This window comes from Heterodontus francisci, chromosome 1, assembly GCF_036365525.1.
Source record: "Heterodontus francisci isolate sHetFra1 chromosome 1, sHetFra1.hap1, whole genome shotgun sequence".
NCBI lineage: Eukaryota > Metazoa > Chordata > Chondrichthyes > Heterodontiformes > Heterodontidae > Heterodontus > Heterodontus francisci.
The window spans coordinates 85,708,607-85,852,785 of record NC_090371.1 but is presented as its reverse complement, the minus strand read 5'-3'; the positions used below and the strand labels follow the sequence as shown (position 1 = coordinate 85,852,785).

At 43.1% G+C, this 144,179-nt stretch overlaps 3 protein-coding genes across 3 annotated transcripts in view; all 3 read right to left on the bottom strand.

Moving 5' to 3' along the window:
• epg5 (ectopic P-granules autophagy protein 5 homolog (C. elegans)) overlaps positions 1-9,425 on the bottom strand; it is a 229,378-nt gene extending 219,953 nt beyond the window's left edge. The window contains exons 1-2 of the mRNA XM_068032710.1: positions 9,343-9,425; positions 7,588-8,649 (exon numbers count right to left, since the gene is read on the bottom strand). Coding sequence (XP_067888811.1) covers positions 7,588-8,649; positions 9,343-9,393 — 1,113 coding nt within the window. The 5' untranslated portion in view covers positions 9,394-9,425. The remainder of the gene's footprint in view (positions 1-7,587; positions 8,650-9,342) is intronic.
• A 36,806-nt stretch (positions 9,426-46,231) lies between these two features.
• Positions 46,232-62,436, bottom strand: LOC137352861 (mucin-22-like). The gene is made up of 14 exons (XM_068019090.1): positions 62,202-62,436; positions 61,970-62,104; positions 60,522-60,653; positions 59,318-59,560; positions 59,086-59,220; positions 55,430-55,561; positions 54,225-54,467; positions 54,000-54,134; positions 52,552-52,683; positions 51,347-51,589; positions 51,118-51,249; positions 49,913-50,155; positions 49,681-49,815; positions 46,232-46,335 (listed from the first exon to the last, which is right to left on the bottom strand). The coding sequence occupies exons 1-14, from the start codon at positions 62,434-62,436 to the stop codon at positions 46,232-46,234; spliced, it is 2,379 nt and encodes a 792-aa protein (XP_067875191.1).
• Positions 62,437-76,596: 14,160 nt separating this feature from the next.
• On the bottom strand, positions 76,597-122,441 carry LOC137352249 (mucin-22-like). The gene is made up of 52 exons (XM_068017905.1): positions 122,414-122,441; positions 122,182-122,316; positions 120,962-121,144; positions 120,734-120,865; positions 119,541-119,783; positions 119,309-119,443; positions 117,861-117,992; positions 116,656-116,898; positions 116,424-116,558; positions 112,449-112,580; positions 111,244-111,486; positions 111,012-111,146; positions 109,792-109,974; positions 109,564-109,695; positions 108,359-108,601; positions 108,127-108,261; positions 106,679-106,810; positions 105,474-105,716; positions 105,242-105,376; positions 103,794-103,925; positions 102,589-102,831; positions 102,357-102,491; positions 101,137-101,319; positions 100,909-101,040; positions 99,703-99,945; positions 99,471-99,605; positions 98,251-98,433; positions 98,023-98,154; positions 96,818-97,060; positions 96,586-96,720; positions 95,366-95,548; positions 95,138-95,269; positions 93,933-94,175; positions 93,701-93,835; positions 92,253-92,384; positions 91,048-91,290; positions 90,816-90,950; positions 89,368-89,499; positions 88,163-88,405; positions 87,931-88,065; positions 86,483-86,614; positions 85,278-85,520; positions 85,046-85,180; positions 83,598-83,729; positions 82,393-82,635; positions 82,161-82,295; positions 80,713-80,844; positions 79,508-79,750; positions 79,276-79,410; positions 78,056-78,238; positions 77,828-77,959; positions 76,597-76,865 (listed from the first exon to the last, which is right to left on the bottom strand). The coding sequence occupies exons 1-52, from the start codon at positions 122,439-122,441 to the stop codon at positions 76,597-76,599; spliced, it is 8,802 nt and encodes a 2,933-aa protein (XP_067874006.1).
• Between the last annotated feature and the right edge of the window lie 21,738 nt (positions 122,442-144,179).

The following is a 144,179-nucleotide window of genomic DNA, read 5'->3' as shown; positions in this document are numbered from 1 at the left end:
GCCATTCGGCCCTTCGAGCCTGCTCCGCCATTCATTATGATCATGGTTGATCATCCAACTCAGTGACCTGTTCCCGCTTTCCCCACATATCCTTTGATTCCTTTCGCCCCAAGAGCTATATCTAACTCCTTCTTGAAAACATACATTGTTTTCACCTCAACTGCTTTCTGTGGTAGCGAATTCCACAGGCTCACCATTCTCTGCGTGAAGTAATTTCTCCTCATCTCAGTCCTGAAAGGTTTACCCCGTATCCTTAGACTATGATCCCTGGTTCTGGACTGCCCCACATCCTTCCTGTATCTACCCTGTCAAGTTCTGTTAGAATTTTATAGGTTTCTATGAGATCCCCCCTCACTCTTCTGAACTCCAGCAAATATAATCCTAACTGACTCAATCTCTCCTCATACCTCTGTCTCGCCATCCCAGGAATCAGTCTGGACTAGTAATCCAGAGGCCTGGGGTAGTGCTCTGGGGATACGGGTTCAAATTCCACCGTGGTAGTTGATGGAATTTAAATTCGATTAATTAATAAAAATCTGGAATTAAATCTGCCGTTCTTAACTTGTCTGGCCTATATGTGCCTCCAGACCCACAGTAATGTGGTCAAATCTTAACTACCCTCTGAAATGGCCTAACGAGTCACTCAGGTGTCAAGGGCAATTAGGGATGGGCAACAAATGCTGGCCTTGCAGGTGACGCCCACATCCCATGAAAGAATAAAAAAATTATATCTTTAAGTAAGGAGACCAAAACTGTGCACAGTACTCCAGATGTGGTCTTGCCAAATCTCTGTCCAACTGTAGCAAAGCTTCCTTACTTTTATACTTGATTCCCCTTGCCTTCACAATCATTTGCTGTACATGCAAACTACAGGAAAGTGGAGTTGAGGCCGAGATGAGATCAGCCATGATCGTATTGAATGGCGGAGCGGGCTCAAGGGGGTGAATTGCCTACTCCTGCTCCTAGTTCTTATGTTTTTTATTTAGTTTTTAAAAAAATTTTATTTAGAGATACAGCACTGAAACAGGCCCTTCAGCCCACCGAGTCTGTGCCGACCATCAACCACCCATTTATACTAATCCTCCACTAATTCTATATTCCTACCACATCCCCACCTGTCCCTATATTTCCCTACCACCTACCTACACTAGGGGCAATTTACAGGGGCCAATTTACCTATCAACCTGCAAGTCTTTGGCATGTGGGAGGAAACCGGAGCACCCGGAGGAAACCCACGCAGACACAGGGAGAACTTGCAAACTCCACACAGGCAGTACGCAGAATTGAACCCGGGTCGCTGGAGCTGTGAGGCTGCGGTGCTAACCACTGCGCCACCCTTATGTGATTCATGTACTAGGACACCCAGATTCCTCTGTACCGTAGAGTTCTGCAATCTCTCGCCATTTAAGTATACTGCTTTTCTATTCTTCCTGCCGAAGTGGACAAATTCACATTTTCCAACATTATACTCCATTTGCCAAATTTGTGCCTACTCACTTAACCTTTCTATATCGCTTTGCAGACTCATGTCCTCTGCAGAACTTACTTTCCTACCTATCTTTGTATCATCAGCAAATTTAGCAACCATACATTCTGTCCCTTTATCCAAGTTATTGATATAGATTGTAAATAGTTGAGGCCCCAGCACCAATCCTGAGGCATTCCACTAGCTACAGCTTGCCAACCTGAAAATGACGCATTTATCCCTACTCTCTCCTTCCTGTTAGCTAACCAATCCTCTTTCCATGCTAAAATGCAGATTATAGTTTTAATTTTAAATTTCTGGTGTTGGAAGGCTGGGAACCAAGTTAGGGCCATCAGGATAGGGGTAATGTGAAAATGGGACATGGTACACAATGGGAAATAGGGCGCAGAGTTTTGCATGAGCTGAGGTTTAGGGGGAGGAGGCTAGGAGGCTGGTCAGGAGAACGTTTAAATGGATGAGCCTGGAGGTGACAAAGGAATTGATGAGCATTTCGGCAGGATATGGACTGAGAGAGGGTCAGTGCTGGGCAATTTTATGGAGGTGGAGATAGGTCAAACAAGCAAACAACATAAAGGCAGCACAGAGTTTGATAGAGGTGGTGGAAAGGTAGAGCTGGACTCATCAACGTAAATGTGGAAGCTGACCCCATGTCTGCAGTGATCTTGGTGGGTCAAAAACCTGATTAGACAGATTCAAAGAAGGAGTTGCAGGAGATATGGGAATGGATGAGAGGCAACAATAAGTTCAAGGATTCAGCAGAGAAAAAGTATTGGAGAAACTTAAGGGACTAAAATCCGACAAATCCCCAGGACCTGATGGCCTACATCCCAGGGTTCTAAAAGATGTAGCTGCAGAGATTGTGGATGCACTGGTTATAATTTTCCAAAATTCCCTAGATTCTAGAATGGTCCCAGCAGATTGGAAGTTAGCAAATGTAACACTGTTATTCAAGAAAGGAGAGAGAAAACCGGGAACTACAGACCAGTTAGCCTGACATCAGTCCTCAGGAAAATGCTGGAATCTATAATTAAGGAAGTCTTAACAGTACATTTAGAAAATCATAGTATGATCAGATAAAGAGATAAAGTCAACATGGTTTGGAAATAGTGTTTGACAAAATTATTAGAGTTTTTCTGAAGCTGTAACTAGGGTAGATAAAGGGGAACCAGTAGATGTAGTATACTTGGAAATCCAAAAGGCATTTGACAAGGTGCCACACAAAAGGTTAATAGACAAGGTAAGAGCTCATGTAGTTGGGAACAATATATTAATATGGATAGAAGATTGATTAATGGGCAAGAAGCACAGAGTAGGGATAAACAAGGCATTTTCGAGTTGGCAGGCTGTGGAGTGCCACAAGGATCAGTGCTGGGGCCTCAGCTATTTACAATCTATTAATAACTTAGATGAAGAGACAGAGATTAATGTATCTAAGTTTACTAATGATACGACGCGAGGTGACAATGTAAGCTATGAAGAGAACACAAAGAGGTTGTGAAAAGATATAGACAGGCTAACTGAGTGGGCAATAAAATGGCAGATGGAGTATAATGTGGGGAAGTCATAAGAACAGAAAAGCAGATTTTTTTTAAAAGGCATGAAACTTGTAAATGTTGATGTTCAGAGGGACTTGGGTGTACTTGTATAAGGAACACAAAGTCAGCATGCAGGTACAGCAAGCAATTAGGAAGGCAAATGGCATGTTCGCCTTTATTGCATGGGGACTGGAGTACAACAATAAGGAAGTCTTGCTACAGTTGCATAAGACTTTGGTAAGACCACACATGGAGCACTGTGCGCAGTTTTGGTCTCCATATTTAATGAAGGATATGCTTGCATTGGAGGCGGTACAGCGAATGTTCACCAGATTAGTTCCTGGGATGAGGGGGTTGTCCGATGATGAGGGGCTGAGTAAATTGGGCATATATTCCCTGGAGTTTACAAGAATGAGAGGTGATCCCATTGAAACATACATGATTCCGAAGGGGCTTGATAGGGTAGACACCGAGAGGTTGTTTCCCCAGGCTGGGAAATTTAAAACATGGGGACACAGACTCAGGATAAGGAGTCAATCATTTAGGACTGAGATGAGGAGAAATTTCTTCACTCAAAGGATTGTGAACGTTTGGAATTCTCTACCCCAGAGTGTTGTGGATGCTTCATCGTTGAATATATTTATGGCTGAGATAACACAGATTTTTGGCATTTCAGGGAATCAAGGAATATGGGGAGTAGGCGGGAAGGTGGAGTTGAGACTGAGGATAAGCCATGATTGTACTGAATGGTGCAGCAGGCTCGAGGGACTGAGGGGCTGCATGGTCGACTCCTGCTCCTATTTCTTGTGTTCTTGTGACTTGGAGCAGACAAGCTGGAGATAGATATTTTGTGAGGAAATAGGGCTAAGGAGAGTTTCATTTGAGGGAGACTTCATTGTTGATCCTTCAAACAAAAGGTTTCAAATTTTTGGGCACTTCAGTTAAATTCTCTCCCCCTTAATCTTTTTTGCTCCTATTAATACAGCACTAAATTTCAAATTTCTCGTTATGATTAATATAACTGTTATACTAATGGATCCGCATTGCGCATTTCCCTTGACTTCAATATTCTTTCTACACCAATCTACAAAAACTGTGCACACCACTCCAACTTTGGCCTAACTGATTCAACAACAACTTATATTTAAATAGCACCATTAATGTAATAAAATATCCCAAGGAGCTTCACAAGAGCATTATAAAACAAAATATGGTACAAACCACATACAAGGAGATATCAGGCCAGATGACCAAAAGCTTGGTCAAAGAGATAGGTTTCAAGGAGTGTCTAAAGGCAGGGTATTCGAGCGCTTAGGGTCTAGGCAACTGAAGGTGCGGCCACCAATGGTGGAGTGATTAAAATCAGGGATGCATAAAAGGTCAGAATTAGAGAAGCGCAGATATCTGGGAGGATTGTGGGGTTGGAGGAGATTACAGAGACAGCGAGGGGTGAGGCCATGGAGGAATTTGAAAACAAGGGTGAGAATTTTAAAATCAAGATGTTGCTTGACCAGGAATCAACGTTGATCAGCGAACACAGGGATGATAGGCGAACGGCACCTGGTGCGGGTTATGACAAGGACAGCAGAGGTTTGCACAGCCTCAAGTTTATGGAGGATAGAATATGGAAGAACTGCCAGGAGTGCGTTGGAATAGTCAACTCTAGGGATAGCAAAGGCATGAATGAGAGTTGCAGCAGATGAGCTGAGACAGGGTCAAAGTTGGGCAAATGTTATGGAAGTGGAAATAGGCGGGCTTAGTGATGGCGCGAATATGAAATCGGAAGCTCATCTCGGGGTCAAATGTGACACCAAGGCTGCGAGCAGACTATTGCCAGAGAGAGGGATGGAATCAGTGGCTAGGGAACAGAGTTTGGAGCGGGGACTGAAAACAATGGTTTCAGTCTTCTCAATAGTGTGCTTTCCTAATAGCATTGTGGGTGTACCTACACAAGATGGGCTGCAGCAGTTCAAGGCAGTGGCTCACCACCACCTTCTCAAGGACAATTAGGAATGGGCAACAACCTTGCCAGCGGTTCTCACATGCCATCAAAGAAAAAAAAATAATTGGAGGAAATTTCTACTCATCCAGTACTGGATGTCAGATCAGCACTCTGATAGATTAGCAACAGTGGAGGAGTCAGAAGAGGTGGTGGTGAGGTAGAGCTGTGTGTCATCAGCATTCATGAGAAAACTAATGCTGTGCTTTCAGATGATGTCACTGAAGGGCAGGATGTAGATGAGAAATAGGAGGGGGCCAAGGATACATCCTTGGGGAACACTGGAGCTAACAGTGCAGGAGCAGGAAGTGAAGCCATTGCAGGTGATTCTCTGGCTATGATTAGATAGATAAGAATAGAACCAGGTGAGAAGAGTCCCACCCGGCTGGGCAACAGTGGAGAGGTGTTGGAAGAGGATGGTGTGGTCAACTGTGTCAAAGGCTGCAGACAGTTCAAAAAGGATGAGGAGGGAAAGTTTACCTTTCGCACATTCACATAGGATGTCATTTGTGACTTTGATAAGAGCTGTTTCAGTACTATGGCAGGGGCGGAAACCTGATTGGTGGGACTCAAACATGGAATTCCGGGTAAGATGGGAATGGATTTGGGAGGCAACAACATGGTCAAGGACTTTGGAGATGAAAGGGAGGTTGGAGATGGGATGGTAGCTTGTAAGGATGGTGAGGCCAAGGATTAGTTTTTGAGAGGGGTGATGACAGCAGATTTAAAGGAGAGAGAATGCCTGAAGAGAACTATTTACAGTAACAGTTAACATGAGACCACCAGAAAGAGAAGTTAGGTGGTCAGTAGTTAGTGGGAATAGTATCAAGGGAGCAGCAGGTGGGTCTCATGGACGATGAGCTCAGAGAGAGCATGAGAAGAGACAGGGAAGAAACTAGAGAAAGATGCAAATTCAGGACTAGGGCAGAGGGGAGCATTAGAAGTAGTTTAGCCAGGCTGGCTAATGGAAGCAGGGGCGTGACGGAGGCAGCTGACTGGAACTAAGATCGAGACCATCCAAAGAAGTCCATGAGCTCCTCTCACTTATTGTTGGAGGTGAGGGTGCAAGAGGCAGGGGAGAGGGGTTTAAGAAGATGGCATGCAATAGAGAAAAGAAACCAAAGAAATAGTGAGCAGTGTTAGCAAACAAAAGCTGGACCAGATAGTGTTTGAAGTGGTCCAATCAGATCTGGCAGTGGATGGCTAAACCAGTTATTCCACCATATAATTTCATGTCTATGTCCCACGGACTTAAGGGAGCGTAGATGAGGGCCGTACCAGGTGAATGGCCAAGGTTAGAGGGAGTAATGATTTTATTGGGGACTAGGATGGACACAAGGGTGCAGCTGAACAATCAGTAGCTGCAGAAAAGTTGTGGTGAACGGAGGGCCAAAGGCTGGACACTGAGGATTCAAATGGATTGACCATTTTGCTGCTTTTTAATTAAATAACCCTTTCAAAAATTGAATTCCATGTACTCTCACGTTTTTCAACTTCCAATCTTGCTTTTTAAGACCTGTATATCTACATTACTGGATTTCTCAATTCTGTTGTGAATTTTAAAATGCAGGTTGCATTTCTATTCTTTTTCCCCCCCAAGCTTTGAATTTATCCATGTTGAACTGCATGTGCCACGACCATCCACTTCCCTAAGTTATCTTAAGAGTTGACCTCCTGCAGTCTCCCACATTCTTCAGTTCACCATATTTGAGATATATTCACAAATTTGGGGATTTCCTCCCCCCAACCCCACCCTTGTTTAAAGAATGCATGACACTAATGTCAGAACCTTGACTGGATTAACAACTCCATGCTGCCTAAATGCATCACTATAAATGGCTTATATAATATAAATGGCTTAATGGCGCTAACTGCGCTATTAATGCCTTTTAGAAGTTAATGCAGATTAAGAGGAATACATGGACATCTAGCCAAAAAAAAATATACACTCATCAACTACCTAACCAGGAGCTGTGGCAACCTGAAAAAACAGAACTGGAATACAACAAAGGTGGCCGAAAAGAATTAGGAGCAAAATAACTAAACAAATGGAATCAAGAAAGTAGATTGCGTGTGCTCTTTTTCATTAGTTTTAAAAGTCTGAAAATCAACTACAGTCCATGCAAATGAACAAACTTCAGATTTTTTAAAATTCCATTTCCACATATTGATACCAGCATGAACAGAGTGATGATACCAGACGGGCAACTCTATCTATAATACATTTGGTGGCTCAAACTTGGAATTCAATACAAAAGCAAATACTGGATGCTGGAAATCTGAAATAAAAGCAGAAAATACTAAAAATGCTCAGGTCAGGCAGCACCTATGAAGACAGAAACTGAGTTAACATTTCAGGTTGATGACCTTTCATCAGAACTTAATGAAATACAATTCTACATCCAGTTCTGATCTCCAATTTTTTAACAGCACACCAATAAAGCTGAACTAAAAACAATTATGTTGATTCTTGAAAACAGAATGTTAATTAGTGATGTTGGTTGTGATTAAAAGTTTCAAGACTAGGATCTATTGAGCAAAACTCAAAACTAAAAACAAAATCTGACCTGGATAGTCAGTTGCTCTTCCTTGAATGTCCAAAGTCTTTTTTTGATACTCTTATAATTACACATCATTGTCTGCAGTTCTGCTTCAGCCAGCAGAAGTTGTTTTCTACATCTCCCATAGTTCATAAGTAGTTCAAAAAGATCATTTTTATCCTGACTGGCCAGAGAAAGAAATTCTTCAGTGTATGTATCAACGTTTTCTAGCCACGAACCTAATGCAAACATTTTCAGCTCTTCTTTTGAGAAAGGTACAATTTCGGGTTCTCTTGGAATCACTGGATACAGTGTTCTGGAATGAGGTGAAACCTGCTCTATGATTGCAGTTCCAGGATCTCCCCTGACTTCCAATGGCAAATCAGGATACAGTCTTTCAATGGTCAACTGTACAGGAAGATCTGCAGTGATGGTATGCAGCTCCATATCAATAGTCTCTCTCTCACTATCATCCAGTATTAAAATAACAGGTTTTTGAATGTCCTTCCTCATTACCTCCTTTTTCTTCAAATCAACTGTTACCTTCTGTGAGGAAATACTTCTAGAATGCAATATCATTTGGTCCATTGAAGCACCACAAACAGCAGGTTCAACATCACTAATATTCTGCAAATGTTCTTGGTTTTTGTCAATAGTAGTCTTACTGGAGCAAGGCAGTTCATTAGTTTCTGGAATCTCAGGCACCTCTTGAAGCAGAGTATTATGGTAAGAGTTTATTTTTTTTGCCTGATCCACTTGAATCTGTTGATCTTCACTGTCTAACCCAACATGTTGTTTTGAATCAATTTCAGATTCAATAATTGTAATGGGCACAGCTTCTAAACGTGATTCAGACTCTTGAGTATTTTTCACAGTCATCTCAGCTCCCAACAAACCTGAAAGCAATTGGTGATCCTCAGTTTGGCCCTCATTAGGTTTTGAAATAGTTTTTGTTTGGCTATCAACTGCAGTAAAGGTGGATGAGGAAAATCCTGTTTTTGTTATTGTATTAGAAACTGATTCTTGGTCTGATTCAGATTTTGAAATTTCCTTTTTCTTAATTTCTGCAGTATCTTTTTTCTTTTTATCCTGAAAATCCCAAAAAATGGTAGACATTAGCCCTCTTTCAATATGGTTTCACAGACATCAGTTTCACTTTCTTTATTCACCATATAACATTGGGCCTTTGTGTTTAAATTCTGGAGTCACAAGTTTCCATTATGCTTTCATCCAAGAGGAGAAAAACCAAAAGTGCTTTGCGTTTCAAAAGAAATGACAAAGTTTGTATTTCTTTGCAGATATGAATAGAGTAATGTTTAAGCAACAGGTAGTTGTGGCGAAATATTAAATTTGGAAAGTGATAATTTGTGAAATTAAATCACTAAACAGTTATATTTAACTGTACAAAATGTGGATGTTTTAAAGTACAGATTTTTATTCAAAGGGGGTCTACACCAGAAGTACATCTATCAATAGTGCAAGGTATAGAGATGTCAACGAGACTGCTAGGAATGAAAATGCGACAGAGCAGTGTTTTTCCAAGAAGATAACAGTTATACATTCAATACAAGCCCAACACCTCATCAGGTAGAGCTGCTAATCCAGATATAGTGTTTTCCCCCGTCTCACTCTTGATTCCTTAGACTTCCTGCGGCCCTACATCTACCCCGGGGTGGGGGTTGCATGAACAACTGCCAGAACTGATGCCTTTTCGCTGCTGTCAGGTACGTTCGTCAGAGAGCGCGGAAGGTGGCCTAGACCTCCGACTGCTCGTTGTGTTACCTGTACTTTAGCTGCCTGCCTAGATTTTCTCGGGCGCACCATTTCCGCCATTCTGAACCGCTGCACCAGGCCAGCGCCGACTGGGTGGGGGGAGGGGAGGAGAGTCACAGGACCATAGGTCACGTGTTACGCAACTGTTCTCCGTGACGAGCCGGCGCCTGAGGCTGAGCATGCGCCAACGAGGAAGAGCCAGGGGATAGTGGTGGAGCAGTGATGTGGGTGTGGGTGTAGAGGGTAATGGAGAGAAGGGAAAAGGGGTGTGGGTGGGGGAAGAGGGTAATGGGGAGAAGGGAAAGGGGGTGTGGGTGGGGGAATAGGGTAATGGGGAGAAGGGAAAGGGGGTGTGGGTGGGGGAAGAGGGTAATGGGGAGAAGGGAAAGGGGGTGGAGGAGAAGGGAAAGGGGGTGTGGGTGGGGGAAGAGGGTAATGGGGAGAAGGGAAAGGGGGTGTGGGTGGGGGAAGAGGGTAATGGGGAGAAGGGAAAGGGGGTGTGGGTGGGGGAAGAGGGTAATGGGGAGAAGGGAAAGGGGGTGTGGGTGGGGGAAGAGGGTAATGGGGAGAAGGGAAAGGGGGTGTGGGTGGGGGAAGAGGGTAATGGGGAGAAGGGAAAGGGGGTGTGGGTGGGGGAAGAGGGTAATGGGGAGAAGGGAAAGGGGGTGTGGGTGGGGGAAGAGGGTAATGGGGAGAAGGGAAAGGGGGTGTGGGTGGGGGAAGAGGGAAATGGGGAGAAGGGAAAGGGGGTGTGGGTGGGGGAAGAGGGAAAGGGGGTGTGGGTGGGGGAAGAGGGAAAGGGGGTGTGGGTGGGGGAAGAGGGAAAGGGGGTGTGGGTGGGGGAGGAGGGAAAGGGGGTGTGGGTGGGGGAAGAGGGTAATGGGGAGAAGGGAAAGGGGGTGTGGGTGGGGGAAGAGGGTAATGGGGAGAAGGGAAAGGGGGTGTGGGTGGGGGAAGAGGGTAATGGGGAGAAGGGAAAGGGGGTGTGGGTGGGGGAAGAGGGAAAGGGGGTGTGGGTGGGGGAAGAGGGAAAGGGGGTGTGGGTGGGGGAAGAGGGAAAGGGGGTGTGGGTGGGGGAAGAGGGAAAGGGGGTGTGGGTGGGGGAGAAGGGAAAGGGGGTGTGGGTGGGGGAAGAGGGTAATGGGGAGAAGGGAAAGGGGGTGTGGGTGGGGGAAGAGGGTAATGGGGAGAAGGGAAAGGGGGTGTGGGTGGGGGAAGAGGGTAATGGGGAGAAGGGAAAGGGGGTTTGGGGGGAGAGGGGAAAGGGGGTTTGGGGGGGTTTGGGGGGGGGAAGAGGGGAAATGGGGTTTGGGGGGGAGAAGGGAAAGGGGGATTGGGGGGGGAAGAGGGGAAAGGGGGTTTGGGGGGGGAAGAGGGGAAAGGGGGTTTGGGGGGGGAAGAGGGGAAAGGGGGTGCGGGTGGGAGAAGAGGGGCAAGGGGGCGTGGGGAGAGGGGGGGTGTGGGGGAGGAGGGGGTGTGGGGGAGAGGAGAGGGGGTGTGGGGGAGGAGGAGGTGTGGGGGAGCGAGAGGGCGTGGGGGGGAGAGGGGGCAGAGGGGAGAGGAGAGGGGGCGGGGAGAGGGGTTGGGGGGGAGAAGAGGGGCGGGGGAGAAGAGGGGTGGGGGAGGAGGGGGCGTGGGTGGGGAGAGAGGGGAGAGTGGGTGGGAGGAGGGGGTGTGGGTGGGAGGAAAGGGGTGGGGATGTGGTTGGGGGGAGAGGGGATGTGGTTGGGGGGAGAGGGGATGTGGTTGGGGGGAGGGGAAAGGGGTGGGGATGTGGGTGGGGGGAGAGGGGAAAGGGGTGGGGATGTGGGTGGGGGGAGAGGGGAATGGGGGTGTGGGTGGGGAAAAGGGGGTTTGGGGAAGGGGGGGTGGGAGAGGGGAAAGTGGGTGTTGGTGGGGGAGAGGGTGTGTGGGCGGGGGGAATGGGGGTGGGGGAGGGTGATGGGGAGAGCGGGTGTAGGGGAAAGGGGGCGTAGGGGAGAGGGGAAAGGGGCGTAGGGGAGAGGGGAAAGGGGCGTGGGGGAGAGGGGAAAGGGGGCGTGGGGGAGAGGGGAAAGGGGGCGTGGGGGAGATGGGAAAGGGGGCGTGGGGGAGGGGGGCGAGGGGGAGAGGGGAAAGGGGGCGTGGGGGAGGGGGGCGAGGGGAAAGGGGGCGTGGGGGCGAGGGGAAAGGGGGAGAGGGGAAAGGGGGAGAGGGTAAAGGGGGCGTGGGGGAGAGGAGAAAGGGGGAGAGGGGAAAGGGCGTGGGGGACAGGGGGAAAAGCGTCTGGGGTAGAGGAGAAAGGGGGCGTGGGGGAGAGGGGAAAGGGGGTGGGGGAGAGGAGCCGTGGGGGAGAGGGGAAAGGGGGTGTTGAGAGGGGAAAGGGGGCGTGGGGGAGAGGGGAATGGGGGTTTTGGGGGAGAGGGGAATGGGGGTGTGGGGGGAGGGCAAGGGGGTGTGGGGGAGAGGGTAATGGGGGTGTGGGGGAGGGTAATGGGGGTTTGGGGAAAGGGGGTGTGGGGGAGAGGGTAATGGGGGTGTGGGGGAGAGGGTAATGGGGGTTTGGGGAAAGAGGGTGTGAGGGAGAGGGTAATGGGGGTTTGGGGAAAGGGGATGTGTGGGGGGGGTTTGGGGAAAGGGGGTGTGAGGGAGAGGGGAAAGGGGGTGTGAGGGAGAGGGGAAAGGGGGGTGGGGGAGAGAGGAAAGGGGGGGAGAGGGTAAAGGGGGCGTGGGGGAGAGGAGAAAGGGGGCGTGGGGGACAGGGGGAAAAGCGTGTGGGGTAGAGGAGAAAGGGGGCGTGGGGGAGAGGGGAAAGGGGGCGTTGAGGAGAGGGGAAAGGGGGCGTTGAGGAGAGGGGAAAGGGGGTGTGAGGGAGAGGGGAAAGGGGGTGTGAGGGAGAGGGGAAAGGGGGTGTGAGGGAGAGGGGAAAGGGGGGTGGGGGAGAGGGGGGAGAGGGTAAAGGGGGCGTGGGGGAGAGGAGAAAGGGGGAAAGGGGGCGTGGGGGACAGGGGGAAAAGCGTGTGGGGTAGAGGAGAAAGGGGGCGTGGGGGAGAGGAGCCGTGGGGGAGAGGGGAAAGGGGGTGTTGAGGAGAGGGGAAAGGGGGCGTTGAGGAGAGGGGAAAGGGGGTGTGGGGAGAGGGGAAAGGGGGTGTGGGGGAGAGGGGAAAGGGGGTGTGGGGGAGAGGGGAAAGGGGGTGTGGGGGAGAGGGGAATGGGGGTTTTGGGGGCGAGGGGAATGGGGGTGTGGGGGGAGGGCAAGGGGGTGTGGGGGAGAGGGTAATGGGGGTTTGGGGAAAGGGGGTGTGGGGGAGAGGGTAATGGGGGTGTGGGGGAGAGGGTAATGGGGGTTTGGGGAAAGAGGGTGTGAGGGAGAGGGTAATGGGGGTTTGGGGAAAGGGGATGTGGGGGGGGGTTTGGGGAAAGGGGGGTGTGGGGGAGAGGGGAATGGGGGGTGTGGGGGAGAGGGGAAAGGGGGGTGTGGGGGAGAGGGGAAAGGGGGGTGTGGGGGAGAGGGGAAAGGGGGGTGTGGGGGAGAGGGGAAAGGGGGGTGTAGGGGAAAGGGTGTGGGGGAAAGGGGGGTGTGAGGGAGACGGGAAAGGGGGTGTAGGGGAGGAGAAAGGGGGTGTAGGGGAGAGGGGAATGGGGGTTTTGGAGGAGAGGGGAATGGGGGTGTGGGGGGAGGGCAAGGGGGTGTGGGGGAGAGGGTAATGGGGGTGTGGGGGAGGGTAATGGGGGTTTGGGGAAAGGGGGTGTGGGGGAGAGGGTAATGGGGGTGTGGGGGAGAGGGTAATGGGGGTTTGGGGAAAGAGGGTGTGAGGGAGAGGGTAATGGGGGTTTGGGGAAAGGGGGTGTGGGGGAGAGGGTAATGGGGGTGTGGGGGAGAGGGTAATGGGGGTTTGGGGAAAGAGGGTGTGAGGGAGAGGGTAATGGGGGTTTGGGGAAAGGGGATGTGTGGGGGGGGTTTGGGGAAAGGGGGTGTGAGGGAGAGGGGAAAGGGGGTGTGAGGGAGAGGGGAAAGGGGGGTGGGGGAGAGGGGAAAGGGGGGGAGAGGGTAAAGGGGGCGTGGGGGAGAGGAGAAAGGGGGCGTGGGGGACAGGGGGAAAAGCGTGTGGGGTAGAGGAGAAAGGGGGCCTGGGGGAGAGGGGAAAGGGGGCGTTGAGGAGAGGGGAAAGGGGGCGTTGAGGAGAGGGGAAAGGGGGTGTGAGGGAGAGGGGAAAGGGGGTGTGAGGGAGAGGGGAAAGGGGGTGTGAGGGAGAGGGGAAAGGGGGGTGGGGGAGAGGGGGGAGAGGGTAAAGGGGGCGTGGGGGAGAGGAGAAAGGGGGAAAGGGGGCGTGGGGGACAGGGGGAAAAGCGTGTGGGGTAGAGGAGAAAGGGGGCGTGGGGGAGAGGAGCCGTGGGGGAGAGGGGAAAGGGGGTGTTGAGGAGAGGGGAAAGGGGGCGTTGAGGAGAGGGGAAAGGGGGTGTGGGGAGAGGGGAAAGGGGGTGTGGGGGAGAGGGGAATGGGGGTTTTGGGGGCGAGGGGAATGGGGGTTTTGGGGGCGAGGGGAATGGGGGTGTGGGGGGAGGGCAAGGGGGTGTGGGGGAGAGGGTAATGGGGGTTTGGGGAAAGGGGGTGTGGGGGAGAGGGTAATGGGGGTTTGGGGAAAGAGGGTGTGAGGGAGAGGGTAATGGGGGTTTGGGGAAAGGGGATGTGGGGGGGGTTTGGGGAAAGGGGGGTGTGGGGGAGAGGGGAATGGGGGGTGTGGGGGAGAGGGGAAAGGGGGGTGTGGGGGAGAGGGGAAAGGGGGGTGTGGGGGAGAGGGGAAAGGGGGGTGTAGGGGAAAGGGTGTGGGGGAAAGGGGGGTGTGAGGGAGACGGGAAAGGGGGTGTAGGGGAGGAGAAAGGGGGTGTAGGGGAGAGGGGAAAGGGGGTGTTGGGGGAGAGGGGAAATGGAGTGTTTGGGAGAGGGGAATGGGGTGTGAAGGGGGTGTGGGGGAGAGGGGAATGGGGTGTGAAGGGGGTGTGGGGGAGAGGGGAATATGGTGTGAAGGGGGTGTGAGGGAGAGGGGAATATGGTGTGAAGGGGGTGTGAGGGAGAGGGAAATGGGGGTGTGAGGGAGAGGGAAATGGGGGTGTGGGGGAGGGGAAATGGGGTGTGGGGGAAGAGGGGAATGAGGTGTGAAGGGGGTGTGGGGGAGAGGGGAATGGGGGAAGGGGGGTGTAGGGGAGAGGGGAAAGGGGATGTAGGGGAGAAGGGTGAGGGGAAAGGGGATGTAGGGAAGAGGGGAAAGGGGGGTGTGGGGGTGAGGGGAAAGGGGGGTGTGGGGGAGAGGGAAATGGGGTTTTTTGTTTTAGTTTTAGAGATACAGCACTGAAACAGGCCCTTCGGCCCACTGAGTCTGTGCCGACCATCAACCACCCATTTATACTAATCCTACACTAATTCCATTTTCCTACCACATCCCCACCTGTCCCCATATTTCCCTACCACCGACCCCCATATTTCCCGACCAACTACCGATACTAGGGGCAATTGCTATTGGCCAATTTACCTATCAACCTGCAAGTCTTTTGGCATGTGGGAGGAAACTGGAGTACCCGGAGGAAACCCACGCAGACACAGGGAGAACTTGCAAACTCTACACAGGCAGTACCCAGAATTGAACCCGGGTTGCTGGAGCTGTGAGTCTGCGGTGCTAACCACTGCGCCACTGTGTGCCGGGGAGGGGAATGGGGTGTGAAGGCGGTGGGGGGAGGGGTGTGAAGGCGGTGGGGGGAGGGGTGTGGGGGTGGGGAGGGGAGTGGGGTGTGAAGGCGGTGCGGGGAGGGGTGTGGAGGTGGGGAGGGGAGTGGGGTGTGAAGGCGGTGGGGGGAGGGGAGGGGAGTGGGGTGTGAAGGCGGTGGGGGGGGGGGAGGGAAGCGGGGGAAGGGGGATGGGAGTGGGGTGTGAAGGCGGTGGGGGGGGTGAGGGAGGGGAGCGGGAAGAGGGGTGTTGGGGAGGGGAGTGGGGTGTGAAGGCGGTGGGGGGGGGAGGGGAGCGGGGGAAGGTGGGGGGGGGAAGGGAGCGGGGGTGGGGAGGGGAGCGGGGGTGGGGAGGGGAGCGGGGGGAGGGGTGTGGGGGAGGGGAGTGGGGTGTGAAGGCGGTGGGGGGGAGGGGAGCGGGGGGAGGGGTGTGGGGGTGGGGAGGGGAGTGGGGTCTGAAGGCGGTGGGGGGGGAGGGGAGTGGGGTGTGGTGGGGGGAGGGGAGTGGGGTGTGAGGGGGGGGAGGGGAGTGGGGTGTGAGGGGGGAGAGGGGAGTGGGGGGGGAGGGGGGTGTGGGGGAGAGGGGTGTGGGGGGGGAGGGGGTGTGGAGGGGAGGTGAGTGGGGTGTGAAGGGGGTGTGGGGGAGAGGGGAATGGGGGTGTGAAGGAGGTGTGAGGGGAAGGGGGTGTGGGGGAGAGGGGAATGGGACCCTTTGCGGGGGGGAAGAGGGGAATGGGATTGTGTGCGGGGGGAATTGGGGAAAGAGGGGAATGGGGGAAAGAGGGGAATGGGATCGGGAGAGTAAAGGGTGTGGGGGGAAAGAGGGGAATGGGATCGTATGTGGAGGGAAACGGGGGAAGAGAGGAATGGGATTGTGTGCGGGGGGGAATGGGGGAAAGAGGGGAATGTAATTATGAGCGGGGGGAATGGGGGGAATGGGGGAAAGAGGGGAATGGGATCGTATGTGGGGGGGAGTGGGGGAAAGAGGGGAATGGGATCGGGTGCGGGAGAGAAAAGGGGAATGGGATCGTGTGCGGGGGGAAGAGGGAATAGGGTCGGGCGAGGGGAGGAAGAGGGAATAGGATCGGGCAAGGGGAGAAAGAGGGAATAGGATCGTGCGCGGGGGAGAAGAGGGAATAGGATCGGGCGCGGGGGAGAAGAGGGGAAATGGATCGGGCTGGGGGGAAGAGGGGAATGGGAGCAGCGGCGGGGAGCAAGAGGGGAATTGGATCGGGGCGGGGGGGAAGAGGGGTATGGGAACAGCGGCGGGGGGCAAGAGGGGAATGGGATTGTGTGCGGGGGGGAACGGGTATGGGAACAGCGGCAGGGGGTAAGAGGGGAATGTAACTATGAGCGGGGGGGAATGGGGGAAAGAGGGGAATGGGATCGGGTGCGGGAGAGAAAAGGGGAATGGGATCGGGTGCGGGAGAGAAAAGGGGAATGGGATCGTGTGCGGGGGGGAAGAGGGAATAGGGTCGGGCGAGGGGAGGAAGAGGGAATAGGATCGGGCAAGGGGAGAAAGAGGGAATAGGATCGGGCGCGGGGGAGAAGAGGGAATAGGATCGGGCGCGGGGGAGAAGAGGGGAAATGGATCGGGCTGGGGGGAAGAGGGGAATGGGAGCAGCGGCGGGGGGCAATAGGGGAATGGGAGCAGGGGCGGGGGGCAAGAGGGGAAGGGGATCGGGGGGGGAAGAGGGGGAAAGGTGAGTGGGGAGGGGAGGAGGCAGGTGGGGAGGGAAGGCAAGTGGGGATGGAGGGGAACGGGTAAGGGGGGGTGAGGAGGGAGCGGGGTGGGGTATTGTGGGCAGGGAGGTGCAAGAGGAAGTAGGATGGGGGGAGGAAAGAGGGTGGGGAGGGAGGGGGGAAGGGGGTGTGGGGGGAAGAGGGCAAAGGGGGTGTGGGGGGGAAGAGGGGAAAGGGGGTGGGGTGAAGAGGGGAAATGGGGAGGGGGATGTGGGGGAGAAGGGCAAGGGGGTGTGGGGGAGAGGGGAAAGGGGGTGTGGGGGGGAGAGGGGAAAGGGGGTGTGGGGGGGAGGGGAAAGGAGGGTGTGGGGGAGAGGGGAAAGGAAGGTGTGGGGGAGAGGGGAAAGGAAGGTGTGGGGGAGAGGGGAAAGGAGGGTGTGTGGGAGAGGGGAAAGGAGGGTGTGTGGGAGAGGCGAAAGGAGGGTGTGGGGGAGAGGGGAAAGGGGGTGTGGAGGAGAGGGGGAAATGGGGTTTTTTGTTTTAGTTTTAGAGATACAGCACTGAAACAGGCCCTTCGGCCCACTGAGTCTGTGCCGACCATCAACCACCCATTTATACTAATCCTACACTAATTCCATTTTCCTACCACATCCCCACCTGTCCCCATATTTCCCTACCACCTACCTATACTAGGGGCAATTGCTATTGGCCAATTTACCTATCAACCTGCAAGTCTTTTGACATGTGGGAGGAAACCGGAGCACCCGGAGGAAACCCACACAGACACAGGGAGAACTTGCAAACTCCACACAGGCAGTACCCAGAATTGAACCCGGGTCGCTGGAGCTGTGAGGCTGCGGTGCTAACCACTGCGCCACTGTGTGGGGGGAGGGGTGTGGGGGGAGGGGAGTGGGGTGTGGGGGGGAGGGGAATGGGGTGTGAAGGCGGTGTGCGGGGGAGGGGTGTGGGGGGGAGGGGAAGGGGGTGTGGGGAGAGGGTAATGGGATCGTTTACGGAGGGGAATGGGGGGAAGATGGGAATGGGATCGGGCGCGGGAGAGGAGAGGGTATTGGGGGGGAAAGAGGGGAATGGGGGGAAGAGGGGAATGGAATTGTGTGCGGGGGGGAATGGGGGAAAGAGGGGATTGTAATTATGAGCTGGGGGGAAAGAGGGGAATGGGATCGTGTGCGGGGGGGAGTGGGGGAAAGAGGGGAATGGGATCGGGTGCGGGAGAGAAGAGGGGAATGGGATCGTGTGCGGGGGGGAGTGGGGGAAAGAGGGGAATGGGATCGGGTGCGGGAGAGAAAAGGGGAATGGGATCGTGTGCGGGGGGGAAGAGGGAATAGGATCAGGCGTGGGGGTGGGGGGGAAGAGGGAATAGGGTCAGGCGAGGGGAGGAAGAGGGAATAGGATCGGGCAAGGGGAGGAAGAGGGAATAGGATCGGGCACGGGGGAGAAGAGGGAATAGGATCGGGCGTGGGGGAGAAGAGGGGAAATGGATGAGGCTGGGGGAAAGAGGGGTATGGGAACAGCGGCGGGGGGCGAGGGGAATGGGATTGTGTGCAGGGGGGAACGGGTATGGGAACAGCGGCAGGGGGTAAGAGGGGAATGGGATTGTGTGCGGGTGGGAATGGGGGAAAGAGGGGAATGGGAGCAGGGGCGGGGTGCAAGAGGGGAAGGGGATCGGGGGGGGAAGAGGGGGAAAGGTGAGTAGGGAGGGGAGGAGGCAGGTGGGGAGGGAAGGCAAGTGGGGATGGAGGGGAACGGGTAAGGGGGGGTGAGGAGGGAGCGGGGTGGGGTATTGTGGGCAGGGAGGTGTAAGAGGAAGTAGGATGGGGGGAGGGAAGAGGGTGGGGAGGGAGGGGGGAAGGGGGTGTGGGGGGAAGAGGGCAAAGGGGGTGTGGGGGGGAAGAGGGGAAAGGGGGTGGGGGGAAGAGGGGAAATGGGGAGGGGGATGTGGGGGAGAAGGGCAAGGGGGTGTGGGGGAGAGGGGAAAGGGCGAAGGGGGTGTGGGAGGGGAGAGGGGAAAGGAGGTGTGGGGGGGGAGAGGGGAAAGGGGGTGTGGGGGGGAGAGGGGAAAGGGGGTGTGGGGGGGGAGGGGAAAGGAGGGTGTGGGGGAGAGGGGAAAGGGGGTGTGGGGGGCAGGGGAAAGGAGGGTGTGGGGGAGAGGGGAAAGGAGGGTGTGGGGGAGAGGGGAAAGGAAGGTGTGGGGGAGAGGCGAAAGGAGGGTGTGGGGGGGCAGGGGAAAGGAGGGTGTGGGGGAGAGGGGAAAGGAGGGTGTGGGGGAGAGGGGAAAGGAAGGTGTGGGGGAGAGGCGAAAGGAGGGTGTGGGGGAGAGGCGAAAGGAGGGTGTGGGGGAGAGGGGAAAGGGGGTGTGGAGGAGAGGGGGAAATGGGGTTTTTTGTTTTAGTTTTAGAGATACAGCACTGAAACAGGCATTTCGGCCCACTGAGTCTGTGCCGACCATCAACCACCCATTTATACTAATCCTACACTAATTCCATTTTCCTACCACATCCCCACCTGTCCCCATATTTCCCTATCACCTACCTATACTAGGGGCAATTGCTATTGGCCAATTTACCTATCAACCTGCAAGTCTTTTGACATGTGGGAGGAAATCGGAGCACCCGGAGGAAACCCACACAGACACAGGGAGAACTTGCAAACTCCACACAGGCAGTACCCAGAATTGAACCCGGGTCGCTGGAGCTGTGAGGCTGCGGTGCTAACCACTGCGCCACTGTGTGGGGGAAGGGGTGTGGGGGAGGGGAGTGGGGTGTGGGGGGGAGGGGAATGGGGTGTGCGGGGGAGGGGTGTGGGGGGGACCGGAGTGGGGTTGGGGGGGAGGGGAAGGGGGTGTGGGGGGGAGGGGAAGGGGGTGTGGGGGGGAGGGGAAGGGGGTGTGGGGAGAGGGTAATGGGATCGTTTGCGGAGGGGAATGGGGGGAAGAGGGGAATGGGGGAAAGAAGGGAATGGGATCGGGCGCGGGAGATGAGAGGGTATTGGGGGGGAAAGAGAGGAATGGGGGGAAGAGGGGAATGGAATTGTGTGCGGGGGGGAATGGGGGAAAGAGGGGATTGTAATTATGAGCTGGGGGGAAAGAGGGGAATGGGATCGTGTGCGGGGGGGAGTGGGGGAAAGAGGGGAATGGGATCGTGTGCGGGGGGGAGTGGGGGTAAGAGGGGAATGGGATCGGGTGCGGGAGAGAAAAGGGGAATGGGATCGTGTGCGGGGGGGAAGAGGGAATAGGATCAGGCGTGGGGGGGGGAGGGGAAGAGGGAATAGGGTCAGGCAAGGGGAGGAAGAGGGAATAGGATCGGGCAAGGGGAGGAAGAGGGAATAGGATCGGGCGCCGGGGAGAAGAGGGGAATTGGATCAGGGGCAGGGGGGAAGAGGGGAACGGGAGCAGCTGCGGGGGGCAAGAGGGGAATTGGATCAGGGGCGGGGGGGAAGAGGGGTATGGGAGCAGCGGCGGGGGGCAAGAGGGGAATGGGATTGTCTGCGGGGGGGAATGGGGGAAAGAGGGTAATGGGAGCAGGGGCGGAGGGTAATGGGAGCAGGGGCGGGGGGCAAGAGGGGAATGGGATCAGGGGGCGTGTGAAGAGGGGATTGGGATCGGGTGGGGGAAGAGGGGGAAAGGTGAGTGGGGAGGGGAGGAGGCAGGTGGGGAGGGGAGGGGAACGGGTGAGGAGGGAGCGGGGTGGGGTATTGTGGGCAGGGAGGTGTAAGAGGAAGTAGGATGGGGGAAGAGGGTGGGGAGGGAGGGAGGGGGGAAGGGGGGAAAGGGGGTGGGGGGAAGAGTGGAAATGGGGTGGGGGATGTGGGGGAGAGGTGATAGGGGGTGTGGGGGAGAAGGGAAAGGGGGTGGGGGAGAAGGGAAAGGGGGTGTGGGAGAGAAGGGAAAGGGGGTGTGGGGGAGAAGGGAAAGGGGGTGTGGGGGAGAGGGGAAAGGGGGTGTGGGGGAGAGGGGAAATGGGAGTGTGGTGGGGAGAGGGGAATGGGGGTGTGGGGGGGAGAGGGGAATGGGGGTGTGGGTGGGAAGAGGGGAATGGAGGGAATGGGGGGAAGAGGGGAATGGGATCGTGTGCAGGGGAAGAGGGGAATGGGATCATGTGCGGGGGGGAAGAGGGAATTGGATCAGGTGCGGGGGAGAAGATGGGAATGGGATTGTGTGTGGGGTGGGAAGAGGGAATAGGATCGGGGGCGGTGCGGGAAGAGTGGAATAGGATCGGGAGGGAACAGGTGAAAGGGACTGTGGAGGGGAAGAGGGGAATGGGATCAGGGGCGGGGTGGAAGAGGGGTATGGGATCAAGGGGCGGGGGAGAAGAGGGGAATGGAATCGGACGGGGGAAGAGGGGAATGAGATCGCGGGGGGGCAAGAGGCGAATGTGATCGGGGGGAAGAGGGGAATGGGATCGGGCGCGGGGGAGAAGGGGGGAATGGGATCTAGGGGGAATGGGTATTGGACGGGGGAGAAGAGGGGAATGGGATCTGGGGGAACGGGAATTGGACGGGGGAGAAACGGGAATGGGATCGGGTGGGGGGGGGGACAGGGGAATAGGATCGGGTGGGGCAGGGGAATGGGATCGCTGGAGGGAACAGGGGAATAGGTTTGAGGGGGGGAAATAGGGGAATGAGATCGAGGGGGAAGAGGGGAATGGGATCGGGAGGGAAGAGGGGAATGGGATCGGGTGCGGGGGGGAGAAGAGGAAATGGGTTGGGGGTGGCGCGGGAAGAGTGGAGTGGGATCCGGGGAAGAGCAGAATGGGATCGGGGCAGTGGGGAAGAGGGGAATTGGGTCAGGGGAAGAGGGGAATGGAATCGCGAGGGTGCGAAGAGGGGAATGGGATCACAGAGGTAGGAAGAGGGGAATGGGATCCGGGGCAGGGTGAAAGAGGGGAACGGGATCGGGGGGGGACAGGGGAATGGGATCGCTAGAGGGAACAGGGGAATAGGTTCACCGGGGGGGAGGGGGAGAGGGGATTGAGATCGGGGGCTGAGAGGAATGGGATCGTGTGGGGGGCGTGGAAGAGGGGAATGGGTTCGCAAATGGGTGGGGAAAGAGGGGAATGGGATCCGGGGAAGAGCAGAATGGGATCAGGGGCAGCGGGGAAGAGGGGAATTGGATCAGGGCAGGGGGGAAGAGGGGAATTGGATCGGGGTGGGGAGGAAGAGGGGAATGGGATCCGGGGCGCGGGAGGAAGAGGGGAATGGAAACGCGGGGGTGTGAAGTGGGCAATGGGATCACGGAGGTAGGAAGAGGGGAATGGGATCTGGGGCAGGGTGAAAGAGGGGAATGTGATTGGGGGGAAGAGGGAAATGGGATGGGGGGGAAGAGGGAAATGGGTTCGGGGCGGGGGAGGAAGAGGAGAATGGGATCATGGGGGGTGCGAAGAGGGGAATGGGATCGGGGGGGAAGAGGGGAGGGTGGGGGAAAGGTCAGTGGGGAGGGGAGAAGGCAAGTGGGGAGGAAGGAGAGGGGAGGGGGCAAGGGTGGGGGGGAGGGGATGGGGGGGGGGGGGGGGGGGGAGGGAGTGGGGTGGGGTAAGGTGGGCCGGGAGATGTAAGAGCAAGTCGGATGGGGGGGAGGTGTGGGGAAGGGGGTGTGGGGAGAGGGGGAGTGGGGGGGGGAGAGGGGTAGTCGGGGGGGAAGAGGGGAATGGGGGGAAAGAGGGGAATGGGATCGCGGGTGGATAAGAGGGGAATGGGACCGCAGGGGGTAGAGGGGAATGGGATCCGGGGAAGAGGGGAATGGGATGCGAGGCAGTGGGGAAGAGGAGAATTGGAACGGGCGGGAAGAGTGGAATGGGATCGGGGGTGGGGGATTGAGGGGAATGGGATCAGGGGAAGAGCAGAATGGGATCAAGGACAGGGGGGAAGAGGGGAATTGGATCGGAGCAGGAGGGAAGAGGGGAATTGGATCGGGGTGGGAGGGAAGAGGGGAATGGGATCCGGGGCGGGGGAGGAAGAGGGGAATGGGATCCGGGGCAGGGTGAAAGAGGGGAATGGGATTGGGGGTTAAGAGGGGAATGGGATCAGGGGTGGGGAAGAGGGGAATTGGATCGGGGGGGTGGGAAGAAGGGAGGGAGGGGGAAAGTTAAGTGGGGAGGGAGGGGTGGGGAGGGGAGGGAGCAGGGTGGGGTAGGATGGGTAGGGAGGTGTAAGAGGAAGTAGGGTGGGGGGAGGGAGAAGGGAGGGTGGGGGAAGAGGGGTGGGGAGAGGGGGAAGAGTGGGGAGTGAGGGGGGTTGCGGAGGGGGAAGAGTGGGTGTGAGGAGGGAGGGGTAAGAGCGGGTGAGTTGGGAGGGGGAAGAGGGGGTGGGGTGGGAGGGGGGAGTAAGAGGGGGTTGTGGAGAGAGGGGAGTAAGGGGGGTGCGGAGGGAGGGGGTTAAGAAATGGGGAGGCGGGATGGTGGGGCGGGAGGGATGAGGGGGTGTAGGGAGGGTGGTGTGTTGGGGAAGAATGGAGGGGGTTAGGGAGGGAGGGTGTTGGGGAAGAATGGAGGGGGCTTAGGGAGGGAGAGGGGATTGAGGGGGGAAGAGAAGAGGGGGCTGGGGAGGGGGTTTGGAGACAGAGAGGGAAGAGGTGGGTTGGGAGGGGGAAGAGGGTGTGTGGAGAAGGGGGGAGGGAGGGGAGAAGAGGAGGGTGGGGAGGTGGGAAGGGAGGGATGGGGAATGGGAAGGGAGGGGAGAGGGGAAGGTGGGAGGCGAAAGAAGGGAGGGATGGGGAAGGAGAAAGAGAGGAGGGGGTAGGGAGTGGGAAGAGGGTGGGGGGGAGAAGGAGGGATGAGGATGAGGGGGGAAGGATGGGGTTAGATGGGAGGGTTGGTCAAGAAAGGGGAGTAAAGAGGTGAGGGGTGAAGGGGGGAGATGAGGGGAGAGGGGAAGGGAGAGAGGGGGAAGGTAGGGGCTGGGGCGAGGGAGGGGGTTGCCAAGAGGGGAGGGAAGCAGTAAGAGGGGGAAAAAGGGGAGGGAGGTGTAAGAGAGGGCCAGAGGGGATGGAGAGGAGGGCGTGAGGGGGGAGGGAAGGGGGAGGGGGGAGAAGAGGGAGGGGAAAGGGGGGAGTTAGTGGAGGAAGGGAGTTGATGGAAGGAAGAGGGCAGGGGGAAGAGAAGGGGTGGTTGGGGGTGGGGGAAGGGGTGGTTGGGGATGGGGTAAGGGGGTAGGGAGGGGGAACGAAAAGGAGGGGAAAGGGAGTTTGGGGGGTGAAGGAAGGAGGGAGAATGGATGGAGGGGAGAAGGCGAGGAAGGGGGAAGGCAAGGGGGTGGCAAGGATAGGTGTAGGGAGGGGGAAGGGGAGCTAAAGAGGTGGAGGGAGAGGGAAGGGAGGGAGGACAGTGGAAGTGGAGGGTGGGGAAGGGGTAGGGTGGGAGGGAGGGGAGGGGTGAAGAGGGAGGGATGAAGGGGAGGGGGAAGAGGGAGGGAGGGAGGGGTTAAGAGGGATGGGGGATGGAGTAATTGGGGGTGGAGGGAGGAGGCGTGTAGGTAAGTAGGGGAAGGGACTGCCGAGGCGGAATGGGGAAGGAGGGAGGGATGGGGGAGGAGGGAATGGGAAGGAGGCTGGGCGGATGGGGGAAGGAGAACAGATTGAGAAGGAAGGGAGAGGGAGTAGACTGGTAGGGAGATGGGAAGGGCAGGAAGGGAGGGAGGGGGATCTGGAGGTATGTGAATGGGAAGGAAGAGGAGGAAGAGGGAAAAGGGGAATGGGAAGAGAGCAGGGGAGAGGGGAATGGAGGAGTGGGAGGGGAGGTGAGGAGGAGGAGGAGGGCATAGGGGGAGAGGTGAGGGAGGGCAGTGGGTGGAGGCATCATGCGGGTGATATTTATGGCTTCCTAAATTATTCTCGCCTTTCATAGGGTAGCAACCATTCTGCCAAGAGTGAAGCCATAGAGGCAGGGAGGAAGAGGAGAAACTAGAGTGCGGGGGGAGGGAGATGGAGGGGAGGGAAGGGAGTGATTTGATGAAGGAACTTTGATTTCTTCCATTAATTAATGGTAACTCTGCAATTTCACTGATAATATTAATTGTGGTAATGCTCATTGCTCTCATCTCCACTAGTGATACAATAACTCACTGAAACTTTATATGTAACTGGGAGCAATACATGTAATGCCTGTAACTAGTAGTAATCCTAAAAACTGCTGTTATTCACCCTGAAAACATAGCCAGATGTCCCCTGCACTCCACAAGGTGTGGTCACGCTGCCCAGTTGATGCCACTTTTACCAGCCCAATCTCTCATATTTCCTTGGACTCCAATTCCTTGTGAAAGTGTGAACTATGAACTGGGAACCTCAGACTGAGCTAATATGTATTTGGACTTCACATGCCAAAACCAGCCTGTGCAGGCTAACCTGAACCAATCTAAGAGATGATACAAATGACAACCTGCCAGTATTTGCGGCACTTCTCACAAGGCACATCGTCCTAGGCTCAGCCCAGCACCAATATTTCTAAACCACTCCCTAAGCTCAGTTGATAAAGCAGTTTTCATAGAATTTTCGCACAAAGTCCTCTCACCCATCACCCCATGCTCATTTAGCTACATGGACTCCCAATTAAGCAATGCCTCAAATTTAAAATTCTCATCCTTGTTTTCAAGTCCCTCCATGACCTCGCCTGTCCCTATCTTTGTAATCTCCTCCAGTTCCACAACTCACCAAGATATCTGTGCTCCAATTCTGGCTTCTTGAACATCCCCAATTTTAATCACTCCACCATTGTTGACCGTGCCTTCAACTGCCAAGGCTCCAAGCTTTAGAATTTCCTCCCTAAACTTCTTCACCTCTCTTCCTCTCTTTCTTCCTTTAAGGCACACCTTAAAACCTACCTTTTTGATTAAGTTTTTGATCATCTGCCTTAATAGCTCCTTTATGTGGCTCGGTGTCAAATTTAGTTTGATAATGCTCCTGTGAAGTGTCGAGATGTTTTACGATGTAAAGGTACTATATAAATACAAGTTGTATTTATCGCCTTCCCTTTATAATAAAGTTTAAGTCTCCTCCTTCAGAGCCACAGATGGTGAAGGATCCATTGGTCTAATAGCCCTCAGTTCAACAACCTTCCTTCTCCAATCATCTTTCTTTCAGTGAGAACCGTTTGTTTCCATTCCTTTGTCCCCCATTTTCCCACATGTGGAAACAATCTTTCACTATTTACACGCAGTTTCCTGAGTTTCACTCACCCGCTCACTGACTTAGTGCCCCCTCAGTGCTTCTCCCACTCACCACATTGCTGCTGCGGCTTCCGGCACTGCAGGAAATGTGGATCCCTTCTCTCTCTGAACTCACCACCAAGAGCCCATTCTCCAGTCTCCATCATTCCCCAGTCTCCATCATTCTCCAATATCCCACTCCCCCAGACCTTAATTCCGCAGTCTCCCTCTTTTCCCTCGAATTTGGAATCACTCATCAATTTCAGAAACTTACCCGCACCGCCCCCCCACCAAATTTGGAGATTTATCCCCCCCCCTCTCCTCAGATTGCAGAGGATCCCCTTTACCACCTGGCCTCCTGATTTTGTAGACCCCCTTTCTCCCCACCTCCCATACCCTACCAGTTGTGGCTCTCTGTGGGTGACATTACTGAGCAGCAGCCAGTGATAAGCTCTTTTTTGGGAAGACTTGGAATTGATTCTTTTTAAAGTTAACGTGGTATAACCTTGTTCTGAATCGCAATGCCAGGCCAAGAGTTAGTGATTGTTCCCATTACCTCACATAAGTGCCTGTTGTTCATGTCGGCACACTGCAGCAAGAAATTTAAATCGTTGATCTCCCGGGCTGCTTCCAGATAGGAACTCCCGATTCTGGTAGACTTCTGGTCATTCTGGGAGACTTAGGAACCCTACATGAGTCAGAGGTTGTGGGCCAATTCCATTGAAAGTCCCATTCCAGAGACTTCAGCATGACATCTAGCTATCTCCTCACTGCAGTTCTGAGGGCGTGCTGCACTGGTGGATGAGATGTTAAAGTTATCGTCTCATTGCTGTTGTGGAACCTTGCTATGTAAAAAAAAATTGGCTGCCATTTCCTACAACAGTGTATACATTTCAAAATAATTGGCTGTAAAGTTCTTTTTGAATTCCTGAGGTTGTGAAAGGTGCTAAATAAATGAAAGTCCTTTCTTATAAGGAGAAAATTGGGTGGAACAGTGAGATCTTCAATGGGTCTGTGCTCTGCGACCATTGTTTTCAAGTCCAGCCCAGATAGGTGCTGGCTTTAAGGCTATCATTTTTCTATATTGATGAATACATGCCAATGTTGAAAATTTGGAAAAGCTAATAAATGACATCCATCTGTAAAATGGTCTTGAATAAAAGCTAATGACCAAGGCCACTGAATAAATTGCATTCTTTTTATTGCATTGAATTTCAGAATTTTTATTCATGTTTTGGGATCACATTCTGAAATTCAATTTGTTTTTTGTGAAAGCTGAAATTCAATATCCTCACTTACAGCATGCAAAAAGGTCTGATTACATTGGGCATGCAGTGGTATATGATTTTGTCTTGAATTAAGCTATACCCAATATTACATCAGTTGTACTATAGGGGTGGGAGGGGATTATTGCTGTAAATTTTGTAATGGTGCTCTTTCATAATGTAGAGCCTTTAATAATCTTATTCTACTACAGATGTGCAGTGAGGTGCATTTGGATAAGCCTTCATCCTTCATCATGTGTATGTGGGGCGGAAGTGTATTTATGTTCCTTCAGCCTAGAAAAAGGACTCATTGGTGGACTGGGGTGGGATCAGAGCCTTAAAATCGCAACTAGTGAATATTCAGCAGCTCCATATGGCTACCAGGAGGCTTAAAGGCAAACGAGATGAACCTTGGCCTTTCTTCATCTAGCAATTCCTATATTCCTAACTACATTAAGAATGCTAAATAGTAGTTCTCTGAATATTTTTATGGTAAATTACAGTGGAGAGCACCCTTTTAGTAATAGAGTTCCTGGAGTCCGTAGTTCAGAAATACAAGGCTACAGATGGAATAAGAAAAGGAACTAGAAACCCTTAGGAAAAAATAATTTAATTTTGTTCCCAACCAAAAAAACTGATAAGCTCACTGGCGCTACTACTAGAAACTGTGTTGCAGTGGCCCAGGTGTTTTGCCTTCTAGTAACCCATCCCTCCCTTTGAAGGAATGGCTAGACCCAATTGACTGCTATCACCTTCCTGAAGTGCAACACAATGGATAAGATCAGGAAATGACCTATTTGGAAATCACAGGGCAAATCCAGATATTGCTCTGAAGCTTCAAGTGACACATAAACTTACCAAACCAATGCTGGTAATTGTAGATTGAAATCTTCTATTGACAAGTTTCTAATGTTACAGAAATACCAGAGTAAGAAGTTTATTAAAGTTATATGAATTGTTGCACTTACTACATTATTAAATCACACTTATTATTACATCTGAATATCAAAAGTTTTGTTTCTATAGTATTGTAGAGTGCTCTAGCATTGTTGATTGGTTGGTGCTATGTCTGTGTCACCACAAACCAAATTGTTTTTGACAGATTTGTTCCTGTGTCTGGTTGTATCTTCATACTTACTCAGAATGTTCTGGTGGTTACCATTAATTAACTACTACTCATTCTCAGAACATTACACATGGGGAGTCAACAGAAAATATGGTCAGATTATTTGAAGTAGGGTTGAGGAAGGTTGATTTTGAGGTTAGAAAATTTAGAGGGGTAGAGCATAATTAGATGAGGTGTAGGTAGAATGGAATGGGGCAAGGCAGAGAGAGAAGGCTGGGAGCAATGTTGATGGTGCCAGGGGTGCCATTAGTGGAAGGAAGAATAGAGGATGCCCAATCCAATCCTTGACTGAGAAATCCCTCCAAAAAATCTGCAAAAGATGTATTTCTATTTGTGAAAGTTAAATATGAAAAGCAAGTTGTAAAAGGTTAATATAGGGGTGCAAACTGAATCAAAGGCCCGAACGCAGCATATAGGGGAGGTGGGAATGGAGGGTGATCAACACAATGATGGGCTCACAGGCCCGATCCTTCTAAACTGGAGTAATCCCTTCAAAATAGACAAAAAATATTAATTTTTTCATGGCGACATTTAGTGACAGGGCAGAGACTAGGAATCCTGCGGCGAGTAACTCACCTCCTGACTCTCCAAAGCCTGTTCACCATCTACAAGGCACAAGCCAGGAGTGTGATGGAATCCTCTCCACTTGCCTGGATGAGTGCAGCTCCAACAGCACTCAAGAAGCTCGACACCATCCAGGATAATGCAGCCCACTTGATCGACACCCCATTCACAACTTTCACTCCCTCCACCACCGACGCACAGTGGTAGCAGTATGTACCATCTACAAAATGCACTGCAGCAACACACCAAGACAGCACCTTCCAAACCCGCACCCTCTACCACCTAGAAAGACAAGGGCAGCAGATGCATTGGAAAACCACCACTTGCAAGTTCCCCTCCAAGCCAGACACAATCCTGACTTGGAACTATATTGCTGTTCCTTCACTGTCTCTGGGTCAAAATTATGGAACTCCCTTCCTAACAGCGCTGTAAATGTACCTACCCCACATGGACTGCAGCGGTTCAAGAACGTGGCTCACCACAACCTTCCCAAGGGCAATTAGGGATGGGCAATAAATGCTGGCCTTGCCTGCGAAGGCCACATCCCATGAATGAATTAAAAAAAACTTTAGATTTGAAATGTGTGATGCAAGGGTTGGAGGCTTAATGAAGGTATGAGTTACAGGCAATGGAGGATGGCCACAATATATAAGCAGGGTTTCTATCATATTTCCAATGATGTTATAACAGAAGAGTGAGAGAAGATCAAGGAAATTCTCACCTCTGGTTATTTCTGTTTTATCAGACTTTGAAATAATTTAGATTGTTTAACAATTAGAGACGTCAAACAGCTGAAAATCAAGAGAAACTTCTGACTACAATTATTACACTCAAATTGATCTCTGCTAGTCTGTGATCCCATTCTATAGCAGCACCCCAATGTGAAATCAACTGGGGGACAGAGAACTGCAAGAGTGGGGCCTGGAGCTATGGAACATAAGGGTTGGATGCAGGGGGAACCTTGGCAGGGCAGTCTAATGCTTGAGAGAGTATGATCTAAAGCTAAGAAAATTGGCAAGGAGCAAGGCTGCAACAAAACTACTCTGAGGGAAGGAGCTAGTCTGGATTAGATAGGATGTTTCTTAGTGGGAGGAAAGGAACAGCTGAAGCACTAGAACTGGGAGTGAGTCAAACAGCGGCCCACACCACTCAGGAATGCAGTAGTAAACCTTGGATTGGGTCCCGAAGAGAAAAGAGGTATGTTAGACTTAGCAAATTGCCTGGACAAAAGCATTAATGGATGGTTGTGAGTGAAGAGAATGGAACTATAATGGTGACTGAAGACAGGTTAAATTCCATCCCAGCCCACCCCCACCCTAACCCCACCAACAATATGATTGGTCTGTATTGACCACATGAATAATAAGATCACACAGTAAGGATGGACCAATTGGCAATGTTGAAACACTCTACAATCTACAGTATTCCAGACCAAAAAATGTTTAATATAGATAGTACATAAATTCACAGAAGTACTTTTAACATTCTCACACTAACTTTGAAAAAATATATTACCATACAAGATTTTAATAAAAGTATAATACCGTGTAGAAATTTTAAATAAGACTGTTATGCCTCCATTTAAAATATGTAAACTGATATTGCAGTTCATCCAGAATAATGATGATCTTGTATATACACAAACATCATTTAAGAGATCATTAATTCTTCATCAAAATTCCTCCAAGATCCAAAAGAACGAAAGTAATTTGTTTGTGTGTCCCGTACATTATATGATGCAATCTTCTTATAAACATACAATGCACTCTGCAGGGAAAGCAAAAGTTAGTAAATTATTGCAGGATGAACATATGTAACCAAGCATAAAAGTAGAAAGAAGCAAGTGGGCATAAAACTGAGATCAAATTATTTTGCAGCTTTTGGGAGAAGCAATATATTTTTGTGTTATCAAAGGGATGTTTGTCAAAAAGGAAAGTGTTCCATTCCGAGTACAAGCCGCCCTCTGATAACACAAAAATATATTGCCTCTCCCAAAAGCTGAAATCAAATTAAGTATGCATTAACAATTTCCAAATTAGGTACAGCATTAGCCAGATGCAGAAAAGCTCTTCCTTCTCTTCCCAATAATTGTCTTAATGACAACATTAGAAAAGTACCTGCTAGTGTACCAATGTGATTTATTTTCAATTTCCCACACCATTCTATTAATTGAGATTGCCTGTTTAATGCTCCATGGTGTCCATTTATAGGCAATTTTGTGCTGTGGACCCTTGACTACAAACACTGGCCTGAGACTGTAAAATACTTATGACTTTTGGCACAGTAAGGCTTTCAATGAAGTATACAGTAGACACACACCACTAAGGTAAAGTGGTGCAGTGGTTAGTACTGCAGCCTCACAGCTCCAGCAACCCGGGTTCAGTTCTGGGTACTGCCAGTATGGAGTTTGCATGTTCTCCCTGTGACTGTGTGGGTTTCTGCTGGGTGCTCTAGTTCCCTCCCACAGCCAAAGACTTGCAGGTTGATAGGTAAATTGGACATTGTAAATTGCCCCTAGTGTAGGTAGGTGGTAGGAGAATTGTGGGGATGTGGTAGGGAATATGAGTTTAATGTAGGATTAGATAAATGGGTGGTTGATAGTCAGCACAGACTTGGTGGCCCAAAGGGCCTGTTTCAGTGCTGTATCACTCTATGACTCTACCTTCCATTTGTAATATTGTGGAGACTATATTGAGAATTAAGAAATTGATGAGAAATTTTGCTATATTCAATCAATTTCTGCTCTTGCAGGCTGTTAGCACTAACATACCTAAATGTGATTCTTAGTTTAAATGGAAATAGTCACCCATCCCTTTGCAACCCTCTCCATTTATTATTGTTGAGCATTGGTTTCTTGCTCTCCTTTCTGACTCTCAATCAGCGAGTGAAATAGTCAGCTGTATTGTTTTCTATGCTACTGGATTGGTCTTTTTAGATTTTCAGACCCAGCAGCTTGGGAAATGTCAGTCTCAGAAAAATTATTTCCCTTATTGGTGCATTTTCATTTTAATCCACCAATGAGAGAGTAACTCTCTGATAAAGCAAGGTATTTACTGTTTGAAGTTTGACATATCAAGATTGTAATTGAAAAATTCCTTTGCTCCTGTCATTAACATCCTTCTGACAAAGCATAGTAGAACAGCAAATTCTGTTAATGACTGCTGATGTAACAAAAAGGAAAATACTAGCTGAAGTACAACAGATAATTGTTAAATATTAAAATACACTGTGATATATTTATACAGTGCAACACTTATAATGCCAAACATGTCAGGTCTTCATACAATGAGGCATGAGCATGAATACTCCTCCTGCTCCACAAAAAAATCTTCAAAGCTTAGCTTTCCCTGAGCAACCTCCAGAACTCCCTTTAAGGACCATTCGTGCCTGGTACAACTGGGATCCTGACACCAATTTGCATATTTAAAAAGTCTCCAGTCTGTTTTGGGTGGGAGTGCTCAGCACCCATTTAAAGGCCTGCCTGAAAATTGGGTTTCCAAGGAGCCCATTAGATTTTCCTTTGGTGCTTTCCCTGCAGTTGAAAATCCGCTTCGATGGTTCGATGATCACAGCATAGTTTGAACATGGCTGTTTCATGGGTGATCCCTTTACTCCTTGGAAGTCTTCTACTGCTGTACATGTCAGCACCTGTGATATGCTAACTTTTTGAGTTGTACAGTGGGATCTTGAACCACAGTTTCAGAACATAGTTATGACTCAGAGTTATCCTGCCCAAACAAACCAGGCACACACGACAGAATAAGGATAAAGGACTGATGTATTGGTAGCATGTATTGCATTTTAATTTGGGATCATTTTCTAGGAATTGCAGGCGACCTGTATTTTTAAGAAATACCAGTTCTTATGACTAATGTGCACCAGCAGATTGTATTTCCACATGTCCATAATTGTTCACTATGTGGAAGTCAGCAATGGTATATCATTGCTGTCTCTCCAACTGTTTATAACTGTTATGTTGGCATGTTAGTCATATCTTGAAAGTAAGTAGACATGGCGCTCAAAAATTCAGCACCTCAGGATAAAACATTGTGCTCATTTTATACATAATACTGCGAGACTGCTGCATTCTCAGAGTTGCTGCCTTCAGATGAGATACTGATGACCTGTTTGAGTGGATGTTAAAGATTTCATGATTCATTTGAAGACAAGCAGGAAGTGTCCAATGCCTTGGCAAACATTCTTTCCTGAACCAACATCACCAAAGCAAATTAATCTGGCATTTATCTAATTGCTGTTAGTAGGATCCAGCTTTATTGGTACCGAACAACATTCATCACGCTTCAAAATAATTCTTGTTGCTGAAGCATTTTGAGATAGTTGTCAGTGATTTTCTGAGGTGCTAAATAAATGCCAGTCTTATTTTCTTTATTGCAGAATATTTGGATTTAATTTATGTTTTTGTGACTGGAAGGCTTTTCAAGTGGGGTTCCACAGGGCTCAGTACTGGGTCCCTTGCTGCTTATGGTATATATCAATGATTTAGACTTAAATGTAGGGGGCATGATTAAGAAGTTTGCAGATGATATGAAAATTGGCCATTTGGTTGATAGAGGAAGAGAGCTGTAAACTGCAGGAAGATATCTGTGGACTGGTCAGGTGGGCAGAAAAGTGGCAAATGAAATTCTATCTAGAGAAGTGTAAGGTAATGCAGTTGAGGAGAGCAAACAAGGCAAGGGACTACACATTAAATAGTAGGATACTGAGAAGTGCAGAGGAACAGAGGAACCTTGGAGTGCATGTCCACAGATCTCTGAAGGTAGCTGGACAGGTGGATAAGGTGGTTACGAAGGAATAGGGGTTACTTACCTTTATTGGCCAAGGCATAGAGTATAAGAGCAGAGAGGTTATGTTCGACCTGCATAAAACACTAGTTAGGCTTCAGCTAGAGTACTGCATTACAGGAAGGATGTGATCGCACTAGAGAGGATACAAAGGATATAATGAATTCTTTTTGTGTTGTCTGATGCAACATAAATGAGATGCATGGAGTTCAGTTGACTGAAGATCTCAAACAGGTTTATTAAACAGCTAACAAGTATGTACAATACAGAGCTATCTATTTACATGACTTGCCTCTCGATGTTACAGTCGCAGAGTGCCACTGGCACGTAGTCACATGACTGCATCCTGGTACTTAGCTCATTAGCATACTAAGATTATAAAGGTACATCACTCTTAAAGGCAATCACACAACAAAGGAGATTTACGATGATGTTGCCAAGAATGGAGAACTTTAGTTCTAAGGAAAGATTGGATAGGCTGGCGTTGTTTTCTTTGGAACAGAGGGACTATTTAATTGAAGTGTATAAAATTATGAGGGGCCTAGGTAGAGTGGTTGGGAAGGACCTATCTCCATTAGCAGAGAGATCAATAAACAGGGGGCTTAGATTTAAAGTGATTGGTGGAAGGATTGGAGGGGAGTTGAGTAATGTTTTCACCCAGATCGTGGAACTCACTGCCCAAAAGGGTGATGATGCCTGTTTCTTCGCAGACGAAGATCAATGGAAGATTCAGCACACTCGCTGTTGACGAAACAGTCCAATTCTAGATCTGCAGGCTCTTGAGCATTTGAACAAAGAACAAAGAACAGTACAGCACAGGAACAGGCCATTCGGCCCTCCAAGCCTGCGCCGATCTTGATGCCTGCCTAAACTAACACCTTCTGCACTTCTGGGGCCCATATCCCTCTATTCCCTTCCTATTCATGTATTTGTCAAGATGTCTCTTAAAAGTCGCAATCGTATCTGTTTCCACCACCTCCCCTGGCAGCAAGTTCCAGGCACTCACCACCCTCTGTGTAAAAAAACTTGCCTCGCACATCCCCTCTAAACATTTCCCCTCGCACCTTAAGCCTATGTCCCCTAGTAACTGACTCTTCCACCCTGGGAAAAAGCTTCTGACTATCCACTCTGTCCATGCCGCTCATAACTTTGTAAACCTCGATCATGTCACCCCTCCACCTCTCCGTCGTTCCAGTGAAAACAATCCAAGTTTTTCCAACCTCTCCTCATAGCTAATGCCCTCCAGACCAGGCAACATCCTGGTAAACCTCCTCTGTACCCTGTCCAAAGCCGCCACGTCCTTGTGGTAGTGTGGCGACCAGAATTGCACGCAATATTCTAAGTGTGGCCTAACTAAGGTTCTGTACAGCTGCAACATGACTTGCCAATTTTTATACTCTATGCCCCGACCGATGAAGGCAAGCATGCCGTATGCCTTCTTGACTACCTTATCCACCTGCGTTGCCACTTTCAGTGACCTGTGGACCTGTACGCCCAGATCTCTCTGCCTGTCAATACTCTTAAGGGTTCTGCCATTTACTGTATACCTCCCACCTGCATTAGACCTTCCAAAATGCATTACCTCACATTTGTCCAGATTAAACTCCATCTGCCATTTCTCCGCCCAAGTCTCCAACCGATCTATATCCTGCTGTATCCTCTGACAATCCTCATCATTATCCACAACTCCGCCAACCTTTGTGTCGTCCGCAAATTTACTAATCAGACCAGCTACATTTTCCTCCAAATCATTTATATATACGATAAACAGCAAAGGTGCCAGCACTGATCCCTGCGGAACACCACTAGACACATTCCTCCATTCAGAAAAAGACCCATCCACTGCTACCCTCTGTCTTCTATGACCGAGCCAGTTCTGTATCCATCTTGCCAGCTCACCTCTGATCCCGTGTGACTTCACCTTTTGCACCGGTCTGCCATGCGGGACCTTGTCAAAGGCTTTACTGAAGTCCATATAGATAACATCCACTGCCCTTCCTTCATCAATCATCTTCATCACTTCCTCAAAAAACTCAATCAAATTAGTAAGACACGACCTCCCCTTCACAAAACCATGCTGTCTCTCACTAATAAGTTCGTTTGTTTCCAAATGGGAGTAAATCCTGTCCTGAATAATTCTCTCTAATAGTTTCCCTACCACTGAAGTAAGGCTCACCGGCCTATAATTTCCTGGATTATCCTTGCCACCCTTCTTAAACAAAGGCACAACATTGGCTATTCTCCAGTCCTCTGGGACCTCACCTGTAGCCAATGAGGATGCAAAGATTTCTGTCAAGGCCCCAGCAATTTCTTCCCTTGCCTCCCTCAATATTCTAGGGTAGATCCCATCAGGCCTTGGGGACTTATCTACCTTAATGCTTTGCAAGACACCCAACACCTCCTCCTTTTTGATAATGAGATGACTGAGACTATCTGCACTCCCTTCCCTAGGCTCATCATCCACCAAGTCCTTCTCTTTGGTGAAAACTGATGCAAAGTACTCATTTAGCACCTCGCCCATTTCCTCTGGCTCCACACATAGATTCCCATCTCTGTCCTTGAGTGGGCCAACTCCTTTGGGGCACAAGAATTAATGACCTGGGGGAGGCAGAGCAGAAGTAGCTTCCTTCCGTTTTAGACATTTCTCTCCTACAGCTGTGCATCATAAGGACTCAAACTGCGCGTAACATTCCTGATTTTTGAGCGCCAGTTGTTCCTGCAACAGCTTCCTGCTCCCACTTCTGTTGTTCAAGGTCAGCCAAGGAGAGTTGTTTCTTCAGCTGGTCCTTGAAATGTTTTCCCAGAGCACCTTTATTCCGCTTCCCAAGGCACAGTTCTCCATACAACACTGCTTTTGGCATTCTGGTATCCTCCATGCTTGACACAAGGCCTGCCCAGCGCAGCTGTCATTATAGGAGAATGCTCTCAATGCTGGGTAAATTCACTCTTCTAAGGACTTCACGATGGAGCGCAAGCAGCATTGATGGAAGCGTTCAAGTAGCTTAATTTGTTTACTGTACAGTACCTAAGATACTGTGTCATACAAGAGGGGTAGTGATAACAACACCTCTGTACACCTGGATTTTCATGGAAATGAGTAAGGAGTGATTTTTCCAGACTCATTTCGAGAGACGACCAAAAGAGCTGTTGGCCTTGGTCAAGTGATTGTCAATATCTTTGTTGATGAAGGCATCGTTTGAAATAATGCTGCCCAGACATATGAATTGATCATCAGTGCTAAGACTTTTGTCATTGATATTGATCTATGGTAGGTTGTAATTTCCATGGGGTCAGTGTTGGAACATAGGAACAGGAGTAGGCCATTCAGTCCATCGAGGCTACTCCACCATTCAATTAGATCATGGCTGATCATCTACCTCAACACCACTTTCCCATGCTATCTCCATATCCCTTGATGTCATTTGTCTCCAGAAATCTATCGACTTCTATGTTGAACATGCTCAATGATTTAGCTTCCACAGCCCCCGGGGGTAGAGAATTCCACAGATTCACCACCATCTGAGTGAAGAAATTTCTCCTCATCTCAGTCTTAAATGGCCTGCCCTTTATTCTGAGACTGTGCCCTGGTTCTAGACTCACCAACCAGGGGAAGCATCCTATCTACATCCAACCAATCATGCTCTGTAAGAATTTTATAAGTTTCAATTAGATCACCTTTCATTCTTTGAAACTTTAGAGAATACAGGCCCAGTTTCCTCAATCTCTCTTCATAAGACAATCCCACCATCCAGGAATTAGTCTGGTGAACCTCCGTTGCGTTCTTTATGGCAAGTATATGCTTCTTTAGACAAGGAGACCAAAACTGTACACAATACTCCAGGTGCAGTCTCACCAAGGCTCTATACAATTGCAGCAAGAGATCTTTACTCCTGTACTGTAAACCCCTTGCGATGAAGGCCAACATACAATTTGCCTTTCTAATTGCTTACTGCACCTGCATGCTAGCTTTTTGTGACTCATGAACAAGGATACCTAGCTCCCTTTGGATATCAACACTTCCCAACCTCTCACCATTTAAGAAATATTCTGTTTTTCTGTTTTTTCCGACCAAAGTGGATAACTTCACACTTATTCACTTTATATTCTATCTGCCATGTTCTTGCCCATTCACTTAGCCTGTCCAAGTCTACTTAAAGCCTCCAGCCTCCTTGCATCCTCCTCACAACTTACATTCCTACCTAGTTTTGTGTCACCAGCAACTTTGGTCCCCACGTCCAAATCATTTATATAGATTGTGACCAGCTGTGACCCTAGCACTGATCCTTGCAGTACCCCACTAGTAACAGTTTGCCATCCTGAGAATGACCCATTTATTCCTACTTTCTGCTTTCTGTCTGTTAACCAATTCTCAATCCATACTGGTATATTACCCCCAATCCCATGCGCTCTAACTTTGTTTACTAACCTTCTGTGTGGGAGCTTATCAAAAGCCTTTTAAAAATCCAAATAGACCACATCACTGATTCTCCTTTATCTATGCTACAGGTAACATCCCCAAAAAACTCCAGCAGATCTGTCAAACATAATTTTCCTTTCATAAATCCATGTTGACTCTGCCTAATTTTACCATTATTTTCTAAGTGTCCAGTTATCACATCCTTTATAATAGGTTCTATCATTTTCCCTATTACTGACGTCAAACTAACAGGTCTATAGTTCTCCATTCTCCCTCTCCCCCTCCCTCCCTTCTTAAATAGTGGGGTTACATTTGCTACTTTCCAGTCTGCAGGAACCTTTCCCAAATCTATAGAATTTTGAAAGATAACCACCAATGCATCCACTATCTCTATAGCCACCTCCTTCAATACTCTGGGATGGAGCTCATCTGGTCCTTCTGTTTTCTTCAGGCTGGTGGTAAGGTCGAATGCCTTTGCTGCTTCTGAGAAACAGTTCACAATTAGCTGTAAGGCTTCCCACATCTGGGCCACAAGGACACAATCAACAGCAAAAAGAAGTTCCAAGATGTTGTCATGAAAACCCACATGCCAAATGGGAAAATATTAATTTCATCGGTTGGAACCTTGCCTTGCTGGAAACTCTTACAAATAACTTCTTTTAAAAAGAGTAACTTGGTAGCCAAGATGGCCAAAGAAATTTACATTTGAAACACCAAAGGATTAGACGGGGGACAGCATGACTATTTCAACCGAGCCAGAACAATGGGGTGCTCTCTGATTAAATTAACTGAAATGGCTTTGTCAACACAGTCGTCAAGAGCCATCGACATCCGTTGACTTTGAAAGAGCCAGTCCCCTCCAAGTGGGACTGAACAGCTCAAGGTGTGGCACCTTTAATCTCACAGAATTTTCCAGAAGGTCTTCATTAACCCAACAAAGAGGCTTTGGGAATGTCGTGTGACTGATGTGCGGCCCTAGATAGGAAAAGCTTTATCAGTCAAAAAAAAGGACAGTAACTGAGAAGCCATTAAAGTGGTAGCTCGCTCTGTCTCTTTCTCTCGCCAGTACAGATCCAGAGAAGCCTCAGCTGCAACATGGGTAGAGCAAATTCTACAGACCACCACAACCAACTACTAGTGGACAAAGGTCAAAACCCCCTCTTCTGCCTTCTGAAGCCCTGAGAAGCAAACCCACAACTGTGCATGTGACCCAGTGAGGACTTCAGGACTACAATTTCAACTAAGGACTCAGGGACTGATAAACTGTATTTAAATTCAATTTATTACAGACTCTACTCCAACCACCCAACTTTGTTTTAACTCTGTACTCTATTTATGTGTGTGTGACTCTTGTTTGAATGTGTGCTTGGATGCATCACGTATTTTAGTAATTTCAACCCATTTAGAGAGTTAGGAAAGTAAACTTATATCGTTCTTGTTTAAACTCAAGAAAATCTGTCTGATTGGTTCATTTGCAATTATATTAGAGGAACAGGAGCAAGCACTTACTGAGGTGGCAAGTTCAATTACTGTGCTAAAAAAGGATAAACTGCATTGTGGTCAAACCAGAGAAGGGGAGAAAGGGGAGCCTGAGACCCCTTCCTCACCTGGTCATAACAATGTGCACTTCTGTGGTCCTGGTAAGCGGCAAGAGTCATCGTATATTGAAAAGTGTGCCATCTATTCGGAAATGGTAGTAGAGGCAGAAACCCTCATTTCATTTTAAAAACCCTTAAATATGCACTTGAGGTGCCGTAACCTACAGGTATATGGACCAAGAGCTGTAAAGTGGGATTAGGCCGGATAGCTCTTTTTCAGCAAGCACAGACCTGATGGGTCAAATGGCCACATTCTGTGCCATAAATTTTTCTTTATTTCTATGTAACAGTAATTTCACCAATTTGAGAAGATGGAATGAACTAATTGAGGGTGACAACTCAAGTCTTCATATACTAAAGCTAATAGCTTAGATTTTGGCATGGGTTTTTCTCACTAGTTGGTTTTCCAGGGTTTCCTCAGCTTTCAGCGGATGAACAGGAGATCCACCCGTAGTAATCCACCCTCAAAATATTTTACGACTGCTGTAAGATTTTGTTTCCTGATGTAATGTCTGAGTTACCGAACAGAAAACGTAAGTGAAAAGTTCAAATGTGTTATAGGATGTTTTCAGAAAAAAAACTTGCATTTATATAGCATTTTTCATAACCACCTGACTTTTTTTATTTGTTCATGGGATGTGGGTGCTGCTGGCTAGGCCAACATTTATTGCCATCCCTAATTGCCCTTGACAATATGGTGCTGAGCTGCCTTCTTGAACCTCTGCAGTTCTTGAGGTGTAGGTACACCTACAGTGCTGTTAGGAAGGGAGTTCCAGGATTTTGACGCAGTGACAGTGAAGGAACAACGATATAGCTCGGCTTGGCTAGGGGCGCAGCCAGTTTTGGAGCACAAGTCTTCAGTACTATTGCCGGAATGTTGTCAGGGCCCAAAGCATTTGAAATAACCAGTGCTTTCAGCTGTTTCTTGATATCATGTGGAGTGAATTGGATTACCTGAAGTCTGGCATCTGTGATGCTGGGGACTTCAGGAGAAGGCTGAGATGGATCATCCAATCGACACTTCTGGCTGCAGATGGATGCAAATGCTTCAGCTGTGACTTTTGTCTGGTGTTCTGGGCTTCCCCATCATTAACGATGGGGATATTTGTGGAGCCTCCTCCTCCCGTTAGTTGTTTAATTGTCCATCACCATTCAAGACTGGATGTGACAGGGCTTCAGAGCTTAGATCGGATCCGTTGGTTGTGGGATTGCTTAGCTCTGTCTATCGCATGCTGCATCTGCTGTTTGGCATGCAAGTAGTCCTGTGTTGAAGTTTTACCAGGCTGACACCTAATTTTTAGGTATGCCTGGTGCAGCTCCTGGCATGCCCTCTTGCACTCGTCATTGAACCAGGGTTGGTTCCCCCAGCTTGATGGTAATGGTAGAGTGGTGGATATGCCACACCATGAGGTTACAGATTGTGGCTGAATACAACTCTGCTGCTGCCACAGCACCTCATGGATGCCTAGTTGTGAGTTGCTAGATCTTCAGCTATTTCATCACTAACCTTTCCTCCCTCCTCTGATCAAGAATGTGGCTGTTTACTAATGATCTGTTTAGCATGGTGGTAGTGCCACACAACACGATGGACGGTATCCTCAATGTGAAGATGGGACTTCGTCTCCACAAGGACTGTGCGGTGGTCACTCCTACACAATACTGTCATGGACAGATACATCTGCGACAGGTAGATTGGTGAGGATCAGGTCAAGTAGGTTTTCCCTCTTGTTGGTTCTCTCACCACCTGCCGCAAACCCAGTCTAGCAGCTGTATCCTTTAGGACTCGGCCAGTTCTGTCAGTAGTGGTGCTACTGAGCCACTCTTGGTGATGGACATTGAAGTCTCCCATCTGGAGTACATTCTGTGCCCTTGCTACCCTCAGTGCTTCTTCCAATTGGTGTTCAACATGGAGAAGTATTGATTCATCAGCTGAATGGGGTGCAGTCGGCGATAATCAGCAGGAGGTTTCCTTGTCCATGTTAAACCTGATGCCATGAGACTTTATGGGGTCTGGAGTCAATGCTGAGGACTCCCAGGGCAACTCCCTCCTGACTGTATATCACTGTGCCACCACCTCTGGTGGGACTGTCCTGCTGGTGGGACAGGACATACCCAGGGATGGTGATGGTGTCTGGGACATTGTCTGTAAGTTATGATTCCGTGACTACGTCTATGTCAGGCTGTTGCTTGACTAGTCTGTGGGACCGCTTTCCCAATTTTGGCACAAGCCCCCAGATGTTAGTAAGAAGGATTTTGCTGGGTTTGCCATTGTCATTTCCAGTGCCTAGGTTGATGCCAAGTGGTCCGTCTGGTTTCATTCCTTTCTTAGACGTCGTAGCAGTTTGATACAACAGAGTGGCTTGCTCGGCCATTTCAGAGGGTATTTAAGAGTCAACTATATTGCTGTGGTCTGGAGTTACATGTAGGCCAGAGCTAAAGGACTTTAGTGAACCAGATGGGTTTTTACAACAATCAACAATGGTTTCATGGTCACCGTTAGACTAACTTCTTAATTCCATATTTATTAATTGAATTCAAATTTCACCATCTGCTGTGGTGGGATTTGAACCCATGTCCCAGAGCATTAACCTGGGCCTCTGGATTACTAGTCTAGTGACATTACCACTATACCACCCTTCCCATTGAATTGTAGTCACTGTTAAATAGTCGGAAATGCAGCAGCCAACTTGTGCACAGCAACTCCCACAAACAACAATGTGACAATGATCAGACAATCTTTTTGTGATGTCAATTGATGGACAGATATTGGCCAGGACATTGGGTTCACTCCCCTGATCTTCTTCAGAATAGTGCTATTTACATCCAACTGGGAGGACAGACAGGGCCTCAGTTTAGCATCTCACTTGAACGACAGCACCTCTGACAGTGCAACACTGCCTCTGTACCGCAGTGACGTGTAAGTCTTGATTTTGTGCTTAAGTCCTGGAGTGGGACTAGAACTCCCTAACTTATGACTCAGAGACAGGAGAGCTAACAAATGAGTCATGGCTGACATGGATAAACGTAATAAATTAAAACATGATGCCAGACTTACCACATAACCTATGACCACGAATATAACCAGAAGAAGAAAACTAATCATGACAATGACGATTATAGTCCAAATTGGCATTGACAATGCTGCTTTTCTTGCTGTAGTTGACATCACTTTTGGGGTTGGCACCTTCGTTTCTGCAGAATCAAATTGCAGTTAACCACAAGTGTAACTTATTCTCACGAGAAAGGTTGGGTGATTAATTTTGAAAAGTTTCACATTGACCATATGGCTGCCTGAAGCAATGGGGTCAATCAGATTTGAAGGGAATATTTACCAGTGGTTGAAGTTGTGCCTGACTCAAAGGAAGATGGTTGCGCCTTTGGAGATCAATGATCACAGACCTGAGACATCACTGCAGGAAGCATCCAAAGCCCAAACATCTTCAGCTACTTCATCACTAACCTTCCTTCCATCCTATGATCAGGAATGGAGCTGTTTACTAATGATTCCACTTGCCTAGCTCCACTCACAAGTTCCCAATAATGCAACAGCCTATGGGAGCCACACCAGGACCTGGAAAACATCCAGGCTTGAGATGACAAGCAGTAGGTAATATTATGTGGCAGATAAATGAAAGGTTTTGACCATCTCAAATTCAAGAAAACCCAGCCAATTTGTTTTAATCTTAAATTGCACCACCATCATGCGCACTAGTCTTGCGCTATTATGATCTTTGTGTTTACCCTTGTAAAGAAACTGAACTGGATTATCCCTATCAATATTATAGCTTCAAGAGCAGGGCAGAGATTGGAAAGTCTGAGGAGTGGCTCACTTCCTGATGACTCAAAACCTGTTGGCCATCTACAAGTCTCAAGTTAGCAGAGTGATGGAATACTTACTACTCACCTGGATGCATACAGCTGCAACAACATTCAAGAAACTTGACGCCATCCAGGATAGAGCAGTTCATTTTGACACACCTGTCACTGTGCTCAGTATCCAGACTCTCCATCACTAGCATACTGTGGCTGCAGTATGTATGATCTAGAGGTAATACTGTAGCAATTCCACAAAGTTAATTCAATAACATCTCCCTCTCTTGTGATCCAACAACCTAGAAGCACAAGTGTAGCAATGTTGTGGGAACACCCTCCAAGCCACACTCTCTCCTGACATATAGCATCATTGTTGGGTCCAAAATCCTGGAATTCCCTGCCGAACATCATTCTGGAAGCATCACCACCACAAGGACTGCAGTGGCCTCAGGCTAACTAAGGATGGACAATAAATGCACTCTTGCTAGCATCACCCATGTTAATTTCTTTTTTAAAAAAGGTAGTAACAACAGGGAGTTTGTCAAGGACAGAAATGATAAAGGAGCATAACTTAATGCAGGCTGTGGGGTGGTGGTGGGGATTGTAGGTTTGGACTCTTGTTGTGAGGCCATTAAGATTTGAAACATAAGGATGAAAATTTAAAATTTGAGTTGTTAGTGGACTAGGAGACAATCTAAATCAATGAGGACAGAGGGATAGGTGAGTGGGACACATATGGACCCCAGAGTAAAGTTAGAAATGGATTACACAATTTGAATGTAAATGAATATATTGAGATGAATACAAGTATTGGAGTTGCCATTGATACTGATGAAGTTGAGACAGAGCTTGAGTTGCAGCAGGATTTGGTAATGTTGCACTTACAATTATGCCAACCATAGACATTCAAAGTGGGGTGTTCTTAGAAATGGTCATACGAACAAATGCATTGAGAGTCATCAACAACTGTCAGGTATTAGTTGTTGCATACGTGAAGTGAGTGTTGTTCACCCTTTAGAGGAAAGGATTAAAACTGTTGGAGTTGCCAATTAAAAGACATTTGGAAGATGGTATGAGAAAGATGTTTGACAATAATAAAATAATTTGACAATAATTGTCAAATACTGAACATAGTTATTACATAGAAGTAGGTGATGGCGCCTGTGGGAAGGAACGGATAGAAATTGCAACTGAATTTCTGGAGGCTGATTCGGGTATTGATGTTGTAGAAAGCACTGAAGGCTCTGAATTTGGTGTTTTTCCTGCTATAAGTGGGGAAGAGAAGGCAGTATAATTAAGAGAATGCCCAAATTTATAATAAGCAATAAGTTCATCAGCAATCATTCACTGTAGGCAGTGTGTAGTGATTCCATACCTGCCATAATTGTTGATGATTTACTTGTTGCTACAGTTGTTTTTGATGTCATTAGCTCTGAAGCTTCTGTAAAGAGAAGGCTTTATAATTCACAGATAACATGTTGACGTGTTTTAAGAGCAAAACAGAAATTTAGCTAAATTCTGCTGTGAATGTGGATGCAACTGGCAGTGTTAAAGTTGCAGTTGTGCCTTCTGTGGAAAATAAATCAATGGAGATATTTGCAGGAAGATCTGAGATATGACAATAAAGAAGATACCATGCTGAGTCACTGAATAATGTAATATTACTTGTTCCTTTGATATGTGAACTAGTGTAAGACTCACAGGACTACAAGTAATATCCAAAGAAAATGTGTGCTTTATTATACTTTAACTAGAACATATATAATATACATACTATATATATATATATATATATATACACACAAACAGTTACGGCACAAGCCACATCTAAACACATCTCACTCTGTCTGGCTACACCCACAACTCTCTGGTCATGTATGGCATGACATTACTTCCTCTGGTAACCTTCACTTACAGCTTCTTAAGGCAGGCTGCTCTTAAGGTCATACTATAGCATCCCCCTTTTTTTTCCAAAGATAAATACCTATGTACAGTATACAATGATGTTGTGGTTTGGAGTAACTATACATGATTAAAACAAAATGTTATTTACAAGTGAGAAAGTTGAACACTCTTGAAAATGTAGAGGAGGTTTGCTTATTCATCCCGATCTTGTTATCGTAAACCTCTTCTCAGAACTGAGCTTGCCTTGATGATTTTTCTGAGAATATGGTGACTCAGAACTCTGGTTAGCAGGTTCTTCCTCTGTACTTGTAGCGTCTGTAAATTCATCTTCAAACTTTGTCTTTGAATGTGTCTGCGATGCCACAGGATTGTCACATGTAGTCTTGTCGTACAGCTTTCTGAATTGACTTAGGTTCTGCCTGAGAATCGCACCATTGGGTGTCTGGACCTCATACAATCTGGGCTGTTGCATATCCTCGCATACCAAGTTCCTGACGCATGATTGAGGAATCTGACCTTCTGCCCTACTTACAATCAAACTAATTCTGGTCCTGCTTGCCTATTATACGACGCCTTCTCTTCCCTTGTTTAAACAGAAGCATATCCTATACTGTGGAAAACTTAGAGAAATGATGACTGGGCGGGGTAGTTCTTACTCGCCTTCCAAACATCAACTCTGCAGGCGATGGTAAGCCAATGTCCGATGGAGAAGCTTGGAGGTGCAGCATTGCAACCTTGAGATCTTGTCCCGTCAGTCCACATTTTAAAATTTGAGATTTGATGGTGCGCACCATGCATTCAGCCACGCTGTTGGACTTTGGAAAATGCAGCGACAATGTCATGTGACGGACTCCCCACCTGGCACACATGTCTTAGAATGGTCCTCTTGTATATTGCGACCTATCATTGGAGATAATTTCTTCCCAGCCAAGCTGTTGCGGTATAGCTACGACACTAGCAGCAACCCAGCAATGTCCTGTATACAAAAAACAGGACAAATCCAACCCAGCCAATTACCACCCGATCAGTCTACACCCGATCAAAAGCAAAGTGATGGAATGAGTCGTCGACAGCGCTATCAAGCAGCACTCGCTCAGCAATAACCTGGTCACTGATTCTCAGTTTGGGTTCCACCAGGGCCACTCAGCTCCTGACCTCATTACAGCCTTGGTCCGAACATGGGCAAAAGAGTTGAACTCCAGAGGTGAGGTGAGAGTGACTGCCCTTGATATCAAGGCAGCACTTAACCGAGTATGGCCTCAAGGACCCCGAGCAAAACTGGAGTCAATGGGAATCTGGAGAAAATTCTGCACTGGCCGGAGTCATACCTAGCACAAAGGAAGATGGTTGTGGTTGTTGGAGGTCAATCATCTCAGTCTCAGGACATCACTGCAGGAGTTCCTCAGAGTAGTGTCCCAGATCCACCATCTTCAGCTGCTTCATCAATGACCTTCAACCCATCATAAAGTCAGAAGTGGGGATATTCGCTGATGATTGCACAATGTTCAGCATCACTCGCAACTTCTCAGATATTGAGGCAGCCCATGTCCAGATGCAGCAAGACCTGGACAACATCCAGGCTTGGGCTGATAAGTGGCAAGTAACATTTGCACCACACAAATGCCAGAGAATGACCATCTCAAACAAGACAGAATCTAACTATCTCCCCTTGACATTCAATAGCATTACCATCACTGAATCCCCCATTATCAACATCTTGGGGGTCACCACTGACCAGAAATTAAACTGGACCAGCCACATAAATTAGAATTAGAATTAGAATATTACAGCGCAGTACAGGCCCTTCGGCCCTCGATGTTGCGCCGATCATCTGACCTACACTATTCCATTTACATCCATATGTCTATCCAATGACCACTTAAATGCCCTTAAAGTTGGCGAGTCTACTACTGTTGCAGGCAGGGCGTTCCACGCCCCTACTACTCTCTGCGTAAAGAAACTACCTCTGACATCTGTCCTATATCTTTCACCCCTCAACTTAAAGCTATGTCCCCTCGTGTTTGCCATCCTCATCCGAGGAAAAAGACTCTCACTATCCACCCTATCTAACCCTCTGATTATCTTGTATGTCTCTATTAAGTCACCTCTCCTCCTCCTTCTCTCTAACGAAAACAACCCCAAGTCCCTCAGCCTTTCCTCGTAAGACCTTCCTTCCATACCAGGCAACATCCTAGTAAATCTCCTCTGCACCCTTTCCAAAGCTTCCACATCCTTCCTATAATGCGGTGACCAGAACTGCACGCAATACTCAAGGTGCGGCCTCACCAGAGTTTTGTACAGCTGCATCATGACCTCGTGGCTCCGAAACTCGATCCCCCTACTAATAAAGGCTAATGCTGTGGCTACAAGAGCAGGTCAGAGGCTGGGCATTCTGTGGCGAGTAACTCACCTCCTGTCTCCTCAATGCCTGTCCACCATGTACAAGGCACAAGTCAGGAGTGTGATGGAATACTCTCCATTTCCTGGATGGATGCAGCTCCAACAATACTCAAGAAGCTCGACACCATCCAGGACAAAGCAGCCTGCTTCACTGGCACCCCATCCACCACCTTCAACATTCACTCCCTCCATCACCGACACACAGTTGCAGCAGTGTGTACCAACTACAAGATGAACTGCAGCCACCCACCGATTCCTTTGACAGCACCTTCCAAACCTGCACCCTCTACCACCTGGAAGGACAGGGGCAGCAGATGCATGGGAAGACCACCATCTGCAAGTTCCCCTCTAAGCCACACACTATCCTGACTTGGAACTATATCGCCGTTCCTTCAAGGGTCAAAATTCTGGAATTCCCTTCCAAACAGCACTGTAAGTGTACCTACACCCCAAGGACTGCAGCAGTTCAAGAAGGCAGCTCAACACCATCTTCTCAAGGGCAATTAGGGATGGGAAATAAATGTTGGCCTAGACAGCCATGCCCATATCCCAGAAATGAATAAAAAGAAAGGTTAACCAATTTATTGGACTTTCTTGATGAAGTAATATGTGCAGTGGATGAAGGGGAACCGGTGGATGCACTGTATTTACATTTCCAGAAGGCATTTGATAAGGTGCCGCATCAAAGCTAATTGTGAAAAATAAAAACTCATACGGTAGGGGGCAACATATTGACATGCATAGAAGATTGGCTAGCTAACAGGAAACAGAGAGTAGGCATAAATGAGTCATTTTCTGGTTGGCAAGATGTAATGAGTGGTATGCCACAGGGATCAGTGCTGGGGCCTCAACTTTTTAGTTTAGTTTAGTTTAGTTTAGAGATACAGCACTGAAACAGGCCCTTCGGCCCACCGAATCTGTGCCGACCATCAACCACCCATTTATACTAATCCTACACTAATTCCATATTCCTACCACATCCCCACCTTTCCCTGTATTTTCCCTACCACCTACCTATACTAGGGGCAATTTCTAATGGCCAATTTACCTATCAACCAGCAAGTCTTTGGCATGTGGGAGGAAACTGGAGCACCTGGAGGAAACCCACGCAGACACAGGGAGAACTTGCAAACTCCACACAGGCAGTACCCAGAATTGAACCCGGGTCGCTGGAGCTGTGAGGCTGCGCTGCTAACCACTGCGCCACTGTGCCACCCAAATTTACAATTTATATAAATGCCTTGGATGAGGGGAACGAAGGTATGGTTGCTAAATTTGTAAATGACACAAAGATAGGAAGGAAAATAAGTTGTGAAGGGGACATAAGGTGGCTACAAAAGGATAAAGATAGGTTAAGTGAGTGGGCAAAGATCTGGCAAATGGAGTATAATGTGGGAAAATGTGAACTTCTCCACTTTGGCAAGAAGGATAAAAAAGAAGCATTAAACCAAAACGGTGAGAGATTGCAGAGCTCTGAGATGCAGAGGCATCTGGCTTTGAATTTGCTGTTGTGCGCACCGTAAGTGTCAAAGGAGAGCCAGCACAATTAAGAGAATACCAGACACTTTAATAAGCAATAATTCCATTGCAATATTTGATAAAAGGCAAAAATATACCTGATGTAATTGATGCTGATTCACTGCTTGCTAAAGTTTTTTCTGATGTCATTTGATGTGAAGCTTCTGTAAAGGGAAGATGGCTTTATAATTTACAGTCAACACGTTGATGTGCTTTAAGAGCAAAAGGAAAATGTAGCTAAATGCTTCAATTTATGTGGATGTATCTGACAGGGTAAGAGTTGCAGTTGTGCCATCTGTAGCACTTAAAGCAATGGAGATATTAGCAGGAAGATTCGAGAATCAGTATGACAAAAAACAATGGTAATAATCACTGAATATTGGTAGCATTGATTACTCCCTACCTGATGTTACTGCTGTTGATCCAGTGTGGGATGGAGATGAAACTGTTGTAGTTTGCTTTGACTTTGTGGTCACACTAGCTTTTGCTAGTGTAGTTGTCGAAGAAGAGGAAACTGTTGTGGTTGCAGTTGAGCCAGCTGCAGATATGGAAGATGCAGAAACATCTTGAAGAAAGTGAGAGAAAGATACCAAAGAAGGCCCAAGATATTCAACAATAATTGCTCATGTACTTACGTGAAGAAGATGTTTGTGTCTGAGTCACGGGCCGAGATGAACCTGTTGGAATATCCGTTGACACTTTGGAGGCAGAGATGGATACATTTGTGATAGAAGTAGATGAAGTTGTTGCAGATGTTGAATGAGATGAGACTTCTGGATGTGTTGTTGTGTCAGCTATATTAATGCAGAAGAAGATACATTTACCAGAGACACTGAACACGTCAGTAACTAACACCTTGTTTTTTATCATGATTGTCCCTGATTAATGTAAGAAATTGATTACATGATACAATTGTTCATGACCACGTTGATGGGAAAGATCAAAATGTTGGAGTTCCGTTGAATCTGCTGAGTTTCAGTTAGCTTTGTTTTTGTACCATCATTTGGAGATGTTGCAGTTGCAGTTATTTGCTGCTGTTGACATTTAAACTGTGGGGAGACTTGCAGTTAGTTCTTCGAAATATTTGTAAGGAAAAGGTGTGTTGAGTGAAATTGATGACTGTCAGGGATAGTTATTGCACAGTTGAAGTGAGTGTTGTTGACCCATTGGAGCAAAGAGATGAAATTGTTTGCGTTGCAAATGAGTGTGTTTTAAATTTGCCAATAAAGGATCATTTGGAAGAAAATATGAGAAAGAGATGTTAATCATAAATAATGTGACAATAATTTGTCTTAGACTGAACTTAGTTATAGCTTTCTTGAAGTAAACTTTGGTGCCTGTGTGGAGGAAAAAGTTGCAATTGCACCTGACTCAGCGGAATCTAATTCTGGGATTAGTGTAGTGGAAAATACTGATGGTTTTGAATTTGGTGTTGTGGCCACTGTTAATTTTAATGGAGAGCCAGCATAATTAAGGAAATTCCAGAACCAATAATAAACAAAAATTCCTCGGCCATCTTTGATTAGAGGGAGAGGCACAGCTGATGTAATTGTTGATGATTCACTTGTTGCTGCAGTTGTTTCTAATGTCATTAGATCTGAAGCATCTGCAAAGATGGTTTTATAATTCACGGCTGACATGTGGATGTGTTTTAAAAGCTAAACAAAAATGGAGCTAAGTGCAGCGGTGAATGTGGATGTGACAGACGGAGTTAGATTTGCAGTTGTGTCACCTGCATAACTTCAAGCAATGGAGATATTTTCTTGAGATCTGAGAAAAGACTACAAGTGAGAACAATGTTAAGAGTCAGTGACCAGTGGCAGCATTGATGATACCTTACCTGATGTTACTGTTATTGAACCAGTGTGGGATGGAGATGAAACTGTTGCAGTTTGCTTTGATTTTGTGGTCATTGATTCTGCAACTGTAGTTGTGGAAGAAGAGGAAACTGTTGTGGTTGCAGTTGAGCCAGCTGTAGATATGGAAGATGCAGAAACATTTTGAAGAAAGTGAGAGAAAGATACCAATGAAGGTCCGAGGTATTCAACAATAATTACTCATGTACTTACGTGAAGAAGACGTTTGTGTCTGGGTCACGGGCCGAGATGAACCTGTTGGAATATCCGTTGACACTTTGGAGGCAGAGATGGATACATTTGTGGTAGAAGTAGATGAAGTTGTTGCAGATGTTGAATGAGATGAGACTTCTGGATGTGTTGTTGTGTCAGCTATATTAATGCAGAAGAAGATACATTTACCAGAGTCCCTGAACACGTCAGTAACTAACACCTTGTTGTTTATCATGATTGTCCCTGATTAATGTAAGAAATTGATTACATGATACAATTGTTCATGACCACGTTGATGGGAAAGATCAAAATGTTGGAGTTCCGTTGAATCTGCCGAGATTGAGTTAGCTTTGTTTTTGTACCAACATTTGGAGATGTTGCAGTTACAGTTATTTGCTGCTGTTGACATTTAAACTGTGGGGAGACTTGCAGTTAGTTCTTCGAAATATTTGTAAGGAAAAGGTGTGTTGAGTGAAATTGATGACTGTCAGGGATAGTTATTGCACAGTTGAAGTGAGTGTTGTTGACCCATTGGAGCAAAGAGATGAAATTGTTTGCGTTGCAAATGAGTGTGTTTTAAATTTGCCAATAAAGGAACATTTGGAAGAAAATATGAGAAAGAGATGTTAATCATAAATAATGTGACAATAATTTGTCTTAGACTGAACTTAGTTATAGCTTTCTTGAAGTAAACTTTGGTGCCTGTGTGGAGGAAAAAGTTGCAATTGCAGCTGACTCAGCGGAGGCTAATTCTGGGATTAGTGTAGTGGAAAATACTGATGGTTTTGAATTTGGTGTTGTGGCCACTGTTAATTTTAATGGAGAGCCAGCATAATTAAGGAAATGCCAGAACCAATAATAAGCAAAAATTCCTCGGCGATCTTTGATTAGAGGGAGAGGCATAGCTGATGTAATTGTTGATGATTCACTTGTTGCTGCAGTTGTTTCTAATGTCATTAGATCTGAAGCATCTGCAAAGATGGTTTTATAATTCACGGCTGACATGTGGATGTGTTTGAAAAGCATAACAGAAATGGAGCTAAGTGCAGCTGTGAATGTGGATGTGACAGACGGAGTTAGATTTGCAGTTGTGTCACCTGCATAACTTCAAGCAATGGAGATATTTTCTTGAGATCTGAGAAAAGACTACAAGTGAGAACAATGTTAAGAGTCAGTGACCAGTGGCAGCATTGATGATACCTTACCTGATGTTACTGTTATTGAACCTGTGTGGGATGGAGATGAAACTGTTGCAGTTTGCTTTGATTTTGTGGTCATTGATTCTGCAACTGCAGTTGTGGAAGAAGAGGAAACTGTTGTGGTTGCAGTTGAGCCTCCTGTAGATATGGAAAATGCAGAAACATTTGAAGAATGTGAGAGAAAGATAGCAATGAAGGCTCATGGTTTTCCCCAATTATTCTTCATGTACTTACGTGAAGAAGAAATTTGTGTCTGAGTCAAGGGCCGAGATGAACCCGTTGGAATGTCCGTTGACCCTTTGGAGGCTGAGCTGAATATCGTAGTCATAGAAACAGCTGAAATTGTTGGAGTTGCAGGTGATTCTGTTACTGTAAATGTTGAAAGAGACGAGACTTCTGGAGGTCTTGCTGTGTCAGCTATATTAATGAGGAAAAAGACATGTCTGCCAGAATGCCTGAACACATGAGTAACTAATACCTTGTCACTTACAATGAGTGACCCTGATTAAAGTAAGAAATTGATTCCATGATACAAATGCCCATGACTACGTTGAGGAGATAGATCAAAATATCAGAGTTCCCGTTGACTCTGCCGAGGTTGTAGTGCATTTGGAGATTTTGGAGTTACAGTTATACCTGCTGTAGACATTTGAACAGGGGAGCGATTTGCATTTAGCTCTCAGAAATATTCATGAGGAAAAGGTGTGTTGAGAGAAATCGATGACTATCAGGGTATAGATATTCCACAGCGGAAGTGAGTGTTGTTGAACCTTTGCTGCAAATGAAGGAAAAACTGTTGGAGATGCAGATGAGTGTGCATTGAATTTGCCAATAAAGAGTCATTTGGAAGAACATATAAGTAAGAGATGCTTTTAATTACCGATGGTGATAATAATTTGTCTAAAACGGAACTTAATTATTTCTTTCTTGAAATAGGTTTTGGCGCCTGTGTGGAGGAAAGAGTTGTAAGTGCAGCTGACTGAGTGGAGGCTGATTCGGGGATTGATGTACTCGAAAACCCTGATGGCTTTGAATTTGGTGTTGTGCCAGCCATAAATGTCAAAGGAGAGCCAGCACAATTAAGAGAATACCAGATACTGTTATAAGCAATAATTCCAGAGCAATCTATGATTAGAGGCAAAAATACACCTGATGTAATTGTTGCTGAATCACTGCTTGCTGCAGTTTTTTCTGATGTCATTTGATGTGAAGCTTCTGTAAAGGGAAGATGGCTGTATAATTTGCAGTCAACATGTTGATGTGTTTGAAGAGCAAAAGGAAAATGTAGCTAAATGCTTCAATTTAGGTGGATGCAACTGACAGGATACGAGTTGCAGTTGTGCCATCTGTAGCACTTGAAGCAATGGAGATATTAGCAGGAAGATTCGAGAATCAGTATTACAAAAAACGATGGTAATCATCACTGAATATTGGTAGCATTGATTACTCCCTACCTGATGTTACTGCTGTTGAACCAGTGTGGGATGGAGATGAAACTGTTGTAGTTTGCTTTGACTTTGTGGTCACACTAGCTTTTGCTAGTGTAGTTGTCGAAGAAGAGGAAACTGTTGTGGTTGCAGTTGAGCCAGCTGTAGATATGGAAGATGCAGAAACATTTTGAAGAAAGTGAGAGAAAGATACCAATGAAGGTATTCAACAATAATTACTCATGTACTTACGTGGAGAAGATGTTTGTCTCTGGGTCACGGGCCGAGATGAACCTGTTGGAATATCCGTTGACACTTTGGAGGCAGAGATGGATACATTTGTGGCAGAAGTAGATGAAGTTGTTGCAGATGTTGAATGAGATGAGACTTCTGGATGTGTTGTTGTGTCAGCTATATTAATGCAGAAGAAGATACATTTACCAGAGACCCTGAACACGTCAGTAACTAACACCTTGTTGTTTATCATGATTGTCCCTGATTAATGTAAGAAATTGATTACATGATACAATTGTTCATGACCACGTTGATGGGAAAGATCAAAATGTTGGAGTTCCGTTGAATCTGCTGAGGTTGAGTTAGCTTTGTTTTTGTACCATCATTTGGAGATGTTGCTGTTACAGTTATTTGCTGCTGTTGACATTTAAACTGTGGGGAGACTTGCAGTTAGTTCTTCGAAATATTTGTAAGGAAAAGGTGTGTTGAGAGAAATTGATGACTGTCAGGGATAGTTATTGCACAGTTGAAGTGAGTGTTGTTGACCCATTGGAGCAAAGAGATGAAATTGTTTGCGTTGCAAATGAGTGTGTTTTAAATTTGCCAATAAAGGAACATTTGGAAGAAAATATGAGAAAGAGATGTTAATCATAAATAATGTGACAATAATTTGTCTTAGACTGAACTTAGTTATAGCTTTCCTGAAGTAAACTTTGGTGCCTGTGTGGAGGAAAAAGTTGCAATTGCAGCTGACTCAGCGGAGGCTAATTCTGGGATTAGTGTAGTGGAAAATACTGATGGTTTTGAATTTGATGTTGTGGCCAGTGTTCATGTTAAAGGAGAGCCAGCATAATTAAGGAAATGCCAGACCAATAGTAAGCAAAAATTCCTCGGCGATCTTTGATTAGAGGGAGAGGCATAGCTGATGTAATTGTTGATGATTCACTTGTTGCTGCAGTTGTTTCTAATGTCATTAGATCTGAAGCATCTGCAAAGATGGTTTTATAATACACGGCTGACATGTGGATGTGTTTTAAATGCTGAACAAAAATGTAGCTAAGTGCAGCTGTGAATGTGGATGTGAAAGACGGAGTTAGATTTGTAGTTGTGCCACCTGCATAACTTCAAGCAATGGAGATATTTTCTTGAAGATCTGAGAAAAGACTACAAGTGAGAACAATGTTAAGAGTCAGTGACCAGTGGCAGCATTGATGATACCTTACCTGATGTTACTGTTATTGAACCTGTGTGGGATGTAGATGAAACTGTTTTAGTTTGCTTTGATTTTGTGGTGATTGAGTCTGCAACTGTAGTTGTGGAAGAAGAGGAAACTGTTGTGTTTGCAGTTGAGCCTCCTGTAGATATGGAAGATGCAGAAACATTTGAAGAATGTGAGAGAAAGATAGCAATGAAGGCTCATGGTTTTCCCCAATTATTCTTCATGTACTTACGTGAAGAAGAAATTTGTGTCTGAGTCAAGGGCTGAGATGAACCCGTTGGAATGTCCGTTGATCCTTTGGAGGCTGAGCTGAATATCGTAGTCAAAGAAACAGATGAAATTGTTGGAGTTGCAGGTGATTCTGTTCCTGTAAATTTTGAAAGAGACGAGACTTCTGGAGGTCTTGCTGTGTCAGCTATATTAATGAGGAAAAAGACATGTCTGCCAGAATGCCTGAACACGAGTAACTAATACCTTGTCACTTATAATGAGTGACCCTGATTAAATTTTTTTTTAGATTAGAACATTACAGCGCAGTACAGGCCCTTCGGCCCTCGATGTTGCGCCGACCTGTGAAACCATCTGACCTACACTATTCCATTTTCATCCATATGTCTATCCAATGACCACTTAAATGCCCTTAAAGTTGGCGAGTCTACTACTGTTGCAGGCAGGGCGTTCCACGCCCCTACTACTCTCTGAGTAAAGAAACTGCCTCTGACATCTGTCCTATATCTATCACCCCTCAACTTAAAGCTATGTCCCCTCGTGTTTGCCATCAACATCCGAGGAAAAAGACTCTCACTATCCACCCTATCTAACCCTCTGATTATTTTATATGTCTCTATTAAGTCACCTCTCCTCCTCCTTCTCTCCAACGAAAACAACCTCGAGTCCCTCAGCCTTTCCTCGTAAGACCTTCCCTCCATACCAGGCAACATCCTAGTAAATCTCCTCTGCACCCTTTCCATAGCTTCCACATCCTTCCTATAATGCGGTGACCATAACTGCACGCAATACTCCAGGTGCGGTCTCACCAGAGTTTTGTACAGCTGCAGCATGACCCCGTGGCTCCGAAACTCGATCCCCCTACTAATAAAAGCTAACACACCATATGCCTTCCTAACAGCCCTATTAACCTGGGTAGCAACCTTCAGGGATTTATGCACCTGGACACCAAGATCTCTCTGTTCATCTACACTACCAAGAATCTTCCCATTAGCCCAGTACTCTGCATTCCTGTTACTCCTTCCAAAGTGAATCACCTCGCACTTTTCCGCATTAAACTCCATTTGCCATCTCTCAGCCCAGCTCTGCAGCCTATCTATGTCCCTCTGTACCCTACAACATCCTTCGGCACTATCCACAACTCCACCGACCTTCGTGTCATCCGCAAATTTACTAACCCACCCTTCGACACCCTCTTCCAAGTCATTTATAAAAATGACAAACAGCAGTGGCCCCAAAACAGATCCTTGCGGTACACCACTAGTAACTAAACTCCAAGATGAACATTTGCCATCAACCACCGCCCTCTGTCTTCTTTCAGCTAGCCAATTTCTGATCCAAAGCTCTAAATCACCTTCAACCCCATACTTCCATATTTTCTGCAATAGCCTACCATGGGGAACCTTATCAAACGCCTTACTGAAATCCATATACACCACATCCACTGCTTTACCCTCATCCACCTGTTTGGTCACCTTCTCGAAAAACTCAATAAGGTTTGTGAGGCACGACCTACCCTTCACAAAACCGTGCTGACTATCGCTAATGAACTTATTCTTTTCAAGATGATTATAAATCCTGTCTCTTATAACTTTTTCCAACATTTTACCCACAACCGAAGTAAGCCTCACAGGTCTATAATTACCAGGGCTGTCTCTACTCCCCTTCTTGAACAAGGGGACAACATTTGCTATCCTCCAGTCTTCCGGCACTATTCCTGTCGACAATGACGACATAAAGATCAAGGACAGAGGCTCTGCAATCTCCTCCCTAGCTTCCCAGAGAATCCTAGGATAAATCCCATCTGGCCCAGGGGACTTATCTGTTTTCACACTTTCCAAAATTGATAACACCTCCTCCTTGTGAACCTCAATCCCATCTAGCCTAGTAGCCTGAATCTCAGTATTCTCCTCGACAACATTTTCTTTCTCTACTGTAAATACAGACGCAAAATATTCATTTAATACTTCCCCTACCTCCTCTGGTTCCACACACAACTTTCCACTACTTTCCTTGATTGGCCCTAATCTAACTCTAGTCATTCTTTTATTCCTGATATACCTATAGAAAGCCTTAGGGTTTTCCCTTATCCTATCCGCCAATGACTTCTTGTGTCCTCTCCTTGCTCTTCTTAGCTCTCCCTTTAGATCCTTCCTGGCTAGCTTGTAACTCTCAAGCGCCCTAACTGAGCCTTCACGTCGCATCCTAACATAAGCCTTCTTCTTCCTCTTGACAAGCGCTTCAACTTCTTTAGTAAACCACGGCTCCCTCGCTCGACAACTTCCTCCCTGCCTCACAGGTACATACTTATCAAGGACACGCAGTAGCTGCTCCTTCAATAAGCTCCACATTTTGATTGTTCCCATCCCCTGCAGTTTCCTTCCCCATCCTACGCATCCTAAATCTTGCCGAATCGCTTCATAATTTCCTTTCCCCCAGCTATAATTTTTGCCCTGCGGTATATACCTGTCCCTGCCCATCGCTAAGGTGAGAAATTGATTCCATGATACAAATGCCCATGACTACGTTGATGAGATAGTTCAAAATATCAGAGTTCCCGTTCTCTCTGCCGAGGTTGTAGTGCATTTGGAGATGTTGGAGTTACAGTTATACCTGCTGTAGACATTTGAAAATGGGGAGCGATTTGCAGTTAGCTCTTAGAAATATTCATGAGGAAAAGGTGTGTAGAGAGAAATCGATGACTGTCAGGGGATCGATATTGCACAGCGGAAGTGATTGTTGTTGAACCTTTGGTGCAAATGAAGGAAAAACTGTTGGAGATGCAGATGAGTGTGCATTAAATTTGCCAATAAAGAGTCATTTGGAAGAACATATAAGTAAGAGATGTTTTTAATTACTGATGGTGATAATAATTTGTCTTAAACGGAACTTAATTATTTTTTTCTTGAAATAGGTTTTGGTGCCTGTGTGGAGGAAAGAGTTGTAAGTGCAGCTGACTGAGTGGAGGCTGATTTGGGGATTGATGTCCTCGAAAACACTGATGGCTTTGAATTTGGTGTTGTGCCCGCCATAAATGTCAAAGGAGAGGCAGCACAATTAAGAGAATACCAGACACTGTAAGAAGCAATAATTCCAGAGCAATCTATGATTAGAGGCAAAAATATACCTGATCTAATTGTTTCTGATGCACTGCTTGCTGCAGTTTTTTCTGATGTCATTTGATGTGAAGCTTCTGTAAAGGGAAGATGGCTGTATAATTTGCAGTCAACATGTTGATGTGTTTGAAGAGCAAAAGGAAAATGTAGCTAAATGCTTCAATTTAGGTGGATGCAACTGACAGGATACGAGTTGCAGTTGTGCCATCTGTAGCACTTGAAGCAATGGAGATATTAGCAGGAAGATTCGAGAATCAGTATTACAAAAAACGATGGTAATCATCACTGAATATTGGTAGCATTGATTACTCCCTACCTGATGTTACTGCTGTTGATCCAGTGTGGGATGGAGATGAAACTGTTGTAGTTTGCTTTGACTTTGTGGTCACACTAGCTTTTGCTAGTGTAGTTGTCGAAGAAGAGGAAACTGTTGTGGTTGCAGCTGAGCCAGCTGTAGATATGGAAGATGCAGAAACATTTTGAAGAAAGTGAGAGAAAGATACCAATGAAGGTCCGAGGTATTCAACAATAATTACTCATGTACTTACGTGAAGAAGATGTTTGTCTCTGGGTCACGGGCCGAGATGAACCTGTTGGAATATCCGTTGACACTCTGGAGGCAGAGATGGATACATTTGTGGTAGAAGCAGATGAAGTTGTTGCAGCAGTTGAATGAGATGAGACTTCTGGATGTGTTGTTGTGTCAGCTATATTAATGCAGAAGAAGATACATTTACCAGAGACCCTGAACACGTCAGTAACTAACACCTTGTTGTTTATCATGATTGTCCCTGATTAATGTAAGAAATTGATTACATGATACAATTGTTCATGACCACGTTGATGGGAAAGATCAAAATGTTGGAGTTCCGTTGAATCTGCCGAGGTTGAGTTAGCTTTGTTTTTGTACCAACATTTGGAGATGTTGCAGTTACAGTTATTTGCTGCTGTTGACATTTAAACTGTGGGGAGACTTGCAGTTAGTTCTTCGAAATATTTGTAAGAAAAAGGTGTGTTGAGTGAAATTGATGACTGTCAGGGATAGTTATTGCACAGTTGAAGTGAGTGTTGTTGACCCATTGGAGCAAAGAGATGAAATTGTTTGCGTTGCAAATGAGTGTGTTTTAAATTTGCCAATAAAGGAACATTTGGAAGAAAATATGAGAAAGAGATGTTAATCATAAATAATGTGACAATAATTTGTCTTAGACTGAACTTAGTTATAGCTTTCTTGAAGTAAACTTTGGTGCCTGTGTGGAGGAAAAAGTTGCAATTGCAGCTGACTCAGCAGAGGCTAATTCTGGGATTAGTGTAGTGGAAAATACTGATGGTTTTGAATTTGATGTTGTGGCCAGTGTTAATGTTTAAGGAGAGCCAGCATAATTAAGGAAATGCCAGACCAACAGTAAGCAAAAATTCCTCGGCCATCTTTGATTAGAGGGAGAGGCATAGCTGATGTAATTGTTGATGATTCACTTGTTGCTGCAGTTGTTTCTAATGTCATTAGATCTGAAGCATCTGCAAAGATGGGTTTATACTTCACGGCTGACATGTGGATGTGTTTTAAAAGCTAAACAGAAATGTAGCTAAGTGCAGCTGTGAATGTGGATGTGACAGACGGAGTTAGATTTGCAGTTGTGTCACCTGCATAACTTCAAGCAATGGAGATATTTTCTTGAGATCTGAGAAAAGACTACAAGTGAGAACAATGTTAAGAGTCAGTGACCAGTGGCAGCATTGATGATACCTTACCTGATGTTACTGTTATTGAACCTGTGTGGGATGGAGATGAAACTGTTGCAGTTTGCTTTGATTTTGTGGTCATTGATTCTGCAACTGCAGTTGTGGAAGAAGAGGAAACTGTTGTGGTTGCAGTTGAGCCTCCTGTAGATATGGAAAATGCAGAAACATTTGAAGAATGTGAGAGAAAGATAGCAATGAAGGCTCATGGTTTTCCCCAATTATTCTTCATGTACTTACGTGAAGAAGAAATTTGTGTCTGAGTCAAGGGCCGAGATGAACCCGTTGGAATGTCCGTTGACCCTTTGGAGGCTGAGCTGAATATCGTAGTCATAGAAACAGCTGAAATTGTTGGAGTTGCAGGTGATTCTGTTACTGTAAATGTTGAAAGAGACGAGACTTCTGGAGGTCTTGCTGTGTCAGCTATATTAATGAGGAAAAAGACATGTCTGCCAGAATGCCTGAACACATGAGTAACTAATACCTTGTCACTTATAATGAGTGACCCTGATTAAAGTAAGAAATTGATTCCATGATACAAATGCCCATGACTACGTTGAGGAGATAGATCAAAATATCAGAGTTCCCGTTGACTCTGCCGAGGTTGTAGTGCATTTGGAGATTTTGGAGTTACAGTTATACCTGCTGTAGACATTTGAACAGGGGAGCGATTTGCATTTAGCTCTCAGAAATATTCATGAGGAAAAGGTGTGTTGAGAGAAATCGATGACTATCAGGGTATAGATATTCCACAGCGGAAGTGAGTGTTGTTGAACCTTTGCTGCAAATGAAGGAAAAACTGTTGGAGATGCAGATGAGTGTGCATTGAATTTGCCAATAAAGAGTCATTTGGAAGAACATATAAGTAAGAGATGCTTTTAATTACCGATGGTGATAATAATTTGTCTAAAACGGAACTTAATTATTTCTTTCTTGAAATAGGTTTTGGCGCCTGTGTGGAGGAAAGAGCTATAAGTGCAGCTGACTGAGTGGAGGCTGATTCGGGGATTGATGTACTCGAAAACCCTGATGGCTTTGAATTTGGTGTTGTGCCAGCCATAAATGTCAAAGGAGAGCCAGCACAATTAAGAGAATACCAGATACTGTTATAAGCAATAATTCCAGAGCAATCTATGATTAGAGGCAAAAATACACCTGATGTAATTGTTGCTGAATCACTGCTTGCTGCAGTTTTTTCTGATGTCATTTGATGTGAAGCTTCTGTAAAGGGAAGATGGCTGTATAATTTGCAGTCAACATGTTGATGTGTTTGAAGAGCAAAAGGAAAATGTAGCTAAATGCTTCAATTTAGGTGGATGCAACTGACAGGATACGAGTTGCAGTTGTGCCATCTGTAGCACTTGAAGCAATGGAGATATTAGCAGGAAGATTCGAGAATCAGTATTACAAAAAACGATTGTAATCATCACTGAATATTGGTAACATTGATTACTCCCTACCTGATGTTACTGCTGTTGATCCAGTGTGGGATGGAGATGAAACTGTTGTAGTTTGCTTTGACTTTGTGGTCACACTAGCTTTTGCTAGTGTAGTTGTCGAAGAAGAGGAAACTGTTGTGGTTGCAGTTGAGCCAGCTGTAGATATGGAAGATGCAGAAACATTTTGAAGAAAGTGAGAGAAAGATACCAATGAAGGTCCGAGGTATTCAACAATAATTACTCATGTACTTACGTGAAGAAGATGTTTGTCTCTGGGTCACGGGCCGAGATGAACCTGTTGGAATATCCGTTGACACTTTGGAGGCAGAGATGGATACATTTGTGGTAGAAGTAGATGAAGTTGTTGCAGATGTTGAATGAGATGAGACTTCTGGATGTGTTGTTGTGTCAGCTATATTAATGCAGAAGAAGATACATTTACCAGAGACCCTGAACACGTCAGTAACTAACACCTTGTTGTTTATCATGATTGTCCCTGATTAATGTAAGAAATTGATTACATGATACAATTGTTCATGACCACGTTGATGGGAAAGATCAAAATGTTGGAGTTCCGTTGAATCTGCCGAGGTTGAGTTAGCTTTGTTTTTGTACCAACATTTGGAGATGTTGCAGTTACAGTTATTTGCTGCTGTTGACATTTAAACTGTGGGGAGACTTGCAGTTAGTTCTTCGAAATATTTGTAAGGAAAAGGTGTGTTGAGAGAAATTGATGACTGTCAGGGATAGTTATTGCACAGTTGAAGTGAGTGTTGTTGACCCATTGGAGCAAAGAGATGAAATTGTTTGCGTTGCAAATGAGTGTGTTTTAAATTTGCCAATAAAGGAACATTTGGAAGAAAATATGAGAAAGAGATGTTAATCATAAATAATGTGACAATAATTTGTCTTAGACTGAACTTAGTTATAGCTTTCTTGAAGTAAACTTTGGTGCCTGTGTGGAGGAAAAAGTTGCAATTGCAGCTGACTCAGCGGAGGCTAATTCTGGGATTAGTGTAGTGGAAAATACTGATGGTTTTGAATTTGGTGTTGTGGCCACTGTTAATTTTAATGGAGAGCCAGCATAATTAAGGAAATGCCAGAACCAATAATAAGCAAAAATTCCTCGGCGATCTTTGATTAGAGGGAGAGGCATAGCTGATGTAATTGTTGATGATTCACTTGTTGCTGCAGTTGTTTCTAATGTCATTAGATCTGAAGCATCTGCAAAGATGGTTTTATAATTCACGGCTGACATGTGGATGTGTTTGAAAAGCATAACAGAAATGGAGCTAAGTGCAGCTGTGAATGTGGATGTGACAGACGGAGTTAGATTTGCAGTTGTGTCACCTGCATAACTTCAAGCAATGGAGATATTTTCTTGAGATCTGAGAAAAGACGACAAGTGAGAACAATGTTAAAGTCAGTGACCAGTGGCAGCATTGATGATACCTTACCTGATGTTACTGTTATTGAACCTGTGTGGGATGGAGATGAAACTGTTGCAGTTTGCTTTGATTTTGTGGTCATTGATTCTGCAACTGCAGTTGTGGAAGAAGAGGAAACTGTTGTGGTTGCAGTTGAGCCTCCTGTAGATATGGAAAATGCAGAAACATTTGAAGAATGTGAGAGAAAGATAGCAATGAAGGCTCATGGTTTTCCCCAATTATTCTTCATGTACTTACGTGAAGAAGAAATTTGTGTCTGAGTCAAGGGCCGAGATGAACCCGTTGGAATGTCCGTTGACCCTTTGGAGGCTGAGCTGAATATCGTAGTCATAGAAACAGCTGAAATTGTTGGAGTTGCAGGTGATTCTGTTACTGTAAATGTTGAAAGAGACGAGACTTCTGGAGGTCTTGCTGTGTCAGCTATATTAATGAGGAAAAAGACATGTCTGCCAGAATGCCTGAACACATGAGTAACTAATACCTTGTCACTTATAATGAGTGACCCTGATTAAAGTAAGAAATTGATTCCATGATACAAATGCCCATGACTACGTTGAGGAGATAGATCAAAATATCAGAGTTCCCGTTGACTCTGCCGAGGTTGTAGTGCATTTGGAGATTTTGGAGTTACAGTTATACCTGCTGTAGACATTTGAACAGGGGAGCGATTTGCATTTAGCTCTTAGAAATATTCATGAGGAAAAGGTGTGTTGAGAGAAATCGATGACTATCAGGGTATAGATATTCCACAGCGGAAGTGAGTGTTGTTGAACCTTTGCTGCAAATGAAGGAAAAACTGTTGGAGATGCAGATGAGTGTGCATTGAATTTGCCAATAAAGAGTCATTTGGAAGAACATATAAGTAAGAGATGCTTTTAATTACCGATGGTGATAATAATTTATCTAAAACGGAACTTAATTATTTCTTTCTTGAAATAGGTTTTGGCGCCTGTGTGGAGGAAAGAGCTATAAGTGCAGCTGACTGAGTTGAGGCTGATTCGGGGATTGATGTACTCGAAAACCCTGATGGCTTTGAATTTGGTGTTGTGCCAGCCATAAATGTCAAAGGAGAGCCAGCACAATTAAGAGAATACCAGATACTGTTATAAGCAATAATTCCAGAGCAATCTATGATTAGAGGCAAAAATACACCTGATGTAATTGTTGCTGAATCACTGCTTGCTGCAGTTTTTTCTGATGTCATTTGATGTGAAGCTTCTGTAAAGGGAAGATGGCTGTATAATTTGCAGTCAACATGTTGATGTGTTTGAAGAGCAAAAGGAAAATGTAGCTAAATGCTTCAATTTAGGTGGATGCAACTGACAGGATACGAGTTGCAGTTGTGCCATCTGTAGCACTTGAAGCAATGGAGATATTAGCAGGAAGATTCGAGAATCAGTATTACAAAAAACGATTGTAATCATCACTGAATATTGGTAACATTGATTACTCCCTACCTGATGTTACTGCTGTTGAACCAGTGTGGGATGGAGATGAAACTGTTGTAGTTTGCTTTGACTTTGTGGTCACACTAGCTTTTGCTAGTGTAGTTGTCGAAGAAGAGGAAACTGTTGTAGTTGCAGTTGAGCCAGCTGTAGATATGGAAGATGCAGAAACATTTTGAAGAAAGTGAGAGAAAGATACCAATGAAGGTCCGAGGTATTCAACAATAATTACTCATGTACTTACGTGAAGAAGATGTTTGTCTCTGGGTCACGGGCCGAGATGAACCTGTTGGAATATCCGTTGACACTTTGGAGGCAGAGATGGATACATTTGTGGTAGAAGTAGATGAAGTTGTTGCAGATGTTGAATGAGATGAGACTTCTGGATGTGTTGTTGTGTCAGCTATATTAATGCAGAAGAAGATACATTTACCAGAGACCCTGAACACGTCAGTAACTAACACCTTGTTGTTTATCATGATTGTCCCTGATTAATGTAAGAAATTGATTACATGATACAATTGTTCATGACCACGTTGATGGGAAAGATCAAAATGTTGGAGTTCCGTTGAATCTGCCGAGGTTGAGTTAGCTTTGTTTTTGTACCAACATTTGGAGATGTTGCAGTTACAGTTATTTGCTGCTGTTGACATTTAAACTGTGGGGAGACTTGCAGTTAGTTCTTCGAAATATTTGTAAGGAAAAGGTGTGTTGAGTGAAATTGATGACTGTCAGGGATAGTTATTGCACAGTTGAAGTGAGTGTTGTTGACCCATTGGAGCAAAGAGATGAAATTGTTTGCGTTGCAAATGAGTGTGTTTTAAATTTGCCAATAAAGGAACATTTGGAAGAAAATATGAGAAAGAGATGTTAATCATAAATAATGTGACAATAATTTGTCTTAGACTGAACTTAGTTATAGCTTTCTTGAAGTAAACTTTGGTGCCTGTGTGGAGGAAAAAGTTGCAATTGCAGCTGACTCAGCGGAGGCTAATTCTGGGATTAGTGTAGTGGAAAATACTGATGGTTTTGAATTTGGTGTTGTGGCCACTGTTAATTTTAATGGAGAGCCAGCATAATTAAGGAAATGCCAGAACCAATAATAAGCAAAAATTCCTCGGCGATCTTTGATTAGAGGGAGAGGCATAGCTGATGTAATTGTTGATGATTCACTTGTTGCTGCAGTTGTTTCTAATGTCATTAGATCTGAAGCATCTGCAAAGATGGTTTTATAATTCACGGCTGACATGTGGATGTGTTTGAAAAGCATAACAGAAATGGAGCTAAGTGCAGCTGTGAATGTGGATGTGACAGACGGAGTTAGATTTGCAGTTGTGTCACCTGCATAACTTCAAGCAATGGAGATATTTTCTTGAGATCTGAGAAAAGACGACAAGTGAGAACAATGTTAAAGTCAGTGACCAGTGGCAGCATTGATGATACCTTACCTGATGTTACTGTTATTGAACCTGTGTGGGATGGAGATGAAACTGTTGCAGTTTGCTTTGATTTTGTGGTCATTGATTCTGCAACTGCAGTTGTGGAAGAAGAGGAAACTGTTGTGGTTGCAGTTGAGCCTCCTGTAGATATGGAAAATGCAGAAACATTTGAAGAATGTGAGAGAAAGATAGCAATGAAGGCTCATGGTTTTCCCCAATTATTCTTCATGTACTTACGTGAAGAAGAAATTTGTGTCTGAGTCAAGGGCCGAGATGAACCCGTTGGAATGTCCGTTGACCCTTTGGAGGCTGAGCTGAATATCGTAGTCATAGAAACAGCTGAAATTGTTGGAGTTGCAGGTGATTCTGTTACTGTAAATGTTGAAAGAGACGAGACTTCTGGAGGTCTTGCTGTGTCAGCTATATTAATGAGGAAAAAGACATGTCTGCCAGAATGCCTGAACACATGAGTAACTAATACCTTGTCACTTATAATGAGTGACCCTGATTAAAGTAAGAAATTGATTCCATGATACAAATGCCCATGACTACGTTGAGGAGATAGATCAAAATATCAGAGTTCCCGTTGACTCTGCCGAGGTTGTAGTGCATTTGGAGATTTTGGAGTTACAGTTATACCTGCTGTAGACATTTGAACAGGGGAGCGATTTGCATTTAGCTCTTAGAAATATTCATGAGGAAAAGGTGTGTTGAGAGAAATCGATGACTATCAGGGTATAGATATTCCACAGCGGAAGTGAGTGTTGTTGAACCTTTGCTGCAAATGAAGGAAAAACTGTTGGAGATGCAGATGAGTGTGCATTGAATTTGCCAATAAAGAGTCATTTGGAAGAACATATAAGTAAGAGATGCTTTTAATTACCGATGGTGATAATAATTTATCTAAAACGGAACTTAATTATTTCTTTCTTGAAATAGGTTTTGGCGCCTGTGTGGAGGAAAGAGCTATAAGTGCAGCTGACTGAGTTGAGGCTGATTCGGGGATTGATGTACTCGAAAACCCTGATGGCTTTGAATTTGGTGTTGTGCCAGCCATAAATGTCAAAGGAGAGCCAGCACAATTAAGAGAATACCAGATACTGTTATAAGCAATAATTCCAGAGCAATCTATGATTAGAGGCAAAAATACACCTGATGTAATTGTTGCTGAATCACTGCTTGCTGCAGTTTTTTCTGATGTCATTTGATGTGAAGCTTCTGTAAAGGGAAGATGGCTGTATAATTTGCAGTCAACATGTTGATGTGTTTGAAGAGCAAAAGGAAAATGTAGCTAAATGCTTCAATTTAGGTGGATGCAACTGACAGGATACGAGTTGCAGTTGTGCCATCTGTAGCACTTGAAGCAATGGAGATATTAGCAGGAAGATTCGAGAATCAGTATTACAAAAAACGATTGTAATCATCACTGAATATTGGTAACATTGATTACTCCCTACCTGATGTTACTGCTGTTGAACCAGTGTGGGATGGAGATGAAACTGTTGTAGTTTGCTTTGACTTTGTGGTCACACTAGCTTTTGCTAGTGTAGTTGTCGAAGAAGAGGAAACTGTTGTAGTTGCAGTTGAGCCAGCTGTAGATATGGAAGATGCAGAAACATTTTGAAGAAAGTGAGAGAAAGATACCAATGAAGGTCCGAGGTATTCAACAATAATTACTCATGTACTTACGTGAAGAAGATGTTTGTCTCTGGGTCACGGGCCGAGATGAACCTGTTGGAATATCCGTTGACACTTTGGAGGCAGAGATGGATACATTTGTGGTAGAAGTAGATGAAGTTGTTGCAGATGTTGAATGAGATGAGACTTCTGGATGTGTTGTTGTGTCAGCTATATTAATGCAGAAGAAGATACATTTACCAGAGACCCTGAACACGTCAGTAACTAACACCTTGTTGTTTATCATGATTGTCCCTGATTAATGTAAGAAATTGATTACATGATACAATTGTTCATGACCACGTTGATGGGAAAGATCAAAATGTTGGAGTTCCGTTGAATCTGCCGAGGTTGAGTTAGCTTTGTTTTTGTACCAACATTTGGAGATGTTGCAGTTACAGTTATTTGCTGCTGTTGACATTTAAACTGTGGGGAGACTTGCAGTTAGTTCTTCGAAATATTTGTAAGGAAAAGGTGTGTTGAGTGAAATTGATGACTGTCAGGGATAGTTATTGCACAGTTGAAGTGAGTGTTGTTGACCCATTGGAGCAAAGAGATGAAATTGTTTGCGTTGCAAATGAGTGTGTTTTAAATTTGCCAATAAAGGAACATTTGGAAGAAAATATGAGAAAGAGATGTTAATCATAAATAATGTGACAATAATTTGTCTTAGACTGAACTTAGTTATAGCTTTCTTGAAGTAAACTTTGGTGCCTGTGTGGAGGAAAAAGTTGCAATTGCAGCTGACTCAGCGGAGGCTAATTCTGGGATTAGTGTAGTGGAAAATACTGATGGTTTTGAATTTGGTGTTGTGGCCACTGTTAATTTTAATGGAGAGCCAGCATAATTAAGGAAATGCCAGAACCAATAATAAGCAAAAATTCCTCGGCGATCTTTGGTTAGAGGGAGAGGCATAGCTGATGTAATTGTTGATGATTCACTTGTTGCTGCAGTTGTTTCTAATGTCATTAGATCTGAAGCATCTGCAAAGATGGTTTTATAATTCACGGCTGACATGTGGATGTGTTTGAAAAGCATAACAGAAATGGAGCTAAGTGCAGCTGTGAATGTGGATGTGACAGACGGAGTTAGATTTGCAGTTGTGTCACCTGCATAACTTCAAGCAATGGAGATATTTTCTTGAGATCTGAGAAAAGACTACAAGTGAGAACAATGTTAAGAGTCAGTGACCAGTGGCAGCATTGATGATACCTTACCTGATGTTACTGTTATTGAACCTGTGTGGGATGGAGATGAAACTGTTGCAGTTTGCTTTGATTTTGTGGTCATTGATTCTGCAACTGCAGTTGTGGAAGAAGAGGAAACTGTTGTGGTTGCAGTTGAGCCTCCTGTAGATATGGAAAATGCAGAAACATTTGAAGAATGTGAGAGAAAGATAGCAATGAAGGCTCATGGTTTTCCCCAATTATTCTTCATGTACTTACGTGAAGAAGAAATTTGTGTCTGAGTCAAGGGCCGAGATGAACCCGTTGGAATGTCCGTTGACCCTTTGGAGGCTGAGCTGAATATCGTAGTCATAGAAACAGCTGAAATTGTTGGAGTTGCAGGTGATTCTGTTACTGTAAATGTTGAAAGAGACGAGACTTCTGGAGGTCTTGCTGTGTCAGCTATATTAATGAGGAAACAGACATGTCTGCCAGAATGCCTGAACACATGAGTAACTAATCCCTTGTCACATATAATGAGTGACCCTGATTAAAGTAAGAAATTGATTCCATGATACAAATGCCCATGACTACGTTGAGGAGATAGATCAAAATATCAGAGTTCCCGTTGACTCTGCCGAGGTTGTAGTGCATTTGGAGATGTTGGAGTTACAGTTATACCTGCTGTAGACATTTGAACAGGGGAGCGATTTGCATTTAGCTCTCAGAAATATTCATGAGGAAAAGGTGTGTTGAGAGAAATCGATGACTATCAGGGTATAGATATTCCACAGCGGAAGTGAGTGTTGTTGAACCTTTGCTGCAAATGAAGGAAAAACTGTTGGAGATGCAGATGAGTGTGCATTGAATTTGCCAATAAAGAGTCATTTGGAAGAACATATAAGTAAGAGATGCTTTTAATTACCGATGGTGATAATAATTTGTCTAAAACGGAACTTAATTATTTCTTTCTTGAAATAGGTTTTGGCGCCTGTGTGGAGGAAAGAGCTATAAGTGCAGCTGACTGAGTGGAGGCTGATTCGGGGATTGATGTACTCGAAAACCCTGATGGCTTTGAATTTGGTGTTGTGCCAGCCATAAATGTCAAAGGAGAGCCAGCACAATTAAGAGAATACCAGATACTGTTATAAGCAATAATTCCAGAGCAATCTATGATTAGAGGCAAAAATACACCTGATGTAATTGTTGCTGAATCACTGCTTGCTGCAGTTTTTTCTGATGTCATTTGATGTGAAGCTTCTGTAAAGGGAAGATGGCTGTATAATTTGCAGTCAACATGTTGATGTGTTTTAAGAGCAAAAGGAAAATGTAGCTAAATGCTTCAATTTAGGTGGATGCAACTGACAGGATACGAGTTGCAGTTGTGCCATCTGTAGCACTTGAAGCAATGGAGATATTAGCAGGAAGATTCGAGAATCAGTATTACAAAAAACGATTGTAATCATCACTGAATATTGGTAACATTGATTACTCCCTACCTGATGTTACTGCTGTTGAACCAGTGTGGGATGGAGATGAAACTGTTGTAGTTTGCTTTGACTTTGTGGTCACACTAGCTTTTGCTAGTGTAGTTGTCGAAGAAGAGGAAACTGTTGTGGTTGCAGTTGAGCCAGCTGTAGATATGGAAGATGCAGAAACATTTTGAAGAAAGTGAGAGAAAGATACCAATGAAGGTCCGAGGTATTCAACAATAATTACTCATGTACTTACGTGAAGAAGATGTTTGTCTCTGGGTCACGGGCCGAGATGAACCTGTTGGAATATCCGTTGACACTTTGGAGGCAGAGATGGATACATTTGTGGTAGAAGTAGATGAAGTTGTTGCAGATGTTGAATGAGATGAGACTTCTGGATGTGTTGTTGTGTCAGCTATATTAATGCAGAAGAAGATACATTTACCAGAGACCCTGAACACGTCAGTAACTAACACCTTGTTGTTTATCATGATTGTCCCTGATTAATGTAAGAAATTGATTACATGATACAATTGTTCATGACCACGTTGATGGGAAAGATCAAAATGTTGGAGTTCCGTTGAATCTGCCGAGATTGAGTTAGCTTTGTTTTTGTACCAACATTTGGAGATGTTGCAGTTACAGTTATTTGCTGCTGTTGACATTTAAACTGTGGGGAGACTTGCAGTTAGTTCTTCGAAATATTTGTAAGGAAAAGGTGTGTTGAGAGAAATTGATGACTGTCAGGGATAGTTATTGCACAGTTGAAGTGAGTGTTGTTGACCCATTGGAGCAAAGAGATGAAATTGTTTGCGTTGCAAATGAGTGTGTTTTAAATTTGCCAGTAAAGGAACATTTGGAAGAAAATATGAGAAAGAGATGTTAATCATAAATAATGTGACAATAATTTGTCTTAGACTGAACTTAGTTATAGCTTTCTTGAAGTAAACTTTGGTGCCTGTGTGGAGGAAAAAGTTGCAATTGCAGCTGACTCAGCGGAGGCTAATTCAGGGATTAGTGTAGTGGAAAATACTGATGGTTTTGAATTTGGTGTTGTGGCCACTGTTAATTTTAATGGAGAGCCAGCATAATTAAGGAAATGCCAGAACCAATAATAAGCAAAAATTCCTCGGCGATCTTTGATTAGAGGGAGAGGCATAGCTGATGTAATTGTTGATGATTCACTTGTTGCTGCAGTTGTTTCTAATGTCATTAGATCTGAAGCATCTGCAAAGATGGTTTTATAATTCACGGCTGACATGTGGATGTGTTTGAAAAGCATAACAGAAATGGAGCTAAGTGCAGCTGTGAATGTGGATGTGACAGACGGAGTTAGATTTGCAGTTGTGTCACCTGCATAACTTCAAGCAATGGAGATATTTTCTTGAGATCTGAGAAAAGACTACAAGTGAGAACAATGTTAAAGTCAGTGACCAGTGGCAGCATTGATGATACCTTACCTGATGTTACTGTTATTGAACCTGTGTGGGATGGAGATGAAACTGTTGCAGTTTGCTTTGATTTTGTGGTCATTGATTCTGCAACTGCAGTTGTGGAAGAAGAGGAAACTGTTGTGGTTGCAGTTGAGCCTCCTGTAGATATGGAAAATGCAGAAACATTTGAAGAATGTGAGAGAAAGATAGCAATGAAGGCTCATGGTTTTCCCCAATTATTCTTCATGTACTTACGTGAAGAAGAAATTTGTGTCTGAGTCAAGGGCCGAGATGAACCCGTTGGAATGTCCGTTGACCCTTTGGAGGCTGAGCTGAATATCGTAGTCATAGAAACAGCTGAAATTGTTGGAGTTGCAGGTGATTCTGTTACTGTAAATGTTGAAAGAGACGAGACTTCTGGAGGTCTTGCTGTGTCAGCTATATTAATGAGGAAAAAGTGATGTCTGCCAGAATGCCTGAACACATGAGTAACTAATACCTTGTCACTTATAATGAGTGACCCTGATTAAAGTAAGAAATTGATTCCATGATACAAATGCCCATGACTACGTTGAGGAGATAGATCAAAATATCAGAGTTCCCGTTGACTCTGCCGAGGTTGTAGTGCATTTGGAGATTTTGGAGTTACAGTTATACCTGCTGTAGACATTTGAACAGGGGAGCGATTTGCATTTAGCTCTCAGAAATATTCATGAGGAAAAGGTGTGTTGAGAGAAATCGATGACTATCAGGGTATAGATATTCCACAGCGGAAGTGAGTGTTGTTGAACCTTTGCTGCAAATGAAGGAAAAACTGTTGGAGATGCAGATGAGTGTGCATTGAATTTGCCAATAAAGAGTCATTTGGAAGAACATATAAGTAAGAGATGCTTTTAATTACCGATGGTGATAATAATTTGTCTAAAACGGAACTTAATTATTTCTTTCTTGAAATAGGTTTTGGCGCCTGTGTGGAGGAAAGAGCTATAAGTGCAGCTGACTGAGTGGAGGCTGATTCGGGGATTGATGTACTCGAAAACCCTGATGGCTTTGAATTTGGTGTTGTGCCAGCCATAAATGTCAAAGGAGAGCCAGCACAATTAAGAGAATACCAGATACTGTTATAAGCAATAATTCCAGAGCAATCTATGATTAGAGGCAAAAATACACCTGATGTAATTGTTGCTGAATCACTGCTTGCTGCAGTTTTTTCTGATGTCATTTGATGTGAAGCTTCTGTAAAGGGAAGATGGCTGTATAATTTGCAGTCAACATGTTGATGTGTTTGAAGAGCAAAAGGAAAATGTAGCTAAATGCTTCAATTTAGGTGGATGCAACTGACAGGATACGAGTTGCAGTTGTGCCATCTGTAGCACTTGAAGCAATGGAGATATTAGCAGGAAGATTCGAGAATCAGTATTACAAAAAACGATTGTAATCATCACTGAATATTGGTAACATTGATTACTCCCTACCTGATGTTACTGCTGTTGAACCAGTGTGGGATGGAGATGAAACTGTTGTAGTTTGCTTTGACTTTGTGGTCACACTAGCTTTTGCTAGTGTAGTTGTCGAAGAAGAGGAAACTGTTGTGGTTGCAGTTGAGCCAGCTGTAGATATGGAAGATGCAGAAACATTTTGAAGAAAGTGAGAGAAAGATACCAATGAAGGTCCGAGGTATTCAACAATAATTACTCATGTACTTACGTGAAGAAGATGTTTGTCTCTGGGTCACGGGCCGAGATGAACCTGTTGGAATATCCGTTGACACTTTGGAGGCAGAGATGGATACATTTGTGGTAGAAGTAGATGAAGTTGTTGCAGATGTTGAATGAGATGAGACTTCTGGATGTGTTGTTGTGTCAGCTATATTAATGCAGAAGAAGATACATTTACCAGAGACCCTGAACACGTCAGTAACTAACACCTTGTTGTTTATCATGATTGTCCCTGATTAATGTAAGAAATTGATTACATGATACAATTGTTCATGACCACGTTGATGGGAAAGATCAAAATGTTGGAGTTCCGTTGAATCTGCCGAGATTGAGTTAGCTTTGTTTTTGTACCAACATTTGGAGATGTTGCAGTTACAGTTATTTGCTGCTGTTGACATTTAAACTGTGGGGAGACTTGCAGTTAGTTCTTCGAAATATTTGTAAGGAAAAGGTGTGTTGAGAGAAATTGATGACTGTCAGGGATAGTTATTGCACAGTTGAAGTGAGTGTTGTTGACCCATTGGAGCAAAGAGATGAAATTGTTTGCGTTGCAAATGAGTGTGTTTTAAATTTGCCAGTAAAGGAACATTTGGAAGAAAATATGAGAAAGAGATGTTAATCATAAATAATGTGACAATAATTTGTCTTAGACTGAACTTAGTTATAGCTTTCTTGAAGTAAACTTTGGTGCCTGTGTGGAGGAAAAAGTTGCAATTGCAGCTGACTCAGCGGAGGCTAATTCAGGGATTAGTGTAGTGGAAAATACTGATGGTTTTGAATTTGGTGTTGTGGCCACTGTTAATTTTAATGGAGAGCCAGCATAATTAAGGAAATGCCAGAACCAATAATAAGCAAAAATTCCTCGGCGATCTTTGATTAGAGGGAGAGGCATAGCTGATGTAATTGTTGATGATTCACTTGTTGCTGCAGTTGTTTCTAATGTCATTAGATCTGAAGCATCTGCAAAGATGGTTTTATAATTCACGGCTGACATGTGGATGTGTTTGAAAAGCATAACAGAAATGGAGCTAAGTGCAGCTGTGAATGTGGATGTGACAGACGGAGTTAGATTTGCAGTTGTGTCACCTGCATAACTTCAAGCAATGGAGATATTTTCTTGAGATCTGAGAAAAGACTACAAGTGAGAACAATGTTAAAGTCAGTGACCAGTGGCAGCATTGATGATACCTTACCTGATGTTACTGTTATTGAACCTGTGTGGGATGGAGATGAAACTGTTGCAGTTTGCTTTGATTTTGTGGTCATTGATTCTGCAACTGCAGTTGTGGAAGAAGAGGAAACTGTTGTGGTTGCAGTTGAGCCTCCTGTAGATATGGAAAATGCAGAAACATTTGAAGAATGTGAGAGAAAGATAGCAATGAAGGCTCATGGTTTTCCCCAATTATTCTTCATGTACTTACGTGAAGAAGAAATTTGTGTCTGAGTCAAGGGCCGAGATGAACCCGTTGGAATGTCCGTTGACCCTTTGGAGGCTGAGCTGAATATCGTAGTCATAGAAACAGCTGAAATTGTTGGAGTTGCAGGTGATTCTGTTACTGTAAATGTTGAAAGAGACGAGACTTCTGGAGGTCTTGCTGTGTCAGCTATATTAATGAGGAAAAAGTGATGTCTGCCAGAATGCCTGAACACATGAGTAACTAATACCTTGTCACTTATAATGAGTGACCCTGATTAAAGTAAGAAATTGATTCCATGATACAAATGCCCATGACTACGTTGAGGAGATAGATCAAAATATCAGAGTTCCCGTTGACTCTGCCGAGGTTGTAGTGCATTTGGAGATTTTGGAGTTACAGTTATACCTGCTGTAGACATTTGAACAGGGGAGCGATTTGCATTTAGCTCTCAGAAATATTCATGAGGAAAAGGTGTGTTGAGAGAAATCGATGACTATCAGGGTATAGATATTCCACAGCGGAAGTGAGTGTTGTTGAACCTTTGCTGCAAATGAAGGAAAAACTGTTGGAGATGCAGATGAGTGTGCATTGAATTTGCCAATAAAGAGTCATTTGGAAGAACATATAAGTAAGAGATGCTTTTAATTACCGATGGTGATAATAATTTGTCTAAAACGGAACTTAATTATTTCTTTCTTGAAATAGGTTTTGGCGCCTGTGTGGAGGAAAGAGCTATAAGTGCAGCTGACTGAGTGGAGGCTGATTCGGGGATTGATGTACTCGAAAACCCTGATGGCTTTGAATTTGGTGTTGTGCCAGCCATAAATGTCAAAGGAGAGCCAGCACAATTAAGAGAATACCAGATACTGTTATAAGCAATAATTCCAGAGCAATCTATGATTAGAGGCAAAAATACACCTGATGTAATTGTTGCTGAATCACTGCTTGCTGCAGTTTTTTCTGATGTCATTTGATGTGAAGCTTCTGTAAAGGGAAGATGGCTGTATAATTTGCAGTCAACATGTTGATGTGTTTGAAGAGCAAAAGGAAAATGTAGCTAAATGCTTCAATTTAGGTGGATGCAACTGACAGGATACGAGTTGCAGTTGTGCCATCTGTAGCACTTGAAGCAATGGAGATATTAGCAGGAAGATTCGAGAATCAGTATTACAAAAAACGATTGTAATCATCACTGAATATTGGTAACATTGATTACTCCCTACCTGATGTTACTGCTGTTGAACCAGTGTGGGATGGAGATGAAACTGTTGTAGTTTGCTTTGACTTTGTGGTCACACTAGCTTTTGCTAGTGTAGTTGTCGAAGAAGAGGAAACTGTTGTGGTTGCAGTTGAGCCAGCTGTAGATATGGAAGATGCAGAAACATTTTGAAGAAAGTGAGAGAAAGATACCAATGAAGGTCCGAGGTATTCAACAATAATTACTCATGTACTTACGTGAAGAAGATGTTTGTCTCTGGGTCACGGGCCGAGATGAACCTGTTGGAATATCCGTTGACACTTTGGAGGCAGAGATGGATACATTTGTGGTAGAAGTAGATGAAGTTGTTGCAGATGTTGAATGAGATGAGACTTCTGGATGTGTTGTTGTGTCAGCTATATTAATGCAGAAGAAGATACATTTACCAGAGACCCTGAACACGTCAGTAACTAACACCTTGTTGTTTATCATGATTGTCCCTGATTAATGTAAGAAATTGATTACATGATACAATTGTTCATGACCACGTTGATGGGAAAGATCAAAATGTTGGAGTTCCGTTGAATCTGCCGAGGTTGAGTTAGCTTTGTTTTTGTACCAACATTTGGAGATGTTGCAGTTACAGTTATTTGCTGCTGTTGACATTTAAACTGTGGGGAGACTTGCAGTTAGTTCTTCGAAATATTTGTAAGGAAAAGGTGTGTTGAGAGAAATTGATGACTGTCAGGGATAGTTATTGCACAGTTGAAGTGAGTGTTGTTGACCCATTGGAGCAAAGAGATGAAATTGTTTGCGTTGCAAATGAGTGTGTTTTAAATTTGCCAATAAAGGAACATTTGGAAGAAAATATGAGAAAGAGATGTTAATCATAAATAATGTGACAATAATTTGTCTTAGACTGAACTTAGTTATAGCTTTCTTGAAGTAAACTTTGGTGCCTGTGTGGAGGAAAAAGTTGCAATTGCAGCTGACTCAGCGGAGGCTAATTCTGGGATTAGTGTAGTGGAAAATACTGATGGTTTTGAATTTGGTGTTGTGGCCACTGTTAATTTTAATGGAGAGCCAGCATAATTAAGGAAATGCCAGAACCAATAATAAGCAAAAATTCCTCGGCGATCTTTGATTAGAGGGAGAGGCATAGCTGATGTAATTGTTGATGATTCACTTGTTGCTGCAGTTGTTTCTAATGTCATTAGATCTGAAGCATCTGCAAAGATGGTTTTATAATTCACGGCTGACATGTGGATGTGTTTGAAAAGCATAACAGAAATGGAGCTAAGTGCAGCTGTGAATGTGGATGTGACAGACGGAGTTAGATTTGCAGTTGTGTCACCTGCATAACTTCAAGCAATGGAGATATTTTCTTGAGATCTGAGAAAAGACTACAAGTGAGAACAATGTTAAGAGTCAGTGACCAGTGGCAGCATTGATGATACCTTACCTGATGTTACTGTTATTGAACCTGTGTGGGATGGAGATGAAACTGTTGCAGTTTGCTTTGATTTTGTGGTCATTGATTCTGCAACTGCAGTTGTGGAAGAAGAGGAAACTGTTGTGGTTGCAGTTGAGCCTCCTGTAGATATGGAAAATGCAGAAACATTTGAAGAATGTGAGAGAAAGATAGCAATGAAGGCTCATGGTTTTCCCCAATTATTCTTCATGTACTTACGTGAAGAAGAAATTTGTGTCTGAGTCAAGGGCCGAGATGAACCCGTTGGAATGTCCGTTGACCCTTTGGAGGCTGAGCTGAATATCGTAGTCATAGAAACAGCTGAAATTGTTGGAGTTGCAGGTGATTCTGTTACTGTAAATGTTGAAAGAGACGAGACTTCTGGAGGTCTTGCTGTGTCAGCTATATTAATGAGGAAAAAGTGATGTCTGCCAGAATGCCTGAACACATGAGTAACTAATACCTTGTCACTTATAATGAGTGACCCTGATTAAAGTAAGAAATTGATTCCATGATACAAATGCCCATGACTACGTTGAGGAGATAGATCAAAATATCAGAGTTCCCGTTGACTCTGCCGAGGTTGTAGTGCATTTGGAGATTTTGGAGTTACAGTTATACCTGCTGTAGACATTTGAACAGGGGAGCGATTTGCATTTAGCTCTCAGAAATATTCATGAGGAAAAGGTGTGTTGAGAGAAATCGATGACTATCAGGGTATAGATATTCCACAGCGGAAGTGAGTGTTGTTGAACCTTTGCTGCAAATGAAGGAAAAACTGTTGGAGATGCAGATGAGTGTGCATTGAATTTGCCAATAAAGAGTCATTTGGAAGAACATATAAGTAAGAGATGCTTTTAATTACCGATGGTGATAATAATTTGTCTAAAACGGAACTTAATTATTTCTTTCTTGAAATAGGTTTTGGCGCCTGTGTGGAGGAAAGAGCTATAAGTGCAGCTGACTGAGTGGAGGCTGATTCGGGGATTGATGTACTCGAAAACCCTGATGGCTTTGAATTTGGTGTTGTGCCAGCCATAAATGTCAAAGGAGAGCCAGCACAATTAAGAGAATACCAGATACTGTTATAAGCAATAATTCCAGAGCAATCTATGATTAGAGGCAAAAATACACCTGATGTAATTGTTGCTGAATCACTGCTTGCTGCAGTTTTTTCTGATGTCATTTGATGTGAAGCTTCTGTAAAGGGAAGATGGCTGTATAATTTGCAGTCAACATGTTGATGTGTTTGAAGAGCAAAAGGAAAATGTAGCTAAATGCTTCAATTTAGGTGGATGCAACTGACAGGATACGAGTTGCAGTTGTGCCATCTGTAGCACTTGAAGCAATGGAGATATTAGCAGGAAGATTCGAGAATCAGTATTACAAAAAACGATTGTAATCATCACTGAATATTGGTAACATTGATTACTCCCTACCTGATGTTACTGCTGTTGAACCAGTGTGGGATGGAGATGAAACTGTTGTAGTTTGCTTTGACTTTGTGGTCACACTAGCTTTTGCTAGTGTAGTTGTCGAAGAAGAGGAAACTGTTGTGGTTGCAGTTGAGCCAGCTGTAGATATGGAAGATGCAGAAACATTTTGAAGAAAGTGAGAGAAAGATACCAATGAAGGTCCGAGGTATTCAACAATAATTACTCATGTACTTACGTGAAGAAGATGTTTGTCTCTGGGTCACGGGCCGAGATGAACCTGTTGGAATATCCGTTGACACTTTGGAGGCAGAGATGGATACATTTGTGGTAGAAGTAGATGAAGTTGTTGCAGATGTTGAATGAGATGAGACTTCTGGATGTGTTGTTGTGTCAGCTATATTAATGCAGAAGAAGATACATTTACCAGAGACCCTGAACACGTCAGTAACTAACACCTTGTTGTTTATCATGATTGTCCCTGATTAATGTAAGAAATTGATTACATGATACAATTGTTCATGACCACGTTGATGGGAAAGATCAAAATGTTGGAGTTCCGTTGAATCTGCCGAGGTTGAGTTAGCTTTGTTTTTGTACCAACATTTGGAGATGTTGCAGTTACAGTTATTTGCTGCTGTTGACATTTAAACTGTGGGGAGACTTGCAGTTAGTTCTTCGAAATATTTGTAAGGAAAAGGTGTGTTGAGTGAAATTGATGACTGTCAGGGATAGTTATTGCACAGTTGAAGTGAGTGTTGTTGACCCATTGGAGCAAAGAGATGAAATTGTTTGCGTTGCAAATGAGTGTGTTTTAAATTTGCCAATAAAGGAACATTTGGAAGAAAATATGAGAAAGAGATGTTAATCATAAATAATGTGACAATAATTTGTCTTAGACTGAACTTAGTTATAGCTTTCTTGAAGTAAACTTTGGTGCCTGTGTGGAGGAAAAAGTTGCAATTGCAGCTGACTCAGCGGAGGCTAATTCTGGGATTAGTGTAGTGGAAAATACTGATGGTTTTGAATTTGGTGTTGTGGCCACTGTTAATTTTAATGGAGAGCCAGCATAATTAAGGAAATGCCAGAACCAATAATAAGCAAAAATTCCTCGGCGATCTTTGATTAGAGGGAGAGGCATAGCTGATGTAATTGTTGATGATTCACTTGTTGCTGCAGTTGTTTCTAATGTCATTAGATCTGAAGCATCTGCAAAGATGGTTTTATAATTCACGGCTGACATGTGGATGTGTTTGAAAAGCATAACAGAAATGGAGCTAAGTGCAGCTGTGAATGTGGATGTGACAGACGGAGTTAGATTTGCAGTTGTGTCACCTGCATAACTTCAAGCAATGGAGATATTTTCTTGAGATCTGAGAAAAGACTACAAGTGAGAACAATGTTAAGAGTCAGTGACCAGTGGCAGCATTGATGATACCTTACCTGATGTTACTGTTATTGAACCTGTGTGGGATGGAGATGAAACTGTTGCAGTTTGCTTTGATTTTGTGGTCATTGATTCTGCAACTGCAGTTGTGGAAGAAGAGGAAACTGTTGTGGTTGCAGTTGAGCCTCCTGTAGATATGGAAGATGCAGAAACATTTGAAGAATGTGAGAGAAAGATAGCAATGAAGGCTCATGGTTTTCCCCAATTATTCTTCATGTACTTACGTGAAGAAGAAATTTGTGTCTGAGTCAAGGGCCGAGATGAACCCGTTGGAATGTCCGTTGACCCTTTGGAGGCTGAGCTGAATATCGTAGTCATAGAAACAGCTGAAATTGTTGGAGTTGCAGGTGATTCTGTTACTGTAAATGTTGAAAGAGACGAGACTTCTGGAGGTCTTGCTGTGTCAGCTATATTAATGAGGAAAAAGACATGTCTGCCAGAATGCCTGAACACATGAGTAACTAATCCCTTGTCACTTATAATGAGTGACCCTGATTAAAGTAAGAAATTGATTCCATGATACAAACGCCCATGACTACGTTGAGGAGATAGATCAAAATATCAGTGTTCCCGTTGACTCTGCCGAGGTTGTAGTGCATTTGGAGATTTTGGAGTTACAGTTATACCTGCTGTAGACATTTGAACAGGGGAGCGATTTGCATTTAGCTCTTAGAAATATTCATGAGGAAAAGGTGTGTTGAGAGAAATCGATGACTATCAGGGTATAGATATTCCACAGCGGAAGTGAGTGTTGTTGAACCTTTGCTGCAAATGAAGGAAAAACTGTTGGAGATGCAGATGAGTGTGCATTGAATTTGCCAATAAAGAGTCATTTGGAAGAACATATAAGTAAGAGATGCTTTTAATTACCGATGGTGATAATAATTTGTCTAAAACGGAACTTAATTATTTCTTTCTTGAAATAGGTTTTGGCGCCTGTGTGGAGGAAAGTGCTATAAGTGCAGCTGACTGAGTGGAGGCTGATTCGGGGATTGATGTACTCGAAAACCCTGATGGCTTTGAATTTGGTGTTGTGCCAGCCATAAATGTCAAAGGAGAGCCAGCACAATTAAGAGAATACCAGATACTGTTATAAGCAATAATTCCAGAGCAATCTATGATTAGAGGCAAAAATACACCTGATGTAATTGTTGCTGAATCACTGCTTGCTGCAGTTTTTTCTGATGTCATTTGATGTGAAGCTTCTGTAAAGGGAAGATGGCTGTATAATTTGCAGTCAACATGTTGATGTGTTTGAAGAGCAAAAGGAAAATGTAGCTAAATGCTTCAATTTAGGTGGATGCAACTGACAGGATACGAGTTGCAGTTGTGCCATCTGTAGCACTTGAAGCAATGGAGATATTAGCAGGAAGATTCGAGAATCAGTATTACAAAAAACGATTGTAATCATCACTGAATATTGGTAACATTGATTACTCCCTACCTGATGTTACTGCTGTTGAACCAGTGTGGGATGGAGATGAAACTGTTGTAGTTTGCTTTGACTTTGTGGTCACACTAGCTTTTGCTAGTGTAGTTGTCGAAGAAGAGGAAACTGTTGTGGTTGCAGTTGAGCCAGCTGTAGATATGGAAGATGCAGAAACATTTTGAAGAAAGTGAGAGAAAGATACCAATGAAGGTCCGAGGTATTCAACAATAATTACTCATGTACTTACGTGAAGAAGATGTTTGTCTCTGGGTCACGGGCCGAGATGAACCTGTTGGAATATCCGTTGACACTTTGGAGGCAGAGATGGATACATTTGTGGTAGAAGTAGATGAAGTTGTTGCAGATGTTGAATGAGATGAGACTTCTGGATGTGTTGTTGTGTCAGCTATATTAATGCAGAAGAAGATACATTTACCAGAGACCCTGAACACGTCAGTAACTAACACCTTGTTGTTTATCATGATTGTCCCTGATTAATGTAAGAAATTGATTACATGATACAATTGTTCATGACCACGTTGATGGGAAAGATCAAAATGTTGGAGTTCCGTTGAATCTGCCGAGGTTGAGTTAGCTTTGTTTTTGTACCAACATTTGGAGATGTTGCAGTTACAGTTATTTGCTGCTGTTGACATTTAAACTGTGGGGAGACTTGCAGTTAGTTCTTCGAAATATTTGTAAGGAAAAGGTGTGTTGAGTGAAATTGATGACTGTCAGGGATAGTTATTGCACAGTTGAAGTGAGTGTTGTTGACCCATTGGAGCAAAGAGATGAAATTGTTTGCGTTGCAAATGAGTGTGTTTTAAATTTGCCAATAAAGGAACATTTGGAAGAAAATATGAGAAAGAGATGTTAATCATAAATAATGTGACAATAATTTGTCTTAGACTGAACTTAGTTATAGCTTTCTTGAAGTAAACTTTGGTGCCTGTGTGGAGGAAAAAGTTGCAATTGCAGCTGACTCAGCGGAGGCTAATTCTGGGATTAGTGTAGTGGAAAATACTGATGGTTTTGAATTTGGTGTTGTGGCCACTGTTAATTTTAATGGAGAGCCAGCATAATTAAGGAAATGCCAGAACCAATAATAAGCAAAAATTCCTCGGCGATCTTTGGTTAGAGGGAGAGGCATAGCTGATGTAATTGTTGATGATTCACTTGTTGCTGCAGTTGTTTCTAATGTCATTAGATCTGAAGCATCTGCAAAGATGGTTTTATAATTCACGGCTGACATGTGGATGTGTTTGAAAAGCATAACAGAAATGGAGCTAAGTGCAGCTGTGAATGTGGATGTGACAGACGGAGTTAGATTTGCAGTTGTGTCACCTGCATAACTTCAAGCAATGGAGATATTTTCTTGAGATCTGAGAAAAGACTACAAGTGAGAACAATGTTAAGAGTCAGTGACCAGTGGCAGCATTGATGATACCTTACCTGATGTTACTGTTATTGAACCTGTGTGGGATGGAGATGAAACTGTTGCAGTTTGCTTTGATTTTGTGGTCATTGATTCTGCAACTGCAGTTGTGGAAGAAGAGGAAACTGTTGTGGTTGCAGTTGAGCCTCCTGTAGATATGGAAAATGCAGAAACATTTGAAGAATGTGAGAGAAAGATAGCAATGAAGGCTCATGGTTTTCCCCAATTATTCTTCATGTACTTACGTGAAGAAGAAATTTGTGTCTGAGTCAAGGGCCGAGATGAACCCGTTGGAATGTCCGTTGACCCTTTGGAGGCTGAGCTGAATATCGTAGTCATAGAAACAGCTGAAATTGTTGGAGTTGCAGGTGATTCTGTTACTGTAAATGTTGAAAGAGACGAGACTTCTGGAGGTCTTGCTGTGTCAGCTATATTAATGAGGAAACAGACATGTCTGCCAGAATGCCTGAACACATGAGTAACTAATCCCTTGTCACTTATAATGAGTGACCCTGATTAAAGTAAGAAATTGATTCCATGATACAAATGCCCATGACTACGTTGAGGAGATAGATCAAAATATCAGAGTTCCCGTTGACTCTGCCGAGGTTGTAGTGCATTTGGAGATGTTGGAGTTACAGTTATACCTGCTGTAGACATTTGAACAGGGGAGCGATTTGCATTTAGCTCTCAGAAATATTCATGAGGAAAAGGTGTGTTGAGAGAAATCGATGACTATCAGGGTATAGATATTCCACAGCGGAAGTGAGTGTTGTTGAACCTTTGCTGCAAATGAAGGAAAAACTGTTGGAGATGCAGATGAGTGTGCATTGAATTTGCCAATAAAGAGTCATTTGGAAGAACATATAAGTAAGAGATGCTTTTAATTACCGATGGTGATAATAATTTGTCTAAAACGGAACTTAATTATTTCTTTCTTGAAATAGGTTTTGGCGCCTGTGTGGAGGAAAGAGCTATAAGTGCAGCTGACTGAGTGGAGGCTGATTCGGGGATTGATGTACTCGAAAACCCTGATGGCTTTGAATTTGGTGTTGTGCCAGCCATAAATGTCAAAGGAGAGCCAGCACAATTAAGAGAATACCAGATACTGTTATAAGCAATAATTCCAGAGCAATCTATGATTAGAGGCAAAAATACACCTGATGTAATTGTTGCTGAATCACTGCTTGCTGCAGTTTTTTCTGATGTCATTTGATGTGAAGCTTCTGTAAAGGGAAGATGGCTGTATAATTTGCAGTCAACATGTTGATGTGTTTGAAGAGCAAAAGGAAAATGTAGCTAAATGCTTCAATTTAGGTGGATGCAACTGACAGGATACGAGTTGCAGTTGTGCCATCTGTAGCACTTGAAGCAATGGAGATATTAGCAGGAAGATTCGAGAATCAGTATTACAAAAAACGATTGTAATCATCACTGAATATTGGTAACATTGATTACTCCCTACCTGATGTTACTGCTGTTGAACCAGTGTGGGATGGAGATGAAACTGTTGTAGTTTGCTTTGACTTTGTGGTCACACTAGCTTTTGCTAGTGTAGTTGTCGAAGAAGAGGAAACTGTTGTGGTTGCAGTTGAGCCAGCTGTAGATATGGAAGATGCAGAAACATTTTGAAGAAAGTGAGAGAAAGATACCAATGAAGGTCCGAGGTATTCAACAATAATTACTCATGTACTTACGTGAAGAAGATGTTTGTCTCTGGGTCACGGGCCGAGATGAACCTGTTGGAATATCCGTTGACACTTTGGAGGCAGAGATGGATACATTTGTGGTAGAAGTAGATGAAGTTGTTGCAGATGTTGAATGAGATGAGACTTCTGGATGTGTTGTTGTGTCAGCTATATTAATGCAGAAGAAGATACATTTACCAGAGACCCTGAACACGTCAGTAACTAACACCTTGTTGTTTATCATGATTGTCCCTGATTAATGTAAGAAATTGATTACATGATACAATTGTTCATGACCACGTTGATGGGAAAGATCAAAATGTTGGAGTTCCGTTGAATCTGCCGAGGTTGAGTTAGCTTTGTTTTTGTACCAACATTTGGAGATGTTGCAGTTACAGTTATTTGCTGCTGTTGACATTTAAACTGTGGGGAGACTTGCAGTTAGTTCTTCGAAATATTTGTAAGGAAAAGGTGTGTTGAGTGAAATTGATGACTGTCAGGGATAGTTATTGCACAGTTGAAGTGAGTGTTGTTGACCCATTGGAGCAAAGAGATGAAATTGTTTGCGTTGCAAATGAGTGTGTTTTAAATTTGCCAATAAAGGAACATTTGGAAGAAAATATGAGAAAGAGATGTTAATCATAAATAATGTGACAATAATTTGTCTTAGACTGAACTTAGTTATAGCTTTCTTGAAGTAAACTTTGGTGCCTGTGTGGAGGAAAAAGTTGCAATTGCAGCTGACTCAGCGGAGGCTAATTCTGGGATTAGTGTAGTGGAAAATACTGATGGTTTTGAATTTGGTGTTGTGGCCACTGTTAATTTTAATGGAGAGCCAGCATAATTAAGGAAATGCCAGAACCAATAATAAGCAAAAATTCCTCGGCGATCTTTGATTAGAGGGAGAGGCATAGCTGATGTAATTGTTGATGATTCACTTGTTGCTGCAGTTGTTTCTAATGTCATTAGATCTGAAGCATCTGCAAAGATGGTTTTATAATTCACGGCTGACATGTGGATGTGTTTGAAAAGCATAACAGAAATGGAGCTAAGTGCAGCTGTGAATGTGGATGTGACAGACGGAGTTAGATTTGCAGTTGTGTCACCTGCATAACTTCAAGCAATGGAGATATTTTCTTGAGATCTGAGAAAAGACTACAAGTAAGAATAATGTTAAGAGTCAGTGACCAGTGGCAGCATTGATGATACCTCACCTGATGTTACTGTTATTGAACCTGTGTGGGATGGAGATGAAACTGTTGCAGTTTGCTTTGATTTTGTGGTCATTGATTCTGCAACTGCAGTTGTGGAAGAAGAGGAAACTGTTGTGGTTGCAGTTGAGCCTCCTGTAGATATGGAAAATGCAGAAACATTTGAAGAATGTGAGAGAAAGATAGCAATGAAGGCTCATGGTTTTCCCCAATTATTCTTCATGTACTTACGTGAAGAAGAAATTTGTGTCTGAGTCAAGGGCCGAGATGAACCCGTTGGAATGTCCGTTGACCCTTTGGAGGCTGAGCTGAATATCGTAGTCATAGAAACAGCTGAAATTGTTGGAGTTGCAGGTGATTCTGTTACTGTAAATGTTGAAAGAGACGAGACTTCTGGAGGTCTTGCTGTGTCAGCTATATTAATGAGGAAAAAGACATGTCTGCCAGAATGCCTGAACACATGAGTAACTAATCCCTTGTCACTTATAATGAGTGACCCTGATTAAAGTAAGAAATTGATTCCATGATACAAACGCCCATGACTACGTTGAGGAGATAGATCAAAATATCAGAGTTCCCGTTGACTCTGCCGAGGTTGTAGTGCATTTGGAGATTTTGGAGTTACAGTTATACCTGCTGTAGACATTTGAACAGGGGAGCGATTTGCATTTAGCTCTTAGAAATATTCATGAGGAAAAGGTGTGTTGAGAGAAATCGATGACTATCAGGGTATAGATATTCCACAGCGGAAGTGAGTGTTGTTGAACCTTTGCTGCAAATGAAGGAAAAACTGTTGGAGATGCAGATGAGTGTGCATTGAATTTGCCAATAAAGAGTCATTTGGAAGAACATATAAGTAAGAGATGCTTTTAATTACCGATGGTGATAATAATTTGTCTAAAACGGAACTTAATTATTTCTTTCTTGAAATAGGTTTTGGCGCCTGTGTGGAGGAAAGTGCTATAAGTGCAGCTGACTGAGTGGAGGCTGATTCGGGGATTGATGTACTCGAAAACCCTGATGGCTTTGAATTTGGTGTTGTGCCAGCCATAAATGTCAAAGGAGAGCCAGCACAATTAAGAGAATACCAGATCCTGTAATAAGCAATAATTCCAGAGCAATCTATGATTAGAGGCAAAAATACACCTGATGTAATTGTTGCTGAATCACTGCTTGCTGCAGTTTTTTCTGATGTCATTTGATGTGAAGCTTCTGTAAAGGGAAGATGGCTGTATAATTTGCAGTCAACATGTTGATGTGTTTGAAGAGCAAAAGGAAAATGTAGCTAAATGCTTCAATTTAGGTGGATGCAACTGACAGGATACGAGTTGCAGTTGTGCCATCTGTAGCACTTGAAGCAATGGAGATATTAGCAGGAAGATTCGAGAATCAGTATTACAAAAAACGATTGTAATCATCACTGAATATTGGTAACATTGATTACTCCCTACCTGATGTTACTGCTGTTGAACCAGTGTGGGATGGAGATGAAACTGTTGTAGTTTGCTTTGACTTTGTGGTCACACTAGCTTTTGCTAGTGTAGTTGTCGAAGAAGAGGAAACTGTTGTGGTTGCAGTTGAGCCAGCTGTAGATATGGAAGATGCAGAAACATTTTGAAGAAAGTGAGAGAAAGATACCAATGAAGGTCCGAGGTATTCAACAATAATTACTCATGTACTTACGTGAAGAAGATGTTTGTCTCTGGGTCACGGGCCGAGATGAACCTGTTGGAATATCCGTTGACACTTTGGAGGCAGAGATGGATACATTTGTGGTAGAAGTAGATGAAGTTGTTGCAGATGTTGAATGAGATGAGACTTCTGGATGTGTTGTTGTGTCAGCTATATTAATGCAGAAGAAGATACATTTACCAGAGACCCTGAACACGTCAGTAACGAACACCTTGTTGTTTATCATGATTGTCCCTGATTAATGTAAGAAATTGATTACATGATACAATTGTTCATGACCACGTTGATGGGAAAGATCAAAATGTTGGAGTTCCGTTGAATCTGCCGAGGTTGAGTTAGCTTTGTTTTTGTACCAACATTTGGAGATGTTGCAGTTACAGTTATTTGCTGCTGTTGACATTTAAACAGTGGGGAGACTTGCAGTTAGTTCTTCGAAATATTTGTAAGGAAAAGGTGTGTTGAGTGAAATTGATGACTGTCAGGGATAGTTATTGCACAGTTGAAGTGAGTGTTGTTGACCCATTGGAGCAAAGAGATGAAATTGTTTGCGTTGCAAATGAGTGTGTTTTAAATTTGCCAATAAAGGAACATTTGGAAGAAAATATGAGAAAGAGATGTTAATCATAAATAATGTGACAATAATTTGTCTTAGACTGAACTTAGTTATAGCTTTCTTGAAGTAAACTTTGGTGCCTGTGTGGAGGAAAAAGTTGCAATTGCAGCTGACTCAGCGGAGGCTAATTCTGGGATTAGTGTAGTGGAAAATACTGATGGTTTTGAATTTGGTGTTGTGGCCACTGTTAATTTTAATGGAGAGCCAGCATAATTAAGGAAATGCCAGAACCAATAATAAGCAAAAATTCCTCGGCGATCTTTGGTTAGAGGGAGAGGCATAGCTGATGTAATTGTTGATGATTCACTTGTTGCTGCAGTTGTTTCTAATGTCATTAGATCTGAAGCATCTGCAAAGATGGTTTTATAATTCACGGCTGACATGTGGATGTGTTTGAAAAGCATAACAGAAATGGAGCTAAGTGCAGCTGTGAATGTGGATGTGACAGACGGAGTTAGATTTGCAGTTGTGTCACCTGCATAACTTCAAGCAATGGAGATATTTTCTTGAGATCTGAGAAAAGACTACAAGTGAGAACAATGTTAAGAGTCAGTGACCAGTGGCAGCATTGATGATACCTTACCTGATGTTACTGTTATTGAACCTGTGTGGGATGGAGATGAAACTGTTGCAGTTTGCTTTGATTTTGTGGTCATTGATTCTGCAACTGCAGTTGTGGAAGAAGAGGAAACTGTTGTGGTTGCAGTTGAGCCTCCTGTAGATATGGAAAATGCAGAAACATTTGAAGAATGTGAGAGAAAGATAGCAATGAAGGCTCATGGTTTTCCCCAATTATTCTTCATGTACTTACGTGAAGAAGAAATTTGTGTCTGAGTCAAGGGCCGAGATGAACCCGTTGGAATGTCCGTTGACCCTTTGGAGGCTGAGCTGAATATCGTAGTCATAGAAACAGCTGAAATTGTTGGAGTTGCAGGTGATTCTGTTACTGTAAATGTTGAAAGAGACGAGACTTCTGGAGGTCTTGCTGTGTCAGCTATATTAATGAGGAAACAGACATGTCTGCCAGAATGCCTGAACACATGAGTAACTAATCCCTTGTCACTTATAATGAGTGACCCTGATTAAAGTAAGAAATTGATTCCATGATACAAATGCCCATGACTACGTTGAGGAGATAGATCAAAATATCAGAGTTCCCGTTGACTCTGCCGAGGTTGTAGTGCATTTGGAGATGTTGGAGTTACAGTTATACCTGCTGTAGACATTTGAACAGGGGAGCGATTTGCATTTAGCTCTCAGAAATATTCATGAGGAAAAGGTGTGTTGAGAGAAATCGATGACTATCAGGGTATAGATATTCCACAGCGGAAGTGAGTGTTGTTGAACCTTTGCTGCAAATGAAGGAAAAACTGTTGGAGATGCAGATGAGTGTGCATTGAATTTGCCAATAAAGAGTCATTTGGAAGAACATATAAGTAAGAGATGCTTTTAATTACCGATGGTGATAATAATTTGTCTAAAACGGAACTTAATTATTTCTTTCTTGAAATAGGTTTTGGCGCCTGTGTGGAGGAAAGAGCTATAAGTGCAGCTGACTGAGTGGAGGCTGATTCGGGGATTGATGTACTCGAAAACCCTGATGGCTTTGAATTTGGTGTTGTGCCAGCCATAAATGTCAAAGGAGAGCCAGCACAATTAAGAGAATACCAGATACTGTTATAAGCAATAATTCCAGAGCAATCTATGATTAGAGGCAAAAATACACCTGATGTAATTGTTGCTGAATCACTGCTTGCTGCAGTTTTTTCTGATGTCATTTGATGTGAAGCTTCTGTAAAGGGAAGATGGCTGTATAATTTGCAGTCAACATGTTGATGTGTTTGAAGAGCAAAAGGAAAATGTAGCTAAATGCTTCAATTTAGGTGGATGCAACTGACAGGATACGAGTTGCAGTTGTGCCATCTGTAGCACTTGAAGCAATGGAGATATTAGCAGGAAGATTCGAGAATCAGTATTACAAAAAACGATTGTAATCATCACTGAATATTGGTAACATTGATTACTCCCTACCTGATGTTACTGCTGTTGAACCAGTGTGGGATGGAGATGAAACTGTTGTAGTTTGCTTTGACTTTGTGGTCACACTAGCTTTTGCTAGTGTAGTTGTCGAAGAAGAGGAAACTGTTGTGGTTGCAGTTGAGCCAGCTGTAGATATGGAAGATGCAGAAACATTTTGAAGAAAGTGAGAGAAAGATACCAATGAAGGTCCGAGGTATTCAACAATAATTACTCATGTACTTACGTGAAGAAGATGTTTGTCTCTGGGTCACGGGCCGAGATGAACCTGTTGGAATATCCGTTGACACTTTGGAGGCAGAGATGGATACATTTGTGGTAGAAGTAGATGAAGTTGTTGCAGATGTTGAATGAGATGAGACTTCTGGATGTGTTGTTGTGTCAGCTATATTAATGCAGAAGAAGATACATTTACCAGAGACCCTGAACACGTCAGTAACTAACACCTTGTTGTTTATCATGATTGTCCCTGATTAATGTAAGAAATTGATTACATGATACAATTGTTCATGACCACGTTGATGGGAAAGATCAAAATGTTGGAGTTCCGTTGAATCTGCCGAGGTTGAGTTAGCTTTGTTTTTGTACCAACATTTGGAGATGTTGCAGTTACAGTTATTTGCTGCTGTTGACATTTAAACTGTGGGGAGACTTGCAGTTAGTTCTTCGAAATATTTGTAAGGAAAAGGTGTGTTGAGTGAAATTGATGACTGTCAGGGATAGTTATTGCACAGTTGAAGTGAGTGTTGTTGACCCATTGGAGCAAAGAGATGAAATTGTTTGCGTTGCAAATGAGTGTGTTTTAAATTTGCCAATAAAGGAACATTTGGAAGAAAATATGAGAAAGAGATGTTAATCATAAATAATGTGACAATAATTTGTCTTAGACTGAACTTAGTTATAGCTTTCTTGAAGTAAACTTTGGTGCCTGTGTGGAGGAAAAAGTTGCAATTGCAGCTGACTCAGCGGAGGCTAATTCTGGGATTAGTGTAGTGGAAAATACTGATGGTTTTGAATTTGGTGTTGTGGCCACTGTTAATTTTAATGGAGAGCCAGCATAATTAAGGAAATGCCAGAACCAATAATAAGCAAAAATTCCTCGGCGATCTTTGATTAGAGGGAGAGGCATAGCTGATGTAATTGTTGATGATTCACTTGTTGCTGCAGTTGTTTCTAATGTCATTAGATCTGAAGCATCTGCAAAGATGGTTTTATAATTCACGGCTGACATGTGGATGTGTTTGAAAAGCATAACAGAAATGGAGCTAAGTGCAGCTGTGAATGTGGATGTGACAGACGGAGTTAGATTTGCAGTTGTGTCACCTGCATAACTTCAAGCAATGGAGATATTTTCTTGAGATCTGAGAAAAGACTACAAGTAAGAATAATGTTAAGAGTCAGTGACCAGTGGCAGCATTGATGATACCTCACCTGATGTTACTGTTATTGAACCTGTGTGGGATGGAGATGAAACTGTTGCAGTTTGCTTTGATTTTGTGGTCATTGATTCTGCAACTGCAGTTGTGGAAGAAGAGGAAACTGTTGTGGTTGCAGTTGAGCCTCCTGTAGATATGGAAAATGCAGAAACATTTGAAGAATGTGAGAGAAAGATAGCAATGAAGGCTCATGGTTTTCCCCAATTATTCTTCATGTACTTACGTGAAGAAGAAATTTGTGTCTGAGTCAAGGGCCGAGATGAACCCGTTGGAATGTCCGTTGACCCTTTGGAGGCTGAGCTGAATATCGTAGTCATAGAAACAGCTGAAATTGTTGGAGTTGCAGGTGATTCTGTTACTGTAAATGTTGAAAGAGACGAGACTTCTGGAGGTCTTGCTGTGTCAGCTATATTAATGAGGAAAAAGACATGTCTGCCAGAATGCCTGAACACATGAGTAACTAATCCCTTGTCACTTATAATGAGTGACCCTGATTAAAGTAAGAAATTGATTCCATGATACAAACGCCCATGACTACGTTGAGGAGATAGATCAAAATATCAGAGTTCCCGTTGACTCTGCCGAGGTTGTAGTGCATTTGGAGATTTTGGAGTTACAGTTATACCTGCTGTAGACATTTGAACAGGGGAGCGATTTGCATTTAGCTCTTAGAAATATTCATGAGGAAAAGGTGTGTTGAGAGAAATCGATGACTATCAGGGTATAGATATTCCACAGCGGAAGTGAGTGTTGTTGAACCTTTGCTGCAAATGAAGGAAAAACTGTTGGAGATGCAGATGAGTGTGCATTGAATTTGCCAATAAAGAGTCATTTGGAAGAACATATAAGTAAGAGATGCTTTTAATTACCGATGGTGATAATAATTTGTCTAAAACGGAACTTAATTATTTCTTTCTTGAAATAGGTTTTGGCGCCTGTGTGGAGGAAAGTGCTATAAGTGCAGCTGACTGAGTGGAGGCTGATTCGGGGATTGATGTACTCGAAAACCCTGTTGGCTTTGAATTTGGTGTTGTGCCAGCCATAAATGTCAAAGGAGAGCCAGCACAATTAAGAGAATACCAGATACTGTTATAAGCAATAATTCCAGAGCAATCTATGATTAGAGGCAAAAATACACCTGATGTAATTGTTGCTGAATCACTGCTTGCTGCAGTTTTTTCTGATGTCATTTGATGTGAAGCTTCTGTAAAGGGAAGATGGCTGTATAATTTGCAGTCAACATGTTGATGTGTTTTAAGAGCAAAAGGAAAATGTAGCTAAATGCTTCAATTTAGGTGGATGCAACTGACAGGATACGAGTTGCAGTTGTGCCATCTGTAGCACTTGAAGCAATGGAGATATTAGCAGGAAGATTCGAGAATCGGTATTACAAAAAACGATTGTAATCATCACTGAATATTGGTAACATTGATTACTCCCTACCTGATGTTACTGCTGTTGAACCAGTGTGGGATGGAGATGAAACTGTTGTAGTTTGCTTTGACTTTGTGGTCACACTAGCTTTTGCTAGTGTAGTTGTCGAAGAAGAGGAAACTGTTGTGGTTGCAGTTGAGCCAGCTGTAGATATGGAAGATGCAGAAACATTTTGAAGAAAGTGAGAGAAAGATACCAATGAAGGTCCGAGGTATTCAACAATAATTACTCATGTACTTACGTGAAGAAGATGTTTGTCTCTGGGTCACGGGCCGAGATGAACCTGTTGGAATATCCGTTGACACTTTGGAGGCAGAGATGGATACATTTGTGGTAGAAGTAGATGAAGTTGTTGCAGATGTTGAATGAGATGAGACTTCTGGATGTGTTGTTGTGTCAGCTATATTAATGCAGAAGAAGATACATTTACCAGAGACCCTGAACACGTCAGTAACTAACACCTTGTTGTTTATCATGATTGTCCCTGATTAATGTAAGAAATTGATTACATGATACAATTGTTCATGACCACGTTGATGGGAAAGATCAAAATGTTGGAGTTCCGTTGAATCTGCCGAGGTTGAGTTAGCTTTGTTTTTGTACCAACATTTGGAGATGTTGCAGTTACAGTTATTTGCTGCTGTTGACATTTAAACTGTGGGGAGACTTGCAGTTAGTTCTTCGAAATATTTGTAAGGAAAAGGTGTGTTGAGTGAAATTGATGACTGTCAGGGATAGTTATTGCACAGTTGAAGTGAGTGTTGTTGACCCATTGGAGCAAAGAGATGAAATTGTTTGCGTTGCAAATGAGTGTGTTTTAAATTTGCCAATAAAGGAACATTTGGAAGAAAATATGAGAAAGAGATGTTAATCATAAATAATGTGACAATAATTTGTCTTAGACTGAACTTAGTTATAGCTTTCTTGAAGTAAACTTTGGTGCCTGTGTGGAGGAAAAAGTTGCAATTGCAGCTGACTCAGCGGAGGCTAATTCTGGGATTAGTGTAGTGGAAAATACTGATGGTTTTGAATTTGGTGTTGTGGCCACTGTTAATTTTAATGGAGAGCCAGCATAATTAAGGAAATGCCAGAACCAATAATAAGCAAAAATTCCTCGGCGATCTTTGATTAGAGGGAGAGGCATAGCTGATGTAATTGTTGATGATTCACTTGTTGCTGCAGTTGTTTCTAATGTCATTAGATCTGAAGCATCTGCAAAGATGGTTTTATAATTCACGGCTGACATGTGGATGTGTTTGAAAAGCATAACAGAAATGGAGCTAAGTGCAGCTGTGAATGTGGATGTGACAGACGGAGTTAGATTTGCAGTTGTGTCACCTGCATAACTTCAAGCAATGGAGATATTTTCTTGAGATCTGAGAAAAGACTACAAGTGAGAACAATGTTAAGAGTCAGTGACCAGTGGCAGCATTGATGATACCTTACCTGATGTTACTGTTATTGAACCTGTGTGGGATGGAGATGAAACTGTTGCAGTTTGCTTTGATTTTGTGGTCATTGATTCTGCAACTGCAGTTGTGGAAGAAGAGGAAACTGTTGTGGTTGCAGTTGAGCCTCCTGTAGATATGGAAAATGCAGAAACATTTGAAGAATGTGAGAGAAAGATAGCAATGAAGGCTCATGGTTTTCCCCAATTATTCTTCATGTACTTACGTGAAGAAGAAATTTGTGTCTGAGTCAAGGGCCGAGATGAACCCGTTGGAATGTCCGTTGACCCTTTGGAGGCTGAGCTGAATATCGTAGTCATAGAAACAGCTGAAATTGTTGGAGTTGCAGGTGATTCTGTTACTGTAAATGTTGAAAGAGACGAGACTTCTGGAGGTCTTGCTGTGTCAGCTATATTAATGAGGAAAAAGAGATGTCTGCCAGAATGCCTGAACACATGAGTAACTAATACCTTGTCACTTATAATGAGTGACCCTGATTAAAGTAAGAAATTGATTCCATGATACAAATGCCCATGACTACGTTGAGGAGATAGATCAAAATATCAGAGTTCCCGTTGACTCTGCCGAGGTTGTAGTGCATTTGGAGATTTTGGAGTTACAGTTATACCTGCTGTAGACATTTGAACAGGGGAGCGATTTGCATTTAGCTCTTAGAAATATTCATGAGGAAAAGGTGTGTTGAGAGAAATCGATGACTATCAGGGTATAGATATTCCACAGCGGAAGTGAGTGTTGTTGAACCTTTGCTGCAAATGAAGGAAAAACTGTTGGAGATGCAGATGAGTGTGCATTGAATTTGCCAATAAAGAGTCATTTGGAAGAACATATAAGTAAGAGATGCTTTTAATTACCGATGGTGATAATAATTTGTCTAAAACGGAACTTAATTATTTCTTTCTTGAAATAGGTTTTGGCGCCTGTGTGGAGGAAAGAGCTATAAGTGCAGCTGACTGAGTGGAGGCTGATTCGGGGATTGATGTACTCGAAAACCCTGATGGCTTTGAATTTGGTGTTGTGCCAGCCATAAATGTCAAAGGAGAGCCAGCACAATTAAGAGAATACCAGATACTGTTATAAGCAATAATTCCAGAGCAATCTATGATTAGAGGCAAAAATACACCTGATGTCATTGTTGCTGAATCACTGCTTGCTGCAGTTTTTTCTGATGTCATTTGATGTGAAGCTTCTGTAAAGGGAAGATGGCTGTATAATTTGCAGTCAACATGTTGATGTGTTTTAAGAGCAAAAGGAAAATGTAGCTAAATGCTTCAATTTAGGTGGATGCAACTGACAGGATACGAGTTGCAGTTGTGCCATCTGTAGCACTTGAAGCAATGGAGATATTAGCAGGAAGATTCGAGAATCAGTATTACAAAAAACAATGGTAATCATCACTGAATATTGGTAGCATTGATTACTCCCTACCTGATGTTACTGCTGTTGATCCAGTGTGGGATGGAGATGAAACTGTTGTAGTTTGCTTTGACTTTGTGGTCACACTAGCTTTTGCTAGTGTAGTTGTCGCAGAAGAGGAAACTGTTGTGGTTGCAGCTGAGCCAGCTGTAGATATGGAAGATGCAGAAACATTTTGAAGAAAGTGAGAGAAAGATACCAATGAAGGTCCGAGGTATTCAACAATAATTACTCATGTACTTACGTGAAGAAGATGTTTGTCTCTGGGTCACGGGCCGAGATGAACCTGTTGGAATATCCGTTGACACTCTGGAGGCAGAGATGGATACATTTGTGGTAGAAGCAGATGAAGTTGTTGCAGCAGTTGAATGAGATGAGACTTCTGGATGTGTTGTTGTGTCAGCTATATTAATGCAGAAGAAGATACATTTACCAGAGACCCTGAACACGTCAGTAACTAACACCTTGTTGTTTATCATGATTGTCCCTGATTAATGTAAGAAATTGATTACATGATACAATTGTTCATGACCATGTTGATGGGAAAGATCAAAATGTTGGAGTTCCGTTGAATCTGCCGAGGTTGAGTTAGCTTTGTTTTTGTACCATCATTTGGAGATGTTGCAGTTACAGTTATTTGCTGCTGTTGACATTTAAACTGTGGGGAGACTTGCAGTTAGTTCTTCGAAATATTTGTAAGGAAAAGGTGTGTTGAGTGAAATTGATGACTGTCAGGGATAGTTATTGCACAGTTGAAGTGAGTGTTGTTGACCCATTGGAGCAAAGAGATGAAATTGTTTGCGTTGCAAATGAGTGTGTTTTAAATTTGCCAATAAAGGAACATTTGGAAGAAAATATGAGAAAGAGATGTTAATCATAAATAATGTGACAATAATTTGTCTTAGACTGAACTTAGTTATAGCTTTCTTGAAGTAAACTTTGGTGCCTGTGTGGAGGAAAAAGTTGCAATTGCAGCTGACTCAGCGGAGGCTAATTCTGGGATTAGTGTAGTGGAAAATACTGATGGTTTTGAATTTGATGTTGTGGCCAGTGTTAATGTTAAAGGAGAGCCAGCATAATTAAGGAAATGCCCGACCAATAATAAGCAAAAATTCCTCGGCGATCTTTGATTAGAGGGAGAGGCATAGCTGATGTAATTGTTGATGATTCACTTGTTGCTGCAGTTGTTTCTAATGTCATTAGATCTGAAGCATCTGCAAAGATGGTTTTATAATTCACGGCTGACATGTGGATGTGTTTTAAATGCTGAACAAAAATGTAGCTAAGTGCAGCTGTGAATGTGGATGTGAAAGACGGAGTTAGATTTGTAGTTGTGCCACCTGCATAACTTCAAGCAATGGAGATATTTTCTTGAAGATCTGAGAAAAGACTACAAGTGAGAACAATGTTAAGAGTCAGTGACCAGTGGCAGCATTGATGATACCTTACCTGATGTTACTGTTATTGAACCTGTGTGGGATGTAGATGAAACTGTTTTAGTTTGCTTTGATTTTGTGGTGATTGAGTCTGCAACTGTAGTTGTGGAAGAAGAGGAAACTGTTGTGTTTGCAGTTGAGCCTCCTGTAGATATGGAAGATGCAGAAACATTTGAAGAATGTGAGAGAAAGATAGCAATGAAGGCTCATGGTTTTCCCCAATTATTCTTCATGTACTTACGTGAAGAAGAAATTTGTGTCTGAGTCAAGGGCTGAGATGAACCCGTTGGAATGTCCGTTGATCCTTTGGAGGCTGAGCTGAATATCGTAGTCATAGAAACAGATGAAATTGTTGGAGTTGCAGGTGATTCTGTTCCTGTAAATTTTGAAAGAGACGAGACTTCTGGAGGTCTTGCTGTGTCAGCTATATTAATGAGGAAAAAGAGATGTCTGCCAGAATGCCTGAACACATGAGTAACTAATACCTTGTCACTTATAATGAGTGACCCTGATTAAAGTAAGAAATTGATTCCATGATACAAACGCCCATGACTACGTTGAGGAGATAGATCAAAATATCAGTGTTCCCGTTGACTCTGCCGAGGTTGTAGTGCATTTGGAGATTTTGGAGTTACAGTTATACCTGCTGTAGACATTTGAACAGGGGAGCGATTTGCATTTAGCTCTTAGAAATATTCATGAGGAAAAGGTGTGTTGAGAGAAATCGATGACTATCAGGGTATAGATATTCCACAGCGGAAGTGAGTGTTGTTGAACCTTTGCTGCAAATGAAGGAAAAACTGTTGGAGATGCAGATGAGTGTGCATTGAATTTGCCAATAAAGAGTCATTTGGAAGAACATATAAGTAAGAGATGCTTTTAATTACCGATGGTGATAATAATTTGTCTAAAACGGAACTTAATTATTTCTTTCTTGAAATAGGTTTTGGCGCCTGTGTGGAGGAAAGTGCTATAAGTGCAGCTGACTGAGTGGAGGCTGATTCGGGGATTGATGTACTCGAAAACCCTGTTGGCTTTGAATTTGGTGTTGTGCCAGCCATAAATGTCAAAGGAGAGCCAGCACAATTAAGAGAATACCAGATACTGTTATAAGCAATAATTCCAGAGCAATCTATGATTAGAGGCAAAAATACACCTGATGTAATTGTTGCTGAATCACTGCTTGCTGCAGTTTTTTCTGATGTCATTTGATGTGAAGCTTCTGTAAAGGGAAGATGGCTGTATAATTTGCAGTCAACATGTTGATGTGTTTTAAGAGCAAAAGGAAAATGTAGCTAAATGCTTCAATTTAGGTGGATGCAACTGACAGGATACGAGTTGCAGTTGTGCCATCTGTAGCACTTGAAGCAATGGAGATATTAGCAGGAAGATTCGAGAATCGGTATTACAAAAAACGATTGTAATCATCACTGAATATTGGTAACATTGATTACTCCCTACCTGATGTTACTGCTGTTGAACCAGTGTGGGATGGAGATGAAACTGTTGTAGTTTGCTTTGACTTTGTGGTCACACTAGCTTTTGCTAGTGTAGTTGTCGAAGAAGAGGAAACTGTTGTGGTTGCAGTTGAGCCAGCTGTAGATATGGAAGATGCAGAAACATTTTGAAGAAAGTGAGAGAAAGATACCAATGAAGGTCCGAGGTATTCAACAATAGTTACTCATGTACGTACGTGAAGAAGATGTTTGTCTCTGGGTCACGGGCCGAGATGAACCTGTTGGAATATCCGTTGACACTTTGGAGGCAGAGATGGATACATTTGTGGTAGAAGTAGATGAAGTTGTTGCAGATGTTGAATGAGATGAGACTTCTGGATGTGTTGTTGTGTCAGCTATATTAATGCAGAAGAAGATACATTTACCAGAGACCCTGAACACGTCAGTAACTAACACCTTGTTGTTTATCATGATTGTCCCTGATTAATGTAAGAAATTGATTACATGATACAATTGTTCATGACCACGTTGATGGGAAAGATCAAAATGTTGGAGTTCCGTTGAATCTGCCGAGGTTGAGTTAGCTTTGTTTTTGTACCAACATTTGGAGATGTTGCAGTTACAGTTATTTGCTGCTGTTGACATTTAAACTGTGGGGAGACTTGCAGTTAGTTCTTCGAAATATTTGTAAGGAAAAGGTGTGTTGAGAGAAATTGATGACTGTCAGGGATAGTTATTGCACAGTTGAAGTGAGTGTTGTTGACCCATTGGAGCAAAGAGATGAAATTGTTTGCGTTGCAAATGAGTGTGTTTTAAATTTGCCAATAAAGGAACATTTGGAAGAAAATATGAGAAAGAGATGTTAATCATAAATAATGTGACAATAATTTGTCTTAGACTGAACTTAGTTATAGCTTTCTTGAAGTAAACTTTGGTGCCTGTGTGGAGGAAAAAGTTGCAATTGCAGCTGACTCAGCGGAGGCTAATTCTGGGATTAGTGTAGTGGAAAATACTGATGGTTTTGAATTTGGTGTTGTGGCCACTGTTAATTTTAATGGAGAGCCAGCATAATTAAGGAAATGCCAGAACCAATAATAAGCAAAAATTCCTCGGCGATCTTTGATTAGAGGGAGAGGCATAGCTGATGTAATTGTTGATGATTCACTTGTTGCTGCAGTTGTTTCTAATGTCATTAGATCTGAAGCATCTGCAAAGATGGTTTTATAATTCACGGCTGACATGTGGATGTGTTTTAAATGCTGAACAAAAATGTAGCTAAGTGCAGCTGTGAATGTGGATGTGAAAGACGGAGTTAGATTTGTAGTTGTGCCACCTGCATAACTTCAAGCAATGGAGATATTTTCTTGAAGATCTGAGAAAAGACTACAAGTGAGAACAATGTTAAGAGTCAGTGACCAGTGGCAGCATTGATGATACCTTACCTGATGTTACTGTTATTGAACCTGTGTGGGATGTAGATGAAACTGTTTTAGTTTGCTTTGATTTTGTGGTGATTGAGTCTGCAACTGTAGTTGTGGAAGAAGAGGAAACTGTTGTGTTTGCAGTTGAGCCTCCTGTAGATATGGAAGATGCAGAAACATTTGAAGAATGTGAGAGAAAGATAGCAATGAAGGCTCATGGTTTTCCCCAATTATTCTTCATGTACTTACGTGAAGAAGAAATTTGTGTCTGAGTCAAGGGCTGAGATGAACCCGTTGGAATGTCCGTTGATCCTTTGGAGGCTGAGCTGAATATCGTAGTCATAGAAACAGATGAAATTGTTGGAGTTGCAGGTGATTCTGTTCCTGTAAATTTTGAAAGAGACGAGACTTCTGGAGGTCTTGCTGTGTCAGCTATATTAATGAGGAAAAAGAGATGTCTGCCAGAATGCCTGAACACATGAGTAACTAATACCTTGTCACTTATAATGAGTGACCCTGATTAAAGTAAGAAATTGATTCCATGATACAAACGCCCATGACTACGTTGAGGAGATAGATCAAAATATCAGTGTTCCCGTTGACTCTGCCGAGGTTGTAGTGCATTTGGAGATTTTGGAGTTACAGTTATACCTGCTGTAGACATTTGAACAGGGGAGCGATTTGCATTTAGCTCTTAGAAATATTCATGAGGAAAAGGTGTGTTGAGAGAAATCGATGACTATCAGGGTATAGATATTCCACAGCGGAAGTGAGTGTTGTTGAACCTTTGCTGCAAATGAAGGAAAAACTGTTGGAGATGCAGATGAGTGTGCATTGAATTTGCCAATAAAGAGTCATTTGGAAGAACATATAAGTAAGAGATGCTTTTAATTACCGATGGTGATAATAATTTGTCTAAAACGGAACTTAATTATTTCTTTCTTGAAATAGGTTTTGGCGCCTGTGTGGAGGAAAGTGCTATAAGTGCAGCTGACTGAGTGGAGGCTGATTCGGGGATTGATGTACTCGAAAACCCTGTTGGCTTTGAATTTGGTGTTGTGCCAGCCATAAATGTCAAAGGAGAGCCAGCACAATTAAGAGAATACCAGATACTGTTATAAGCAATAATTCCAGAGCAATCTATGATTAGAGGCAAAAATACACCTGATGTAATTGTTGCTGAATCACTGCTTGCTGCAGTTTTTTCTGATGTCATTTGATGTGAAGCTTCTGTAAAGGGAAGATGGCTGTATAATTTGCAGTCAACATGTTGATGTGTTTTAAGAGCAAAAGGAAAATGTAGCTAAATGCTTCAATTTAGGTGGATGCAACTGACAGGATACGAGTTGCAGTTGTGCCATCTGTAGCACTTGAAGCAATGGAGATATTAGCAGGAAGATTCGAGAATCGGTATTACAAAAAACGATTGTAATCATCACTGAATATTGGTAACATTGATTACTCCCTACCTGATGTTACTGCTGTTGAACCAGTGTGGGATGGAGATGAAACTGTTGTAGTTTGCTTTGACTTTGTGGTCACACTAGCTTTTGCTAGTGTAGTTGTCGAAGAAGAGGAAACTGTTGTGGTTGCAGTTGAGCCAGCTGTAGATATGGAAGATGCAGAAACATTTTGAAGAAAGTGAGAGAAAGATACCAATGAAGGTCCGAGGTATTCAACAATAGTTACTCATGTACGTACGTGAAGAAGATGTTTGTCTCTGGGTCACGGGCCGAGATGAACCTGTTGGAATATCCGTTGACACTTTGGAGGCAGAGATGGATACATTTGTGGTAGAAGTAGATGAAGTTGTTGCAGATGTTGAATGAGATGAGACTTCTGGATGTGTTGTTGTGTCAGCTATATTAATGCAGAAGAAGATACATTTACCAGAGACCCTGAACACGTCAGTAACTAACACCTTGTTGTTTATCATGATTGTCCCTGATTAATGTAAGAAATTGATTACATGATACAATTGTTCATGACCACGTTGATGGGAAAGATCAAAATGTTGGAGTTCCGTTGAATCTGCCGAGGTTGAGTTAGCTTTGTTTTTGTACCAACATTTGGAGATGTTGCAGTTACAGTTATTTGCTGCTGTTGACATTTAAACTGTGGGGAGACTTGCAGTTAGTTCTTCGAAATATTTGTAAGGAAAAGGTGTGTTGAGAGAAATTGATGACTGTCAGGGATAGTTATTGCACAGTTGAAGTGAGTGTTGTTGACCCATTGGAGCAAAGAGATGAAATTGTTTGCGTTGCAAATGAGTGTGTTTTAAATTTGCCAATAAAGGAACATTTGGAAGAAAATATGAGAAAGAGATGTTAATCATAAATAATGTGACAATAATTTGTCTTAGACTGAACTTAGTTATAGCTTTCTTGAAGTAAACTTTGGTGCCTGTGTGGAGGAAAAAGTTGCAATTGCAGCTGACTCAGCGGAGGCTAATTCTGGGATTAGTGTAGTGGAAAATACTGATGGTTTTGAATTTGGTGTTGTGGCCACTGTTAATTTTAATGGAGAGCCAGCATAATTAAGGAAATGCCAGAACCAATAATAAGCAAAAATTCCTCGGCGATCTTTGATTAGAGGGAGAGGCATAGCTGATGTAATTGTTGATGATTCACTTGTTGCTGCAGTTGTTTCTAATGTCATTAGATCTGAAGCATCTGCAAAGATGGTTTTATAATTCACGGCTGACATGTGGATGTGTTTGAAAAGCATAACAGAAATGGAGCTAAGTGCAGCTGTGAATGTGGATGTGACAGACGGAGTTAGATTTGCAGTTGTGTCACCTGCATAACTTCAAGCAATGGAGATATTTTCTTGAGATCTGAGAAAAGACTACAAGTGAGAACAATGTTAAGAGTCAGTGACCAGTGGCAGCATTGATGATACCTTACCTGATGTTACTGTTATTGAACCTGTGTGGGATGGAGATGAAACTGTTGCAGTTTGCTTTGATTTTGTGGTCATTGATTCTGCAACTGCAGTTGTGGAAGAAGAGGAAACTGTTGTGGTTGCAGTTGAGCCTCCTGTAGATATGGAAAATGCAGAAACATTTGAAGAATGTGAGAGAAAGATAGCAATGAAGGCTCATGGTTTTCCCCAATTATTCTTCATGTACTTACGTGAAGAAGAAATTTGTGTCTGAGTCAAGGGCCGAGATGAACCCGTTGGAATGTCCGTTGACCCTTTGGAGGCTGAGCTGAATATCGTAGTCATAGAAACAGCTGAAATTGTTGGAGTTGCAGGTGATTCTGTTACTGTAAATGTTGAAAGAGACGAGACTTCTGGAGGTCTTGCTGTGTCAGCTATATTAATGAGGAAAAAGACATGTCTGCCAGAATGCCTGAACCCATGAGTAACTAATACCTTGTCACTTATAATGAGTGACCCTGATTAAAGTAAGAAATTGATTCCATGATACAAATGCCCATGACTACGTTGAGGAGATAGATCAAAATATCAGAGTTCCCGTTGACTCTGCCGAGGTTGTAGTGCATTTGGAGATGTTGGAGTTACAGTTATACCTGCTGTAGACATTTGAACAGGGGAGCGATTTGCATTTAGCTCTCAGAAATATTCATGAGGAAAAGGTGTGTTGAGAGAAATCGATGACTATCAGGGTATAGATATTCCACAGCGGAAGTGAGTGTTGTTGAACCTTTGCTGCAAATGAAGAAAAAACTGTTGGAGATGCAGATGAGTGTGCATTGAATTTGCCAATAAAGAGTCATTTGGAAGAACATATAAGTAAGAGATGCTTTTAATTACCGATGGTGATAATAATTTGTCTAAAACGGAACTTAATTATTTCTTTCTTGAAATAGGTTTTGGCGCCTGTGTGGAGGAAAGAGCTATAAGTGCAGCTGACTGAGTGGAGGCTGATTCGGGGATTGATGTACTCGAAAACCCTGATGGCTTTGAATTTGGTGTTGTGCCAGCCATAAATGTCAAAGGAGAGCCAGCACAATTAAGAGAATACCAGATACTGTTATAAGCAATAATTCCAGAGCAATCTATGATTAGAGGCAAAAATACACCTGATGTAATTGTTGCTGAATCACTGCTTGCTGCAGTTTTTTCTGATGTCATTTGATGTGAAGCTTCTGTAAAGGGAAGATGGCTGTATAATTTGCAGTCAACATGTTGATGTGTTTGAAGAGCAAAAGGAAAATGTAGCTAAATGCTTCAATTTAGGTGGATGCAACTGACAGGATACGAGTTGCAGTTGTGCCATCTGTAGCACTTGAAGCAATGGAGATATTAGCAGGAAGATTCGAGAATCAGTATTACAAAAAACGATTGTAATCATCACTGAATATTGGTAACATTGATTACTCCCTACCTGATGTTACTGCTGTTGAACCAGTGTGGGATGGAGATGAAACTGTTGTAGTTTGCTTTGACTTTGTGGTCACACTAGCTTTTGCTAGTGTAGTTGTCGAAGAAGAGGAAACTGTTGTGGTTGCAGTTGAGCCAGCTGTAGATATGGAAGATGCAGAAACATTTTGAAGAAAGTGAGAGAAAGATACCAATGAAGGTCCGAGGTATTCAACAATAATTACTCATGTACTTACGTGAAGAAGATGTTTGTCTCTGGGTCACGGGCCGAGATGAACCTGTTGGAATATCCGTTGACACTTTGGAGGCAGAGATGGATACATTTGTGGTAGAAGTAGATGAAGTTGTTGCAGATGTTGAATGAGATGAGACTTCTGGATGTGTTGTTGTGTCAGCTATATTAATGCAGAAGAAGATACATTTACCAGAGACCCTGAACACGTCAGTAACTAACACCTTGTTGTTTATCATGATTGTCCCTGATTAATGTAAGAAATTGATTACATGATACAATTGTTCATGACCACGTTGATGGGAAAGATCAAAATGTTGGAGTTCCGTTGAATCTGCCGAGGTTGAGTTAGCTTTGTTTTTGTACCAACATTTGGAGATGTTGCAGTTACAGTTATTTGCTGCTGTTGACATTTAAACTGTGGGGAGACTTGCAGTTAGTTCTTCGAAATATTTGTAAGGAAAAGGTGTGTTGAGTGAAATTGATGACTGTCAGGGATAGTTATTGCACAGTTGAAGTGAGTGTTGTTGACCCATTGGAGCAAAGAGATGAAATTGTTTGCGTTGCAAATGAGTGTGTTTTAAATTTGCCAATAAAGGAACATTTGGAAGAAAATATGAGAAAGAGATGTTAATCATAAATAATGTGACAATAATTTGTCTTAGACTGAACTTAGTTATAGCTTTCTTGAAGTAAACTTTGGTGCCTGTGTGGAGGAAAATGTTGCAATTGCAGCTGACTCAGCGGAGGCTAATTCTGGGATTAGTGTAGTGGAAAATACTGATGGTTTTGAATTTGGTGTTGTGGCCACTGTTAATTTTAATGGAGAGCCAGCATAATTAAGGAAATGCCAGAACCAATAATAAGCAAAAATTCCTCGGCGATCTTTGATTAGAGGGAGAGGCATAGCTGATGTAATTGTTGATGATTCACTTGTTGCTGCAGTTGTTTCTAATGTCATTAGATCTGAAGCATCTGCAAAGATGGTTTTATAATTCACGGCTGACATGTGGATGTGTTTGAAAAGCATAACAGAAATGGAGCTAAGTGCAGCTGTGAATGTGGATGTGACAGACGGAGTTAGATTTGCAGTTGTGTCACCTGCATAACTTCAAGCAATGGAGATATTTTCTTGAGATCTGAGAAAAGACTACAAGTGAGAACAATGTTAAGAGTCAGTGACCAGTGGCAGCATTGATGATACCTTACCTGATGTTACTGTTATTGAACCTGTGTGGGATGGAGATGAAACTGTTGCAGTTTGCTTTGATTTTGTGGTCATTGATTCTGCAACTGCAGTTGTGGAAGAAGAGGAAACTGTTGTGGTTGCAGTTGAGCCTCCTGTAGATATGGAAAATGCAGAAACATTTGAAGAATGTGAGAGAAAGATAGCAATGAAGGCTCATGGTTTTCCCCAATTATTCTTCATGTACTTACGTGAAGAAGAAATTTGTGTCTGAGTCAAGGGCCGAGATGAACCCGTTGGAATGTCCGTTGACCCTTTGGAGGCTGAGCTGAATATCGTAGTCATAGAAACAGCTGAAATTGTTGGAGTTGCAGGTGATTCTGTTACTGTAAATGTTGAAAGAGACGAGACTTCTGGAGGTCTTGCTGTGTCAGCTATATTAATGAGGAAAAAGACATGTCTGCCAGAATGCCTGAACACATGAGTAACTAATACCTTGTCACTTATAATGAGTGACCCTGATTAAAGTAAGAAATTGATTCCATGATACAAATGCCCATGACTACGTTGAGGAGATAGATCAAAATATCAGAGTTCCCGTTGACTCTGCCGAGGTTGTAGTGCATTTGGAGATTTTGGAGTTACAGTTATACCTGCTGTAGACATTTGAACAGGGGAGCGATTTGCATTTAGCTCTTAGAAATATTCATGAGGAAAAGGTGTGTTGAGAGAAATCGATGACTATCAGGGTATAGATATTCCACAGCGGAAGTGAGTGTTGTTGAACCTTTGCTGCAAATGAAGGAAAAACTGTTGGAGATGCAGATGAGTGTGCATTGAATTTGCCAATAAAGAGTCATTTGGAAGAACATATAAGTAAGAGATGCTTTTAATTACCGATGGTGATAATAATTTGTCTAAAACGGAACTTAATTATTTCTTTCTTGAAATAGGTTTTGGCGCCTGTGTGGAGGAAAGTGCTATAAGTGCAGCTGACTGAGTGGAGGCTGATTCGGGGATTGATGTACTCGAAAACCCTGATGGCTTTGAATTTGGTGTTGTGCCAGCCATAAATGTCAAAGGAGAGCCAGCACAATTAAGAGAATACCAGATACTGTTATAAGCAATAATTCCAGAGCAATCTATGATTAGAGGCAAAAATACACCTGATGTACTTGTTGCTGAATCACTGCTTGCTGCAGTTTTTTCTGATGTCATTTGATGTGAAGCTTCTGTAAAGGGAAGATGGCTGTATAATTTGCAGTCAACATGTTGATGTGTTTTAAGAGCAAAAGGAAAATGTAGCTAAATGCTTCAATTTAGGTGGATGCAACTGACAGGATACGAGTTGCAGTTGTGCCATCTGTAGCACTTGAAGCAATGGAGATATTAGCAGGAAGATTCGAGAATCAGTATTACAAAAAACGATTGTAATCATCACTGAATATTGGTAACATTGATTACTCCCTACCTGATGTTACTGCTGTTGAACCAGTGTGGGATGGAGATGAAACTGTTGTAGTTTGCTTTGACTTTGTGGTCACACTAGCTTTTGCTAGTGTAGTTGTCGAAGAAGAGGAAACTGTTGTGGTTGCAGTTGAGCCAGCTGTAGATATGGAAGATGCAGAAACATTTTGAAGAAAGTGAGAGAAAGATACCAATGAAGGTCCGAGGTATTCAACAATAATTACTCATGTACTTACGTGAAGAAGATGTTTGTCTCTGGGTCACGGGCCGAGATGAACCTGTTGGAATATCCGTTGACACTTTGGAGGCAGAGATGGATACATTTGTGGTAGAAGTAGATGAAGTTGTTGCAGATGTTGAATGAGATGAGACTTCTGGATGTGTTGTTGTGTCAGCTATATTAATGCAGAAGAAGATACATTTACCAGAGACCCTGAACACGTCAGTAACGAACACCTTGTTGTTTATCATGATTGTCCCTGATTAATGTAAGAAATTGATTACATGATACAATTGTTCATGACCACGTTGATGGGAAAGATCAAAATGTTGGAGTTCCGTTGAATCTGCCGAGGTTGAGTTAGCTTTGTTTTTGTACCAACATTTGGAGATGTTGCAGTTACAGTTATTTGCTGCTGTTGACATTTAAACTGTGGGGAGACTTGCAGTTAGTTCTTCGAAATATTTGTAAGGAAAAGGTGTGTTGAGTGAAATTGATGACTGTCAGGGATAGTTATTGCACAGTTGAAGTGAGTGTTGTTGACCCATTGGAGCAAAGAGATGAAATTGTTTGCGTTGCAAATGAGTGTGTTTTAAATTTGCCAATAAAGGAACATTTGGAAGAAAATATGAGAAAGAGATGTTAATCATAAATAATGTGACAATAATTTGTCTTAGACTGAACTTAGTTATAGCTTTCTTGAAGTAAACTTTGGTGCCTGTGTGGAGGAAAAAGTTGCAATTGCAGCTGACTCAGCGGAGGCTAATTCTGGGATTAGTGTAGTGGAAAATACTGATGGTTTTGAATTTGGTGTTGTGGCCACTGTTAATTTTAATGGAGAGCCAGCATAATTAAGGAAATGCCAGAACCAATAATAAGCAAAAATTCCTCGGCGATCTTTGATTAGAGGGAGAGGCATAGCTGATGTAATTGTTGATGATTCACTTGTTGCTGCAGTTGTTTCTAATGTCATTAGATCTGAAGCATCTGCAAAGATGGTTTTATAATTCACGGCTGACATGTGGATGTGTTTGAAAAGCATAACAGAAATGGAGCTAAGTGCAGCTGTGAATGTGGATGTGACAGACGGAGTTAGATTTGCAGTTGTGTCACCTGCATAACTTCAAGCAATGGAGATATTTTCTTGAGATCTGAGAAAAGACTACAAGTGAGAACAATGTTAAGAGTCAGTGACCAGTGGCAGCATTGATGATACCTTACCTGATGTTACTGTTATTGAACCTGTGTGGGATGGAGATGAAACTGTTGCAGTTTGCTTTGATTTTGTGGTCATTGATTCTGCAACTGCAGTTGTGGAAGAAGAGGAAACTGTTGTGGTTGCAGTTGAGCCTCCTGTAGATATGGAAAATGCAGAAACATTTGAAGAATGTGAGAGAAAGATAGCAATGAAGGCTCATGGTTTTCCCCAATTATTCTTCATGTACTTACGTGAAGAAGAAATTTGTGTCTGAGTCAAGGGCCGAGATGAACCCGTTGGAATGTCCGTTGACCCTTTGGAGGCTGAGCTGAATATCGTAGTCATAGAAACAGCTGAAATTGTTGGAGTTGCAGGTGATTCTGTTACTGTAAATGTTGAAAGAGACGAGACTTCTGGAGGTCTTGCTGTGTCAGCTATATTAATGAGGAAAAAGTGATGTCTGCCAGAATGCCTGAACACATGAGTAACTAATACCTTGTCACTTATAATGAGTGACCCTGATTAAAGTAAGAAATTGATTCCATGATACAAATGCCCATGACTACGTTGAGGAGATAGATCAAAATATCAGAGTTCCCGTTGACTCTGCCGAGGTTGTAGTGCATTTGGAGATTTTGGAGTTACAGTTATACCTGCTGTAGACATTTGAACAGGGGAGCGATTTGCATTTAGCTCTTAGAAATATTCATGAGGAAAAGGTGTGTTGAGAGAAATCGATGACTATCAGGGTATAGATATTCCACAGCGGAAGTGAGTGTTGTTGAACCTTTGCTGCAAATGAAGGAAAAACTGTTGGAGATGCAGATGAGTGTGCATTGAATTTGCCAATAAAGAGTCATTTGGAAGAACATATAAGTAAGAGATGCTTTTAATTACCGATGGTGATAATAATTTGTCTAAAACGGAACTTAATTATTTCTTTCTTGAAATAGGTTTTGGCGCCTGTGTGGAGGAAAGAGCTATAAGTGCAGCTGACTGAGTGGAGGCTGATTCGGGGATTGATGTACTCGAAAACCCTGATGGCTTTGAATTTGGTGTTGTGCCAGCCATAAATGTCAAAGGAGAGCCAGCACAATTAAGAGAATACCAGATCCTGTAATAAGCAATAATTCCAGAGCAATCTATGATTAGAGGCAAAAATACACCTGATGTAATTGTTGCTGAATCACTGCTTGCTGCAGTTTTTTCTGATGTCATTTGATGTGAAGCTTCTGTAAAGGGAAGATGGCTGTATAATTTGCAGTCAACATGTTGATGTGTTTTAAGAGCAAAAGGAAAATGTAGCTAAATGCTTCAATTTAGGTGGATGCAACGGACAGGATACGAGTTGCAGTTGTGCCATCTGTAGCACTTGAAGCAATGGAGATATTAGCAGGAAGATTCGAGAATCAGTATTACAAAAAACGATGGTAATCATCACTGAATATTGGTAGCATTGTTTACTCCCTACCTGATGTTACTGCTGTTGATCCAGTGTGGGATGGAGATGAAACTGTTGTAGTTTGTTTTGACTTTGTGGTCACACTAGCTTTTGCTAGTGTAGTTGTCGCAGAAGAGGAAACTGTTGTGGTTGCAGTTGAGCCAGCTGTAGATATGGAAGATGCAGAAACATTTTGAAGAAAGTGAGAGAAAGATACCAATGAAGGTCCGAGGTATTCAACAATAATTACTCATGTACTTACGTGAAGAAGATGTTTGTCTCTGGGTCACGGGCCGAGATGAACCTGTTGGAATATCCGTTGACACTCTGGAGGCAGAGATGGATACATTTGTGGTAGAAGCAGATGAAGTTGTTGCAGCAGTTGAATGAGATGAGACTTCTGGATGTGTTGTTGTGTCAGCTATATTAATGCAGAAGAAGATACATTTACCAGAGACCCTGAACACGTCAGTAACTAACACCTTGTTGTTTATCATGATTGTCCCTGATTAATGTAAGAAATTGATTACATGATACAATTGTTCATGACCATGTTGATGGGAAAGATCAAAATGTTGGAGTTCCGTTGAATCTGCCGAGGTTGAGTTAGCTTTGTTTTTGTACCATCATTTGGAGATGTTGCAGTTACAGTTATTTGCTGCTGTTGACATTTAAACTGTGGGGAGACTTGCAGTTAGTTCTTCGAAATATTTGTAAGGAAAAGGTGTGTTGAGTGAAATTGATGACTGTCAGGGATAGTTATTGCACAGTTGAAGTGAGTGTTGTTGACCCATTGGAGCAAAGAGATGAAATTGTTTGCGTTGCAAATGAGTGTGTTTTAAATTTGCCAATAAAGGAACATTTGGAAGAAAATATGAGAAAGAGATGTTAATCATAAATAATGTGACAATAATTTGTCTTGGACTGAACTTAGTTATAGCTTTCTTGAAGTAAACTTTGGTGCCTGTGTGGAGGAAAAAGTTGCAATTGCAGCTGACTCAGCGGAGGCTAATTCTGGGATTAGTGTAGTGGAAAATACTGATGGTTTTGAATTTGGTATTGTGGCCAGTGTTAATGTTAAAGGAGAGCCAGCATAATTAAGGAAATGCCAGACCAATAGTAAGCAAAAATTCCTCGGCGATCTTTGATTAGAGGGAGAGGCATAGCTGATGTAATTGTTGATGATTCACTTGTTGCTGCAGTTGTTTCTAATATCATTAGATCTGAAGCATCTGCAAAGATGGTTTTATAATTCACGGCTGACATGTGGATGTGTTTTAAATGCTGAACAAAAATGTAGCTAAGTGCAGCTGTGAATGTGGATGTGAAAGACGGAGTTAGATTTGTAGTTGTGCCACCTGCATAACTTCAAGCAATGGAGATATTTTCTTGAAGATCTGAGAAAAGACTACAAGTGAGAACAATGTTAAGAGTCAGTGACCAGTGGCAGCATTGATGATACCTTACCTGATGTTACTGTTATTGAACCTGTGTGGGATGTAGATGAAACTGTTTTAGTTTGCTTTGATTTTGTGGTGATTGAGTCTGCAACTGTAGTTGTGGAAGAAGAGGAAACTGTTGTGTTTGCAGTTGAGCCTCCTGTAGATATGGAAAATGCAGAAACATTTGAAGAATGTGAGAGAAAGATAGCAATGAAGGCTCATGGTTTTCTCCAATTATTCTTCATGTACTTACGTGAAGAAGAAATTTGTGTCTGAGTCAAGGGCTGAGATGAACCCGTTGGAATGTCCGTTGATCCTTTGGAGGCTGAGCTGAATATCGTAGTCATAGAAACAGATGAAATTGTTGGAGTTGCAGGTGATTCTGTTCCTGTAAATTTTGAAAGAGACGAGACTTCTGGAGGTCTTGCTGTGTCAGCTATATTAATGAGGAAAAAGACATGTCTGCCAGAATGCCTGAACACGAGTAACTAATCCTTTTCCTTTTGAAGAATGTGAGAGAAAGATAGCAATGAAGGCTCATGGTTTTCTCCAATTATTCTTCATGTACTTACGTGAAGAAGAAATTTGTGTCTGAGTCAAGGGCTGAGATGAACCCGTTGGAATGTCCGTTGATCCTTTGGAGGCTGAGCTGAATATCGTAGTCATAGAAACAGATGAAATTGTTGGAGTTGCAGGTGATTCTGTTCCTGTAAATTTTGAAAGAGACGAGACTTCTGGAGGTCTTGCTGTGTCAGCTGTATTAATGAGGAAAAAGGCATGTCTGCCAGAATGCCTGAACACGAGTAACTAATACCTTGTCACTTATAATGAGTGACCCTGATTAAATTTTTTTTTAGATTAGAACATTACAGCGCAGTACAGGCCCTTCGGCCCTCGATGTTGCGCCGACCTGTGAAACCATCTGACCTACACTATTCCATTTTCATCCATATGTCTATCCAATGACCACTTAAATGCCCTTAAAGTTGGCGAGTCTACTACTGTTGCAGGCAGGGCGTTCCACGCCCCTACTCCTCTCTGAGTAAAGAAACTACCTCTGACATCTGTCCTATATCTATCACCCCTCAACTTAAAGCTATGTCCCCTCGTGTTTGCCATCAACATCCGAGGAAAAAGACTCTCACTATCCACCCTATCTAACCCTCTGATTATTTTATATGTCTCTATTAAGTCACCTCTCCTCCTCCTTCTCTCCAACGAAAACAACCTCGAGTCCCTCAGCCTTTCCTCGTAAGACCTTCCCTCCATACCAGGCAACATCCTAGTAAATCTCCTCTGCACCCTTTCCATAGCTTCCGCATCCTTCCTATAATGCGGTGACCAGAACTGCACGCAATACTCCAGGTGCGGTCTCACCAAAGTTTTGTACAGCTGCAGCATGACCTCGTGGCTCCGAAACTCGATCCCCCTACTAATAAAAGCTAACACACCATATGCCTTCCTAACAGCCCTATTAACCTGGGTAGCAACCTTCAGGGATTTATGCACCTGGACACCAAGATCTCTCTGTTCATCGACACTACCAAGAATCTTCCCATTAGCCCAGTACTCTGCATTCCTGTTACTCCTTCCAAAGTGAATCACCTCGCACTTTTCCGCATTAAACTCCATTTGCCATCTCTCAGCCCAGCTCTGCAGCCTATCTATGTCCCTCTGTACCCTACAACATCCTTCGGCACTATCCACAACTCCACCGACCTTCGTGTCATGCGCAAATTTACTAACCCACCCTTCTACACCCTCTTCCAAGTCATTTATAAAAATGACAAACAGCAGTGGCCCCAAAACAGATCCTTGCGGTACACCACTAGTAACTAAACTCCAGGATGAACATTTGCCATCAACCACCACCCTCTGTCTTCTTTCAGCTAGCCAATTTCTGATCCAAAGCTCTAAATCACCTTCAACCCCATACTTCCGTATTTTCTGCAATAGCCTACCATGGGGAACCTTATCAAACGCCTTACTGAAATCCATATACACCACATCCACTGCTTTGCCCTCATCCACCTGTTTGGTCACCTTCTCGAAAAACTCAATAAGGTTTGTGAGGCACGACCTACCCTTCACAAAACCGTGCTGACTATCGCTAATGAACTTATTCTTTTCAAGATGATTATAAATCCTGTCTCTTATAACCTTTTCCAACATTTTACCCACAACCGAAGTAAGGCTCACAGGTCTATAATTACCAGGGCTGTCTCTACTCCCCTTCTTGAACAAGGGGACAACATTTGCTATCCTCCAGTCTTCCGGCACTATTCCTGTCGACAATGACGACATAAAGATCAAGGACAGAGGCTCTGCAATCTCCTTCCTAGCTTCCCAGAGAATCCTAGGATAAATCCCATCTGGCCCAGGGGACTTATCTGTTTTCACACTTTCCAAAATTGATAACACCTCCTCCTTGTGAACCTCAATCCCATCTAGCCTAGTAGCCTGAATCTCAGTATTCTCCTCGACAACATTTTCTTTCTCTACTGTAAATACTGATGCAAAATATTCATTTAATACTTCCCCTACCTCCTCTGGTTCCACACACAACTTTCCACTACTTTCCTTGATTGGCCCTAATCTAACTCTAGTCATTCTTTTATTCCTGATATACCTATAGAAAGCCTTAGGGCTTTCCCTGATCCTATCCGCCAATGACTTCTCGTGTCCTCTCCTTGCTCTTCTTAGCTCTCCCTTTAGATCCTTCCTGGCTAGCTTGTAACTCTCAAGCGCCCTAACTGAGCCTTCACGTCGCATCCTAACATAAGCCTTCTTCTTCCTCTTGACAAGCGCTTCAACTTCTTTAGTAAACCACGGCTCCCTCGCTCGACAACTTCCTCCCTGCCTCACAGGTACATACTTATCAAGGACACGCAGTAGCTGCTCCTTCAATAAGCTCCACATTTTGATTGTTCCCATCCCCTGCAGTTTCCTTCCCCATCCTACGCATCCTAAATCTTGCCGAATCGCTTCATAATTTCCTTTCCCCCAGCTATAATTTTTGCCCTGCGGTATATACCTGTCCCTGCCCATCGCGAAGGTAAGAAATTGATTCCATGATACAAATGCCCATGACTACGTTGATGAGATAGTTCAAAATATCAGAGTTCCCGTTCTCTCTGCCGAGGTTGTAGTGCATTTGGAGATGTTGGAGTTACAGTTATACCTGCTGTAGACATTTGAAAATGGGGAGCGATTTGCAGTTAGCTCTTAGAAATATTCATGAGGAAAAGGTGTGTAGAGAGAAATCGATGACTGTCAGGGGATCGATATTGCACAGCGGAAGTGATTGTTGTTGAACCTTTGGTGCAAATGAAGGAAAAACTGTTGGAGATGCAGATGAGTGTGCATTAAATTTGCCAATAAAGAGTCATTTGGAAGAACATATAAGTAAGAGATGTTTTTAATTACTGATGGTGATAATAATTTGTCTTAAACGGAACTTAATAATTTTTTTCTTGAAATAGGTTTTGGTGCCTGTGTGGAGGAAAGAGTTGTAAGTGCAGCTGACTGAGTGGAGGCTGATTCGGGGATTGATGTACTTGAAAACCCTGATGGCTTTGAATTTGGTGTTGTGCCCGCCATAAATGTCAAAGGAGAGCCAGCACAATTAAGAGAATACCAGACACTGTAAGAAGCAATAATTCCAGAGCAATCTATGATTAGAGGCAAAAATATACCTGATGTAATTGCTTCTGATACACTGCTTGCTGCAGTTTTTTCTGATGTCATTTGATGTGAAGCTTCTGTAAAGGGAAGATGGCTTTATAATTTGCAGTCAACATGTTGATGTGTTTTAAGAGCAAAAGGAAAATGTAGCTAAATGCTTCAATTTAGGTGGATGCAACTGACAGGATACGAGTTGCAGTTGTGCCATCTGTAGCACTTGAAGCAATGGAGATATTAGCAGGAAGATTCGAGAATCAGTATTACAAAAAACGATGGTAATCATCACTGAATACTGGTAGCATTGATTACTCCCTACCTGATGTTACTGCTGTTGAACCAGTGTGGGATGGAGATGAAACTGTTGTAGTTTGCTTTGACTTTGTGGTCACACTAGCTTTTGCTAGTGTAGTTGTCGCAGAAGAGGAAACTGTTGTGGTTGCAGCTGAGCCAGCTGTAGATATGGAAGATGCAGAAACATTTTGAAGAAAGTGAGAGAAAGATACCAATGAAGGTCCGAGGTATTCAACAATAATTACTCATGTACTTACGTGAAGAAGATGTTTGTCTCTGGGTCACGGGCCGAGATGAACCTGTTGGAATATCCGTTGACACTTTGGAGGCAGAGATGGATACATTTGTGGTAGAAGCAGATGAAGTTGTTGCAGCAGTTGAATGAGATGAGACTTCTGGATGTGTTGTTGTGTCAGCAATATTAATGCAGAAGAAGATACATTTACCAGAGACCCTGAACACGTCAGTAACTAACACCTTGTTGTTTATCATGATTGTCCCTGATTAATGTAAGAAATTGATTACATGATACAATTGTTCATGACCATGTTGATGGGAAAGATCAAAATGTTGGAGTCAAGTTGAATCTGCAGAGGTTGAGATAGCTTTGTTTTTGTACCAACATTTGGAGATGTTGTTGTTACAGTTATTTGCTGCTGTTGACATTTGAACTGGGGGGAGACTTGCAGTTAGTTCTTCGAAATATTTGTAAGGAAAAGGTGTGTTGAGAGAAATTGATGAATGTCAGAGATAGTTATGGCACAGCTGAAGTGATTGTTGTTGACCCATTGGAGCAAAGAGATGAAATTGTTTGCGTTGCAGATGAGTGTGTTTTAAATTTGCCAATAAAGGAACATTTGGAAGAAAATATGAGAAAGAGATGTTAATCATAAATAATGTGACAATAATTTGTCTTAGACTGAACTTAGTTATAGCTTTCTTGAAGTAAACTTTGGTGCCTGTGTGGAGGAAAAAGTTGCAATTGCAGCTGACTCAGCGGAGGCTAATTCAGGGATCAGTGCAGTAGAAAATACTGATGGTTTTGAATTTGATGTTGTGGCGAGTGTTAATGTTAAAGGAGAGCCAGCATAATTAAGGAAATGCCAGACCAATAATAAGCAAAAATTCCTCGGCCATCTTTGATTAGAGGTCGTGGCATAGCTGATGTAATTGTTGATGATTCACTTGTTGCTGCAGTTGTTTCTGATGTCATTAGATCTGAAGCATCTGCAAAGATGGTTTTATAATTCACGGCTGACATGTGGATGTGTTTTAAATGCTGAACAAAAATGTAGCCAAGTGCAGCGGTGAATGTGGATGTGACAGACAGAGTTAGATTTGCATTTGTGCCACCTGCATAACTTCAAGCAATGGAGATATTTTCTTGAAGATCTGAGAAAAGACTACAAGTGAGAACAATGTTAAGAGTCAGTGACCAGTGGCAGCATTGATGACACCTTACCTGATGTTACTGTTATTGAACCTGTGTGGGATGGAGATGAAACTGTTGCAGTTTGCTTTGATTTTGTGGTCATTGATTCTGCAACTGTAGTTGTGGAAGAAGAGGAAACTGTTGTGGTTGCAGTTGAGTCTCCTGTAGATATGGAAGATGCAGAAACATTTGAAGAATGTGAGAGAAAGATAGCAATGAAGGCTCATGGTTTTCCCCAATTATTCTTCATGTACTTACGTGAAGAAGAAATTTGTGTCTGAGTCAAGGGCCGAGATGAACCCGTTGGAATGTCCGTTGACCCTTTGGAGGTTGAGCTGAATATCGTAGTCATAGAAACAGATGAAATTGTTGGAGTTGCAGGTGATTCTGTTACTGTAAATGTTGAAAGAGACGAGACTTCTCGAGGTCTTGCTGTGTCAGCTATATTAATGAGGAAACATACATGTCTCCCAGAATGCCTGAACACATGAGTAACTAATACCTTGTCAATTATAATGAGTGACCCTGATCAAAGTAAGAAATTGATTCCATGATACAAATGCCCATGACTACGTTGATGAGATAGATCAAAATATCCGAGTTCCCGTTGACTCTGCCGAGGTTGTAGTGCATTTGGAGATGTTGGAGTTACAGTTATACCTGCTGTAGACATTTAAACAGGGGAGAGATTTGCAGTTAGCTCTTAGAAATATTCATGAGGAAAAGGTGTGTTGAGAGAAATCGATGACTGTCAAGGGATAGATATTGCACAGCGGAAGTGATTGTTGTTGAACCTTTGTTGCAAATGAAGGAAAAACTGTTGGAGATGCAGATGGGTGTGCATTAAATTTGCCAATAAAGAGTCATTTGGAAGAACATATAAGTAAGAGATGTTTTTAATTACTGATGGTGATAATAATTTGTCTTAAACGGAACTTAATTATTTCTTTCTTGAAATAGGTTTTGGCGCCTGTGTGGAGGAAAGAGCTATAAGTGCAGCTGACTGAGTGGAGGCTGATTCGGGGATTGATGTACTTGAAAACCCTGATGGCTTTGAATTTGGTGTTGTGCCCGCCATAAATGTCAAAGGAGAGCCAGCACAATTAAGAGAATACCAGATACTGTAATAAGCAATAATTCCAGAGCAATCTATGATTAGAGGCAAAAATACACCTGATGTATTTGTTGCTGATTCACTGCTTGCTGCAGTTTTTTCTGATGTCATTTGATGTGAAGCTTCTGTAAAGGGAAGATGGCTGTATAATTTGCTGTCAACATGTTGATGTGTTTTAAGAGCAAAAGGAAAATGTAGCTAAATGCTTCAATTTATGTGGGTGCAACTGACAGGATACGAGTTGCAGTTGTGCCATCTGTAGCACTTGAAGCAATGGAGGTATTAGCAGGAAGATTCGAGAATCAGTATTACAAAAAACAATGGTAATCATCACTGAATATTGGTAGCATTGATTACTCCCTACCTGATGTTACTGCTGTTGAACCAGTGTGGGATGGAGATGAAACTGTTGTAGTTTGCTTTGACTTTGTGGGCACACTAGCTTTTGCTAGTGTAGTTGTCGAAGAAGAGGAAACTGTTGTGGTTGCAGTTGAGCCAGCTGTAGATATGGAAGATGCAGAAACATTTTGAAGAAAGTAAGAGAAAGATACCAATGAAGGTCCGAGGTATTCAACAATAATTACTCATGTACTTACGTGAAGAAGATGTTTGTGTCTGGGTCACGGACCGAGATGAACCTGTTGGAATATCCGTTGACACTTTGGAGGCAGAGATGGATACATTTGTGGTAGAAGTAGATGAAGTTGTTGCAGATGTTGAATGAGATGAGACTTCTGGATGTGTTGTTGTGTCAGCTATATTAATGCAGAAGTTGATAGATTTACCATAGACCCTGAACACGTCAGTAACTAACACCTTGTTGTTTATCATGATTGTCCCTGATTAATGGAAGAAATTGATTACATGATACAATTGTTCATGACCATGTTGATGGGAAAGATCAAAATGTTGGAGTTCCGTTGAATCTGCTGAGGTTGAGTTAGCTTTGTTTTTGTACCAACATTTGGAGATGTTGCAGTTACAGTTATTTGCTGCTGTTGACATTTAAACTGTGGGGAGACTTGCAGTTAGTTCTTCGAAATATTTGTAAGGAAAAGGTGTGTTGAGTGAAATTGATGACTGTCAGGGATAGTTATTGCACAGTTGAAGTGTGTGTTGTTGACCCATTGGAGCAAAGAGATGAAATTGTTTGCGTTGCAAATGAGTGTGTTTTAAATTTGCCAATGGAAGAAAATATGAGAAAGAGATGTTAATCATAAATAATGTGACAATAATTTGTCTTAGACTGAACTTAGTTATAGCTTTCTTGAAGTAAACTTTGGTGCCTGTGTGGAGGAAAAAGTTGCAATTGCAGCTGACTCAGCGGAATCTAATTCAGGGATTAGTGGAGTGGAAAATACTGATGGTTTTGAATTTGGTGTTGTGGCCATTGTTAATGTTAAAGGAGAGCCAGCATAATTAAGGAAATGCCAGAACCAATAATAAGCAAAAATTCCTCGGCCATCTTTGATTAGAGGGAGAGGCATAGCTGATGTAATTGTTGATGATTCACTTGTTGCTGCAGTTGTTTCTAATGTCATTAGATCTGAAGCATCTGCAAAGATGGGTTTATAATTCACGGCTGACATGTGATGTCTTTTAAAAGCTAAACAAAAATGAAGCTAAGTGCAGCGGTGAATGTGGATGTGACAGACGGAGTTAGATTTGCAGTTGTGCCACCTGCATAACTTCAAGCAATGGAGATATTTTCTTGAAGATCTGAAAAAATACTACAACTGAGAACAATGTTAAGAGTCAGTGACCAGTGGCAGCATTGATGATACCTTACCTGATGTTACTGTTATTGAACCTGTGTGGGATGGAGATGAAACTGTTGCAGTTTGCTTTGATTTTGTGGTCATTGATTCTGCAACTGTAGTTGTGGAAGAAGAGGAAACTGTTGTGTTTGCAGTTGAGCCTCCTGTAGATATGGAAGATGCAGAAACATTTGAAGAATGTGAGAGAAAGATAGCAATGAAGGCTCATGGTTTTCCCCAATTATTCTTCATGTACTTACGTGAAGAAGAAATTTGTGTCTGAGTCAAGGGCCGAGATGAACCCGTTGGAATGTCCATTGACCCTTTGGAGGCTGAGCTGAATATCGTAGTCATAGAAACAGCTGAAATTGTTGGAGTTGCAGGTGATTCTGTTACTGTAAATGTTGAAAGAGACGAGACTTCTGGAGGTCTTGCTGTGTCAGCTATATTAATGAGGAAAAAGATATGTCTCCCAGAATGCCTGAACACATGAGTAACTAATACCTTGTCACTTATAATGAGTGACCCTGATTAAAGTAAGAAATTGATTCCATGATACAAATGCCCATGACTACATTGAGGAGATAGATCAAAATATCAGAGTTCCCGTTGACTCTGCCGAGGTTGTAGTGCATTTGGAGATGTTGGAGTTACAGTTATACCTGCTGTAGACATTTGAACAGGGGAGCGATTTGCATTTAGCTCTTAGAAATATTTATGAGGAAAAGGTGTGTTGAGAGAAATCGATGACTGTCAAGGGATAGATATTGCACAGCGGAAGTGATTGTTGTTGAACCTTTGGTGCAAATGAAGGAAAAACTGTTGGAGATGCAAATGAGTGTGCATTAAATTTGCCAATAAAGAGTCATTTGGAAGAACATATAAGTAAGAGATGTTTTTAATTATTGATGGTGATAATAATTTGTCTTAAACGGAACTTAATTATTTCTTTCTTGAAATAGGTTTTGGCACCTGTGTGGAAGAAAGAGTTGTAAGTGCAGCTGACTGAGTGGAGGCTGATTCGGGGATTGATGTACTCGAAAACCCTGATGGCTTTGCATTTGGTGTTGTGCCAGCCATAAATGTCAAAGGAGAGCCAGCACAATTAAGAGAATACCTGACACTGTAATGAGCAATAATTCCAGAGCAATCTATGATTAGAGGCAAAAATATAACTGATGTAATTGTTGCTGATTCACTGCTTGCTGCAGTTTTTTCTGATGTCATTTGATGTGAAGCTTCTGTAAAGGGAAGATGCCTTTATAATTTGCAGTCAACATGTTGATGTATTTTAAGAGCAAAAGGAAAATGTTGCTAAATGCTTCAATTTATGTGGATGCAACTGACAGGATACAAGTTGCAGTTGTGCCATCCGTAGCACTTGAAGCAATGGAGATATTAGCAGGAAGATTCGAGAATCAGTATTACAAAAAACAATGGTAATCATCACTGAATATTGGTAGCATTGATTACTCCCTACCTGATGTTACTGCTGTTGATCCAGTGTGGGATGGAGATGAAACTGTTGTAGTTTGCTTTGACTGTGTGGTCACACTAGCTTTTGCTAGTGTAGTTGTCGAAGAAGAGGAAACTGTTGTGGTTGCAGTTGAGCCAGCTGTAGATATGGAAGATGCAGAAACATTTTGAAGAAAGTGAGAGAAAGATACCAATGAAGACCCAAGATATTCAACAATAATTGCTCATGTACTTACGTGAAGAAGATGTTTGTGTCTGAGTCATGGACCGAGATGAACCTGTTGGAATATCCATTGACACTTTGGAGGCAGAGATGGATACATTTGTGGTAGAAGTGGATGAAGGGGCGGCACAGTGGCGCAGTGGTTAGCACCGCAGCCTCACAGCTCCAGGGACCCGGGTTCGATTCCGGGTACTGCCTGTGTGGAGTTTGCAAGTTCTCCCTGTGTCTGCGTGGGTTTTCTCCGGGTGCTCCGGTTTCCTCCCACAAGCCAAAAGACTTACAGGTTGATAGGTAAATTGGCCATTATAAATTGTCACTAGTATAGGTAAGTGGTAGGGAAATATAGGGACAGGTGGGGATGTTTGGTAGGAATATGGGATTAGTGTAGTATTAGTATAAATGGGTGGTTGATGTTCGGCACAGACTCGGTGGGCCGAAGGGCCTGTTTCAGTGCTGTATCTCTAATCTAAAAAAAAAAAAGTTGTTGCAGATGTTGAATGAGATGAGACTTCTGGATGTGTTGTTGTGTCAGCTATATTAATGCAGAAGAAGATACATTTACCAGAGACACTGAACACGTCAGTAACTAACACCTTGTTGTTTATCATGATTGTCCCTGATTAATGTAAGAAATTGATTACATGATGCAATTGTTCATGACCACGTTGATGGGAAAGATCAAAATGTTGGAGTTCCGTTGAATCTTCAGAGGTTGAGTTAGCTTTGTTTTTGTACTAACATTTGCAGATGTTGCAGTTACAGTTATTTGCTGCTGTTGACATTTAAACTGTGGGGAGACTTGCAGTTAGTTCTTAGAAATATTTGTAAGGAAAAGGTGTGTTGAGAGAAATTGATGAATGTCAGAGATAGTTATGGCACAGCTGAAGTGATTGTTGTTGACCCATTGGAGCAAAGAGATGAAATTGTTTGCGTTGCAGATGAGTGTGTTTTAAATTTGCCAATAAAGGAACATTTGGAAGAAAATATGAGAAAGAGATGTTAATCATAAATAATGTGACAATAATTTGTCTTAGACTGAACTTAGTTATAGCTTTCTTGAAGTAAACTTTGGTGCCTATGTGGAGGAAAAAGTTGCAATTGCAGCTGACTCAGCGGAGGCTAATTCAGGGATTAGTGTAGTAGAAAATACTGATGGTTTTGAATTTGATGTTGTGGCCAGTGTTAATGTTTAAGGAGAGCCAGCATAATTAAGGAAATGCCAGACCAATAATAAGCAAAAATTCCTCGGCCATCTTTGATTAGAGGGAGAAGCATAGCTGATGTAATTGTTGATGATTCACTTGTTGCTGCAGTTGTTTCTAATATCATTAGATCTGAAGCATCTGCAAAGATGGTTTTATAATTCACGGCTGACATGTGGATGTGTTTTAAATGCTGAACAAAAATGTAGCTAAGTGCAGCTGTGAATGTGGATGTGACAGACGGAGTTAGATTTGTAGTTGTGCCACCTGCATAACTTCAAGCAATGGAGATATTTTCTTGAAGATCTGAGAAAAGACTACAAGTGAGAACAATGTTAAGAGTCAGTGACCAGTGGCAGCATTGATGACACCTTACCTGATGTTACTGTTATTGAACCTGTGTGGGATGGAGATGAAACTGTTGCAGTTTGCTTTGATTTTGTGGTCATTGATTCTGCAACTGTAGTTGTGGAAGAAGAGGAAACTGTTGTGGTTGCAGTTGAGTCTCCTGTAGATATGGAAGATGCAGAAACATTTGAAGAATGTGAGAGAAAGATAGCAATGAAGGCTCATGGTTTTCCCCAATTATTCTTCATGTACTTACGTGAAGAAGAAATTTGTGTCTGAGTCAAGGGCCGAGATGAACCCGTTGGAATGTCCGTTGACCCTTTGGAGGTTGAGCTGAATATCGTAGTCATAGAAACAGATGAAATTGTTGGAGTTGCAGGTGATTCTGTTACTGTAAATGTTGAAAGAGACGAGACTTCTCGAGGTCTTGCTGTGTCAGCTATATTAATGAGGAAACATACATGTCTCCCAGAATGCCTGAACACATGAGTAACTAATACCTTGTCAATTATAATGAGTGACCCTGATCAAAGTAAGAAATTGATTCCATGATACAAATGCCCATGACTACGTTGATGAGATAGATCAAAATATCCGAGTTCCCGTTGACTCTGCCGAGGTTGTAGTGCATTTGGAGATGTTGGAGTTACAGTTATACCTGCTGTAGACATTTGAACAGGGGAGCGATTTGCAGTTAGCTCTTAGAAATATTCATGAGGAAAAGGTGTGTTGAGAGAAATCGATGACTGTCAAGGGATAGATATTGCACAGCGGAAGTGATTGTTGTTGAACCTTTGGTGCAAATGAAGGAAAAACTGTTGGAGATGCAGATGGGTGTGCATTAAATTTGCCAATAAAGAGTCATTTGGAAGAACATATAAGTAAGAGATGTTTTTAATTACTGATGGTGATAATAATTTGTCTAATACGGAACTTAATTATTTCTTTCTTGAAATAGGTTTTGGCGCCTGTGTGGAGGAAAGAGTTGCAAGTGCAGCTGACTGAGTGGAGGCTGATACGGGGATTGATGTACTCGAAAACCCTGATGGCTTTGAATTTGGTGTTGTGCCCGCCATAAATGTCAAAGGAGAGCCAGCACAATTAAGAGAATACCAGACACTGTAATAAGCAATAATTCCAGAGCAATCTATGATTAGAGGCAAAAATATAACTGATGTAATTGTTGCTGATTCACTGCTTGCTGCAGTTTTTTCTGATGTCATTTGATTTGAAGCTTCTGTAAAGGGAAGATGGCTTTATAATTTGGAGTCAACATGTTGATGTGTTTTAAGAGCAAAAGGAAAATGTAGCTAAATGCTTCAATTTATGTGGGTGCAACTGACAGGATGCGAGTTGCAGTTGTGCCATCTGTAGCACTTGAAGCAATGGAGATATTAGCAGGAAGATTCGAGAATCAGTATTGCAAAAAACGATTGTAATCATCACTGAATATTGGTCGCATTGATTACTCCCTACCTGATGTTACTGCTGTTGAACCAGTGTGGGATGGAGATGAAACTGTTGTAGTTTGCTTTGACTTTGTGGTCACACTAGCTTTTGCTAGTGTAATTGTCGCAGAAGAGGAAACTGTTGTGGTTGCAGTTGAGCCAGCTGTAGATATGGAAGATGCAGAAACATTTTGAAGAAAGTGAGAGAAAGATACCAATGAAGGTCCGAGGGATTTAACAATAATTACTCATGTACTTACGTGAAGAAGATGTTTGTGTCTGGGTCACGGGCCGAGATGAACCTGTTGGAATATCCGTTGACACTTTGGAGGCAGAGATGGATACATTTGTGGTAGAAGTAGATGAAGTTGTTGCAGGTGTTGAATGAGATGAGACTTCTGGATGTGTTGTTGTGTCAGCTATATTAATGCAGAAGAAGATACATTTACCAGAGACCCTGAACACGTCAGTAACTAACACCTTGTTGTTTATCATGATTGTCCCTGATTAATGTAAGAAATTGATTACATGATACAATTGTTCATGACCACGTTGATGGGAAAGATCAAAATGTTGGAGTTCCGTTGAATCTGCCGAGGTTGAGTTAGCTTTGTTTTTGTACCAACATTTGGAGATGTTGCAGTTACAGTTATTTGCTGCTGTTGACATTTAAACTGTGGGGAGACTTGCAGTTAGTTCTTCGAAATATTTGTAAGGAAAAGGTGTGTTGAGTGAAATTGATGACTGTCAGGGATAGTTATTGCACAGTTGAAGTGAGTGTTGTTGACCCATTGGAGCAAAGAGATGAAATTGTTTGCGTTGCAAATGAGTGTGTTTTAAATTTGCCAATAAAGGAACATTTGGAAGAAAATATGAGAAAGAGATGTTAATCATAAATAATGTGACAATAATTTGTCTTAGACTGAACTTAGTTATAGCTTTCTTGAAGTAAACTTTGGTGCCTGTGTGGAGGAAAAAGTTGCAATTGCAGCTGACTCAGCGGAATCTAATTCAGGGATTCGTGTAGTGGAAAATACTGATGGTTTTGAATTTGGTGTTGTGGCCACTGTTAATTTTAATGGAGAGCCAGCATAATTAAGGAAATGCCAGAACCAATAATAAGCAAAAATTCCTCGGCCATCTTTGATTAGAGGGAGAGGCATAGCTGATGTAATTGTTGATGATTCACTTGTTGCTGCAGTTGTTTCTAATGTCATTAGATCTGAAGCATCTGCAAAGATGGGTTTATAATTCACGGCTGACATGTGGATGTGTTTTAAAAGCTAAACAGAAATGGAGCTAAGTGCAGCTGTGAATGTGGATGTGACAGACGGAGTTAGATTTGCAGTTGTGTCACCTGCATAACTTCAAGCAATGGAGATATTTTCTTGAGATCTGAGAAAAGACTACAAGTGAGAACAATGTTAAGAGTCAGTGACCAGTGGCAGCATTGATGATACCTTACCTGATGTTATTGTTATTGAACCTGTGTGGGATGGAGATGAAACTGTTGCGGATTGCTTTGATTTTGTGGTCATTGATTCTGAAACTGTAGTTGTGGAAGAAGAGGAAACTGTTGTGGTTGCAGTTGAGCCTCCTGTAGATATGGAAGATGCAGTTATAATTGGAGAATGTGAGAGAAAGATAGCAATAAAGGCTCATGGTTTTCCCCAATTATTCTTCATGTACTTACGTGAAGAAGAAATTTGTGTCTGAGTCAAGGGCCGAGATGAACCCGTTGGAATGTCCGTTGACCCTTTGGAGGCTGAGCTGAATATCGTAGTCATAGAAACAGATGAAATTGTTGGAGTTGCAGGTGATTCTGTTACTGTAAATGTTGAAAGAGACGAGACTTCTGGAGGTCTTGCTGTGTCAGCTATATTAATGAGGAAAAAGACATGTCTCCCAGAATGCCTGAACACATGAGCAACTAATACCTAGTCACTTATAATGAGTGACCCTGATTAAAGTAAGAAATTGATTCCATGACTCAAATGCCCATGACTACGTTGAGGAGATAGATCAAAATATCAGAGTTCCCGTTGACTCTGCTGAGGTTGTAGTGCATTTGGAGATGTTGGAGTTACAGTTATACCTGCTGTAGACATTTGAACAGGGGAGCGATTTGCATTTAGCTCTTAGAAATATTCATGAGGAAAAGGTGTGTTGAGAGAAATCGATGACTATCAGGGTATAGATATTGCACAGCGGAAGTGAGTGTTGTTGAACCTTTGCTGCAAATGAAGGAAAAACTGTTGGAGATGCAGATGAGTGTGCATTGAATTTGCCAATAAAGAGTCATTTGGAAGAACATATAAGTAAGAGATGTTTTTAATTACTGATGGTGATAATAATTTGTCTAAAACGGAACTTAATTATTTCTTTCTTGAAATAGGTTTTGGCGCCTGTGTGGAGGAAAGAGTTGTAAGTGCAGCTGACTGAGTGGAGGCTGATTCGGGGATTGATGTGCTCGAAAACCCTGATGGCTTTGAATTTGGTGTTGTGCCAGCCATAAATGTCAAAGGAGAGCCAGCACAATTAAGAGAATACCTGACACTGTAATAAGCAATAATTCCAGAGCAATCTATGATTAGAGGCAAAAATATACTTGATGTAATTGTTGCTGATTCACTGCTTGCTGCAGTTTTTTCTGATGTCATTTGATGTGAAGCTTCTGTAAAGGGAAGATGGCTGTATAATTTGCAGTCAACATGTTGATGTGTTTTAAGAGCAAAAGGAAAATGTTGCTAAGTGCTTCAATTTATGTGGGTGCAACTGACAGGATACGAGTTGCAGTTGTGCCATCTGTAGCACTTGAAGCAATGGAGGTATTAGCAGGAAGATTCGAGAATCAGTATTACAAAAAACAATGGTAATCATCACTGAATATTGGTAGCATTGATTACTCCCTACCTGATGTTACTGCTGTTGAACCAGTGTGGGATGGAGATGAAACTGTTGTAGTTTGCTTTGACTTTGTGGGCACACTAGCTTTTGCCAGTGTAGTTGTCGAAGAAGAGGAAACTGTTGTGGTTGCAGTTGAGCCAGCTGTAGATATGGAAGATGCAGAAACATTTTGAAGAAAGTGAGAGAAAGATACCAATGAAGACCCAAGATATTCAACAATAATTACTCATGTACTTACGTGAAGAAGATGTTTGTGTCTGAGACACGGGCCGAGATGAACCTGTTGGAATATCCGTTGACACTTTGGAGGCAGAGATGGATACATTTGTGGTAGAAGTAGATGAAGTTGTTGCAGATGTTGAATGAGATGAGACTTCTGGATGTGTTGTTGTGTCAGCTATATTAATGCAGAAGAAGATACATTTACCAGAGACCCTGAACACGTCAGTAACTAACACCTTGTTGTTTATCATGATTGTCCCTGATTAATGTAAGAAATTGATTAGATGATACAATTTTTCATGACCACGTTGATGGGAAAGTTCAAAATGTTGGAGTTCCGTTGAATCTGCCGAGGTTGAGTTTGCTTTGTTTTTGTACTAACATTTGGAGATGTTGCAGTTACAGTTATTTGCTGCTGTTGACATTTAAACTGTGGGGAGACTTGCAGTTAGTTCTTCGAAATATTTGTAAGGAAAAGGTGTGTTGAGTGAAATTGATGACTGTCAGGGATAGTTATTGCACAGTTGAAGTGAGTGTTGTTGACCCATTGGAGCAAAGAGATGAAATTGTTTGCGTTGCAAATGAGTGTGTTTTAAATTTGCCAATGGAAGAAAATATGAGAAAGAGATGTTAATCATAAATAATGTGACAATAATTTGTCTTAGACTGAACTTAGTTATAGCTTTCTTGAAGTAAACTTTGGTGCCTGTGTGGAGGAAAAAGTTGCAATTGCAGCTGACTCAGCGGAATCTAATTCAGGGATTAGTGGAGTGGAAAATACTGATGGTTTTGAATTTGGTGTTGTGGCCACTGTTAATTTTAATGGAGAGCCAGCATAATTAAGGAAATGCCAGAACCAATAATAAGCAAAAATTCCTCGGCGATCTTTGATTAGAGGGAGAGGCATAGCTGATGTAATTGTTGATGATTCACTTGTTGCTGCAGTTGTTTCTAATGTCATTAGATCTGAAGCATCTGCAAAGATGGGTTTATAATTCACGGCTGACTAGTGATGTCTTTAAAAGCTAAACAAAAATGAAGCTAAGTGCAGCGGTGAATGTGGATGTGACAGACGGAGTTAGATTTGCAGTTGTGCCACCTGCATAACTTCAAGCAATGGAGATATTTTCTTGAAGATCTGAGAAAAGACTACAAGTGAGAACAATGTTAAGAGTCAGTGACCAGTGGCAGCATTGATGATACCTTACCTGATGTTACTGTTATTGAACCTGTGTGGGATGGAGATGAAACTGTTGTAGTTTGCTTTGATTTTGTGGTCATTGATTCTGCAACTGTAGTTGTGGAAGAAGAGGAAACTGTTGTGGTTGCAGTTGAGCCTCCTGTAGATATGGAAGATGCAGAAACATTTGAAGAATGTGAGAGAAAGATAGCAATGAAGGCTCATGGTTTTCCCCAATTATTCTTCATGTACTTAAGTGAAGAAGAAATTTGTGTCTGAGTCAAGGGCCGAGATGAACCCGTTGGAATGTCCGTTGACCCTTTGGAGGCTGAGCTGAATATCGTAGTCATAGAAACAGATGAAATTGTTGGAATTGCAGGTGATTCTGTTACTGTAAATGTTGAAATAGGCGAGACGTCTGGAGGTTTTTCTGTGTTAGCTATATTAATGAGGAAACAGACATGTCTGCCAGAATGCCTGAACACATGATTAACTAATACCTTGTCACTTATAATGAGTGACACTGATTAAAGTAAGAAATTGATTCCATGATACAAATGCCCATGACTACGTTGATGAGATAGATCAAAATATCCGAGTTCCCGTTGACTCTGCCGAGGTTGTAGTGCATTTGGAGATGTTGGAGTTACAGTTATACCTGCTGTAGACATTTAAACAGGGGAGAGATTTGCAGTTAGCTCTTAGAAATATTCATGAGGAAAAGGTGTGTTGAGAGAAATCGATGACTGTCAAGGGATAGATATTGCACAGCGGAAGTGAGTGTTGTTGAACCTTTGGTGCAAATGAAGGAAAAACTGTTGGAGATGCAGATGGGTGTGCATTAAATTTGCCAATAAAGAGTCATTTGGAAGAACATATAAGTAAGAGATGTTTTTAATTACTGATGGTGATAATAATTTGTCTTAAACGGAACTTAATTATTTCTTTCTTGAAATAGGTTTTGGCGCCTGTGTGGAGGAAAGAGTTGTAAGTGCAGCTGACTGAGTGGAGGCTGATTCGGGGATTGATGTACTTGAAAACCCTGATGGCTTTGAATTTGGTGTTGTGCCAGCCATAAATGTCAAAGGAGAGCCAGCACAATTAAGAGAATACCAGATACTGTTATAAGCAATAATTCCAGAGCAATCTATGATTAGAGGCAAAAATACACCTGATGTATTTGTTGCTGATTCACTGCTTGCTGCAGTTTTTTCTGATGTCATTTGATGTGAAGCTTCTGTAAAGGGAAGATGGCTGTATAATTTGCAGTCAACATGTTGATGTGTTTTAAGAGCAAAAGGAAAATGTAGCTAAATGCTTCAATTTATGTGGGTGCAACTGACAGGATACGAGTTGCAGTTGTGCCATCTGTAGCACTTGAAGCAATGGAGATATTAGCAGGAAGATTCGAGAATCAGTATTACAAAAAACAATGGTAATCATCACTGAATATTGGTAGCATTGATTACTCCCTACCTGATGTTACTGCTGTTGAACCAGTGTGGGATGGAGATGAAACTGTTGTAGTTTGCTTTGACTTTGTGGGCACACTAGCTTTTGCCAGTGTAGTTGTCGAAGAAGAGGAAACTGTTGTGGTTGCAGTTGAGCCAGCTGTAGATATGGAAGATGCAGAAACATTTTGAAGAAAGTAAGAGAAAGATACCAATGAAGGTCCGAGGTATTCAACAATAATTACTCATGTACTTACGTGAAGAAGATGTTTGTGTCTGGGTCACGGACCGAGATGAACCTGTTGGAATATCCGTTGACACTTTGGAGGCAGAGATGGATACATTTGTGGTAGAAGTAGATGAAGTTGTTGCAGATGTTGAATGAGATGAGACTTCTGGATGTGTTGTTGTGTCAGCTATATTAATGCAGAAGTTGATAGATTTACCATAGACCCTGAACACGTCAGTAACTAACACCTTGTTGTTTATCATGATTGTCCCTGATTAATGTAAGAAATTGATTACATGATACAATTGTTCATGACCATGTTGATGGGAAAGATCAAAATGTTGGAGTTCCGTTGAATCTGCTGAGGTTGAGTTAGCTTTGTTTTTGTACCAACATTTGGAGATGTTGCAGTTACAGTTATTTGCTGCTGTTGACATTTGAACTGGGGGGAGACTTGCAGTTAGTTCTTCGAAATATTTGTAAGGAAAAGGTGTGTTGAGTGAAATTGATGACTGTCAGGGATAGTTATTGCACAGCTGAACTGATTGTTGTTGACCCATTGGAGCAAAGAGATGAAATTGTTTGCGTTGCAGATGAGTGTGTTTTAAATTTGTCAATAAAGGGACATTTGGAAGAAAATATGAGAAAGAGATGTTAATCATAAATAATGTGACAATAATTTATCTTAGACTGAACTTAGTTATAGCTTTCTTGAAGTAAACTTTGGTGCCTGTGTGGAGGAAAATGTTGCATTGCAGCTGACTCAGCGGAGGCTAATTCTGGGATCAGTGTAGTGGAAAATACTGATGGTTTTGAATTTGATGTTGTGGCCAGTGTTCATGTTAAAGGAGAGCCAGCATAATTAAGGAAATGCCAGAACCAATAATAAGCAAAAATTCCTCGGCAATCTTTGATTAGAGGGAGAGGCATAGCTGATGTAATTGTTGATGATTCACTTGTTGCTGCAGTTGTTTCTAATGTCATTAGATCTGAAGCATCTGCAAAGATGGGTTTATAATTCACGGCTGACATGTGGATGTATTTTAAAAGCTAAACAAAAATGTAGCTAAGTGCAGCTGTGAATGTGGATGTGACAGACGGAGTTAGATTTGCAGTTGTGCCACCTGCATAACTTCAAGCAATGGAGATATTTTCTTGAAGATCTGAGAAAAGACTACAAGTGAGAACAATGTTAAGAGTCAGTGACCAGTGGCAGCATTGATGATACCTTACCTGATGTTACTGTTATTGAACCTGTGTGGGATGGAGATGAAACTGTTGTAGTTTGCTTTGATTTTGTGGTCATTGATTCTGCAACTGTAGTTGTGGAAGAAGAGGAAACTGTTGTGGTTGCAGTTGAGCCTCCTGTAGATATGGAAGATGCAGAAACATTTGAAGAATGTGAGAGAAAGATAGCAATGAAGGCTCATGGTTTTCCCCAATTATTCTTCATGTACTTACGTGAAGAAGAAATTTGTGTCTGAGTCAAGGGCTGAGATGAACCCGTTGGAATGTCCGTTGACCCTTTGGAGGCTGAGCTGAATATCGTAGTCATAGAAACAGATGAAATTGTTGGAGTTGCAGGTGATTCTGTTCCTGTAAATGTTGAAAGAGACGAGACTTCTGGAGGTCTTGCTGTGTCAGCTATATTAATGAGGAAAAAGACATGTCTGCCAGAATGCCTGAACCCATGAGCAACTAATACCTTGTCGCTTATAATGAGTGACCCTGATTAAAGTAAGAAATTGATTCCGTGATACAAATGCCCATGACTACGTTGATGAGATAGATCAAAATATCAGAGTTCCCGTTGACTCTGCCGAGGTTATAGTGCATTTGGAGATGTTTGAATTAAAGTTATACCTGCTGTAGACATTTAAACAGGGGAGCGATTTGCAGTTAGCTCTGAGAAATATTCATGAGGAAATGGTGTGTTGAGAGGTATCGATGACTGTCAGGGTATAGATATTCCACAGCGGAAGTGAGTGTTGTTGAAGCTTTGATGCAAATGAAGGAAAAACTGTTGGAGATGCAGATGAGTGTGCATTAAATTTGCCAATAAAGAGTCATTTGGAAGAACATCTCAGTAAGAGATGTTTTTAATGACTGATGGTGATAATAATTTGTCTTAAACGGAACTTAATTATTTCTTTCTTGAAATAGGTTTTGGCGCCTGTGTGGAGGAAAGAGTTGTCAGTGCAGCTGACTGAGTGGAGGCTGATTCGGGGATTGATGTACTCGAAAACCCTGTAGGCTTTGAATTTGGTGTTGTGCCCGCCATACATGTCAAAGGAGAGCCAGCACAATTAAGAGAATACCAGACACTGTAATAAGCAATAATTCCAGAGCAATCTATGATTAGAGGCAAAAATATACCTGATGTAGTTGTTGCTGATTCACTGCTTGCTGCAGTTTTTTCTGATGTCATTTGATGTGAAGCTTCTGTAAAGGGAAGATGGCTGTATAATTTGCAGTCAACATGTTGATGTGTTTTAAGAGGAAAAGGAAAATGTAGCTAAATGCTTCAATTTATGTGGATGCAACTGACAGGATACGAGTTGCAGTTGTGCCATCTGTAGCACTTGAAGCAATGGAGATATTTGCAGGAAGATTCGAGAATCAGTATTACAAAAAACGATTGTAATCATCACTGAATATTGGTAACATTGATTACTCCCTACCTGATGTTACTGCTGTTGAACCAGTGTTGGATGGAGATGAAACTGTTGTAGTTTGTTTTGACTTTCTGGTCAGTGATTTTGCTGGTGTAGTTGTCGAAGAAGAGGAAGCTATTGTGGTTGCAGTCGAGCCTCCTGTAGATATGGAAGATGCAGAAACATTTTGAAGAATGTGAGAGAAAGATACCAATGAAGGCTCATGGTATTTAACAATAATTTATCATGGACATGCCTGAAGTGGATATCAGCGTATGAATCGAGGAACGAGATGAACCCGTTGGAATGCCTGTTAGCTCTTTGGGGTCTGAGCTGGATATTTTAGTCATTGAAACAGATGAGATTGTGATAGATGCAGGTGATTCTGATCCTGTCGGTGTTGAAAGAGATGAGACTTCTGGATATGTTGTTTTGTTCGCTAAATTAATGAAAAAGAAGAATCATTTGCCAAGATGTTTGAACAGCTCAGTTACTAACACTTTGTTATTTGAGTATTACTGAAAATGGAGACGTGTCGAAGCTTTTCATCTTGCACTCATCAGGACAATAAGCAAGAATAACCAATGCAAGGGAAAACAACAACTTGTACTGCATGAGAAGAGAGTGTTGATTGGTTGGTAAGTGAGCTCTGATTGGTACAGGCAGTGCCATGGAGAATTCACCAGTTTATGGTGACTGTCAGTTGATTGCCAAGCTTTGTTTTAAATTTAAACCAGGCAGCTTGACTCTGATTAGTCAAGGCCTTGCCCTGAGGAATGAACCAATGAATGGTTGTCACTGACCTCATCTCCTCTGGCGATCTTCCCTCTCCAGCTTCCAATCTCATAGTCCCACACCCCCGGACAGCCTGCTTCTACCTCCTTCCCAAAATCCACAAACAGGACTGTCCCGGCAGACCCATTGTGTCAGCCTGCTCCTGCCCCACTGAACTTATTTCTTCCTATCTTGAGTCTATCATTTCTCCACTGGTCCATTCTCTTCCCACCTACATCCATTACTCTTCTGACGCCCTACGTCATTTTGACAATTTCCAGTTTCCTGGCCCCAACCACCTCCTCTTCACTATGGACATCCAATCTCTCTACACCTCCATCCCCCACCAAGTCAGTTTGAGGGCTCTCCGCTTCTTCCTTGAACAGAGGCCCAACCAGTCTCCATCCACCACCACCCTTCTCCGCCTGGCTGAACTTGTTCTCATATTGAACAACTTCTCCTTCAACTCCACTCACTTCCTTCAAGTAAAACGTGTTGCTGTGAGTACCCGCATGGGTCCTAGTTATACCTGTCTTTTTGTGGGATATGTCAAGCATTCTTTGTTCCAGTCCTACTCAGGCCCCCTCCCCCAACTCTTTTTCCGGTAGATTGATGACTGTATCGGTGCCGTTTCCTGCTCCCGTCCCAAACTGGAAAACTTTATCAACTTTGCTTCCAATTTCCACCCTTCTCTCACCTTTACATGGTCCATCTCTGACACTTCCCTTCCCTTCCTTGACTTCTCTGTCTCCATCTCTGGGGATAGGTTTTTTTTTTCATATATCAGTTCCGAAGAAGGGTCACTGACCCGAAACGTTAACTCTGCTTCTCTCTCCACAGATGCTGCCAGATCTGCGGAGTATTTCCAGCATTTCTTGTTTTTATTTTATAATGGCTGTCACTTGATTTGTTCAGCTGAAACAGGCGCAATGTGTGTACATGTTCTTTCTGTCTGCAAAGAACTGGGCCCTGTGCATTAATATATGTATCTTCCACTGCACGCAAATGTGCTACACTGCGAGCTCTACTGACAATCTTAACTTTGTTGTCACCGTAGTTCTTAGCACACTGCGGATTATTTCGCAAATGTTGTCCAATCGCAGAATCACATCTAATGTTGGACACTATGCTTTGAGTTCAGCTGAACAAAACAAATGACAACTATTTGCTGGTTCATTCCTCAGAACAATGCCTTGACCAATCAGAGTCAAGCTGCCTGGTTTAAATTTAAAACAAAGCTTGGCAGTTAACTATCAGTCACCGTAAACTGGTACATTCTCCATGGCAATGCCTGTACCAATCAGAGTTCACTTGCCAACCAATCAGCACTCTCTTCTCATGCAGTATAAGTTGTTGTTTTCCCTTACATTGGTTATTCTTATGTGTTGTCCTGATGAGTGCAAGACGAAAAGCTTTGACAACATGTCTCTATTTTCAGCAAGACTCAAGTTCTGTGCTACTAAACGACTTTGTTATTTATAAAGATTGTCCCTGATTTAAGTAAGAAATTGGTTCCTTGATTTAAATATTCATGCCTATTTTCGTGTTTTGAAAATTACACTGTACATATTCTCCTCTTGAGGCTAACGTGCACACATGAACCAGCAGAGGGAGCTGAAAGAGAAAATGAAAGTAAAACAAAATTAAGAAGCTTAGTGAAATTTGAAGCAGCCGACACTGGTTCATTAATCAAAATGGCTTTCAGCCTCTCAAAAGATGCTTGGCACTCCCCAGACCACATTACCTTGGTTTTCTTTTTTTGTAGCAAATCTGTTAGTGGAGCTTCTATAGTACTAACATTTGGTATAACTGTGTTATACCCGAATTACTCATAACTTCCTGAAAAATTTTAGACATAAAATTGGAACCTTGATCCGACTGAATCTCAATCGGTAATCCATATCTAGTGAAGAACTGGGTTAACTTCTCTGCCACTACCTTAGCAGTAATTGTTCTCAAGGGAATGGCCTCTGGGAACGGAGTAGTCATATCCATGATAGTGAGTATATATTGGTGTCCCGCGTTTGTTTTTGGTACAGGTCCTACCCAATCTACCAACACCCTGCCAAATGGTTTCCCAAATACTGGTACGGGAATTGGAGGTGCCAGTTTTATGGCAGGTTGCGTTCTTCTCACAATCTGGCACATATGGCACGTTTTACAAAACTGTACCACGTCCTTGAAAAGACCTGGCCAGTAAAAATGTCATACTATGTGTGATTGGGCCTTCCAGATCCCCACATCTCCCGCTATTGGAATTTCATGGGCTATCCTTAATATTTCCTGGTGATACTTGGGCGGTACCACTATCTGATGAACATCTGATGTACCACTATCTGATGAACATCTGATGTACCACTATCTGATGAACTATCCATTCTTCATCCGCAGGTCTGTGAGGAGGTCTCCACTTCCTTATTAGAATTCCATTTTCAATACAGTAGCCTTCCGGAACTCCAGAACTGGATGGATCATGGCGAATGAGAGTGGATTACAGGGTTTTAAATAAGTGTGCTCTGACTGTGGCAGCAGTAGCAGATCTGATAGCTGCTATCTCAAGCGAAGCACAAGTGTTCACAGTACTGGACATTTCCAATGGATTTTGGTCTGTTCCTGTCTGTGTGGAAGATCAGTACACGTTCGCTTTTACCTTCAAAGGGCAGCAGTACACATGGACTTGCTTGCCCCAGGGATTTCACAACAGCCCATACCAGAGTATAGCAGAGTGCCTGTCAGAGTTTAGTCAGCCTGACCAGCTAATACAGTATGTTGACGATCTCCTGTTATTCTCAGACATCGGAGGAGCATCAGGAGTTGTTAAGGGAACTGTTAGAGCTGCTGGGAAAAGTAGGGGTCTGTTTAAACCTCAAAAACGTTCAAGTGGGCCAAGAAGGGGTGCAGTTTTTGGGTCTGACAATCAGGCATGGAGAGAGAGCCATAGAGGAAGGGAAGCATAAGGCAGTGCAAGAGTTAACCCGACCAGGCTCAGTCACAGCTCTCAGATGATACTTGGGACTGACAGGATACTACAGGGAATTTATTGAAGGTTATGCAGCCATGTCTCCACCCCTGTTGAGACTCCTACAGAAAGGGGTTAAATGGGATTGGGATGAGGCAGGTGAGGATGCTTTTGTACAGTTAAAGCGAGACTTACAGACAGCCCCAGCACTGGGAGCAATTAACCCAGAGAAGGATTTCCCTTTAAAAGTAGCTGCCACAGACCCTAGTTTAAGCACAGCTCTTATGCAGGAGAGGTTAACAGACAGTTTAGACCAGTAGTCTACGCCTCAAGGGTATTAACTGAGGTAGAAAAGGGGTATTCAGTCTGTGAAAGGCATCTGTTAGCCACCTTTTGGGCGGTGAAGCATTTTGCTGTGTATACTGGACCGTCAGGTCCGGAGGGAGGGAGGATTACTGTAAAAGCTTTTAGTTTGCACTGCAAACAATCCGGACCCTCACAGAAGGAAGGTGCCTATTGGGCACATTCAACATGTCGATAGGCCTTGGCAGTGCATTCAGATAGATTTTATAGGGCCACTCCTGACCTCTAAGAAAGGCAATAAATTTTGTTTGGTGCTGGTGGATAATTTTACCAAGTAAGTAGAGGCATTCCCATGCAGGTCAGCTACTGCACTACGGACAGCAACATTTTTAGTAAGAGAAGTGTTCTCTAGATGGGGGCTTCCTAACGTTGTAGAATCAGATCAAAGCAGTCACTTCACAGGGCAGGTGATGCAGGCTACTCTGAAGTTGTTGGGAATAGAAGGGAAATGGCACGTGGCACACAACCCACAATCATCAGGGATGGTGGAAACGATGAATCGGACTTTAAAGATAGCCCTTTGGAAAGAGTTAACTGAACAGGAAAGGAAATGGGATGAAGTGCTTCCTTTGGTCCTGATGGGAATAAGGAGCACCAAATCTAAGGGGACGGGGTATTCACTCCACGAGTTGGTAACTGGGTGACCCATGCATACATCTACACATTTGTTGATCCCCACCCTTTCCAAATGATAAATCCAAGAGATTACCAAAGATAAGTTTGTGAAACAGCTTTGGGAAACTTTGAAAGAACTGAATTTGCAGGCGGCCTGCAATATCGGCCAGTCCCATCAGAGAAACTGGCTGCAATTGGCACCAGATAAGCCACAGGAAAGGTGCATAGGTGATCAGGTAATGGTGCGGAACTATGCAAGGGTCGGTGTTTTTGAACCCCTGTACAAAGGATCCTACAGCATAGTGGATAAGGCTAGCCCTATAGTATATGCGGTGCAATTACCTAAACGGTTGAAGTGGTTCCACTTAACCAGATAAAGCTAGCAACGTCCCAAATCAAAGCACCTCGTCAGCAGGAAACTGTCATGTCAAGTCATGCCAATAGTGTGGGATTGTGAAGAGCCCCTACAAATCCCACAACAGTGGGGGGTGGTAATGATAATGGTGATGATGATGGCGACAGTGATGGGGCAAACGCAAATGCAGTCAGACCCCAACAGATGATAAAGGAAGAAGAGGAACCTTTTGGGGAGTCATAATCTTCGCAACAGGGATGGCCGTGGCAATGGCGGTCTGAGCCATCCCCTTCCTCGCATAGGAGGAAAAGCAGCAGGAAAAGACAGTTGAGGAGACAGTCAGATTTTGTACATACGTACCAGGTCTGCTCACAGAGCAAGTTTTTTTTTGTGTTTTGTGCTTTACTTTTTAGATCATGTGGAAGATATTACTAGTGTTTATGACCCTGACCTGGGACGCAGAAGGGGAACCAAACCTCAGGATCAAGTCTCTTGCCTGTTGTAATCCAGAACTGGATCCACCTCCACCTGGGACCTCGAGACTATGGATTACAGTCGGATGGCTCAAGGAATGACACCAGTTCTAAAAGACATTGTGCTTTGATGCTAGAAGTGGTAAACAGACACAATGTTTTGACACCAGGCCACATTGGAAAACAGGACCGTCCTGGTTGAAGGTGGCCAAAGGATGGAGGGGAGTTCCATTAGATGAGGATGCTAGAATACCCAAAGTAAGGGGAATATGGGAATTAGGGAAACCTCAGCAGCAGGGAGAATCTGGGATGGCATGGACAGGAGGCCACACCAAGGATACAAATCAGGAAGAAGTTGAAGTTCATCACTCTGCTAGATCAGATTTGAACTGTCTGGTTCCAGGAAAGAGTAAATTAAGAGCACACATAAACTTAAAGGTGGTGGAGGTGAGGCTTGAGACACGGTTCTGTATTATATGCCTTCGGCCCAAGCCAAGGGTAGTGACTCTGACGTGGGAATACGATAAGGGAGAACTGAAAGGAACATCTGATTCAGTGCAGTACAGTGATACTAAGGCTGTTACCGTTTGCTGGACCCAAACGTAGGGAGAACAGGGTGTGTTATCCTATCCAAGGGTCGTGCACTTGGGAATCATTACCAGGAATAAGGGTGGTATTGCCCAAGGAACTCCCCTTGTCACTGCCCCCCAGACATAAGCAGCCACCTCCTAGGCACAATGAGAGTCAGGCAATCGAGTGTCCCAAACACATGCCTGGCCCAAAGAATGGTCTAGTGTTAATAACTACTGGGAAAATATTGTATCATGATGTACACCATGAGGTGGTACTGGTGATGTTGAACTTAACGGGGATAGGATTACCAGATTGGTGTGGTAAAAAGTCTGTATGAGCGACTGTTGGAACAAGTGCTGGACCGAGCCATTGGCTCGGAGATGGGGATAGTGGGTTGGAGACAGTACTACAAATCTGCAGGGAATGGGATTAAATCAAGGAAAAAAGGGGATTTAGCCAATGATGCTGCCACAGTATTTAACATGGGCACATCATTAATGAATAGTTTGGATTTGGCCTCTCTGCAGGTAGAGATGCAAAAGCTAAAGGGAAAAATGAAGGACATTTTGACCAAAGGGAATACCAACCAGGATTCTGAACTAAAAGAGGACCAACTTATGACTGTTCACCTGAAAAGGGTGGTGGAACAGTTGGAGAATCATGCCAGGACTATCAACGAATTCATCCAGGAGGATAGGAAGGCCTCTGATGATGTATGTGTTATGTATGGCTCCTGGTTGATAGAGCCAGCTCATGAAAATATAAGGCAAATTTACAAAGGATTACATGGATTACTAATGACCGTTTGGAAACATTGAACAAATATGAAAACAACATCCTTGTGTGTCTGCTTAGTGGTCTGGTACAGGTATATCCTGTACAGATGAATTGTAAAAGGGGAAATCTTAAAGAGATGGGATTGGTACTTTATTTTCCGGTAATACCACATGGGGGTGACACTACTCCCATATTGGGTTGAGAACATTGGAGTTTTAGAAAGGGATAACCATGTGCAGTATCATGATATCCTACCGTATGCTGTGAATTTGGGTGATTATGTGATGGAAATCCGTCTAGAGGGTTGTAACACTCAAAGGGGTAAAGTAGTGTGTCCCTACAGGATGGAAAGGCATGGTCAGTTGACCTGTGGGTTTAACATCATGGAAGTAAATTGCACCACGGAGATGGTGAAGGTGATCTTTAAGCCTACTCAGGTAGCCGGTATACGGGAGGGAGGGTATTGTGTTACCACAAACAGGAAACAGTATCAGTATGGGTCGAATTTGAAATACCCAATAACCCTACCTACTTTTTGTTTTACTCCTGAAAGACCTGCGAGGGTTGTCATAACAGCACTGAAATTAAAGCCTGGGACACTAATGAAGGGGAGTTGCGCGAGTACGTGGAAAGATTTGGTTATGATACTCCCCCACTATCAGAACACCTAGTTAAGCTGCGGCAAGTGAATCACGAGATCCTGCAGGAAACCCAGACCACTGAACAACGGTCTTGGTGGGATATGTTATGGGATTGGGGAAGTAATATTGAAGTCGACCTTTGGATATGAATCATTTCTCATGTATTGGTTATTATACAGTTGTTTATTGTCTTATATCTGTTATATGATTTATGTCACCGAAACATAGAAAACTGAAACATTGGGCTAAAAGCCTACAGGCTGAGCAAGAAAAGCTTGTGTAAGTGTAGTAAAGTTCTTAAGATGAAATTAAACGCTTAAAGGGTGGATGCTGTAAGCCAATGTATTATTTTACCTTTTAATGTACAGAATTTCCCTTTCAAAAAACAATGTTAGCTCTGCCTGATTACCTTGAATTTTTCTATGTGCCTTGCTATAACGTTTTTAACAATAGCTTCGAACATTTTCTGTATGACAGATGTTAAGCTAACTGCCCTGTCATTTCTTGCTTTCTGTCTCCCTGCCTTTTTGAATAAAGGAGTTACATTGGCTATTTTCCAATCTAATGGAACCTTCCCCAAATCTAGGGAATTTTGGAAAATCAAAACCAACGATGAACTCTCTCACTAGCCACTTCTTTTAAGACACTAGGATGAGGTCCATCAGAACCTGGGGACTTGTCAGCCCGCAACTCCAACAATTTGTTCAGTACCACTTCCCTTGTGATTATAATTTTCTTGAGTTCCTCCCTCCCTTCCATTTCTTGATTTACTGCTATTTCTGAAATGTTACTTCAATCCTCTATGGTGAAGACTGATGCAAAATAGCTGTTCAATTCATCTGCTTTCTCCTTATTTTCCCTTATTAATTCCCCAGACTCACTTTCTATAGGACCAACACTCACTTTGTTGATTCTTTTATAAATATCTATAGAAACTCTTACTATCTGTCTATATATTTCTCATCAGATTTCTTTCATACTCTAATTTTTCCCTCCTTATTAATATTTTGGTAGTTCTTTGCTGCTTTTTATATTCTGTCCAATCTTCTGACCTGCCACCCATCTTTGCACAATTTTTGCTTTTTCTTTAAGTTTGATACTATCTTTAACTTTTTTACTTAACCACGGGTGGTGGGTCCTCCTCTTGGAATTTTTCTTTCTCCTTGGAATATATCTATTTTGTGTATTCTGAAATATCCCCTTAAATATCTGCCACTGCATCTCTATTGACCTATCCCTTAACCTACTTTGTCAGTGTACTTTTATTAGCTCTGCTTTCATGCCCTCATAATTGCCCTTATTTAAGTTTAAACTACTAGTCTTAGACCCACTCTTTTCTCCCTGAAACTGAATGTAAAATTCAATCATATTATGATCGCTGCTGCCTAGGGGCTCCTTCACTATGAGGTCATTAATTAATCCTATCTCGTTGCACAATACCAGCTCTAGAATAGCCTGCTCCCTGGTTAGCTCCAGAACGTGCTGTTCTAAGAAACTATCCCGAAAACATTCTATGAACCCCTCATCTAGGCTACCTTTGCCCATCTGATTTTTCCAATCTACATTTACATTAAAATCCCCCATGATTATCACTGTACCTTTCTGACAAGTTCCCGTTATTTCTTCCTTTATACCCCATCCTACCATCTGGTTACTGTTTGAGGGCCTGTACACCACTCCCACGAGTGACTTCTTGTCTTTATCATTTCTCATCTCGACCCAAATACTTCTACATCCTGGTTTTCTGAACTTAGGTCATCCCTCGCTATCGTGCTAATAACATCATTAATTAACAGAGCCACCCCTCCACCTTTTTCTAGCTTCCTGTCCTTCCTAAATGTCATGTACCTTCAATATTCAGGTCCCAATCTATGCCATCCTGCAGCCATTTCTCTAATGGCTATCAGATCGTACTTATTGGGGCGTCACAGTGGCGCAGTGGTTAGCACCGCAGCCTCACAGCTCCAGCGACCCGGGTTCAATTCTCGGTACCGCCTGTGTGGAGTTTGCAAGTTCTCCCTGTCTCTGCGTGGGTTTCCTCCGGGTGCTCCGGTTTCCTCCCACAAGCCAAAAGACTTGCAGGTTGGTAGGTAAATTGGCCATTATAAATTGCCCCTAGTATAGGTAGGTGGTAGGGAAATATAGGGACAGGAGGGGATGTGGTAGGAATATGGGATTAGTGTAGGATTAGTATAAATGGGTGGTTGATGGTCGGCACAGACTCGGTGGGCCGAAGGGCCTGTTTCAGTGCTGTATCTCTAAAACTAAAACTAAAAAAAACTTATTTATTTCTATTTGCACTATCAGTTCATCTGTTTTGTTTCAAATGCTACATGCATTCAGATACAGAGCCTTTAGTTTTGTCCTTTTACTATTTTTGTAACCTCTAGCCTTGTCGACTGATTTACTGTTAGATTTGTACTTTCTGTCCCTTCCTGTCACGGTCTGTTTATCTTTTCCCATATGAATATCTTTCTCCCTTGCCTTGTCCTTACTGTTTGATTTACCAGCTCTTCCCAAATTTGATCCCTTGCCCCCACTATTTTGTTTCAAACCCTCTCTACTGCCCTTGTATGCGACTTGCTAGAAAACAGGTCCCAGCACGGTT

Coding starts and splice junctions, on each gene's coding strand:
- LOC137352861 (XM_068019090.1), bottom strand. CDS start 62,436: ATGATAAACAACAAGGTGTTAGTTACTGACGTGTTCAGGGTCTCTGGT. Junction 60,654..61,969: donor ATCAACAGCAGTAACATCAG/GTAGGGAGTAAT, acceptor CCATATCTACAG/GAGGCTCAACTGCAACCACA. Junction 59,561..60,521: donor TTCAATAACAGTAACATCAG/GTAAGGTATCAT, acceptor TACATTAATCAG/GGACAATCATGATAAACAAC.
- LOC137352249 (XM_068017905.1), bottom strand. CDS start 122,441: ATGACTCAGACACAAACATCTTCTTCAC. Junction 116,559..116,655: donor GAGACAAACATCTTCTTCAC/GTAAGTACATGA, acceptor CCATATCTACAG/CTGGCTCAGCTGCAACCACA. Junction 105,717..106,678: donor TTCAATAACAGTAACATCAG/GTAAGGTATCAT, acceptor TACATTAATCAG/GGACAATCATGATAAACAAC.